At 44.2% G+C, this 144,179-nt stretch overlaps 1 protein-coding gene across 2 annotated transcripts; it reads left to right on the top strand.

Annotated features, from left to right (window-relative positions):
- Positions 1-30,498: 30,498 nt before the first annotated feature.
- TBC1D9 (TBC1 domain family member 9) lies at positions 30,499-128,403 on the top strand. Of its 2 annotated transcripts, none has more exons than XM_040331334.1 (21): positions 30,499-30,725; positions 74,798-74,908; positions 75,477-75,595; positions 75,794-76,022; positions 78,736-78,997; positions 80,277-80,484; positions 84,115-84,321; positions 84,518-84,691; positions 85,952-86,102; positions 86,181-86,395; positions 91,346-91,463; positions 91,713-91,998; positions 93,950-94,079; positions 94,885-94,983; positions 95,744-95,812; positions 99,097-99,337; positions 111,452-111,517; positions 113,426-113,512; positions 123,888-123,962; positions 124,058-124,158; positions 126,791-128,403. In XM_040331334.1, exons 1-21 carry the CDS (start codon positions 30,608-30,610, stop codon positions 127,475-127,477), a joined length of 3,753 nt encoding a protein of 1,250 aa, XP_040187268.1. In that variant the 5' UTR covers positions 30,499-30,607; the 3' UTR covers positions 127,478-128,403. The 2 variants fall into 2 exon arrangements, with proteins under 2 accessions (XP_040187268.1, XP_040187260.1); XM_040331326.1 differs by lacking the exon at positions 30,499-30,725 and adding an exon at positions 46,992-47,731.
- Positions 128,404-144,179: the final 15,776 nt, after the last annotated feature.

The raw sequence follows: 144,179 nt of genomic DNA, 5'->3' as shown, positions 1-144,179 counted from the left end.
TCACATGCCGAGCTCCTGGCGGCCATCAAGGAGGGTCGAGACTCGGTAATGATAAAGATCGATCACCTAGTGGCGGATGTTAGCCTCATCCGCCATGACATGGACAAATTTAGGGCCCGGTTCGCGGAGGCGGAGGGCCGCATATCGCAGCTGGAGGACTCCACCAGAGGGGATTCCAGGGACCTGCATGCCCTTCAACTGCAGGTCAGGGCCCTCCAGGAGAAATCTATCGATACCGAAAATCGCCTGAGGAGGAACAACGTCAGGGTCCTGGGCCTTCCCGAGAAGGCTGAGGGCCCCAGGCCTGCAGAATTCACCGAGGCCTTCCTGATTTCCCTCCTGGGTCTGCCTGCCATGCCGCCCACGTTCGTTGTCGAAAGGGCCCACAGGGTCCCACCTAAGCCTCCGATCCCTGGGGCCCCCCCTAGGCCTTTCCTGCTAAGGCTGCTCAATTACCGGTATAGGGATCGTATCCTGGCGGCTGCCAGGGAGAAGAGGGATCTGCAATACAACGGGGCCAAAATCATGCTTTTTCCTGATTACTCGCCGGAAGTACAACACAAACGCCGCTCCTTCACCGAGGTGAGGAGGTGCCTGCGAGATCAAGGTCTCAAATTCAGTCTACTTTATCCCAGCAAGCTGAGAGTGATTGATGGCGACCGCACCCGTTTCTTCACGGACCCCGATGCGGCTTTGGCGTGGTTGGAGAGCCGGTGAGGATCTCATCTTGCGGCAAGTACCCCCTCTTCCAGAGGTTTCTACACCTTGTTTTGCCACCTTTGTTCCACACGGGTCGTATGTCCCCCCCCTAAATGTCATGGTGATATGGCGCCCTGCCCTACGTTCCCCCTGGGGCTATTATGTTTGACATGCAGTTATCCTGCTGCTTTACTGGAACCGGAGCTCCTGTTTGCCCCCTTTTCTTTTGTTGCTGGGTACAGGTGGCGGTGGCGGCTGCCCTGCCTTTTTCTCCCCCTTCCCTCCGTTGATGGGCACTCAAATCTGACCTATTTCGCTGGATGAGACCTGACAAGTGCCCCATGATCCGACACCTTGTCTCGCCATGTGCGCCAGTGTGCCCTCTCCCTGACTTCCAGCATTTTCTTCCCCCCCTCATGGCTCGCACATAATACTGGTCGCTACATCCTACCCCGACCGGGAATCGGTCCTTTCTCCAGATGCTAGGTGATGGGATGCTCAGTCCACGAACTTGAAACACGTCAACCCGACTTTATCATGAGGCAGCACCCCAGAACTGCTGCCCCCCCTTCCCCTATGCTCTGCTCCCTCATCCCCTCCTTTTTTTCTTTTGTCCATGTTTTTTTTTTCCTTTTTTTCTCCCATGTGTCCCCCCTTGTTATCCAGAGCCGGGACACTGATCGCGGGTCTATGTTGCGCCCGCTCCCCGGGCCCAGTCGGAAGAGACCTGAGGCCTACTGTGTAGGGCCCCCAGTTTTAAGGGGCTCATTTGCACTAGATTGCACTTGTTTTTGGGAAAAAACTATTCCCGCCCCCCGGACCGTTGTTTGGGGGCCGGGATATAGTAGGATAGGCACCCCGTGCCTGGGTTATTGGTTTGGTTTACTGTTTTTTGTGTATGCTCAGCTCTATGCTTGTTACTCTTATTTGAATATGCCATGTAAATATGAGTCCGATGTACGTTACTATGCATGTGGGATCCTGCTGCTCCTGAGGTGCTCCCTGATTTATTTAATTGGTCATCTAACCTATTTCCCGCTCCCGGTGCCTGATGGCTGACCGCTCACAGGATTCCTTTACCATTCTCTCGTGGAATGTTAGAGGCCTCAACTCTAAATTCAAACGTGCCACTCTATGCCAATATCTAAAGTCTCACTCGCCCCAGCTTATTCTACTCCAGGAGACCCACCCCATGGGCAGCAGAATCCTGACTCTCAAAAAACCTTGGATACAGAAGGCACTGCATGCCACATATTCCTCATATGCCAGGGGAGTGTCGATCCTTATTCATAAAAACTTCCCTTGTGTGATTGAGGAGGTCAGGTTGGACCCGCAGGGGAAATATGTAATACTGGTATTTACGCTCTGGGCTCAGAGGTACATTATTGTGAATATATACATTCCCCCTCCTTTCTCGCCAGACTTACTATACACGGTTGTAGACAAAATTACGCCCTTCTGCCCCGGAAAGGTTATGGTAATGGGGGATTTCAACGCCATTCTGTCCCATGACCTGGACAGACCGACGCCTCCTAAACATAGAGGCACAGACCTACCTGCCTGGGCTCAGGCGGTGGGTCTTGAGGAGGTCTGGAGGTGGAAGCATCCGGGGGTGAGGGCATACTCATGCTTCTCATCTTCTTACAAGACCGCATCTCGGATTGATTTGGCCTTCTCCAACCCCGCACTGTTAGCGGATGTACTTGGGGCGGACTATCTTCCGAGCGGTCTCTCAGATCATAGCCCTTTAGTGGTGAGGCTTCGCTCTCCGGCACTGCGCAGCGCTGCGCTGTGGCGGTTGGGCGCACAATGGATCACCCACCCTGACATACTGGACACTGTCACCCCATTGCTGTCTGACTTTTGGGAACGGAATGTGGGCACTGCCTCCCCGGAGGTTGTATGGGACGCGTTTAAGGCATACTCTCGAGGGCAATACATTTCCTCCATAGCCAGTGTCAAGAAAAAACACTCGGCTCAGACCCGGGAATTAGAACAACTGATTGTTGACAACACTGACAGGTACAATCTAGACCCCACCTCGGATCATTTTGATCGTATGATGGCAGCCCAACGGGACCTACATCTCCACATGGCAGAGGCGACTCGCCTAGAGATACATAAGAGCAGACAGCGTGCCTTTGAGCAGGGAGACCGGAATGGCCGCCTGTTGGCCATGATGGCCCAGCATGATCACCCTCTCACTACAATCTCTCTCCTGAGGACGGCAGGGGGGGATACGGTGTCCTCTCCCCAGGAAATCCTCCGGACTTTTAGTGACTTCTATAAGGCGCTGTACTCCTCGGGACTTCCCGCGGACTTCCGACCTGAGACAATAACCACTCTGATGGACTCCTTGGCGCTGGGCTGGTTGTCCGACGGAGAAAGGGAGGCACTGACTCAACCGTTTACGGCACTAGAAGTACAGAGGGCCATCCAATCCTTCCCTCCGGGCAAAGCGCCTGGGCCGGACGGACTCCCGCTTGATTTTTACCGGGCCCACGCGGGCCTCTTGGCTCCTCTGCTGGCCCAGCTCTATACCTCATCCCTAACGGACGGCAGTCTCCCAGCTTCCATGTACCATGCCCACCTGACACTGATTTATAAGCCTCCCAAGGACCCCACTTCATGCGCCTCTTACAGACCTATTGCCCTACTCAACACCGACTTCAAGATCTTGACTAAACTGCTTGCCCTTAGGCTGTACCCTATGCTGCCCACAGTGATTGACTCCGACCAGACCGGTTTCATGCCCCGTAGGTCCACTGACGTTAACCTTAGAAGACTCTTCACCAACATACATGCCACACACAACAATTCAGGGACGAGGACGGTAGCCTCCTTAGATGTCGAAAAGGCCTTCGACACAGTCGAGTGGCCTTTTCTGTGGGAAACGTTGCGCCGAATGGGTTTTCCGCTGCTATTCATTAAATGGCTCCAGGTGATTTATAAGTCCCCTACTTCTTCGGTGCGCTTGGGGGGGGGCCTTTCCGCCCCCTTCAGGCTCTTCCGGGGAACCCGTCAGGGTTGCCCTCTCTCTCCGGCCCTATTTGCCCTTGCCATTGAACCGGTGGCGGAGGCTTTACGCTCCACACCGCTCATCAGAGGTCTTCGAGTGGGCTTGCTGGAGGAGAGGGTGGCCCTGTACGCGGATGATATGCTACTGTTCCTGAATGATGCGGGACCTTCTTTGCAGGGTGCACTGACCGTTTTGGACACATTTGCCTCGGTCACTGGACTCCGGGTAAATTGGTCCAAATCACTGCTTTTCCCGATAGACCAGGCGGCCAGATCTACCTCCCTACCAAATAACCCGCTATGCTGGGTCACTTCATTTAAATACTTGGGTGTACAGATCTCAGCATCGGCTTCTGATTACATCCTGTTAAATCTGACCCCGGTTCTGTTAGATACCCAGTCCAGGTTCAAGTCATGGAGCAATCTCCCGCTGTCTGTGTGGGGGAGGGTAAATCTCATTAAAATGAAGATAGTACCCAAGCTGATCTACCTCTTCCGCCATTCCCCACAGTGGATACCCAAGTCATTTTTCAACAAATTAAATCAGATCTTCTCTTCCTTTCTATGGGGCCCTTCCCCTCCCAGGTACAAGCTCGCGACTCTGATGAGGCCGCGAACACAAGGGGGAATGGCGTTCCCCGACTGTCACAAATACTTCCTAGCAACACAATTGGTGACTGCGGCCTGGTGGTTGCAGCCGGATGGGACCAATACTGCCACCGCCCTAGAGGCCTCGGTGGTCGGCTCGAGGGAGGCACTTCAGCTTTTGCTGTTCCGTGGCCCCCGCGCGCCGTACACCTTGACTCCCTCCATGCTTACAACTATGCGGGCATGGAGGACGGGACTGGCCATTGAGAAGTGCAAGCCCACAGAGATCTCCCCTAATGCCCCTCTTTGGGGTAACCCAACCCTAGAGCACCTCTACAGGCTCCCGGATCCGGTAGCATGGTCGAAACGAGGCGTTAGACTAATTTCACATATAGTCTCGCAAAATAAACTACTACCCTTTGAAGAGCTCGAGTCCATGTTTAACCTGCCCCGACACTACCTCTTCAGGTACCACCAGGTGGCACATGCTTTTTCGGCGCAGTTTCCGCTGTCGTCCTGTATCGTGGCCCAGTCGGAGTTGGAGAGAACACTTCGGTTTTGTTGTGACACGAAGCCTACCTCACATCTATACTCATACCTGATTTTTGTGTCTCTCCCTCCTCTGGAGGGGCTGCGGTCCAGGTGGCAGCGCGACATACCTACGCTAGACGCAGACGACTGGGATGATGTGTGGGATCTTCCCTTCCGCACCTTGGTCTCCATTCGAGACAGGTTGGTGCAGTTCAAAATGGTCCACAGAGCATACTTTACCCCACATAGACTTCACAAGATGAACCCGGCACACTCCCCAGAGTGTTGGAGGTGTAGTGCCTCCCCGGGCGACTTTTCACACATTTTTTGGAGGTGCCCTGCGATAAAACAATACTGGGAAGAGGTGCTGGAATTGGTTAACAAAATTGCGGCAGTCCAACTGCCACTTGCGATGGAGGTGTGTGTCCTGGGTATTGTCGAAAATATAGTCCAATCCTCTGCCAAACGCACGTTAGTGAGCCTACTACTTTTCTATGCACGCAAAAACATTGCCATGCATTGGAAGAAGCCTACTCCGCCCTCCCTACTACAGTGGAGGGGCCTGGTGAATGCCAGCCTTCCCTTATACAAAGATACATATGCAAATCGGGGTTGCCCGCAGAAATACGACAAAATATGGCGAGCCTGGCTGGCAGAGGATGAAACCGCTGGGTGAACACCTGTAATAGATGACATGTTGAACGTGATGGCATAGAGAATAACCTGTTTCCTTTCTAGTCTAATCCTCTTCTTATTAGATGGCCGGAGCGCCAAGGGAGCACACCGTGAGGGGGGGGGGGCATCTCAGCCCCCTCTGTCCCTGTTCTCATTGATCTATGTTTGTGTGCTTCCACCTGTCAGGAAGCACTGTGTAACAACATGTTGTAACGTATATATTGATCCATGTTCAATGCATATGAGCTGTGTATGTATGTACTGTCCTATGTCAAGTTGATGTATTGTCTAGAAACTCAATAAAAACAATTTAAAAAAAAAAAAACATCAACATGAGGTAGGACAGAAAAGGTTGATGAAGTAAGAGAACCTTGCAGTATCAGGCTTGGATAAGAGATGAGCAATCCTGCTCTCAGTCGTGATAGATATAGTTCGTCGCCACTCTACCCAGAGTGGGTGAAGTGCCCCCGGACAGACTCCTGCCTCGAGCCTGGCAGCCGAAGTGTCACTTTAAGGTTGCTGGGAGGAACAGGCCTCTGCCACAGGCCTGGCTCTAGTGGGGCCTCTGCCACAGGCCTAGAACTTGGATGAGCGGAATAGTTGAGCTTATCCTCACAGTAAATTGTGCTTTGGGGTCACCGACTGACAGCACTTAGGTTATCTGTCAGTATTCGGTCACCCAGATCCCTGATGGTTCGTTCAAGCTTCTCAGACAACCTGCCTCTTGGTTCTCCTTGAGCCGATCCCCCACCGTACAGCACGCAGCTTGGGATCTCTTCAGTAGAGTTGGGAACCCAGTAAGTCACTGGGGCCCCCTGGAGCATGAGTTGCTCCAGGCCAGGAGGGCCCAGAGTCATGAACTCCACAATGCGCGCGACCCCAGGCCAGGTAGGCCATAGTGGTGGGGCCCGCAATGTGTGCACACCCTAAAGGTGGGTGCCGCACCCGGAACCAGGAACCCGCAAAGAGCCCAGAACAGCGGCCTCCGCCACAGAAATACTCCTCCCCAGCATGCCTCGCGAGGGAAAACTCCTCTAATTGGCTGCTAGGGAAAAGCAGCTCCGCCTGGACCTCTCTGGCGCCACCTGCCGCCCAGGGATGGTGTCTCATCCCCAGAACGCAGTCTAGCACACAGAACAATCCAGATTTGGCGACAGCCAAATTTAACACAATTCAGAATGAGAGCAAACTATCTCTCTCATTCTCCCACTAACTTTAGCGTAGCACCTTTTCTGAAAGTAAGGGGGCGATACAGGAGTATCCCATAAAATTCCTTGAATCCTTTCCCAGTTACTCCAAAAATAAAAACAACAAAACAACACCTCTAGACTGGTTATGGAGACAAAGAGTGACTGTGAACATGTGCCTGGCTACGAGGCAATCTACTGAGAAAAAACCTGGACAATTTCCAATGGCTCCTTCGGGAGAAGTACAACCAGTGTTTCTATCTAAAAGCTGCCTGCAGCAGCACCAAATTTTTTTTTTTCAGAATTATATATTTTTATTTTTATTTCTATATTATACATAAGAATAAGAATAAGGGCAGGGCAAATACAGAAAAAATATATACATTAATCTTATTAAAATATACATTCGCCCTGGCCCATCACTTCCCACTTTAATACTTCTTTCCACTCTAACCCTCCCTTAATCCTCACTCTTTCTCTCTCTCTCTCTCTCTCTCTCTCTCTCTCTCTCTCTCTCTCTCTCAGAGAGACAGGTGAAGAACCCACCCTATCCCAACTTCCCACCAAGCGAACAACAAACAAAAAAAGAAAAAAAGAAGGATTTATTATTTTCCCTCCCTCTCTCCACTCTCCACCTTTTAAACCATACATCATAATAAAGAGGCCAAAGTTTATCCTTCACGCTATGCTTCCCTACACTTCCCTTACTCCTCATTGGTCCATTTTGACCATTAGTCTCTTCCCCTCGTCTGAATTCTTAAATAGATTCCAACTCTTCCACGTTTCTTCATATTGATTTTTCTTACCCTTAGCTGAGAGGACTACGTCTTCCATGGCTTCTATGTCTCCAACTCTATTCATCCACTCTAAAACTGTTGGCGGCCTAGTATCTCTCCAGTGTAAGGGAATCCCTGCTTTAGCTGCATTAACCATATGGCAAAGTGCTGACTTCCTATAGATCTGAACTGGGATCTGAGAGCAGTGGAGCAAGAAGAATGCGGGATCGTTAGGTATTTTAAATCTGACATTTTTTGTAGAATTCTCAGAATTGTCGTCCAGTAGGATCTTATTTTTTTACATAGCCAAAATATATGGATCAATGTCACGCTTTCTTCTCTGCATCTCCAACATCTGTCTGAGTTTTCAGTACATAATTTTTTAAGTCGTACTGGAGTGTAGTACCACTGCATCAACATTTTGTAGTTTAATTCCTGGGTTTGTGTACAGATTGAGGAGTTTAGAGTCAAGTAGATAATCTGTTTACATTGGGGTGGTGTAAAGGACCTGTCTAGGTCCTTCTCCCATTTATTAATACCTGGTATCTCGAGCTCATCTGAAGGTGTATTTAGTAATCCATACATTTTAGAAATCCCTCGAGGAAATGGTTCTGTATCATTACAGTAAGACTCAAAAGTTGTTAACTGACGGTGAAAATTAGTTCCAGGTCCTAAAGATCTCGTGAAGTGGCTTATTTGAAGGGCCTGCCAAATGTTGACATCAAAAGGGCCTCCTACTTGTATTAGTTTTTTAATCGTTGGCCAGGTTTCTGATTTGATAAAATATGAGGCCTGATATATTCCCTTCTCTTTAAGGGACTGAAAGGTCCCACTCTCAATACCTGGACTAAAACTTGGATTTCCCAGAATAGGGAATAGAGGTGATTGTATTGAAGAAAATTTCCCGTTTCTACAAATCCGTGCGGTAATTTTGAGAGTTGTGCCGATTATAGGGTGATTTTTAAGAGAAGCCAGTAGGGCTTTGTAACACCAAGGTGCCCTACACAGAGGGACTGTACTCAACTTCTGTTCCATGTCAACCCATCTCTTGAATTTACTATGTCTACACCAATCGACTAATCTGGATAGGTGTACTGCATGGTAATACTTAAATATATTTAGGAACCGCCATTCCACCAAAATTCTTCGGTATAGTCAACAGATCTCGTTGGATCCTGGAGCGTTTCCCTGACCAGATAAAGTTCATAAATAAACTACGTATCTGGCGCAGAAACATCACTGGGATCTTAATTGGTAAAGCTTGAAGTAGGTACAGAATTTTCGGTAGAGCAGACATTTTAAGTATGTTAATACGACCAAACCACGAATGGAGACCATGTTGCCATTTGTCGAGAAGAGATCGTAATAGGTTGTACATTGGAGGAAAATTCATTTTAAAAATGTCCTTCTCTTTTGAGGGAATGTTTGTGCCCAAATATTTAAGTGTTGTTTTCCATTTAAAACCAAAATTTGATTGAATAGTATTACAAGAAATGGGCGATATTGACACACTCATAGCCTCCGATTTGCTCTGATTTATTTTTAGATTAGATAAAGAACCATATTTCTCAATCTCTCCCATCAAATTAGGGAGGGAAGTATGTGGATGTGTCACGGAGAACAACAAATCGTCCGCGTAAGCTGAAACCTTATGAATTCCCTCCCCAACCCTGATTCCCCGTATATATCCGGGTTTTGACGGATTCTATTCAACACTGGTTCTAACGAGAGAACAAAGAGAAGGGGTTAAAGGGGACAACCCTGGCAGGTACCATTTGAGATGCTGAAGGGTTTTGAGAAGACCCCATTTTCTTTTACAGCGGCCTGAGGATTCACATAAGCACTTTTGATCCAGCTGATCATACGGTCTCCCAGACCCACTTGCTTCAGCACTTCAAATAGGAACCGCCAGTTGACCGTATCAAATGCCTTCTCGGCATCGGTATTCAAAAACGCACAAGGTGTATTTGTTTCATTTGCCTGGTGGATCAAATTGAGCACCCTTGTTGTGTTGTCTCTTCCTTCTCTTGTGGGGATAAACCCTACTTGATCTAAATCTATTATTTGGGAAATCCATGGTTGTAATCTGGTCGCTATTATTTTCGTGAATATTTTTAAGTCTGTGTTGAGTAATGAGATGGGTCTGTAGTTTCCACAGTCCGCCAGCTCCTTCCCCTCCTTTGGAATTAACGTAATATGTGCTCTCAAGGTATCTGGGGGGAATGCGGAGGTCAGACCCACTGCATTAAAAACTTTTGTCATGTGTTTACTTAATAACTCAGAGAATTCTTTATAGTATCTTATACTGAAGCCATCCGGCCGAGGAGATTTTCTGGATTTAGTTGTTTTTAGTGTTTCAATCACTTCATCTACCGTGATGGGGGTATCCAGACTACAACGGGCTGGCGAAGGTAACCTGGTAAGGCCTGCTGAGGTATTCTACTATAGTGGACTGGGGAATAGTAGCATGTGTCAAATTATATAAGGCAGAGTAGTATTTCCCAAACGTCTGTGCAATGTCTTTGGGTAGTTGTATTAATTGTCCCTCTTTCTCTTTTACTTGCGATATATAAGTTGACCTATTATTTTCTTTAATTTTCCCTGCTAGCAGTCTACTACATTTATCTCCTGTTTCATAGTTTGCCTAACACCAAACATGATAAAAAAAATTGTGTTGGTCACTGCCTGATTTTGCTGCTGCCCCACAATGTTTACAGCACCTCTACCTGGTTACCATTAATGGTACTGGTTGATAGCGAGCAAGATGGCAGCCCAGGGTGGATGTTCTTACTCAGTGCTGCTTTGAGAGATAAATTAGTGGAGATAAGTGTTGCAACAAATGTTTCAGCAGTGGGCTCCAGGACACAACCTGGATCAGTGGGACACAAGGATTTTATTGAATTTACTGCCAAATTCAGGGATGGTTGTGAGGTGTGTCTAAATTCTATATGAATGGCTGAATTAGGTTTTCCAAAGTATTGTGCATCATAAAAAATTGTCAATTTAGTTTTTTAACTTACTGCCAACATCAGCCTGTCTGCTGCCCTGCATGAGGATGCCAGTGCTGATGATAATTGCTTTTAAAGATGGAAAAAGCCAGGGAGAGAACTTAACACCTATGTAACAGGACACATTATTCACTAACGGAAGGGTGCCTGCTGAGCATTGACCATCAATGAAATGGGTCACTTTGAGCACTGACCACCAATGACGGGGGCACACTTGTAAGCACTCCAAAGCGATATGAGATAGTCATAGCCAAGACTTGAGTAGGGGGCCTTACATGGGGACAGACCCGCCACTATACATTGCATTATAGTCTTCAAGCCAGGCTACAAAGCATGGAACCAGCTCTCTATCACTTATGCTTTTCAGGAGAAGAGCATAGCCCAAGACCTCCTATCTGTTCTCTTCACACACACAGGGTCCATAGCACCTTTTGAGACCGTATAACAAGGCAGTAGTACACACATCACTACAGACCCTTGCAAGGCCTCATTATATTGTGGTTCAAGGCAGGTCCCTATGCTGGGCTCTACGATACAGCGGATTACCGAAGCTCAGCTTCCAGGAGAGATGCATCTTGACTCTATGGACCATCTCTCCTTTAGAGTCCTTTGTCACCTGACCACCATTGCTCCTGCCCTGAGCTGGCTGCTTGCTATACCTCAATCTAGATTTTTGTACTATAGGGTGTATTAATGAGGCAATATAATGCAGTATTATGCAAGAGGTATCTTTTCTTGACTTCCAAATTACAGTGCAAGCAGTTCCAAATAATAGGAATTTTAACAGTTCAGCAGAACATAGTTTATTTCCAGGCTGCTACAATGTATTTCCAATATTAAACAAGAGGTGGTGCTGCACTGCTCAGATGTGTAGTAGTGAATGGTGCTACACTAGGTCTTTCATGCTTTACAAGCCCATGGCCAAATAGTGCCTCAAGAAGTGGCCTACACTCAGGATCTTTCTCACTGCATGTTCTTTCTTTGACATGAACCTCAACCTCAGCTCCTTCTACTAAAAGTCCTCAGCATGTCCTCTGAAGGTATACGGTAGGGCAATGACTCGCTCCCCTGAAATGATGTAGCCCCTTCTCTTGCCCACTCAAGACTCCACTTACAAGGCATGGCACATGATATATAGCCTGGTCATAACATAATGCCCACTCAAATATCATGGGAATTGATTTTCAGTACACTGTCTTTCCCAAGATAGCCACTGAAGCCCAGTGCAGAGATCGAGTCAGTGCTCTATTGGACTTCCCTAGTGCACAGAGCACAGCAGCGGTTGGGTGACTGCTCTGTGCTCCACACTTACCCGATCACCATTGTAGCGCCTGTGTACTTTCAGTCCAGGTGCTATCTTAAATTTAGAGGGGGATGAGAGAGTTAGTTTACTCTCATCCAGCTAATTCATGTAAATTAGGCCTCTACTCTAGCTGGGTTGTACTGCCAGTTCATTCTGTGTTCCAGAGGTACCTTTCCACCTTTGGGCGACAGGTGGCAGCAGTGGAGTTCAGTCCGAAGCGCCTCTTGCCAGCAGCCAATCAGGAGGGGTTTTCCCTTGCGGGGCATGCTGGGGTTCGTCTTCTGGTGCTTGTTCCGGGTGCGGCACCCACCTTCAGGGTGTGCGCACATCACGGGCCCCGGTGATATGCCCTACCAGGCCGGGGCGCACGTGCTACGCTGTGAGGTGTGGTTCACCGCTCCAGGGAAATCCCAAGTGCAACTGTGGACAAGTCCAGGTGGATGTGGGTGCTGGCAATGCACTAGGCAATGGAAAGTAGCAAAGGACGGATGGACGGCCGCACACCAAAGAACTCTTGAGTTGTCTTTGTTGAAGGAATATGAGCAAACACCGCAAATACACAGCAGAAATCAAAAACAGCCGACGCGTTTCACACTTAGTTAGTGCTTATTCACGTGCTACGCTGTGTTCTCAGTTCTGGGTCATGTTGGCCCGGAGCAACTGAAGCTGTAAAGGGGCCCCAGTGATTGACTGGGTCCCCAATTTCTGTGAGGAAGATCCCAAGCGAGTTGTGCTGTTCGGTGGGGAGTCAGTCTGAGGTGATCCCGGAGGCAGGTGATCCAATAGAGCCTAGACAATCCATTGGGGATCGGGGTTACCGGACACTGAGAAGTTGGATGTTGCAGCGTATCAGTCGGTGACCCAAAAGTAAGAAGACTACCTGAGGGAGATACAGGCACTAAATTTACTGGAGAAGATTCACTTCAAAATCCTACGTACGGGGAAAGGGTCTGTGGCAGAGGTTCTTTCCCGATATTCATTTACACCAGGTCTGTGGCAGAGACTTGCTCTTCTTCCAGTGCTCCGAGTGATACCCTGGTTGCCAGGTCTGTGTGAGTGGCCTGTCCAGGTGCACTATACCCCCTCAACTGAGGGGCGACGAAAGTAAAGTGTTATTTGAAGCAGGACTGCTTCTGTATTATCCCAGCCTGAGTCAGCAACTTTCTCCTTTTGACCAACCTTTATTCTATCTACCTCAAGTTCACTGTTTGCCGTGTTGGGCAAGAATAAAAGCACAGAAAAAGACACCTTGCTGTTTAGACATTCCGTCATTGCTCATCATCATCATCATACCCCTAGACGCCTAACAGAAGGTAACGTGCCATCCCTGTTCTATCCAGCGGCTCCTGCGGGGGTAGCGCTATACCATAATACCTTGTTCTAAGGGAAAAAGAGAAACCCCCAGTGGCCAAGCCAGGAACTGCATCTTAGCCACAGTAATGTGGAGAAGTAGTGGGACAAAACCCCTTGTGGCATAGTGATAAAGCATATTGTGTGCTGTGTACACAGCAAGTAGGCTTATGCCACGTACACACGATCGGAAATTCCGACAAGAAAACCGTGGATTTTTTCTGAGGGAATGTTGGCTCAAACTTGTGTTGCATATGTAGCGCCTGTGTACTTTTCAGTACAGGTGCTATGTCAAATTTAGTTGGGGGATGAGAGAGTTACCTTGCTCTTATCCGTGTTGATCTGTTAAATTGGGTTTCTGTCAGCCCTGGGCTGTCCTGTGGTGTCAGAGTGTGTTCCAAAGATACCTTACCATCTTTGGATAGCAGGTGGTGCCAGAGGGGTCCAGGCGGAGCGCCTTTCTCCAGCAGCCAATGAGAGGAGTGTTTCCCTCGCAGGGCATGCTGGGGGAGGGTATTTCTGTGACAGACGCCATTGTGTGGGGTTCTTTGCCCGTTCCTGGTTCCAGGTGCGGCACCCACCTTTAGGGTGTGCGCACATCACGGGCCCCAGCGATATGGCCTACCAGGCCGGGGCGCACGTGCCACGCGGAGTTCCTGACTCTGGGCCCTCATGGCCCGGAGTGACTAATGCTGCTAAGGGGCCCCAGTGACTTACTGGGTCCCCCACCTCTTATTAAGAAGATCCCAAGCGAGTTGTGCTGTTCGGTGGGGAGTCGGTCTGAGGTGAACCCGGAGGCAGGTGATCCAATAGGGCTCAGACAATCCATCGGGGATCTGGGTGACCGGACACTGACAGGTTGTATGCTGCAGACTGTCAGTCGGTGACCCCAAGCTAACAAGTCTACCTGAGGAAGATTCAGGCGAAATTGTGTTTACTGGTAGGATTCGCTCCATGTTCATGAGTATTGGGCCTGTGGCAGATGTCTCACTGCAAACCTAAATCTTACTAGAGCCAAGTCGGTGGCAGAGACTTGTTGCTTCCCAGAAGTTCTAAGTGACACCCTGGCTGCCAGGCCTGTGAGGGGGACCTGTCCAGGGGCACTACACCCACTCCGGCTGGAGTGGCGACGAGGCAAAGCTATTATCCTGAAGCAGGACTGCTTCACTTATCTAAAGGCCTGAATCTGCGAGTTCTCTCCTTTCACCAACCTATTCTATCTACCTTGAGTTGACTGTTGGTCATTTGCTCTCATCACCATCCTCTCCTTCATCATCATCCCTAGACACATCACAGAGGTAACATAATCATGCCGTCCCAAATCTAACCAGCGGCTCCTGAGGGGGTAGCACTACACATACACACGGTCACACAAATCTCGTCGGAAATTCCGACTGTCAAGAACGATGTGACGTGCAAGACGTACGATGAGCCAAGATCAGTGAAGTTCAATAGGCAGTTCGGCTCTTCTGCTTGATTCTGAGCATGCATGTTTTTTTGCGCATCAGAATTGCATACAGAAGAGTGGATTTTCCGATAGAAACTTTTTCCTTTGGAAAAACAGAGAACCTGCTCTCAATCTTGTTGTTGGCGGAAATTCCGACTGAAAAAATCCGATGGAGCATACACACGGTCGGAATTTCCGACCAAGAGCTCACATCGGACTTTTCTTGTCGGAATTTCCGATCGTGTGTACGTAAGTTAAAGCTGGGCACATCCACTGTCCACTAGAGTTCCTTCATTCAGTGTGCTCCTGAGTGCCCCAGGTCTTTTACAATCCTAGCAACACCCCTGGTAAACAGGCATGGTCATGAGCTATCATAAAGCATATCAGTGCTAATCTATTGCATCAACTGTGGGTTTAGAACGTGCCTGTGATTTAATCTATGTTGTTTTTTCTAAATGTACTGATCAAAGCAGAAATTCTGGTGCCCACCTCTCTCATGGCAGAGCCGGCATCACAAGACAGTAAATGGCAGCTTTCCTTATGAGATTGGACATGTTCCAAATAAAATCATGGCGCTCAGTGTAAACAAAAGCTGCCACCTTGCTCTGTCTCCATGACGACAGGACAGCACAGTAGACGTGGGGGGGGAGCGACTTAGAAGATAAGAAAACACACTGCAGAATATATTTCATAGAAGACGTCAGTTGAATAGGGGAATGAACTCTATTTATAGCATAGTAGTAAGCAGCAGGGGGCTGTGAAGGTGTAAAAGTTAGCATACACCTGAATTTACAGAGAAAAGCTTTGTCTTCATGTGACAACTGACAGCAGCTTTCACTGAACAGTGGGAACCTTTGCAAAAAATGGCACTTTATTTAGCAGTCCAACATAGTGATTTCCTCCTGACATCAAATATTCTTGATTAATGTGAATAGCAATAGATGAATTTTGAGCATGATCTCATGAAACAGTGTACAGAGAAAGTGTTCTCAAAAGCCGGTGTACACTAACCGGTAAAGAAAACCTTTCTTAATAAAAATACAGCGGTTTGTGGATGGGCCAGTGGTAGGGTACCCAACGTAAGGAAGTAGCACACGTAAAGTCTACAAAGAGTTTACAGTTATTTTATTTAAGGCCCCTTCCACAAGGGGCAGACTCCACTATTAGTCTGCCTGCTCAGTAGACAATCTGTCCATTGATCTTCGCTGAGCAGGCAGATGGCCAGCCTGTGTCCGCTCAGCTTATGCACAGCAGGCACAGATAAAGGTGACCAGGTCCCTCTAGTGACGAAACGTTGGGAGGAACGACGTTCTGACATCACAGCGTTGAGCACCAGACCCAGAAAAAATGGGCTCAGGTCTCTCTATCTACACCCGACTGGCAACCAATACGATCCACCAGACTAGATGGATGGGGAACAGATTCCCAGCTGTCTGTTTTTAGCAGATCTGATTGGATGTTGGTAGGTGTAAACTGACACATGTCTGTTTACATCCGTTGCTCCATAGAGTATAATGGAGGGTCCAATCGGGTCCACCTGAAAAAGTGACAGGTGTACCCAATCAGTATTTAAAAAGGGGCCTTAAAGTATGCAGGTTCAAGATTGACAAGGATGCTTGTAGAACACAGTAGTTAGCACTAGTACAGTCTCTGATGGCAACAGGTGCAGTAAACTTGTAGTAAAGGTACAACATCACTTGCGATAACAGGTGCAATAACCCTTGTGGTAAGAGGCGCAGTAACTCTTGCAGTAACAGGTGCAATTACAGTTCCCAGTAGAGTACTGGTACAGAGTTAAGGGCACAAGTGAAGATAGGTGTGCAGATAAGCTGGCTAAAACTGGAATGTCATGGCACCACAATGCAGCTATACAGCACTATATCTTCAGGCACAGTAGGCCACAACACGTCCAAGTAAGGCATACTGTGGGCCTGATTTACTAAGCTATGTGCGCTGCGCTGGTTCATGCATTAATTAGTACTCCGGGTGGAGGCTTAATTGGGCGCATGAACCAGCGCAGCAGCCGGCGCATTGAAACTAATATGAAAAGCCGCGCTGAACTCCCTATAGAAGTCTATGGGAGAAATCAAAAGTGTTCATTTTAAAGGCTAATCTGCAAGTTTTGTCCTAAAAAGTGTTTGGGGACCTCAGTCCTGCCCCAGGGAACATGTATCAATGCTTTTTTTATTTTTTAAAACGGCCGTTTTTTCGGGAGCAGTGAAATTAATAATTCTTAAAGTGAAACAATAAAAGTGAAATATTCCTTTAAATTTCGTACCTAGGGGGGGTGTAATGTCAGCATGTGAAATAGCGCATTTTTCCCGCACTTAGAACTCCCCCTGCACAAAGTGACATTCAGAAGGAAAAAAGTCATTTAAAAATTCACTCGCGGCTATAATGAATTGTCGGCTCTGACAATTCTAAAGGGATTCATTCATAAAACAAACAAGAAAATGTGTAGGGGTTCCCCCAAATTAAATTACCAGGCCCTTCAGGTCTGGAATGGATATTAAGGGGAACCCCGCCGTAAAAACCAAAAAAAAAAAAGACGTGCGGTTCCCGGCAAATATCCATTCCAGACCCTTCAGGTCTGGTGTGGATTTTAAGGGGAACTCCACCCCAAATTGAAAAAAAAAATGGCGTGGAGTCCCCCTAAAAATCCACACCAGACCCTTATCCGAGCACGTTGACCTGGCCGGCCGCAGAAAAGAGGGGGGGACAGAGTGCGGCCCCCCCCCTCTCCTGAACCGCACCAGGCCACATGCCCTCAACATGGGGAGGATGTCCCCATGTTGATGGGGACAAGGGTCTCATCCCCACAACCCTTGCCCGGTGGTTGTGGGGGTATGCGGGCGGGAGGCTTATCAGAATCTGGAAGACCCCTTTAACAAAGGGGACCCCCAGATCCTGGCCCCCCCCCTATGTGAAATGGTAATGGGGTAAATTGTACCTCTACCATTTCACCCCAAAAAAAATGTCAAAGTGTTAAAAATGACAGTAGCCGGTTTTTGACAAATCTTTTAATAAAATCTTCTTTTCTTCTTTCCTTCGGGTTTCTTCCGCTGCTTCTATCTTCTCGTCCACATCTTGCCCGACGTCTTCTTCTATCTTCTCCGTCCGTCCTTCAGCCTTCTGGTCCCGCATCTTGTGTCTTCTCCGGTCTTCTTCTCGGTCCGCCAGCCTTCTCGTCCCCGGACTCAGCGTTTGAATTTGAATTGGGCCGTCGTGTTCCCGCTCCTGGGACCCGCCCCCCTCTGACGCCACAAGTAAACTCCTTAGAAGGTCATGTGCGTCAGAGGGGGGCGGGGTCACAGAGCGTCACACAGCGGGGGAATTCAATTTCAATCGCGCCGCCCGGAGAAGAAGTTCCCGCCGTGTCACACTCATGTGACCCCGCCCCCCTCTGACGCACATGACCTTCTAAGGAGTTTACTTGTGGCGTCAGAGGGGGGCGGGTCCCAGGAGCGGGAACACGACGGCCCAATTCAAATTCAAACGCTGAGTCCGGGGACGAGAAGGCTGGCGGACCGAGAAGAAGACCGGAGAAGACACAAGATGCGAGGAGGCTGGCGAAAGGACGGAGAAGAAGACAGGACAAGACAACGGGCAAGATGCGTGACCAGAAGGCTGAAGGACGGACGGAGAAGATAGAAGAACACGTCGGGCAAGATGTGGACGAGAAGATAGAAGCAGCGGAAGAAACCCGAAGGAAAGAAGAAAAGAAGATTTTATTAAAAGATTTGTCAAAAACCGGCTACTGTCATTTTTATCACTTTGACATTTTTTTTGGGGTGAAATGGTAGAGGTACAATGTACCCCATTACCATTTCACATAGGGGGGGGGCCAGGATCTGGGGGTCCCCTTTGTTAAAGGGGTCTTCCAGATTCTGATAAGCCTCCCGCCCGCATACCCCCACAACCACCGGGCAAGGGTTGTGGGGATGAGACCCTTGTCCCCATCAACATGGGGACATCCTCCCCATGTTGAGGGCATGTGGCCTGGTGCGGTTCAGGAGAGGGGGGGGGCCGCACTCTGTCCCCCCCTCTTTTCTGCGGCCGGCCAGGTCAACGTGCTCGGATAAGGGTCTGGTGTGGATTTTTAGGGGGACTCCACGCCATTTTTTTTTCCATTTGGGGTGGAGTTCCCCTTAAAATCCACACCAGACCTGAAGGGTCTGGTATGGATATTTGGGGGGACCCCACGCCATTTTTTGGGGGTTTTTTTACGGCGGGGTTCCCCTTAATATCCATTCCAGACCTGAAGGGCCTGGTAATTTAATTTGGAGGGACCCCCTTTTTTTTTTTTTTTTTTTTTTTTTTAATGAGCAATGACTCTATTCTTTATAGCCATGAGTACTTTAACCACTTGCCCACCGGGTTAATTCTGGCACTTCTCTCCTTCATGTGAAAATCTAAATTTTTTTGCTAGAAAATTAATCAGAACCCCCAAACATTATATATTTTTTTTTAGCAGACATCCTAGGGAATAAAATGGCAGTCATTGCAATACTTTTTGTCACACCGTATTTGCGCAGCGGTCTTACAAGCGCACTTTTTTTGGATAAAAATCACTTTTTTGAATTAAAAAATAAGACAACAATACATTTTGCCCAATTTTTTTATATATTGTGAAAGATAATGTTACGCCGAGTAAAATGATACCCAACATGTCACGCTTAAAAATTGCGCCCGCTCGTGGCATGGCGTCAAACTTTTACCCTTTAAAAATCTCGATAGGCGACGTTAAAAAAATTCTACAGGTTGCATTTTTTGAGTTGCAGAGTAGGTCTAGGGCTAGAATTATTGCTCTCACTCTAACGATCGCGGCGATACCTCACTTGTGTGGTTTGAATACCGTTTTCATATGCGGGCGCTACTCGCGTATGCGTTTGCTTCTGTGCGCGAGCTCGTCGGGACGGGGCGCTTTAAAATTTTTTTAATGGGTTTTCTTATTTATTTTTATTTAGTTTTATAATTTTTTACACTGAAATAAAAAAATAAAAAAAAATGATCAGTTTTCTTCCTATTACAAGGAATGTAAACATCCCTTGTAATAGGACTAGTGTGTGACAGGTCCTCTTTATGGAGAGAGGCGGGGTCAATAAGGCTGGAAAGCATGGTATTGAAAAAATAAATAAAAGATCTCATGCTTTCAGCTGCAATCATGTTCGTTCACCACAGTGGTGTAGTGTATAGCACTTTGACCTAGCAGCAAAAGAGTCGTTGGTTCGAATCCCGCCCGTGACAGCATCTGCATGGAGTTTGCATGTTCTCCCTGTGCCTGCGTGGGTTTCCTCCCACAATATAAAAACACGCTGTAAATTGGATCTGGTCTAAATAAGCCCTAATATGCAGTAGTATATTTAGGTTTGGTTCTGCCCTAGGCCTGACTACATATCTGCACCTCCTAATAGAAAAATGACCCACCCCTTCCTGTCAAGGTCACACCCTGTTTTTGTATAACCCCGCCCAGTAATTTTCAGGGGACCCACACACTAGTTCTGGGGGGGCACTGGATTCCCTTAACCACTTCCATACCAGGCACTTACGCACCTTCCCGCCCAAGCCAATTTTCAGCTTTCAACACTGTCGCACTTTGAATGGCAATTGCGCGGTCATACAACACTGTACCCAAACAAAATTGGCGTCCTTTTTTCCCCACAAATAGAGCTTTCTTTTGTTGTTATTTGATCACCTCTGGGTTTTTTTTTTGTGCGCAACAACTAAAAAAAGACTGCAAATTTTGAAACAAAAAAACGTTTTTATTTTTTAAGGTTAATTTTTTTGTAAATAAGTTTTTCTCTTTCAATTACGGGCACTGATATGGCGGCACTGATGGGCACCGATGAGATGGCACTGATGGACATCGATGAGGTAGTACTGACGGGCACAGATGAGGTGGCATTGATTGGCGGCGCTGCTATGCGGCACTGATGGGCACTCATAGGCGGCACTGATGGGCACTCATAGGCGGCACTGATGGGCACTCATGGGCGGCACAGATGGGCGGCACTTATGGGTGGCACTGATGGATACTTATGGGTGGCACAGGTGGGCACTGATAGGTGGGCACTGTGCATGGATGGGCACTGTGGGGTGGCACTGATGGACACTGTGGGGTGGCACTGATTTTCCCAGTCAGTGCCCATTTGTGGGCACTGATTGGCATCTTTTTTCTTATTTTTTAATGCTTTTTGTTTTTTTGTTCTATATTTTTTTTGTTTTTGCACACCCTGGTGGTCCAGTGTGGTGATCCGAGGGGGGGCTGCGCTGATAAACAATCAGCGCGAACGCCCCCTGTCAGGAGAGGCGCCGATCGGCTCTCCTATACTCGCGTCTGTCAGACGCGAGTGAGGAAGAGCCATCGATGGCTCTTCCTGTTTACATCGTGATCAGCCGTGATTGGACACGGCTGATCACGTGGTAAAGAGTCTCCGTCTCCGTGAGAGACTCTTTACCGAGATCGGAGATGCAGGGTGTTAGACTGACACCCCGCATCACCGATCGCCGCGCTGCGTGCCCCCACAGGCGCGTGCGGCATGAAATCCTGCAGGACGTCCTGTCAGGATTGTGTAACCACTTCCCGGACGTAAATCGGCCATAGGCTGGGCGGGAAGTGGTTAATTTGCATAGTTTTTCTCTCACTTCCTGTTTGGCTATGGGGCAGGAAGTGAAGGCAAATCTCCCCAATTGGACACAGATAATACAAAATAAACTGACAGGGCCTATAACCCTCCCTCACTCTATCCAAAATTAAAGAAAATAAAACTTGTTGATTATAGTTCTTGTCAGGGGCGGACTGACCATTGAGTCACTCGGGCACTGCCCGAGGGCCCCATGCCACTAGGGGGCCCCATCCGGGTTGCCAGGCTCAGTAAAACCAGGGACAGTATGTAAAAATCTGTGTTTTTTTTAGATCTGTCCCCGATATGTCCGAAAATGACATGCTTTTAATGTGAATATCCCAAGATTTTAGCTGCCCGCCTCTGCACTACCTCCTGGCGTGGTGGTCATCTGTAAGCCAGAGGGGCCCCATAATCTTCTATTGCCCAGGGGCCCCATGAGTTGTCAGTCCGCCCCTGGTTCTAGTTTAAGCACAAATTTCATAGAGTTTTATTGAGAGCCCTAAGAAAATATAACCATGCCAATAGGCCAGGATAGAGCGTTGCTAATATGTAGGAATGTGTGTGTTAGAGCACCCCACCCAATGTTAACTAAAAAATTATTAATTTGCAAATAAGTATTATCTGCTCATTTTTTTGGGGATGTCTGCACCCCTGATAGTGACAACATTTGTGAGGTGTCTTCACCCTTTCTAATTCATTCACTTCCTGTCACATAGCCAAACAGGAAGTGAGGGTAAAACCTTACTAATATCTTTTCTTGGGGACACAGATCAATCTAAATAGTTTCCCATTATGTAAATTGCACTCTAGCATTTTGCTGTGTACACCCCAAATTATTAGGGATCGTGGACTTTGGGGTCCATTTACTAAAGGCAAATCCACTTTGCACTACAAGTGCAAAGCAAGGAAGAAAGAAAACAAAACAACTTTGCTTCTACAGGATTGGATGTTAAAACCATCAGTGCTTCCTCTCTGATTTTCAGCAACTATGCTTGTACTGCAGAGTGGCTTTGCCTTTACTAAACCCCAAACTAAATAATCATTTGGGGCAGGGATCCTCAAACTACGGCCCTCCAGCTGTTGTAGAACTACACATCCCATGAGGCCTTGTAATGCACTGACATTCACAGACATGACTAGGCATGATGGGAATTGTAGTTCCTGAACAACTGGAGGGCCGTAGTTTGAAGACCCATGATTTGGGGTGTACACAGCAGTGCTGGAGTGCAATTTGCTTAATGGGGACACTAGTTAGATTGACCTGTGTCCCCAAGAAATGACACTGGTAGGGTTTTAACCTCACTTCCTGTTCAGCTGTGTGACAGGAAGTGAAGCCAATTTTAAGAAAAGGGACACAAAGCTCAACACAAAAATAAAAAACACAAAGCAGGGGTTCTAACACTCACTTGGCTTCCCTCAAACACCCACAATTTGAATAGGATTGCCTTGCGCTAGATTTAAGCACAGTGCTGTAAATCAGCACGTCAAGCCTGTCCACCAATAGCAAACCCCCCCACAGGCCATGTTTGCAGGTTTTCCTTCATCTTGCACATGTGCTTTAAAATACAGTCTGGACAGCAATTCTTGATAAGAGAAATCCACAAAACATGTCCTGTCGGGGGTACTTGAGGGCTGAGGACCACTGCAGAAAAAATAAAATACTTACCAGTTTTTGTCTTTAAAGTCAGGGAGAATAAACATGGCAAACATTTCAGGATTACACACCAGGAAAGAAGCTTAGACAAAAATCACACATAATTTGTTAGGCCCTAACCTAGTTCAGCTGCAGCTGTCAACATATGTAGCATGAAAAAGTAACAAAAGACAAACTTAACAATTTTAAAGTAATTTTTATTGGTCAACAAAACAAGGAAAGCAAAAAAGACAAACAAACAAAAATACATTTCAAAATTCTAAACAACCATAGCTTTACACATTTTTCATAAAATAAGGCCACATAGACAAATACATCAAAGTGAACATCATTTAAAAATAAACCAAAACCATTGGCAAAATAAAACCCATGCAACAAACCACATTTGTGTTTAGCAACAGCATTTCTGCCAGCCTGCCCCTTCTGAGGGCAGCTGAGGACTGATCGATCCAAGCTTTTTATAACAGTGCTAGTAATGAAGCAATTGAAATCACATGAACAAATTGCAGTCTCTAGTTTGGGTGAGCTTGTAATTGGGCACACCTGCAATTAACCCAAACCACGCTCTATGAGCATCCAATGAGTGTTTTTCACCTTTTAAAAAGAAAGGATATTTTTTTTCTAAGTGTTTGAGCATGCTCAGTTCATCACACATGTAGGAACCAAGCTGCAATGGAATGAGAGCTTTTTTTTTTTTGTTTCCCCTGATCTGATGCTTTCCAGCCTGAAGGGGAGGTGTTAAAGACAGAAGTAAACACGCACATTTAATAATCTATTTGTGGGAAAAAAAAGGTTGCCAATTTTGTTTGGGAGCCACGTCGCACGACTGCGCAATTGTCAGTTAAAGCGACGCCGTGCCGAATCACAAAAACTTGCCCGGTCATTGACCAGAAATATGGTCCGGGCTCAAGTGGTTAAAAATTAACAAAACACAAAAGTGAGCCCAATTTTTGGGGATAATGTGAAAGATGATGTTACACTGAGTAAATAGATACCTTACATGTCACGCTTTACTATTGGAAACACTCCTGCAATGGGGCCAAAATGAATTCCGTGAATATCCCCATAGGCGACCTTTTATTTTTTTTCCAGGTTACCAGTTTATAGTTACAAAGAAGGTCTAGTGGTAAAAGTATTGCTCTCGCTCTAAGGCACGCGTCAATACCTCACATGTGTGGTTTGAACGATGTTTATATATGTGGGCGGGACTTGCGTAAGTCCCGCCCACATATGTAAAAATTATTTTTACTTTTTGCTATAATAAATATCCCCAAAAATATATATTGTAAAAACTAAAAAAACCCTCAGTTTAGGCCGATACGTATTCTACATCTTTTTGGTTCCAAAAAATCGCAAATAGCGTTTAGTGTTTGGTTTTTGCAAAAGTTATAGCGTCTACAAAATATTTTTTTTTTTTGTTTTAACTAGTTATTGGGGCGATCAGCGATTTTTATCGGTACTGCGACATTATGGCGGACACATCGAACACTTTTTTGGAACCATTGGCATTTTTCTAGCGATCAGTGCTGTAAAAAATGCATTGCTTACTCTAAAAATGCCACTGGCAGGGAAGGGGTTAACACTAGGTGCGAGGGAGGGGTTAAATATGTTCCCTGGGTGTGTTCTAACTGTAGGGGGGGGGGTGGGACTGACATGAGTAAATGACAGATCGCTGTTCATGAAGGGGAACTCCAGACCCCCCCCAAAAAAATAAGGTGGGTTCCCTCCAGGTGCATACCAGGCTCTTAGGCTTGGTCTGGAACATAAGGGGTTAAACCCGCGCAAAAAAAAATAGCGTGGGGTCCCCCCCAAGATCCAAACCAAGCCATTATCCCAGGCACGCAGTCTGGTCAGACAGGAATGGGGGTGGGGACGAGCGAGCGCCCCCCTCCCTCCTGAGCCATACCAGACCACATGCCCTCAACATGGGGGAGTGTGTGCTGTGGGGGAGGGGGGCACTGCCCCCCCACCCCAAAGCACTCTTGTCCCCATGTCGATAGGGACAAGAGCCTCTTCCCGACAACCCTAGCCGTTGGTTGTCGGGGTATGCGGGCGGAGGGCTTATCAGAATCTGAGAGACCCTTTAATAAAGGGGTCCCCAGATTCCGGCCCCCCACCCTATGTGAATGAGTATGGGGGTACATTGTACCCCTACCCATTCACCTGGGGAAAAAAATGGAAAAAAATAATACACCACACATGAATAAATTAATTTATTAGTCAGCCGGGGGTCTTCTGCCGGGGCCCCCCACCACCACCCCATTAGGCCCCGGGCTTCGCCATCTTCTGCCGGAACCCCCTTCACCAGTGAGGCTCCTGCCTTTGGGGGAGGGTCCCGGGCTACTACGACGGTTTCTGCGGGGGGGGGGTGCACTGGCACCCCTCCCCCGTCTTCAGCGACGTAATTCACCGGGACCCCCTTCACCAGGGAGGCTCCTGCCTTTGGGGGAGGGTCCCGGGCTTCCACGACGGTTTCTGCGGGGGGGGTGCACTGGCACCCCACCCCCGTCTTCAGCGACGTAATTCACCGGGACCCCCTTCACCAGGGAGGCTCCTGCCTTTGGGGGAGGGTCCCGGGCTTCCACGACGGTTTCTGCGGGGGGGTGCACTGGCACCCCACCCCCGTCTTCAGCGACGTAATTCACCGGGACCCCCTTCACCAGGGAGGCTCCTGCCTTTGGGGGAGGGTCCCGGGCTTGTACGGTGTCTTCCGCCGGAGGGCGCCACTCTCCGGGCTTCTGCGATGCCTTCCGCTTCTGCCTGTCTCCTCCGCGGAGCACAGGGCTTGTCTCCGCTGTCTTCTCCCTTCTCTTCCATTCGATGTTGACACGACGAGGTCCGGCGCTGGAATGCCGTCTGAGCAGTGGGCATGGACTTATATAGGGCAATGCCACCATGTGACCTCAACCCATGTGACATCACATTCCCATCATGCCCAGGGAATGTGATGTCACATGGGTTGAGGTCACATGGTGGCATTGCCCTATATAAGTCCATGCCCGCCGCTGACACGGCATGTCAGCGCGGAACCTCGTCGTGTCAACATCCAATGGAAGAGAAGGGAGAGGACAGCGCAGACAAGCCCTGTGCTCCCGGAGGAGACAGGCAGAAGAAGGAAGAGAGAAGAAAGAAGACGGAAGAAAGCCCTGGCTCCGCGGGGGAGCCAGGCAGAAGAGGGAGCAGAGAAAAGACCGGGGAGTTGGCGCACCCCCGGCAGAAGACCAGGAAGACCGGAACCCTGGCGGAAGGCACCGGAAAGACCGGGGGATAGGCGCCATCCCCCGGCAGAAGACCCCGAAGTCCGGATGCCCCTCCCTAATGAAAAAGAGCTTAAATGGGGTGGGGGCATCCGGCGGAAGGCTCCGGAGAGGACCGAGGGATGGCGCCCTCCCCCGGCAGAAATCACCGAAGCCCAGGGTCCCGGCAGAAGATCGGGAGAGAAGAAACCCCCCCTTCTAAGAGAGCTAAAGAAGAAAGGGGGGGCTCCGGAGCAGATTAATAAAATATTTTATTGTGTGGTGTTTTATTTTACTTTACACTTTCCCCCATGTGAATGGGTAGAGGTACGATGTACCCCATACTCATTCACATAGGGTGGGGGGCCGGCATCTGGGGGCCCCCTTATTAAAGGGAGCTCGCAGATTCCGATTAGCCCCGCCCGCATACCCCGACAACCAATGGCAAGGGTTGTCGGGAAGAGGCTCTTGTCCCTATCGACATGGGGGCAAGAGTGCTGTGGGGTGGGGGGGCAGTGCCCCCCTCCCCCACAGCACACACTCCCCCATGTTGAGGGCATGCGGTCTGGTACGGCTCAGGAGGGGGGGGCGCTCGCTCGTCCCCGCCCCCATTCCTGTCCGGGCCAGACTGCATGCTTGGGATGAGGGCTTGGTTTGGATCTGGGGGGGACCCCCGCGCCGAATCGGCGTGGGTTTAACCCCTCACGTTCCGGACCAAGCCTAAGAGCCTAATGTAGCCCTGGAGGGGGACCCGCGCCGATTTCAAGTTTGAAATTTGGCGCGGAGTTCCCCTTCAGGGCTGAAAACAGCTCGGAGATTCCCGTGCGCCGCGTCACGCAGCGCATTCACGGGTACGCCGCTTGGTATTTACCAAGATTTTCACGGCGTACTGACAAGGCGCACGGGAATCCCTGACTTTTCTCTCTGCGCATGCCCAGTATGCAAATGAACCTCCCGAGGTTCAGGCGCACTGTGCAAGCGTACGGGGATCTGTTTTCAAAAAACACTTTCCTTTTCAATTCGGCCCGCCAAACACTTCAAAACACATGTCACTTCACTTCCCCTGCATCCCCCCACCTCCCCCCCTAATAAACTCCCGCCCAAACCCCGCAATTTACAGTTTAATGTGCCGTGCGCCAGGTCTGTACTGGTGCACAATGCACCCTCTCCTGGGCGCACGGAGCACATTAGTAACTAGGGAAATACACTGCACTAGCAGCGTATTTCTTTAGTAAATGGCAAAACGGCTGCTACTCCTGCTTTTACTCCATGAGTCATGGAGTAAAGGCTTGGTAAATCAGCCCCATTATCAGGACGACATCTACTGTAGGGGTGGCTGACGGGACATAGGAGAAGGTAGGAAGGTCTGCAGTGGCAACTCCAGAGACTGGTGTCTTGAGGGTTTATAGTGGTATTCTTACACCTGCCCTCCTCACACTGGAACCTTTCCCTAATCTTCAAACTCTCTCCCTGACAGATCAGGTTCCTGTCCCTACCCTATCCACTCATAGAATGTGCACCAAACCCTGAATGGATATTTAAAAAGGGCTGCCCCAACCAAGATGGCTGTGAAAGATCATCAGGGATCGCAGCGTCCAATTGGACAGTTGCTCACCATGTGACACCTACAGAGGTCAAGAGGGAAAATATCCCTCTGTGACTCCACTCCATCAGCGTAGCGGCAAGACACCACCTGCTGAATGGAACAAGAACTACACCTGCTAGCATGTTGGCAATGCTGATAAACTTGGAACCACTGATCTGAAACAAGGGTATCCTTTCCTTGTGCCTATCCATAGCAGCATATTTCCCTCCCTTGCTCTTTTCCTTGTGGCTGGTTTGAGTCTAGTTAAGAGAATGGGGCGGGGGCATCGCTTTCTTTTATAGAGTCCTGTGGGTTGACCAGGGGCAGAGAAACCAACCATGCGTATGCTACCATGGATAGGCACCAGGAAAGAAACATTAGGAAAAGGTAAGTATCCCATGTTCCATTATCCTGCCAAGACGCTGTCACTGCACACACCACCAATCATAAGCTGCCAAGGCATTCTCACCCCTGCAGCTGCACATACACAAGGGGCATATACTGTAGATGTGTGGCTGTGGGGAGGAGAATGCCTCCACCACTTATTAATCGGTGCTGCGTAGTGAAAGCTTTCTGACAGGATAGCTCAGGTGGGTGCAATCTAAGGCCTCTTTCACACGGGACGGATCCGTGATGATCTACCCCGTTAACCTCCATTCCCCGATGAGCCGCCGGATGACAGGATGTCAGATCTCCGCTCTCCCCTATGGGGGGAATGGATGAACACTGACCGTCTGCCTGTGTTCACCCGATCCAACCCGCAGACGGATGGTAAAATAAACCCTAAGGCCGCGTACACACAGTCGAACATGTCCGCTGAAACTGGTCCGCGGACCAGTTTCCGCGGACATGTCCGACCGTGTGTACGGCCTAGCGGACAGGTTTCCAGCAGACAAAAGTTTCTTAGCAAGCTAAGAAACTTGTCCGCTGGAAACATGTCCGTCGGACATGTCTGATGGTTAGTACACCTAATCGGACATGTCCGCTGGTTATGACGTGTAACCAGCGTCCCGAAATCCCAAGCATTGCACTTCCGTGTTTGAGAACGTCGGTGTCTTCTACGTCACCGCGTTCTCTGTCCGCGGGGATTTTGGTCTGATGGTGTGTACACACATCAGACCAAAAGCTCCCAGGAGACATGTCCGATGAAAACGGTCCGCGGACCGTTTTCATCGGACATGTCTCCTCGTGTGTACGGGGCCTAAGATTCGAACATGCTTGAGCTCAACTCTGGCCAGGGTCAGATTTTATACTGTCGCAATGCTACTTTAGAGCAGCAGATGGATGAATTTATGAATGTTACTGCAATCATAGGCTGACGTCAGATGGCGACTTCAACACTAGTAATCATGCCTCTGGAGATCTGTTAGGCCTGAATCACACTAGTGCGTTGCGTTTTGGAGCTCTGTTGTCTTTGCGAATTTCTCTATAAGGTGTTCTGCAGATCAACTGCATTTTAGTTGCAGATCAGGTGCGAATTTGGAGACCTGGGAGAGGGGAGGGGGAGGGGGGAAGTGTATTGAACTGAATGAGACAAATACTGAAGAGAAATGAACACATCTGCGAATTCAGCTGCGTACCCATAGAAGATAATGGGACTGAATTCGCACCTGAACCGCACCGCAAGACATAAAAACCGCACGCGGTTTGGAGGCAATACGCAGTGCGGATGCATCGCACATATGTGCCTCATTGAAAACAATGTATTTTGAAATGTCCTGCGAATTAGATGTGGTTTAAGCCGCACTCAATTCGCATAGGTGTGAAATTGGCCTAAAAATTGGCACTGGCTGGATCGCTAAGGCTGGATTCACACCTATGCAGTTTTAGTGCTTTTTGCATTTTGCAGATTTGCACTACAGCCCATGTAACATGGTTTCCTATTGAACACGTTCTGTAGTGCAAATCTGCAAAAGGCACTAAAACTGCATACGTGTGAATCCAGCCTAAGAGGCTGCCTGTCTTTTCCTATGGAATCTCTCCCTCTTTAGCTGAGGCAGCAAGATGTAATTTTGTTTAATATGCAGTACAGTGACAGAGCAACACCTTGCTGCATCTTGCTGGAAAGGGAATGATTCCATAGGGACACACAGGCTGCGACATCCCCTTGTTGATCCTGCCACTGCCAATTTGTCCCTAGTGGAAAAATCACCCATCGGAAATTCCGACCGTGTGCAGGCCCCATCTGACTTTTTCTGTCGGAATTTCCGACAGCAAAAATTTGAGAGCTGGTTCTCAAATTTTCAGACGGGAAAAGTTCTTGTCGGAAATTCCGATCGTCTGTATGCAATTCTGATGCACAAAAAAACACGCATGCTCCGAATCAATTTGATGCATGCTTGGAATCATTGAACTCATTGTAGTGTTGTACGTCACCGCGTTCTTGGTGGTCGGAATTTCAGACAACATTTGTGTGACCGTGTGTATGTGACACAAGTTTAAGCCAAAATTCAGTCGGAAAAAAAATCCACCCGCTTTTATTGTTGGAATTTCCGATCTTGTGTACGTGGCATTATAGTAAATCATTGTCTCACTGCTTATCTGAGCAAATACGCTCCACTAAACGATATAGGTAGTAGTCAGAATCTGCAGTCAGTGACTTTATATGTATTATATTATTATAATATTATATATTTATAATTTATATCTAAATTTTTGCTTGTAAAACAAGATAAAGTATTAAATACACAATTGTGGCAGAAAACACCATTTGACCACAGTTCCTAGTCTCAAGGTTACCCTTGTCCATTTTCACAGGTGAACTGACTCATTATTACTCCACAGGGGCTATCACACAACTATGGTCTGGTGTGAAGTGCACTTGCTTTCCTGTCTCAGTATGGCTATTGATCACACTTCCTGACTTTTCATCCAGGCTTCCAATATCATCTTATCAGGGAAGGACGTGCTAAGCCCTCTCTAGTATGATTGTACATCCAAAGAGAGCATTCTTTCCCAATTTGCTGTGGGACACGGAGAAAGAAAATCTGTACTTTCTGCTGCAGAGGAGAAAAGGGCATGAGCAGACCAATGGGATTAGAGGTAAGCACACATAATAACCCAGTTATACAGCTTTATGCATCCAAAGCCTCATACACACGGTCGGACTTCAAAAAAAAATTTCGTGGATTTTTGTTCGAAGAGCATTGAATGAATGAATGAATGAAAAACTTATAAAGCGCGGCGCATGCGAACTGAATCGCTTCATTGGCCGTGAAGTTGGTATGTATACACACGGCAGGACTTTTTCAGCAAACTTTCCCAAAATCTTGGGTTTTTTCAGCTTTTTACCGCCACCCTTTGGTCAACTTCTGTATTGTCTAATCTTTTGCATTGGTTTTGAGCATGCGTGTTTTTACTTTTGGACTTAAGTCCGATGAATTTCTGTACACACGGCAGGACTTTGCACCATAGGACTTTTGTTGCCGGAAAGTTTGTCTGTTTGCAGAGAGAACTTTTTTCCGATGAAAATCGAAAAAGTTTTGTCCGATGGATCGTACACATGGTCAGATTTTTTGAAAAACCTGCTAATTTTGAAGTTTCTTGTCAAAAAGTCCTATCGTGTGTATGGGGCTTTATACTAACAAGAGCCAGATCAGGAGATGTCATAGATGGCAATATTTCTTATAATTCCAGGGGTGCTTTTACTGAGCTGGTACATTGACATCTAAGTAGGTATGGTGCCCATGAAGGGCATGTTTTCACATTCTACTATTAAGCCTCTTTCACATGGGTGATAAGGGGCATACACCAGATTTCAGTGGAAGGAGTCACTGGATTCTAGTACCTGGGACGACAGGTGTATCTGAATAGCGGCAGCTGCTCAGTCTGTACAAAGTAATGACGACTGAGAGGAGCCATCACTGTACGCAAGTATACGCGCATGTTGTGGTTACCTGCGCTTAGGGCAGTGTTTCTCAATTCCAGTCCTCAGGCCCCCCCAACAGGTCAGGATTTCCATTATTTTGCACAGGTATTTTGATCAGTTTCACTGCCTTAGTAAATCACCACAGCCTTTTCATCTGAGGGAAATCCTGAAAACCTGACCTGTTGGGGGGGCCTGAGGACTGGAATTGAGAAACACTGGCTTAGGGACAGATGTCTGAACTTGGATGCATCTTTCTGTGTCCAGTGGCGATCATCCGCCCCCACTTGCAGATAACCACTCCTTGTGTGTTTACCCACGGACAATCATGGCTGCTGTCAACTTTGTTTACACAGACAGGGCCGCATCTAACCATTAACACCCGTGATTCTATCAGCAAGAATCCTTTTAATTCTTGCCGTTGGAATTCGCAGGCCAGCCCTAGTCACCTGCGTGAATGAGGTCTTTAATGAATATGAAACAAAAGTAAAGACGTTGATTTCGTGGCCTTGATTATCATTTATGGTTACAAACATATGGCACTATAAAAATCCTGTATAAAAACAATGGTTGGTGAAAACCAAACAAAAAAATCAAGTGTGTGTGTGTGTGTGTGTGTGTGTGTGTGTGTGTGTAATAAAAAAAAAAATATATATATATATATATATATATATATATATATATATATATATATATATATATATATATATATATATATATATATATATATATATATTGTAAAGCGACGTGTAAACTGTTGGTGCTACATACAGTAGATCTTGTATAAAATATATATAAATAATATATACTGTAAAGCACATATTTTCCAAACCTGGGACTGGTCATGAAAATCACAGACAGCTGGAAAGTCTGAGTAAATGAAGTAATGAAAATGCAGAACAGGAAAGGGTGCCCAGACAAACCGGATACTGTACATCAATTCTGATTGTTACAAAGTCTGCAGACCGGTGACGAGAACAAGGTAACTGTATTCTGGCCTATAGGCACAGAGGAAACCACAGGAATGCTTACTGCGCAGGGGCGGACTGACCATTGAGTCACTCGGGCACTGCCCGAGTGCCCCATGCCACTAGGGGGCCCCATCAGGCTCAGTAAAACCAGGGACAGTATGTAAAAATCAGTTTTTTTTTAGATCTGTCCCTGATATGTCCGAAACTGACATGCTTTTAATGTGAATATCCCAAGATTTTAGCTGCCCTGCCTCTGCACTGCCTCCTGGCGTGGTGGCCATCTGTAAGCCAGAGGGGCCCCATAATCTTCTATTGCCCGGGGGCCCCATGAGTTGTCAGTCCGCCCCTGTTACTGCGTATTATAGGGAGTATGTATCTTGTACACAGCTTCTTTAATTATTAGTCAGGACTATGGCTAGGTTCACACTTTTGCGGGTGTAAGAATGCCCTTTAGCAGACATGCTCATCTTATTCTGGCACCCTTGCGCATGGGGAAAAATGCAGTGCGTTTTCAGTTGTACAAAACCGCGTTGTGCTGCATCTATTTGAAAAAATTGTTCCTGCACTACTTTTTGGTGTTTGTGGGTGCGACTTGTATAGACATTTGTATATGAAGCCGCACAGATGTCTTCAAAGTTGCACGGACATGCAGTTTTGAAATTGAATGTGGCTTTAAAATCGCACAATGTGAACGAGGGCTGATTGTGCATAATTACTGACTTATTTTTTCCTTAAAGGAACCGTCATGGGCATCCGCTCCATAGGGCAAGGGGGGTCGTTTGCCCCCCCCCCCCCTGGAATCGCCAGGGAGAGCCAGGAGCAGAGCCGAACTGGCCCTGGGGCAGATTTAAGCGGTGACTGCATCGCTCCCCTCCCCTCTAGTTGTCCCTTATTTAGAGTGCCTGTCCCTCTTCTGGAATCAAATCCATTTGTCCCTCATTCCAAAAGGTTACTCTTTTTGACCTGAAATAAATATACTGTCAATATAGTATAGTGTTTCAATCAAGGGAAAGGGGTGCTGTGTAATGTAAAGGGGTCCCGAGCTGTGGGGTGCTGTGTAATGTAAAGGGGTCCAGAGGTGCTGTTGTGGAGAGGGGGTACACAGTAGTGACAAAGAGATATTGAAAGATGCAAGGGGCACAGTGGGGTGTTTTTACATTTTAAAGTTGGGGGGGGGGGGGCGCTTTTAACCCACGCTAGAGGTTCAATGAAAGGGTAAAATGCAACTGTGTATCGCCGCTGCCGAAGCGCCCCCCTCTGAAAAAATTTCAGCGGACACCCATGGGAACCGTCCTCTTGTGTATATTGCACAGTATAAAAATATGTAGTTGTTGTTTTTGTTCTATGGCATGATGATGCATATACATTTTTTGATTTTTACTGCTTCTTTCCTTGGATGGTAGGGGGTCATGCACACAGGACATTTTTACAGCTGCTGTTAGGGCCGTCTAACTTTTTTTTTAACTGCCTCTAAATCGCCCCTCCATGTTGGTCTATAAGTGCAGGTTCACACAGGGGCGGCTTTAAAGTCGTCCAACTCTGAAGCCACCCCGCACAGCATGACCTCAGCGCGACGTGCAAACAACTTCTTTAATATAAGTCAATGCAATGCTCGCAAGTCACCCCAAGGTAGTACAGGAGCCTTTTTCTAAGTCGGAGCGACTTAAGTCGCTCCTATCAGAATGGTTCCATTGTACTAAATGGAGCGTGACTTGTCAGGCTGACAGGTTGCCCCTGTATGAACCGGCACCTAGTGTTCATATGTCCCTTTTTTTTGGTATAGTTGGATTGACAGTACTGTCAGCAACTCTTCTTGAGATGGGTGATAGGGTGGGTGGGTTTGTAATGGGGATTGGTATATATGTATTTTTGTACAATAAACAATCTTATGATGAGGGCATCAGGGCCGATTCTAGGGTCACAGATGCCTGGGCGCAGAAATATTACTAGGGGCCCCCACATGGGCATGGTCATCATACTAACTCCTCCCCTTTACAAATGTTTCTTTGGCTACGACTCAAACACAGAGATGCTCCCCTAAGAAGTCTTCATTAGTGTCCCCCATCAGAGCCCCCCCCACAGCAGGTGTCCCCCATCAGAGCCCCCCCACAGCAGGTGTCCCCATAGATCAGTACTTGTCCAATAGATCCCTGTAGCTCGGGTGCGCTGGGAGCAGAAGCACATTACAGGGGGCGGGGAATACGTGGCATCTTTGGTTACTTGGAGGGTGGCACTCAGAGAGCATTTCTGGGAGTGCACAGGATGATTGGCATCAGCTCCGGCCAACCCAGAAGCCTCTCATCACACCACCTATGGGAGAAGAGCCGAAACATGCAGAGGGGGCGGGGCAGACAAGAGACTGCTAAATGCACACCGGACAGAATTAATTAAGTGGAGCCTAGTACCGGAACGTGTTACGGTACTAGACTCTGCTGTGGTACCCAGCCCGGATTCCGGGGACAGCGGAAGGTATGCGCTCTTGTCAGTTGCCAGCGAAGAGAGCAAGCGGAATGGGGAACTACAGCACCCGCTACATGCGCGCGCCGCCTCTGGACACAGACAAGGAGGAGGGAGGGGAGCACTTTGGAGCTTCGGCGCCCCCACCTCTGAGGCGCCTGGGTGTGGAGCACCCTGTGCACCCTGCCTAGGATCGGCCCTGGAGGGCATGGCTATGTAGAGTTTTATTTTTTGGTAGTTAGTAGTTGTCCACTGAAGTCTAGCAATGTTGTTTCTTTTCGTTTTTACGCTCCGTTCACACTGGTGCGATTTCAGATGCGACTTGAACTGCACAGAATCACATGACAATGGATATCAGATTGTTTTCAATGGTGCCCGCTCACATCAATGCAACTCAGCGTGGCACAATTTTGGAAATGGTTCTTGTACTACTGGCACAATTCGAGCACAAGTTTGTCCCCATAGAACATGCAAGGCACTTCAAAGTAGCATCCAAGTCGCGCAACATAATCGCACTGAAAGTCGGAACAAAATCAGATTGCAGCAGTGTGAACCTGGCCTTAGTCTGCTGGTTTTTCTGCATTATCTGTTTGTTACATGTTTTGAAATATTAGCAGATATTGTAGAATGAATGCTTACACTATAAGGCTCCATGCACACTGAAGCTGATAAACTGCAGTTTATTGGCATTTTGGCTTTTTTTTAACGCCCATAAACTGAACTCTGTTTGCTTATGTAGCCATGCACACGTGGGCGTTTTTTAGTGTTAATATGCTTTGGAGTTTATTGGCTTTTTTCTGAACGCCTGAAATTTGCGTTCAAAGTGCCGTTTTCGGCGGTAAAAAAACGATCAAACGCCAGCATTTTTTTAGCATTTTTTTTTTTTTATCCATTGAGAAAAAAAAAAAAGCTACACTGAAAAACGCTGATTAAAGCTATTGCAAAAATGCTAAAAAACTTTGAAAGGCTCCCTGCAAAGCTACTGGCGTTTTTTTTTTTTATAGCTTTTTTTTTTTGCTTCAGTGTGCATGAAGCCTAAAGTGTAATTTCAATCCAGAAATTCCAGTAGTGGAAATGTCACAATTTTATAACAGTGACTACAATAATTAGAATGTCAACAATGCACCCGATTATCCTCTGTTTACGCTGAATTTTGTCATGGAATTTTAAGTGCATGTCTCATAAAAAGTCGCTGCTCTGAGTGTTTATTCCAACAAACACAAGATTTAGATGGAGACATAAAAGCATTTGATTAATCTGCTTTGTCAGACATGTTTATGAAATAGCGAACTGCATACTAATCATCTATAATGAACACAACTAAGGTGATACAGAAAGGAATGGCTGGCCATGCTCATGTAAATCATGGTTCCATTTAGAAAGATTAAAGGGGTTGACAGAACACAATCGTTCAGGAGGGGGGGGGTCACTGTACTAACATCAGATTGTTAGTACAGCACGCTGGTCGGTGGGATAAGGGCTTCCTTACACTGATAGGCATTGGGAGAAAGACCCCATTGCAATGATAACAAGTGGGAAGAATGCTTCTTATGTTGGTGGTCATTCGGAAGACCGCTTCTTATGTCGGTGGTCCGTGGGAAGAATGCCACCTTACAGATAGTTGCAAAGATCATTGGAGTCAGTGGGAATTTTATTTGAGAGAAAGAATTTGCTCATTGCTCAAGAAGCCCCTAGCAACCTTTTGGAGAAACGGTGGTTGAAAAGGCTAATTTTAAGGCTGTCTGAGGGAAAACTTTTATGTTTTCTCTTCATTCTCCATTTTACTATGCGGGTTTGAATCGGATTGGTTGTTTTGTCTTTTTTTTTATTTTTTATTTCTCTCTCCTTTTGATTTTGTTACAATATATTGCTACTGCCAGTGATTGACTGACTGCAATGAGCTGTTATCATGAGGGATGCAGCGTCCCACTCAGGACATGTGGGATCTGCAAAAGTATTACTTCTTTGTCATTGCTATATTGCATGTCATTTTGCATTGTATACCTGTGGTATCCCTGTTCATAGGCTGGTCAGGTGTGCTTCTTACTTCCCACCACAAGATGGGGATAGCACCACTCTGGGAAATCTATCCCAGCTCAGGCTTATCCGTGGTCAGTTGTTCAGTACAGGAAGCAGTGTGCAGAGAGAAAGGAGAATGTGAAGGTGAGAGAAGGTCAGTCCAGAGAAGGGACACATTTAAACTGCTAAAATCAAAGGATAAAAGCCACTAATCGGCAGCAAAGACCTTTGAGTATAAAGGTGAAGGATTTATTAGCCTCCGGCAACCTCACCCATGTCACTGGATTCAAAAGGGACCAGACACAAGTAAGCATTATACTGAACCACAGCCTGAGTCCAGGCCTACTAAAGCCTATTAGCAGTGGATCAGCAGAACTCCTCTATTTACCCAGAGACTGTATTCTACTGGATGTTTGTACTGCAACCAAAACCAGACACAGTAAAAGTTGTGAGTTGTATTCTACCACTGTCTACCTCATTCTTCAACATTGCTACTACAACTGGTTGTACCACCATTAACGGTACTGGCGTCACGACAAATATCATAAAGGGACCCAGCCGCCACAAGCACTCTAAACACCCCTGTCATCACGGGCACCTCAACCACCATCTCGGCTGGCGTTTCCCTATCGCAGAGCGTGCCCCGGAGGATTTCGTGCTGTCTTCCCTTTCACTGTGCGACCGGCCCAGGGAGGCTTTCTGCTAACCGTGAGTAAACCGATGAACTGTATTATTGCTGTCTCTCATCGGCCCACCGTGCACCTCACGTGTTCCCCTGCGGTTCTGGCTCGTCGCATAAACACCTCTTATCACAACATTTTATATATATATATATATATATATATATATATATATATATATATATATATATATATATATATATATAATATATATAATATATATATATAATATATATAATTTTTTTTTTTTTTTTACTTACTACACAAAGGAATTAAGGTTGGTACACACTATAAGAAAATTGGGCGAGTCTTCGTCCGGTATTTCTTAATTTTACACAGCCGGTCAGAACCTAGGAAGGATATAACGTCCAAAAACTCTCGTACGACAAAGGCTTTTTTTTTTTTCATTGTTTATTGCTTCTGATCATGTGCGGTCTTTTGTATCTGAAATTTCTCATATAAAAATGGTACACGTTAAATTAAAATCTTTGGCCTTTTCCCATGCAAGAAATGTTTTGGAATTTTCATTTACAAAGTCAGAATCGTATGTGGAAATTTGTGTACACGCAATGCGAAAATCGTGCCTCGTACAAAAATGTTCTTCCTATTTATTTATTTTATTCCTTCTCAAAGTGTGTATCCCCTTCAGTCACTAGTGTATATAGAATTTTTTTTCTGTTTTTAAATATATGAAGTTTAGACCCTCCTTTAATGGTTTATTCCAGTGTTTCTCAACTCCAGTCCTCAAGGCACGCCAACAGGTCATGTTTTCAGGCTTTCTATTGTTTTGCACAGGTGATTTGATCCGTTTCACTGCCTTAGTAATTACCATAGCTGTTTCATCTGAGGGAAATCCTGAAAACATGACCTGTTGGTGCGCCTTGAGGACTGGAGTTGAGAAAACGGAAAATTGTTATCCTTACCTTCGGTAATTTTCCTTTCCTGGCCTGTCAGCACATCATGGGTTAATCCCTCCTTCGGTCCCCCAGTACCACCTTCCCTTAGCTAATAAGTAGGGGGCCCCTCCTCCCCAGTCCTTGTTCCACTAATTTGGCGGACGACAGACTATAGGGAGGGAAAGGCTGTGCTGACGTGAGGACAGGCCAGGAAAGGAAAATTACCGAAGGTAAGCATAACAATTTTCCGTTTTCCTGGCCAGTCCTCCCGTCAGCACATCATGGGATTTGATTTAGCACCTTAGGGCGGGAAAATATATATAAGACTCGGACGACAACTATAAATGCTGCTTAAGTAAATATATTTATTGTCTTCTTTTTTTTTTTTTCATTTTGCCTGAAAAGGTGCCGATACCACGGCATTTCCGAAACTAGACGCCTTAGATGACGTCACGTCTAAACTGTAATGCCTAGCGAAGGTCCTGCAGGAACTCCAACTAGCTGTCTTGCATATTTCTTCAACCGGAATTTTGGCAAATGCTGCCCAAGAGGCTGCCACCCCTCTGGTAGAATGAGCTCTCGTTGCCTGCGGAGGCGTCAGCCCCTGTTTCTCGTACGTGAGCTTTATTACTTTGATGATCCAGGTTGAGATTATTCTTGTTGAAGCTGCTTGTCCTCTTTTAGGTCCCGATGGCAGGACAAAAAGGGAATCCGTTTTGCGTATTTGTTGAGAACGGTGCAGATAAATTGAGAAAAGGCTGACCATGTCCAGAGGTCTGAGGTCCAATTCTTCTTCCTGCCTAGGAGATACTGTAAAGCTAGGTAGCACTGCCTCCCAGTTAAGGTGGAATTTTGAAACTACCTTGGGTGTTGCTATTGGAGAAGGCCTCAGAATTACTCTATCCGGAAGAACGATGCAATACGGTTCTCTGCTGGATAGGGCCGCTAGCTCAGAAACCCTCCTTGCCGATGTTACAGCGGTGAGAAAAACCAGCTTAAGTGTTAGAAACCAGAATGGACAAGATTCTGTCTGTACAAAAGGATGTAAAAGCAGCGCCTTTAGCACTGTGCCTAAGTCCCATGCCAGGAATAGACACTTCCTTGGAGGATTTATTTTCATGGTTGCCCTCAAGAATTGTTTTACCAGTGGTTCGTCTGCCCATCTATGTCCCGTAAAACATGACAAGGCTGATATTTGTACTTTCAATGTACTATACGCCAAGCCTTTATTTAAAGCTGATTGCAAAAAGTCCAGTACTTGTGCCACACTCGGATCCAGTGAGGAGAAATTTTCTTGTAAAGCAAAGGTTGTAAACCTTGCCCAGACCCTGTTGTAGGTGACGTTGGTCGATGCTTTTCTAGATTTTAACAGTGTTGAAATTACTTCTTTTGAAATGCCCTGTGCTTGGAGTCTGGTTGATTCAGCAGCCAGGCCGTCAGTTGCAACCTGTTCGGGTTGGGGTGTACCCATTGGTGCTGCCATAGGAGGTCCCTCTTTAGTGGTAACTGTATTGGGGGAGCCGACGCCATGTGTAGGAGTAGAGGAAACCACGACCTCTGCGGCCAAAAGGGAAGAATTATTATTGTATGGACCTTCTCCTTCGCAATTTTTAACAAAGTTCTCATTGCTAGCGGCACCGGCGGAAAAATGTACACTAGGGGAAAATTCCATGGGATGGAAAATGCATCCTGGGCCAAGGATCCGTTGCAACGGAACCTGGAGACAAATTGAGGAGTCTTTGCATTGACTCGAGTCGCCATAAGATCCACCGAGGGTGTCCCCCCCTCGGAGAAGATTGGTTCTAGGAACTTCCAGTTCAAGGCCCATTCGTTCTTGTCGGGGAAGTCCCGGCTCAGATGATCCGCGATGGAATTCTGGCTGCCCGGAATATAAGCTGCTGTTAGGGCTTCCAGATGTGTTTCGGCCCAAACAAATATCCTGGTCGCCACCTGCAGAAGTGGCAAGCTCTTGGTTCCACCCTGTCTGGCTACATATGCCACTGCTATCTTGTTGTCCAACATCAGTTTGACTCGAGCACCATGTATCGGCTTCTCGAAAGCCCGTAGGGCCATGTATGCTGCTTGGAGCTCCAAGAGGTTGGAGTGTCGGGATTCCGTCTTGCTCCAAAGTCCTTGCACCTGCCTGCCAAGGCAGTGAGCACCCCAGCCCCGTGACAGGTTCTCTGATGACTTCCACCAGGTTAAGCTCTGTCGCATCCGACTTGGTATGAGGATCCTCTGGTGAAGAGAAGTACCATCCCATTGGGTCAGGAAGGATGTCTGGAAGGCTCTTGTGTGGAACCTTGCCCAAGGGATGGCTGGGCTTGCTGCAGTAAACATCCCGAGTAGGGTCATACAATCTCTTGCCGTTAGCGATGTTGACTTCATCACGCTGCTGACGCAGGCTACCAGTTCTGCCTTCTTTCGTTCGGGTAGAAGGACCAGGCCTCTGTTTGTATTGAAGACCAGTCCCAGATATTCCATCTGTTGTGACGGGATTAATTGACTTTTTTGTTTGTTGATGATCCAGCCAAACCTTGATGGGATTTCCAAAACCGTCTCGCGTTGACACGCCAGTTCCTTGCTTGAACGTGCTACTACCAAAATGTCGTCTAGGTAGTGAAAAATCTTTATGCCCTTTAGGCGGATGACGGCAATAACTGCTAGCAAGATTTTGGAAAATATTCGTGGAGCTGTGCTGATGCCGAACGGCAAACACCGGAACTGAAAGTGGTCCTCTCCCACAAGAAATCTTAGATATTTTTGATGACTCTTGTTGATTGGGACATGCAGATATGCATCTGTTAGGTCGACTGATATCAGCCAGTCTCCTGGTTGCAATACAGAGATGATTGTAAATACGGATTCCATCTTGAACGTCTTGGGCTCTATGAAGTGGTTTAAAACCCTTAGGTCCAGAACTGGTCTGAGATCCCCCGATGCTTTGGGAACTAGAAAGATTGGAGAATATACCCCTCTTCCTTGTTGACGTCGGGGTACCGGCGAGATCGCCTTCTTTTGCTGCAAGCCGGTTAAATATTCTTGTAAGCAGTCTTTTCTGATCTGTCGGACATTCTGTGTGGACCACCGTATTGGGTGGCTTCTGCTGAAAATATATTTTGTAACCGTACTTGATCGTCTTGTGGACCCATTGGTCCTTGATTTCTTCCGCCCATACTCTCCAGAAGGACCTTAACCTAGCGCCCACCTGGACAGGATGGGCGGTTGACCCGTCAAAAAGACTTCTCGGTTTTCTTTGCGGTCTGCGCGGCTCTAGACTTTACCTTCTGCAAGAAGGAATTTTGTGGATTTTTCCAGTAAGGTCTTGTATATTCCCGTCCTGGCCTGTAAGCCCTGGCGTCATACGCCCTTTTGTACTCTGGTTGGGCTGGCCGAGTGGCCTGCTGTCTCTTCCTGGGTCTTTGTGGTATTAGACCTGATTTTCCCCCTGTAGCTCGACTGATAGCTTCTTCTAGGGTTTTTCCGAACAGCACTTTGCCGTTAAACGGAATATTGCAGAGACTCAGTTTTGAGGTGCTGTCTGCGCCCCAATGCCGCAACCAAAGAGCCCTTTTTGCCGTCACTGCAAAAGCCATGATCTTTGCAAGTAGCTTTGTCAAGTCCATAGAGGCTTCTGCTATGAAATCGGCCGCAAGGTCGAAACTCTCCATTGTTTGAATGAGTGCTTCTGAGCCTGTCTCTGCTTTAAGGACTGCTTGAGTACTCGTGGTCCAGACCTTGAGTGCCCTGGAAACTGAAGTTAGAGCAACGGCCGGGCGGCACGCTGCACCTGCGGCTGAGTATACCTTTTTCAGGTCTGTGTCCGCACGTCTGTCCATTGGGTCTCTAAAGGTCGTAGAATCCTGTAAAGGCAGCGCGACCTGTCTGGCCAAGCGTTGTAAGGCCGCATCGATGCCCAATGGGGAGTCCCAAAGGTCTGCCTCTGGCGTTTTAAAAGGGTATAACCTTGAGAAACGATTTTGGACATTTGCCCTTTTTTCTGGCCTTTCCCATTCTTCCTCGAACCATTCTCGGATTTCCGGCAAGAGGGGGAAGGTAACCCCTTGTCTCTTACGGCTAGGAAAAAATCTTTTAATTTTTTCAGGTGGCTGAGCCTCTTGATCCCAATCAATGGCCTCTTGATCCCAATCAATGGCCTCTCTTATAGCTGTGACAAAAACTTCAATATATTGAAAATCGAATAAATATTCTGAGGGCTCCTCAGAGTCCGATGAGCCAAATGATAGCGTCTCCTGAGTGGGTGAATCATCTCGTCCTAGCTAATTGACGCTACCAACTTTAGGCCTTGATCTAGAAGTTTTGGTAGCTGAGGCTGACTGAATACCCTCTGCTACTGCTTCTTGGATATAGTCTTTAATTCTTTTCGCTTCTGCTTCTCTGTCTGTAGCCATATCCTTAATGCAGTTGGCGCAAAGAAGCTTGCCAGGTTCGGATGGAGCCGAACATGCCCAACAAAGACCATCGTCCGGGCGGGGCCTAGACCCACTTGGCTCTGCTACAGTCGCAGAGTGACTGGATTTGCGTGCTGGGCTGGAATGGGACTTATGCGTTGCCCGAGAGCCAGACGATTTAGAGCGGTGGCGGGACTTCTTTCTCCGTTCATGTTTTATCTTAGGGCTTCTGCTCCTAAAAAGACAACCAAGAAAAACTCTGTTTAGCTCTTGGTGTGCACTCTTTTAAAATTGTGGCCCCCGTAGACCCCTCCTACCTGTCCGGTGATCTTGGTGCATTCTGGGGCTGTGGTGAGCTCATGCTGTATAAAAAGCAGGATACGCACATCAGATGAGAGGCGAACCGTTACAGTCCATATCTAATAATACGTATCTAAAAAATTTATATATATATATATATATATATATATATTTATTATTTTTTTTTATTTATTTTTTTTAACATATATATATATATATATATATATATATATATATATATATATATATATATATATATATATATACCTATCTACATATATCTCTAATCACAATATACATAATTATGCGTACACATGCACACCTAACCTCTAAATCTGTTTATTATTCACCTCACTTTTAAAACAATGCTGCCCCTTTAACAGATAGCTTTACCTTAGATCTCAAAGGGAAATGATTCAGGGTGGCAGCAGATAGGACGGCTGTAGAAGCCCTATAGAAAAATGTGAGACAAGAGAAATGTACTTAGAGAACACAGCCCAGCGCTGTAATGCTGACACAATCTCTCTCCCTCCTCCTAGCAGGAGGCTTACCTCACGCTTCCTTACAAGAGCAGTGGCAGACCGCACTGAGCTGTCTGCCATTGCGAGTTTAAATAGTACTCCGGGGTCCGCCCCCGGGCGCGCCTCCGGCGCCGCCCCCCTGACGTCATCGCCGCCAGACAGAAGGGGGAGGAAGGGAGGGCGGCGCGCTCCTACGGAGCGCAGATTCAGAGACACAGACACGCCACACACGCTCCAGCGTATGGGAGAGACACACCACAGCCCTGAAAGATAAAGTAAGCTCCCTTTTAAGCAATATTGCCCGCGGCTCATGCACCTGAGTGTCCAGGGTCATAAAGGATCATACCTTTTATTATTTCTGGACCTTCCAACCCGAGGAGAGGCTGAACCTGGGTGGGATTGGTTCGGCAGGGGGGTAAAAGTCCTCTTCATTTGTAGTTTCTGGAAGAGTCTTCTGGTGGTCTGGATGTCCGACCAAAAAAAAAGGAACACGGACTGGGGAGGAGGGGCCCCCTACTTATTAGCTAAGGGAAGGTGGTACTGGGGGACCGAAGGAGGGATTAACCCATGATGTTGGACTGGCCAGGAAACACTGGTTTATTCAACATATTTAAAATCTATTGTGCTATGGTATAAGGAAAGGAGCAAGTAATGGGCAACTGCCCGTACACACGTTCATGAAAATTGTATGGAAAATATCACTTTTGAAGTGATCGTACGATAATCTGATCATTGGCACAGACGTTTTTAAGAGTCGATGAAACAAGCATGAAAACGTTTCTTGTTCGATTATCGAGAATACAATACAATAAAAAACACAACATTACATCACTTGTATTCTGTTGTACGTGAACTTTCCTAACTTTAGTAAACTCTTAATTTTCGATTATGAGACTAGCATGCAGAAAAACGCTGATCGTCGTCCGCTAATCTCATCGTGTGTACCAGGCATTCACCATGGCCATCTGTGTTCTCTTGCTTTCTGCTAGAATTATGTTGAATTTTCACTTTATTTGTCCTTCTGTTTGTTACTCTGGTAAGCCTATATAAATTAAAAGGACAACCGCACAATAGATTTAAATCGGAAAACCAAAAGACAACCAACCAAAATAAATGAATTAAACACTACGCCTTCTTCACATTGGCATTTGGTAAACCTGTGATGAAATGCATTTCTAATGCCCCGTACACACGATCGGAAATTCCGACAGCAAAAGTCCGATGTGAGCTTTTGAACGAAATTCCGACCGTGTGTATGCTCTATCGGACTTTTGCTGTCGGAATTTCCGCCAACAAAAGATTGAGAGCTAGTTCTCCAATTTTCAGCCGAAAAAAATTCCTATCGGAAAATCCGATCGTCTGTAGCAATTCCGATGTGTAAAATTTCGACGCATGCTCGGAAGCATTGAACTTAATTTTCTCTGCTCGTCGTAGTGTTGTACGTCGCGGTTTGAGAACTTTTGTGTGACTGTGTGTATGCAAGCCAAGCTCGAGCGGAATTCCGTCGTGTGTGTACGCGGCATGAGACTTTTTTTTTCTAAATGCCTAAAATAAATTTGTATATTTCATGCTGTGCGTTTTTTACCTTCGTTTTAAGTGCTTTATGTTTAGCTGCATTTAGAGAAAATAAAATTCTGTGCGTCCAGGTGCAGATTTGTACTTAAAGGTTGTGCGAAACTTGTTGGCTACCTGCATACTATAACTTATTCCGCTTTTGTAACTATTGTGGTCCAATTCATGTTTATAATTGTTTTTATGAATTATACATATTAAAACTTTTGATACATTTTGTAAAGCTTCTGTGTTTGGTGTACTGACTTTTTTTTTTTTTACAACAATTGACACTTCTCACTCAAAAATCCCCACACTTGGAAGAGGGTTTCTCTCTCCCAAATTGTTTGTTCTTTTTTTTATTGTACTTAAAGTGGAGGTTCACCCGCAAAAAAAAATTTAAGATTAGATTTATGCTCATTTTGTCTAGGGGAATCGGCTATTTTTTTAAAAAAACAAAGCAGTACTTACCGTTTTAGAGAGCGATCTTCTCCGCCGCTTCCGGGTATGGTCTTCGGGTCTGGGCGTTCCTTCTTGATTGACAGACTTCCGACGGTCGCATCTATCGCGTCACGATTTTCCGAAAGTAGCCGAACGTCGGTGCGCAGGCGCCGTATAGAGCGGCACCGACGTTCGGCTTCTTTCGGCTACTCGTGACGCGATAGATGCGACCGTCGGAAGACTGTCAATCAAGAAAGAACGCCCATACCCGAAGACCATACCCGTAAGCGGCGGAGAAGATCGCTCTCTAAAACGGTAAGTACTGCTTCATTTTTAAAAAAACTAGCCGATTCCCCTTCACAAAATGAGCATCAATCTAATCTTAAAGCGGGGGTTCACCCTGTTAAAAAAAAAAAAAAAAATTTTTTTTTATTATACCATTACATTCGGCATCGTAGCGCGAGCTACGGTATGCCGGTCTTACATTTTTTATCCCCGTACTCACTGTGCTATGGCTCATTGAAGATTCCGGGGAATGGGCGTTCCTATGGTGAGAGAAGGTGATTGACGGCCGGCCCTGGCACGTCACGCTTCTCCGGAAATAGCCGAAATGGGCTTGGCTCTTCACGGCGCCTGCGCATAGCCTGTGCGCAGGCGCCGTGAAGAGCCGAGACCTACTCCGGCTGTCTTCGGGGAGCGTGACGTGCCAGAGCCGGCCGTCAATCATCCTCCCTCTCCATAGGCACGCCCATTCCCCGCGGGAGTCGGATTCTTCAATGATCGATAGCACAGTGAGTACGGGGATTAAAAATTTAAGACCGGCATACCGTAGCTCGCGCTACGATGCCGAATGTAATGGTATAATGATGTGAAGGAGGGTGAACCACCGCTTTAAATTTTTTTTTTTGCTGGTGAACTACCGCTTTAAAGGGCTCATGTGGGCACATTAGAGGTTTACAATGCAAAATCCTGGCTTTGTTTGTGAAAAGGACCCTGTGGGTTATGTTGTTGCCTCTAGCTGTATGTATGACCTTTTTGTATGTCCTGTAACATTGCTCTGATTCAGCCAGTTATGACAGACCTGTGAATGAGTGTGTACAGGTGTAGTGTAGCATTCCTCATGCACATAATCTTGCTGTGTTGGCTCTGCCTCCAGCCTGTCAGTCCCTTGTGGTTCACATGCTGATGTCATTAGTCTCAGCTTGGCTCTGCCTCTTGTCTCCTCTCTCCTCCCTTTTTCATTCGTGCAATCCTCTGATCACTGAGCTGCTTCTCCCTGCTCTGGCTGGATTATTGCATTGTTATGCTGGCGGTGGTACCATGGACAGAGCACCCCTGCACTGATCTCAGCCCTTGCTGCCACTGATTGTCTGCCCACCATCTTCTGATGCCTGTACTGAATCTGGAAGACGGGATGGATGTCCTCCCTGGATCAGTGCCAGCTGATCCCTGACATGGCTGTCACCATCTTGACATTTCAGATGTCACAGCTGTCATTGATTATCTGATGAAATAAAATAGCACAACTATTGGGAAAAGCAAATCTGCTGATGACAGAGCAGTCTGCTGTTTGGATCTTGTAGGTGCAAGTCCCAGGATGTGCCTGTGTATGTGCTGACAGAGGTGTCTGGACCTCCTCCTCTCCTCCCTGGTGTCCTGGAGCTCAGACCTTGTTGTGGTTTGGGGTCAAATAGGATGCAGCTTCTGATCTGTGAACTCCATCCTCTGCTGTGACACTGCTGCTTCTGTCCTCTCTGCTGTATGGAATTCTCCCAGGGAGCATAACATAGGAGATCTGTCTGTCCCTGACCATGTGGGTCCATCCAGAAGAAGTGCTGCTGGCAAACGCCCTATGGATCACAGAGAGGGCCAATCCTTATTTCATACTGCAGAGGAGGAAGGGTCATGGGACCAGAGGAGGTGGAGGGTTGGCCGGTAAGGACTTTACACACCATATACATTTTTGTTACTAAAATTATATATAATCAAATGCTTATTATTATTTTATCTTTGCATCGCAGTGGCTTGCAGTAATGGGATCCTAGGTTCATATCTCAGCCAGGGCTCTATCTGCATGGAGTTTGCATGTTCTCCCTGTTTTTCATTGTAGGTTTCCTCTGGGTACTCAAGTTTCCTCCTACACGCTAAAGCCCCATGCACACTATTAGATTTTCTGCAGATTTTTGTCTTCAGATTTACCAAAACCACGTAGTAGAAGGGCCTGCCTGATTGCATACAAATTGAAAGTCTTAAAGCGGAGCTAATCTGAACTCTCCCCCCCTCCAGTGTCACATTTGACACCTTTCAGGGGGAAGGGGGTGCAGATACCTGTCTAAAGATATCAGGTATTTGCACCCACTTCTGGCCACACAGTCTCGGGCAGACTGCGGGCATGATGTCACCTCCCCCCCCCGTTGTGTTCTGGGAACACTCGCCTCTCGGTACACAGCGGGAGCCAATCGGCAGGTGTAGCGCGAATCGCGCATGCGCCGTAGGGAACCGGGCAGTGAAGCCGAAGCGCTTCACTTCCTGGTTCCCTCACCGATGTGTGAATGACAAATCGTGGGACTCGCTTTTGAGATGCCATTCATTGCTAAAATCATGGTGTGGGTCTGCCGCACGATAAATGCGGCAGACCCACACCATGATTTTAGCAATGAATGGCATCTCAAAAGCGAGTCCCACGATTTGTCATTCACACATCGGTGAGGGAACCAGGAAGTGAAGCGCTTCGGCACATTGAGGGAATCATGTCGCCCCAAAAAAGTTCAGGAGTTACTTTTGGACGACATGCTTCCTGCGATGGCATTCAAATAAGTGCCATCTAAAATCGTGGCAAATCTGGCTGCGATTCAAAACAATGAAGTGTGAATGCAGCCTAATGCCATGTACACACAATGTGAGCTTTTGAAGGGAAATTCCAACCGCGTGTAGGCTCCATCGGACTTTTGCTGTCGGAATTTCCGCCAACAAAAGATTGAGAGCTGCTTCTCAAATTTTCAGACGGAAAAAATTCCTATCGGAAAATCCGATCGTCTGTAGCAATTCCGACACGCAAAATTCTGAGGCATGCTCGGAAGCATTATACTTAATTTTCTCGGCTCGTCGTAGTGTTGTACGTCACTGCATTCTTGACGGACGAAAGTTCCGAGAACTTTTGTGTGACCGTGTGTATGCAAGCTAAGCTTGAGCGGAATTCCGTCGGAAAAACCATCCAAGGTTTTTCCGACAGAAAATCCGATTGTGTGCATTAGGCCCTGTTCACACCTGAGCAATTTTCCGCTTGTAGCTCTAAAACGCTCTACAAGCCAAATCCCATTCATTTCAATCGCCCTTGTTCACATCTGAGTGATTTTGTCACCTGAAGCAAAACGTCTGTTGCTCAAAAGAGTACATGAGCTTTTTTTTGACAGATTACAAGGATTTTTGGACCTAATAGGACCCGTACACACGACCGAGTTTCTCGGCAGAATTCAGCCAGAAACTCGATCAGAGCTGGATTCTGCCGAGAAACTCGGTCGTGTGTACACTTTTCACTGAGGAAGTTCCTCGTCGGGCCAAATAGAGAACATGTTCTCTATTTCCTCATTGTTCAATGAGGAAAGTTGGCCCGTCGAGATCCTCGGCGGCTTCAACACAGAACTCGACGAGGAACTCGATGTGTTTGGCACTTCGAGTTCCTCGGTCGTGTGTATGGGGCCTTAGATGTCAATAGAAATACCTGACTTCAGCGTTTTTGTCGCTCGTTATCTGCTCAAACAGCAGCTCTCCCCCTCCCCCCTAATTTCCTCCCCCTAGTGCATAAACAAAAATGTCTGAAGCTGTAAAACGCTTGTAATATGCTTCTAAAACGTTTGTAGAAAGTTGCAAAAACACTTGAAAAACGCCAGTAAATTGCTACGCTCAGGTGTGAATGGAGCCTAAAGGCATGCTGGTATGTAAATTGGCCCTAATGTGTGTACAAATTGCCTGTACACTTTATAACATTCTGCATGTTGGTCCCAAGCCTCAGCAAATGAAGGGGGTTTGGGAAAAACCTTTTTAAAAATAAGAAACAAAGCCAAGAAAATTCTACGGGGGAAAAAGCTTTTAGGTGTATCGGACATGGTCCCCCGAGAGATGGCCAATGGAATTGCCGATAGTCGGATATGACTGAACAGAGATCTGTATATTTATATTGTTTTTGTGCACACAATATTTCAGGGACTTCTTGTGTGTGGCCTTGTCTAGAAAAGACAGGTGTTTATATAAAATGACACCGGTTTTGGTGCAGGATACAACATTGTTTTTATGTGACAAGCTGATCCTTTGTTTACCAGCTCTGACCAGGTTCTCTGTCTTGTCGGCTCTTGTTCACAATTCCAGGCTCCATGGCAGGTTAGGCCCGGCGTCACTTCCTGGCAGAATAGAGGGGAGGGCTGAGCTGCTCATTATTATTATTATTTAGGTGAATGGAGCAGTGTTTGTTGTTTTTCACTACGCACGCTTCTCACACCATTATGGGTCTTATTGTGTCAACCGTTGTCATTGTCTTTTAGCGGGTAATCTCCTCAGTCTTTCATTATTCAAAACTGAATGTTATAATTGGTTATTACTAGCTTTGCCATGCGTCCCTATTCATAGGGACATCTCTTTATTTTATTAAATTATTAAACGTGCTATTTCTCGTAGATGAACTTTAGTTTGCTAAAACGCCAATCATCATAAACCATTAGTGTGTGTGTGTGTTGTGTTTTTTTTTTTTTTTTTTTTTTTTTTATAAATTTACACTTTTTTTCCCCCACCCTTGGTTGCATTTCAGTGCTTCTTATCTCCTGCAAACTCTTTGCAGCCACTTACTGCTGCAGAGGATTCTGTGTTTACACTTTTGACCAGGAATAATTTTCTTGACTGCAAGAAGATTTATTTCATATAAAGTGTTTTCAGGAATAAAAAAAAAAAAAAATGCTTTGCAAAATGTAGCAGTTTTTCTCTTGTATGCTCCTTCACAGAAACATTAGGCTGCTTTCACATTGGGACGGGCATTTATGGTAAAAAGCTGCTAGTTTTAACGGGGCTATTCGGCCGCTAACGGGTCGGTTTTAACCCTGCTAGCAGCTGATGAAGGGGTTAATACCGCCCATGTAGCGCCGCTGCCGTAGCGATTTGGCACCGGTGCCTATTTATTTCAGAGGGCATGAGCGGTGTATATAGTACACCGCTCCTTCACCACTCCAAAGATGCTGCTTTCAGGAGTTTTTTAACGTCCTGCCAGTGCATCACATTTTAGCCCAAAAGCGCCAGGGGAAAAAAGCCCCAGTGTGAAAGGGGTCTTGAAGGGAGTGAGACAATGGCATTTTCATGATAAAAAGGCTTGGCTCTACATTGATTTGTCAACTGATCATTATCCAACCGGGGCAATGGCCAGTTGGGAATGGATTTTGAGCATGTTCACAGCAAGAAAACTGTGGCCATGGTTGTGCAGTCCTTCTATCTATATGTGAGCATTCACCTTGTAGCGCGCCCCAATGTTTTTCCTCCTCTGAAGAGTAAAAACAGACTAATGCTCTAGCAGCAAGAGAAGATACAATGTAACTTTCCTCCTTACTAGAGGGGGAAAAAAATATGTGGGGTGGGGGGAGAGTTTAGTGAGTGTTGGGGTCAGTGTAACTGTCATTTTGGCTGGGTTCACACCATTGTGAATTGGATGCGCGTTTACGGCATCATTATACACTGTACATCATTATCCACCTGCACCTGATCTGAGTAATTGGAGAGATCATGATGAGAATCATAGACCATATAGAGGACATTCGTCCAATGATCCTCCTAATAGGAGGAATAATGTTTATCCAAGGGATATTGAGCCATATTCTGATCAACCCTCTATCCCAGTACAAAACCGCTTTGCACCCCTGCCCCATGATGACAATGGTCAAAGTGATAATTTTTTAAGGGCAGCGCCCACCACATTGGCAGGGTCCATGGGGGCACACCCCAACGGGGAACACACAAGGTGGAAAAAGAAGATCAAGAGAGGAAGAAGAGCTGGAAGAAGAACTAAAAAGACAAAGACGGTGATGGGAGCTGGTGTTTATAACATCAGTGGCCTGGATCTATCAGTGGAAGAACTTCAGGTCCTTGATAAAGGGCTTAAAGCGGGGGTTCACCCTTAGAGGGCACTTTTCCCCCTTAGATTCCTGCTCGTTTTTACTAGGGGAATCGGCTATTTATTTTAAAATATGTGCAGTACTTACCCGTTTACGAGATGCATCCTCTCCGTCGCTTCCGGGTATGGGCTTCGGGAATGGGCGTTCCTTCTTGATTGACAGGCTTCCGAGAGGCTTCCGACGGTCGCATCCATCGCGTCACGATTTTCCGAAAGAAGCCGAACGTCGGTGCGCAGGCGCAGTATAGAGCCGCACCGACGTTCGGCTTCTTTCGGCTACGAGTGACGCGATGGATGCGACCGTCGGAAGCCTCTCGGAAGGCTGTCAATCAAGAAGGAACGCCCGCTCCCGAAGACCCATACCCGGAAGCGACGGAAGAAGATGCAGCTCGAAAACGGGTAAGTACTGCTCATATTTTAATACAAATAGCCGATTCCCCTAGACCGAACGAGCAGGAAGCTAAGGGGAGAAAAACATTTTTTTTACAAATGGGTGAACTCCCGCTTTAAGTTGGCCCCAGTTTGAAATTTTAATACATTTCAAACTTATATTAGTTTACAAAAATTTGTGAGGACGTTGAATATTAAACAACAACATTCTAAACCTGGTGATCCCTGTCCTAAGCCATGGGGGAGCAGAAAAGAACAGCCAAAAGACCTGTGTAACAAGGTAATGAAACTTTGCAAAGATGGGAATAGGATATAAAAAGATATCCAAAGCCTTAGGCTGGATTCACACTTGTACGGTGCGAATTCCAGCTCTGTTATCTCTGCAGAGAGATAAGAGAACTGTTCAGCAGATCATCTCAGTTTTAGCTGCGAATTTGGAGACCTGGGAGATGAGAGGGGGAGGGGGGGAATTGTATTGAGGTGAATGAGAGAAATCCTGAAGATAAAAGAACACATCTGCAAATCAGATGCGTGCCCATAGAAGATAATGGGCCTGAATTCGCACCTCAGCCGCACCGCAATGCCTAGAAAAGGCACGCGTTTTTTCGGCAATGCGCAGTGCGAATGCATCGCACAGCCTCATTGAAATTAATGTATTTTATAATGTTATGCGAATTGGATGCGGTTTAAGCCGCGACCAATTCGCATAGGTGTGAACCCGGCCTTAAAGTTGATGTAAACCCACTCTCGTCATCGCTAAACTACTGCCATAGTTCTTGTCTCCATGGCTGCTTTCACACTGAGGTGCTTTATAGCGCTAAAATTTGTCCTGCATAGCACCTGTTCTTTACAGGCTCTTTGCCTCTCATTCCAATGTGAAAGCCCTCTGAGTGGTGCGCTGGCAGGACAGAGGCGTCCCTAGGGGGGGGCAGAGGGGGCCCTGATCCCCCCCCCCAACATCATGCTGTGCCCCACCATGTGCCCCCCCAAAAAAAAAAGTTTTATTTTTTTTTTGCAATTTTTGTATTTTGCTCCCCGAGAGGGAGAGCGTCCCCAGTAAGCTCTGCGGGGAATTCCTCCCCCTCCCTGTGCTCGCCCACACTGCATAATGCGAGCGCTCACACAACCAGATATTCTAGCCTGGGCCGTGTATAAGTGTGTGCACTGCAGACTGCAGTACACTGTAATCACTGAACTACATTATCTCCATCCCTTCTCCCCCCCCCCATCTGTCTCCCTCCCCCTCTCCTGTTCTTTCAAAACATTCACAATTTACTTTCACTTTCAGTTAGGCAGATAATATATGATGCAAATTTCTTTCCTGCATCCACAGATTGCAGGAAAGAAACTTGCATGATTCCCCCCATCAACAGAAAGTGGTGACAGGGGAATATCCCTCCTGCCCAGCAATTATATTCTCCTGACAAACAGTGATTATCACCAGTGGCTATACAGCAACCACTAGTGATAATTATAAGAGAATCTGCTCATTAATGGTTCAAATCTCAGCCAGTTTCTGCTGAACCAGCTGAGATTTAAACTGTCTATGGCTGGTCTTAGCTCTTAGGCAGCCCATACATTGATTAGCACTGTGGAGTGTCGGCTTCCTGGCGGGATCGGGCATGTGGGATTTCAAACACACCCGAGCCCATCTCTATTGGTTGTAGACAGTTGAGCTCCCTGCAGGTTGCTTAGCAGCAGTGGAGCTTCTCTGACATGCTGATCGGGATGCAATCCAGGTGATGCTCTTAGTCAAATCCTAGTCATAAATATCAATGATTTTATTGATCAAAGCCCACACTTTATAGGCATAGAGCCCACTTGGCTGCTGATTATACGGTTGATTATATTTATGTGGTTGTACTCTTGATGCTAATAAATACTGTGTTTATTAGATCTGACTGGGAGCATCACCTGGATCACATGCCGATCAGCATGTCAACAGAGAAGGTTATACAGCATTACTGCTGCTAGGTGACCAGCTGGGGGCTCGGCTCTCTATAACCAATAGTGCCAGCCTTCCCCTGCATGCACCCATAATGTCACCAGCACTAGATCCTAATAGACTGCCGCCGCTGCCAAGGAGACAGACGCCAGACCAGCTCTGTAAATAGCAAGGACAGGACAGCTGGGGATCCCCACTGTGGCAGAACCCCAGGGCCCGGTGGCAAGACAACCTTTGCAACCCTGATAGTTCTCCCACTGCTTTGGACCCTTATATTTTCTTGGTGTGCTGGTGACATATATCTCTTGTTTTCTGCCACCCTGGGGGGCCCCAGTATAGTAGGAAGGGAGCTCACTGCAGAACATGTGAAAGGGCCCATAGTGGGATCGTAGTAAAGGGCCCCAGGATATAGATATAATTGCATTTTATAGTTGGCCCCCCTACTTTTGTCCCTGTCCCCCCATGTGCCCCCCCTAAATATGAAAGCTGGAGACGCCACTGTGGCAGGATGGTAAAAAAAGTCCTGCAACCCGCATCTTTTCAGCGCTGTAGGAGCGGTCTATACACTACTCTTTATCTTTTGTAAAGGTTTTTTTTTTTTAACAATCAGGAGTGCTTTATTGAAGTACAGTACAGTACAGTACAAAAAGAAAAAAAAAAGATCACATAATGCAGCCAATTTAGCAGATAGACACATTACAGTAGCATGGTACAAAACAGTAAACTATCAAAACACCCTCTTGGAATATAGTCTCAGATTCAATAGAGGATTCTAGTCGGACTGTGGTCATGAGCTACACGGAGGGAAGGGGGGGGGAATGGGGAAGTGAGATGAAGAGAAAGAGGGGGAAAGAGCAGAGGGGGAAGGAAAAGACAAGGGAGGAGAGGGGAGGGGAAGGAAGGGAGGCTGAAGAGGAGGAGAAGAGAGAGGGAGCAGGATCCCAGTCCGCCACAAACAAGTTTAGATAGTTGTCCACGGTGACCACACCTTGTCAAATTTCCAGGGACAACCACGGTTAATGTATGTCAGTTTGTAGAGTGGAAGGGCAGCATTATTTTTATTTTCCCAAGTAGACACCCTAGGGGGGTCAGAGGAGGTCCACCTGCATAAAATTTCTTTTTTGGCGTAGAAGAGAAGGTAAAAGATTAACAGCTTACTATGATGGGACCGCTGCTCATCATCAATGACACCCAACAGGGCCAATTTGGGAGACTTGGGGACAGAAAGCTCCTGGCGGACATTTAGCTGTTCAAACACTCCCGACCAGAAGGGTGCCAGAGCCGGGCAGGACCAAAACATGTGAATATAGGTTTCCCTGCTGTGTCCTACACCTTGGGCAGCATGGGTCCCTATCAGGGTAAATTCTAGACAGTCGTGTTGGAGTAAAGTATACCCTATGTAGAAACTTAGTCTGTACCAGCTTATCCCCCGCAGATATAACCAACCTTGGGCCCCGCTCCAGGCAGTCCTCCCAGTCCTCCCTATCCAGTCCCGGCACATCCGCCCTCCACGCCTCCCACAGTCTATCTAGTTTGACAGAATCAATAGGGAGCAGAGTGCCGTACAAGGCAGAGAGAGGCTTCTGCAAGTCCGCACCCGACAATAGTTCCTCAACCGGGTCCAACTGGATACACGGGGGGACAGGGAACTGCGCCCTAACCGCATGGCGAAGCTGGGCATAGCGGAAATACATCCAGCTGGGCAAGCTGTATTTCTCAGTCAGCTGGGGGAGTGACAACAGTATGCCAGCCGGCATAATGTCCCTCAGCGTCTTGATACCAAACCTCGCCCAGACCTGTGGGTCTGGTATAGATCTGAAATGGGGCAAATTAGAATTCCCCCAGAGAGGCTGGACCGGGGACCAGCGCTCCGTCCGGTGGAATCTTCGCCTGACCATATTCCACACCCTAAGCGTTGACTTTGTGGAGACCGGGAGATCCTCATAGGCCCTCTATACACCAGATTCTGAAGCCCCTGCAGGGTTTTGTAAAGTTTCATTACCTTGTTATGCAGGTCTTTTGACTGTTGTTTTATACCTCCACATGGCTCAGTGTCTAGCCTGCTTTGTGCATCCATGTGAGAGCTAACAAACATATTGACTATTTATACACAGACACTAATTGTGATTAAAAATTCCACAAATGTGGGAAATAACCTTTTTTTTTTTTTTTCAACTATAAATTTTTTATTATATGAATAAAATAGTACATACATACAGCAAAAGCATAAATGACAGAGTTGCAGTACAAACAAAACAGCAGAGATATAATCAGATCTGTAAAGGCTGTGCTTGTAAACATGGTACGGGCCTTGATGACCTAGACCAGTCTACCCCAACTGGGTTCTAACTGTAGGACTGGAAGGACATCACGATAAGTAATGGTACAGCCTGTACTATAGAAAGAGTAAAAATAAATAAATAAAGATAAAAATAAAAGTAAAATAAATACAAACAAAATATCCACTATAAACTAATAAAATATTCATTGCTCTACACCTGCATACTGCTTAATACTAAGCATAAATGTTTTCAAAAACTCAAGTAGAAATTAAATATTGCAATCTTTTAAATAGGCGGAGGCTCTATGATGTGTTAGCCATGTTTTCCATTTTTTCCTAAAAGAGGGGATTGTGTGGTTTTTATAAGCTAGCATCAGCTCGAATTGAGCTTGGGTATTCACTCTATTTATAACCGTGGAAATATTAGGTGCTTCTGTGGATTTCCATAGTTTAGTAACAGTTAGTCTCGAGGCTATCAAGATATGGGTCACGACAGTTCTATAAATGGTAGGGTATATCTCCAGGTCAATGCCCAGTAAAGCTGAGGCAGGTGTAAGCGTAAGCAGGTTGCCTGTGAAATCTGCTATGAAGGATGATATTGAGTTCCAAAAGCTTCTCAGTGATTTGCAACTCCAAAGAGTGTGTAGGAGGTTTCCAGTTTGTTCTTTGCACCTCCAACAAATGTCGGACATTGTAGGGTAGATTTTAGATAGCCTGTAGGGAGTTAGATACCATCTATTGGTAATTTTTTGGGCGTTATCCCAATGTTCGATGCATGAAGATGCATTTTTAATTGTCTGGAATGATTTTTTCCATTGATCCCAGGAAAAGGATACGTCTAAGTTTTTTTCCCATTTTATCATATGAGTGTTTTTTTCAACTGGCTGGGATGAAAGTATGTTATAGAAGTATGAAATACCTTTTTTAACGTAATCCCTTTGTTGGGATAAATAATCCCAGATTAACGATGGTATCTCTATCGTATTTTCCGGGTTAAAATCCCTCAGACGCTTACACCTTCCCAGCTTGCACAAAGTGACATTTTTATAATTCAGGGGGAGGTTAACGTAAAGATAATATCCCTGTTTGATCCAATCATCTACTGACATACGGATTTTGCAGTAGTTAATAATTTCTGTAGGGAGGTATAATTTAGATTTATTTCCTAAATGTCTAGATTTAGAAAGTATGTGTTTCCATGCAAATAGTGTGGCCTTTATACTTAATAGATTGGGATTGACTACTTTTGGGAGTACAATATTAGCTAATGCTAGGGTGTATAAATCGGAGGCCTTGGTAGAATCTTGTTCTATGTTCAACCATAGTTTATCTTTCTGGGGGGAGAACCAATATTTCATTTGATCTAGTATTGCTGCATAATAGTAATTCCTGATGTCAGGTAAGTTCATACCACCATGAGCCGTAATGGAGGTAAGAATGAAAAAGGCTACCCTTGTTTTTTTTTATTCCAAATATACTGTCTCAGTTTAATGTTTAGTTGCTTGAAGAATTTAGCCGGAATTGGGATAGGAAGGCATCTAAAGTAATATATGATCTTTGGTAATGTTTGCATTTTGAATGCAGCTATTTTCCCGACCCATGATAATTGAATTTTCTGCATTTTCGATAGGTCGCCACTAATTTGTTCTATGAGGGGGGGGAAGTTAACATCATAAATTTTGGCTGGCAGTGGTGCAAGTCGAATTCCTAAGTACTCTACCGAGTTGTTATTCCATATGAATCCAAACTTTGATTTAAGGCTGACTGTTAATGGAGTAGGGATATTTATGGGTAATATGTAACATTTATTTATGTTGATTTTGTAGTATGAGACTTCCTTAAATTTTTCTAGTGCATTAATTACTGAAGGTAAGGATAATTCAGGATCGGCCAGAGTCAGTATAATGTCATCAGCAAAAAGGCCCAACTTGTGTTCATCCTGACCAATCGCAATGCCTTTGATATCTGGGGAAGAGCGAATATATTCCGCTAGGGGTTCTATTGCAAGGGAAAAAATCAGTGGGGATAAAGGGCACCCTTGTCTGGTCCCGTTGGTTAGTGTGAAAGTTCTAGAAAGCATACCTGAGGAAAAAACTTTAGCAGTGGGATGAGTATATAATGCCATAATAGCAGAGTGTATAAATCCTTCAAGGCCAAATTTAGATAAAGTGTGTGAAATATATCCCCAGTGCATTCTGTCGAATGCCTTTTCTGCATCAAGTGTTAAAAGTAGGGCGGGCATTCGATCATTATGTATTCTGTTAATAATATTCAGCATTCTTCTAGTGCTATCGGGAGCCTGTCTACCTTTAACGAATCCTACTTGATCGGGTCTAATTAATGAGGCGGTGATGTCAACTAATCTATTTGCTAGGACTTTCGCATAAATTTTAAGATCGGAATTTAGTAAAGATATGGGTCTATAATTCAAGGGAGAGTCAGGATCTTTGTCAGGTTTTGGAAGTGTTATTATTACAGCTTCTAGAAGTTCATTTGGGAAAGTTTTTGAATTTGCTGCTTGATTGAAAAGTCTGGATAAATATGGGGCTAAAATATCCTTAAAAACCGAGTAATATTCACCTGACAGTCCATCAGCACCTGGAGCTTTATTTTTGGGAAGATCATTTATGACTTTCAAAATTTCTTCATTGGAGATTGGTTTATTGAGATTTTCTAAGGATATTGGGTCGATGGAGGGTAAATTAACAGTATCCAAAAAAGTTTCTATTTTATTAGTATTAGGTTGGGGGGTATTAATATCTTCTTTAAGATTGTATAATTCTTCATAGTACTGTGAAAATGCATCTACAATTTCTTGGGGATTGAACATTACTTTTCCTGATTTGTGGTGGGCTAATTTAATAATTTTATTTTTTTGTCTACGCTGGTGTAATTGGGAAGCTAATAGTTTACCCGCTCTGTTACCTTCTGAATAATATTTTAAATTAAGTTTCTTAAAGTACTTCTCATGGTCAGTTATCAGGATAGATTTGAGTTCCATTCTTAGAGTGGAAAGATGACGTTCCAAATTAATATCTAGAGGATTTTTTTTATGTAACTCTTCTTGACTTGCAATCTTTTAGTAGTGAGTTTATTTTGATATTTCTATTTTTTTTCTCCCTGGCAGTTAATTGTATCAGGAGGCCCCTAACGTAGGCCTTGTGGGAACACCATAAAGTAGCATCATTAACACTATTATTGTCATTCATAACAAAAAATTATTCAATAGATTCCTTCATCACAGACTGATGTTTCCCCTGTGCAAGAATAAATGTATTATTCCTCCATAAGTAATTGTTGGGGCAGATTTGATTAGAATCAATTTCTATCGTAATAGGAGCGTGGTCTGACCACGTTAGATTATGAATTTTTGCGTCCACTATTTTCGGTAGGAGATTTTTGTCTGTGATGAAGTAATCCAATCTAGAGTATGACTTGTGAACATTAGAAAAAAATGTAAAATCTTTCTCTGTAGTGTGTAAGCATCTCCATGGATCATACAAATCTTCTTTCAAGAAAATATCAGCTAAACCTTTCCTAGGAGTCTTTCTTTTTCTTGAAGTGTCCATATCCGGGTCTAGGGGTGCATTAAAGTCTCCACAAATAATAAGACAACCCTTCTGAATCTTCCTTGCCATCTTGATCACTTTCTGGATAAACTGGTGGGGATTCTTATTTGGAGCATAAATGTTGACAATAGTATACGTTGAGTTATCTATAGAGGCTACTAAAATAATATATCTTCCATGGGCATCCGTCTTAAGGTCTAATTTCTGAAAGGAAACCGTATCCTTTACAGCCGTAATCACCCCTCTTTTCTTTTTCTTGTGGTTGGAAACAAAAATATGTGGAAATTTGTGATGTTGAAATTTAGGAGACTTCTCCTTGGCGAAATGAGATTCTTGGATACAGAGGATGTCGCTGCCAAATTTGATGGCGTCGGCCCATAGAGCTCTCCTCTTGTATGGGCTATTGAGGCCCTTCACATTCATTGACAAGAGTTTAAGGGTCATTGCTGATAAGAGGATAATTGCTGATATGCAAGATCATTTTTGTAGACAAGTTGCATGTTAAAATGTGGAAAAAGCAGAGTGCAGATGCAGTAATAGTTTATTTCCAGTAGGTGGAGGTGTTGTATCAGGTAAAGCAGCATGGTGCAGATACTAGTATAGTGGAAGGCAAACAACAAAACAAAAATCAGAAAAAATAGGAGGAGTTGTGGAACAACTCCTGTGTACAATAACATGTACTTTTAAGTAGGAGGTTATAGGGAATAACTCAAACAAGTTCCCTTAAACGTCCTCCCCTGAGCCATCAGGTAATTCCCGAATGAAATATTGAAGGCAAACGTTAGAAAACCGGTAGAACCAAATTAATGGTGGACTAAGTTATCTTTTTTCTTCCAGTCTTGTGGTATTGGTCCAGGAGCGCTGACATCCATTTTATCAGTCTCTGGATTGGGGATCAAACCCCAGGAGCGAAGAAGTTTTAGACCCTGATCCAAACTTTTAATTGCGTAGGAGGATCCTTTGTAATCTATAAGCAATTTTGTGGGGAACCCCCATTTATAGATCATTCCATGGTTGCGGAATATTTTTGTGATTGAATTCATGTTCTTGCGAGCTAGAATTGTCGCTTGGGAGAGGTCTGAGAAAAGGATTATCCCAGCGTAAGGGTCAGGTAGTGGTGAATGGCGTCTAGCGTATTGCATGAGCTGATCCTTTTACCTCAAAAAAATGAATTCTAGCAATGACATCTCGCGGTAACTTTTCAGCTATATGCTGTGGTTTAGGGAGCCTGTGAGCTCTATCAATCTCTAATTCTTGTTTTGAGACTGAAGGAATTAGGTCTGAAATCATGCTTTTAATAAAGCCTTTCAGCTCTGATGGTTTCACTGTTTCTGGTATTCCTCTGAATTTTATATTATTTCTTCTGCTCTGGTCCTCGATATTTCCGACCTTAATTCTAAGCTGTCTGACTTCTTCCTCCAGGTCAAAGTGAGAATCTATTAACTCGTTGTGCGCTGAGGTAAAATCGCACATCTTATTCTCAACATAGTCCACTCTGTCCCCCAGCGTGTCAATTTCTAGTTTGGACTTGTGCATATAGTTCAGCATGTCATGCTGTAAGGCACCCCTGAGGGACATAATCATTTCTTTTATAGTCGTGTCCAGTATGGGTTGACCTGCTGTCTGTATAGCATTAAGTTTGTCATCATAAGGATTACATTCTGGAATATAGGCAGTGTCAGGGTTAATGATGGAAAAGCTACCTTCTTTATCAGAAATCCTTTTCCTCTGCCTCACAGGGCTCAGAATGTCCTCCTGGTGCTCTGTGCTGCATTCAGCCTGTGAAGCACTATGTTTCTCCACAGCTATGTCAGAGCTGGCAGTATTGCTTTCATGAGGAGAGGGGCCGGCGCCATCTTGGATTCTCTGAGGTGAAGCAGGGCTACAGAACTGACTCGGCTTACGTAGCCCCTCTCTCGTTTTTCTTTTGGCCGCCATCCCTCTTTTGTTCCCGCTGTCCTCCGGAACAAAACGGTGTCACTCGGGGCTTAAAAGTCGCTGTATAAGTAGCTCAGGGAAGTCTGTTATAGCAGAGCTCCCTCACACTGCGTCCATACACTCCTGTGGCTGGACACGCCCCCGGAAATAACCTTTTTAATAGCCATTTTAACCTGTGTGTGCTACCTTCTTTGTCTGTACTAGGGATAAGCTTCGTATTCGAGTCGAACTCATGTTCGACTCGAACATCGTATGTTCGATCGTTCGTCGAAATACGAACAAAACAGGTAGTTCGCGCCAAATTCGAGTTACGTTTCACAGACCATAATTCACTGCGGCATCGCTGGCTGATGATTGGCCAAGCATGCACTATGACCCGCATGCATGGCCAATCACAGCTTGCAAAAAACGGAGAGCCATAATTGGCCAAAGCCAGGGTGGCTTTGGCCAATTATGGCTTGGGGGGTTTAGTACACGCCCCACACTATAAAAGGCCCGCCTGCAGGTCGGCCTTCTGTAGTGTGTTGCGGTGGTTAAGAGAGGACAGAGAGAGTGTCATTTTTTGCAGGTATATAGAGCAGGCGGGCAGGCTAGTCAGTTAAAGCGGGAGTTCACCCAATTCTTTTTTTTTTTTTCTCTTCTCCCCTTAGATTCCTGCTCGTTTTGTCTAGGGGAATCGGCTATTTGTTTTAAAATATGATCCGTACTTACCCGTTTTCGAGATGCATCGTCTCCGTCGCTTCCGGGTATGGGTCTTCGGGAGCGGGCGTTCCTTCTTGATTGACAGTCTTCTGAGAGGCTTCCGACGGTCGCATCCATCGCGTCACTCGTAGCCGAAAGAAGCCGAACGTCGGTGCGGCTCTATACTGCGCCTGCGCACCGACGTTCGGCTTCTTTCGGAAAATCGTGACGCGATGGATGCGACTGTCGGAAGCCTCTCGGAAGACTGTCAATCAAGAAGGAACGCCCAGTCCCGCAGCCCATACCCGGAAGCGGCGGAGAAGATGCATCTCGAAAACTGGTAAGTACGGATCATATTTTAAAACAAATTGCCGATTCCCCTAGACAAAACGAGCATGAAGCTAAGGGGAAAAGGCCCCTTTCACACATGCGGACCGTATGTCCGCTTTTTCATCCATCCGCATTCCTCCGATTCTGCAGACGGAGGAAAAACTTTTTTTTCCTTCCGTCATCGGATCGGGTGAACACGGACATACGGGAGAGTGGAGAAAAGACAGGGCGGTCCCTGCACAGTGTGAGCGATCCCCGCTGAGCAAGCGGAGGTTCACGGGGCAGATCATTACTGATCCGCCCTGTGTGAAAGGGCCCTAAATGTAATATCGTAATTTTTATTGGCTAACTTTACTTACAGGAAACCCGAATCTCAGTTTTTCTAAAATGACTAAATAGTGGTGCTTTCTTACACTTCTGAGTATTTTGTATAAAGAAGTGTTGCAATATGGTCTGCATGTGATTTTTGTACTATAGAGCTATGACCAAAACACTTCCCTTTTTCACAGGCATCTGACAGCATGACAACAAATTTTGACATCAGTACCTGGAAAAGTTTGCTGGCTGCTTTCAGACAGCACAGGTCTATGGAGTGAATGACTCCTTCCCAGTTTGTAACTTCTCCCATTGGCTGCTTCTCTGATCTAGCTATGTTTCTCAGTGACAATTTGAACTTTACAAACATGCACACTTATCTCTAATTCTGAACTAAGTAAAGGCATTTCTGCTATCCAGGCATTGCTTTTCTACTGTTCCATCCAGACAGATGAACTTTTTTCATGGTAGTGCACAGTATAGTAAGCCATCTGTCCAGTAGCGGCTGGTGCTCCAAATATTTGGGGGGACGCAAATAAACTGAAAAATTCAGAAAAAAAAACATGAAACGCAGCCACTGTGCCCATCGAATGCTCCCATTGTGCCCATCGAATGCTGCCACTGTGCCCCCCCACCCGCTGTCTGCCGGGCACTTAACCTGTCTTGGTAGGGCAGCGGGTGACGGTGGCAAGAGGTGTTGTCCATGCTCCTCAATGTCTTCTCCCATCCTCTCCTATGATTGGATAGGCGTCCAATCGCAGCGCCTGTCGTTTCAGCCAATCAGGTGACGTGTAACAGACCCGAGCACCTGATTGGCAGAGATGTGGTTCAGTGTTGGGAAAGCAAAACATTCATTCGCTTTTCTAAAAGCTGGGTTAATTGCGAGTGGCAAGCTTGGCACTCACTGTTTACCTTTTTTGACGCCTATTAGAGCCCGCTGTAATTTAGGCGCCCGACACCCGAAAAGGGGCCACCGCCAATAATGGTGGCCAAGGCTAGATGTTTGACGCCTTGTGAAAAACATAACCCCCCCCCCCCCCCCGGCGCATAATGCGCATTACCAGTTTTCCGAAAGTAGCCGAACTGCTAGTCGGCTCTATACGACGCCTGCGCCTGCCGTGTAGAGCTGACTGTGCAGGCGCCGTATAGAGCCGGCTACTTTCAGAAAACTGGTGACGCGCCTTATGCGCTGTGGGGGAGTTTTTCACAAGGCGTCAATCATCTAGCCTCTGCATAGGAACGCCTACTCCCGCGGGAGTGAGAACCCGGAAGCCGGGTGAAAAATAACAATAAGACGGTATGCACAGCAAAAATAAATAAAAAAAACGGCATAGTGTAAATGTTGGAATTATGCTGAATGGAATGTTAAATACATGTTTTTAGGGTGAACCTCCGCTTTAAGTTTATGCTTTAGTATCTGGCACCAAGACCTCAGTAGCAGATCCTTTAAGTCCTGCAGGTTACAAAGTGGGGTCTCCATGGATCAGGCTTGGTTTTTCCAGCACATCCCACAGATGCATGAATGGATTGAGATTTGGAGGCAAAGTCAAGACTGCAAACTCGTGTTCCTCAAACCATTCTTGAACCATTTTTGTAGTGTGGCAGAACCTATTATGCTGATGAAAGAGGCAACGCCCATCAGGAAAAAGTTTTCATGAAGCAGTGTACTTGGTCACTTGGTGGTATGGGTCAAGTACATGAATCGCAGAAACCAAAGGTTTTCCAGCAGAACATTGCCCTAAGCATTATGCAGCCTGTCCGGTTGGCCTCCTTCCTATAGTGCATCCTTCCTCAGGTAAGTGATGCACCCAGCCATCCACCTGATATAAAAGAAATGTAATTCATCAGACCAGGCCACCGTCTAATATTTAATCCTCTGATGCTCCCATTCAGAAACTGGTCCCTTCATCTCCAGCCCCTCCCGCAAATTCAGCATCTTGTGTGGTGGACTGTTCTTGACATCGCATCCACTGATCGGTTCTGTACGTGAAGACATCAGCAACAGTCCACTCAGTAGCGCATTTAGGTATTGTGCTGCCCTAGGCCTGACTAAACTCGTGCACCCCCTGATTTAAATATGACCCATCCCTTCCTGTCAATATCACTCCCCTTTCTGTTTAAGACCCACCCTGAAATTTTCGAGTGGGGACACTAGTTCTTAGGGTTTGGGGGAAGGGGGTAATGGATTCCCTTAACTTGCATTGATTTCCTCTCACTTCCTGTTTGGCTATGGGGCAGGAAGTGAAGGGAAATCTCTGCAATGGGACAGGGATGGTAAAATATAAGTTGACAGGGGCTTTAACCCTCCCTTACATTATCCAAAATGAATAAAAAAGTGTTGCCTATAGTTCAACTTTAAGCAAAAATTCCTGATAATTTTATGGAGAGGACTAAGAAGATATAACCATGCCAATGGTGCAGCAGAAAACGTATAGCACAGTGAGGAAGGTTTGTGGTCCAGGATGATTGGACAGTCAAAATTAGAAGCAGCTTGCGTTACACTAACAGTGAAGCACAAGTCGGCAGGGACTCTTTCCGTGCTGCCCCCCTGCAAAGTGCTGCCCTAGGCCTGGGCCTTGTTGGCCTAGGCCAGGATACAGCGTTGAGTCCACCTCCGGGCATGCTGTGTTCTGGAGAGTCGAAGGACCGGGTAAGTATAGGCACCGTGTTCACCTCTAGTGAAAACAAGCATATTTCCCATGCAGTGTGGGCACAGTACTGCTGCACGGGGAAAAAAATTGCCTGCAGTCTGGCTTTAATACGTCAGTGTTCATAAAGTTATAGCTGATGGGTGTATATGATTGCTGTGCAGCATAATAATACAAATACTACATCGAGAACACTATCCCAAAAGGCAGTGGAATGGGCGATGAAGGCCTTTCCCAAATAACCCCTTTGTGTATTGGGAAAGGTAGGGCCACAGCTTTTGAGTTAACCAGTTGCCTACCTTGGGCGTCTTACAAACATCCATAAAACCCCCTCCTCTGTACACAGGACATGTCTTGTACACCCTGCACTATCTTATCTTTTCGTACCTACTTCTGCTCAGCTATTGTGCACAGCCTGTGAGATCCTATGACTGGACGCTAGGCAGAGACCTTCCTCTGACCCTTTTCACACTGGGGCTGCGGCCACATTCATGGTAAGGCACTTCTCATTTTAGCGACGCTTTACTGCCGTTTTCATCGCTTTTCGGCCGCTAGAGTGGCGCTTTTAACCCCAAAGAAGGTGTGTTGCGGTGCTTTGGAAGTGCTGCCCATTCATTACAATGGGCAGGAGACTTTTGGGAGTGCTAAATACAGCGCTCCCAACCAGGGCCAGGTTTTGCTCTCCCTGCCGCCCCAAGGCCAGGTTCCGCAATGCACTCCCTCCCCGCCAACCGAACCCCCCCCCCCCAAATCCACGGAGAATGGGCAGCGCGTTTCTTTTTCCTTTTTTTATCACTTTTTTTTTTTTTTTTTTTTTTTTTAGCTTGTCGCTTACTTTTTAAAATTTTTGTATAATTGTATTATTTTCCTTATTATTTTTCTTATTCTATACATTTTTATTAATTTAATTATTATTTCTTTATTATTTATTTTTTATTAATTTTTTTTCACTTAAAGCGGGGGTTCACCCTATCGACGAAAAAAAAAATTTTTTTTTTTCTTTTACCATAAAATCAGGCATTGTAGCGCAAGCTACAGTATGCCTGTCCCGAATTTCTTACCCCCGTACTCACCTTGTACGCGTAGATCGAAGATACCGGGGAATGGGCGTGCCTATGGAGACGGAGGATGATTGACGGCCGGCTCTGGCGCGTCACGCTTCTCCGGAAATGGCCGAAATAGGCTTGGCTCTTCACGACGCGTGCACATAGCCTGTGCGCAGGCGCCGTGAAGAGCCAAGACCTACTCCGGCTGTCTTCGGGGAGAGTGACGTGCCAGGGCCGGCCGTCAATCATCCTCCCTCTCCATAGGCACGCCCATTCCCCGCGGGAGCCGAAATCTACGATGTCCGATTACAAGGTGAGTCCGGGGTTAAAAAAATCGGGACAGGCATACTGTAGCTCGCGCTACAATGCCTGTCTCGATGGTAAAATCGTGTCGGGGGGGGGGGGGGTGAACTACCGCTTTAACTTTTTTTGCTATCACACAGGAGAAAACAATTTCCTGTGTGATAGCAATTGGAGGTGACATGTTCTCTTTATTGACCCTGTCACCTCCAAAACAGATTCCCCCATAACTTACCGCCCTTAACTGTATGTTCCGGGCGTCGGGGGACTCCATGCCACTGCCGCCCCTTGGCGCCCTGCCGCCCCAAGGCCTGGCCTCAGTGGCCTTGTGGGAAATCCGGGCCTGCTCCCAACCCGCCCCAAAGATGCTGGTTGCAGGATGTTTCCGAACATCCCTCGCAAGCGCACTGTCCGAGTGTGAAAGCACTTATTGCAGAGAATGGGAGGCAGTTTACAGCCACTATTTCTAGCACTAAGGCTCCATGCACACTGGAATAAAAAACTTTGCTTCTACAGGAGTTTTGTGTTCAGCTTGTAGAAGCAACTCAATGATACCCTTTGTGTCCATACACATTAGGACGCTTGCAGGCATATTTTTGAGAACAACGTTTAGAGGCAGGAAAAAAAAACCTTCTCATTCGCGTTTCTGATTGGAGCTCACTGGCAGAAAAAACTTCAAACTCTCCTAAACTCATCTAAACTTTGTACAAAAAATGCTCTATGTGGAAGTTTTTTGCTCCAAAAAGAACAGATGTTTTTTTAAGCCCAGTGTGCATGGAGCCTTAAATGCCTGAAAACTGCCTTAGTGTGAAAGGGGTCTTGCTGAATGATCACTCTGCCTGACAGACAATCTCAGTGAGAATTCAATGTAACATTTTGAGCCAAAACAACAACAAACAAGTAACATAGTGGCTATCTTCCCTCCTGCATTCCCTGTCAGATAGATTTGTGACTGAGAGAGCTGTAGCTTACAGAGGAAAGTTTTTAACCACTTAAGACCCGGACCAATATGCAGGTAAAGGACCAGGCCCCTTTTTTGCAATTCGGCACTGCGTCGCTTTAACTGACAATTGCGCGGTCATACGTCCTTTTTTCCCCACATTTGGTGGTATTTGATCACCTCCTGCGGTTTTTATTTTTTGTGCTATAAACAAAAATAGAGTGACAATTTTGAAAAAAAATCAATATTTTTTGCTATAATAAGTATCCCCCAAAAATATATAAAAAAAAGTTTTTTCCCTCAGTTTAGGCCGAGAATACGTATTTTTGGTAAAAAAAATCGCAATAAGCGTTTATCGATTTGGTTTGCGCAAAATTTATAACGTTTACAAAATAGGGGATAGTTTTATTGCATTTTTATTAATTTTTTTTTTTTACTACTAATGGCGGCGATCATCGATTTATTTATTTTCGTGACTGCGACATTATGGTGGACACATCGGACAATTTTGACACCTTTTTGGGACCATTGTCATTTTCACAGCAAAAAGTGCTAGAAAAATGCATTGTTTACTGTGAAAATGACAATTGCAGTTTGGGAGTTAACCACTAGGGGGCGCTGAAGGGGTTAAGTGTGACCTCTATGTGTGACCTATATGAACAGACGATCAATGACAGCGCCACTGTGAAGAACGGGGAAGGTGTGTTTACACACACCTCTCCCCGTTCTTCAGCTCCTGTGACCGATCGCGGGACACCGGCGGCGATTGGGTCACAGAGCTTCGGACCGGGTCGCAGGCGCGCGGCCCACGGCTGGGCATTTAACGATCACGTACAGGTATGTGATTGTGCCCAGCCGTGCCATTCTACCGACGTATATCGGCGTTGGGCAGTCCTTTAGTGGTTAATGTGTGCACAGGGAATTAACTCTTAATTAACCAGGACATTCTCTTTCTTCCTTCTTTCTTCCTTTTCTCCTGTATAATCACTATTTAACACGTTTCATCTCCTGTTCCATGTTTTTCTATTTTAAATTACTTTCTGAAAACATAAAAAAAACAAAAAAAAACGCATGTATACATTGTTATATTTTAAGGATTTATTTATTTTAACCACTTCAGCCCCGGAAGATTTGGCTGCTCAATGACCAGGCCATTTTTTGTGATACGGCACTGCATCGTTCTACCTGACAATTGTGCAGTCATGCAACGCTGTACCCAAACGTCCTTTTTTTTTTTCCTCCCACAAATAGAGCTTTCTTTTGGTGGTATTTGATCATCTCTGCAGTTTTTATTTTTTGAGCTATAAACTAAAAAAAGAGCAACAATTTTTAAAAAAACACAATATTTTGTACTTTTTGCTATAATATCCCAATTTTGAAAAAAAAAAAAATCTCAGTTTAGGCTAGCTTCTACATAGTTTTGGTAATAAAAATTGCAATAAGCGTATATTGATTGGTTTGCGCAAAAGTTATACCGTCTACAAAATAGGGGATAGATTTATGGCTTTTATTTTTTTTTATTTTTACTAGTAATGGTCGGCGATCTGCAATTTTTTTTTTATTTTTTTTTTATTTATTTTTTATCGACTCTGCAACATTATGGCGGACACATCAGACTCGTTTGACACATTGTTGGGACCATTATCACTTATACAGCAAAAAATGCACTGATTGCTGTAAAAATGTCACTGGCAGGGAAGGAGTTAACACTATGGGGCGATCAAGGGGTTAATCGTGTTACCTAGTGTGTGTTCTAACTGTGAGGGGAGGGGGACTCTCTATAGGAGATGACAGATTGTGGTTCCTAGCTTTTTAAAACTCACAATCTGCATCTCCTTACAGAACATCTCCATCACGACCGCCGGTCACTCGCACTCCTGATATCCTGCTTAAAGGAGCCGATGTACAGCTACGACGGCTCGTGGGATCGTGCCACCCTGCCGCCGTATAAAGATGGCGGCAGGTCGGCAAGTGGTTAATGTTGCAGTATATAGAATAAATGTGTTCAAAATATCACTGATCGAACTTGAGGGGGGCAGGGGTTTATTTGCAGATTTTTACTCCTTTTTTTTTTTTATGCAAAATAATGCTCAAACTTTTGGGTCACAAGAAAGCCCCATTTGTCCCCAAAAAACAATCCTATGTATCAGCTCTTTATTAGAAGTAATTACAAAATGATAGACTCATGAACAGAAACAAAGCAGAAATATGGTCTGGCCCATAGGGGGGTAAACAGGTGTGAGAGCCAAAGTGGTTAAAGTGACCCTTAAAAAAAAATACGAAATCCCTGCAAATGAAGAGGGGTTTATGCTCCTCCTTTTCACTCCACTGCTGTAACCTCCACCAGACTTCGGCATTCGACTCTGCCTAAGGCCCCTTTCACACTGGGGCGGGAGGTGCGGTGGTGGTAAAGCTCCACTAATTTAGCGGCGCTATTCGGCCGCTAGCGGGACGGTTTTACGCCCCTCTAGCGGCCGAGAAAGGGTCAAAACCGCCCGCAATGTGCCTCTGCAGAGGCGCATTGCCGGCGGTATAGCCGCTTTGTCCCATGCAATGGGCGGGAGCGGTATACACACCGCTCCAAAGATGCGGCTAGTAGGACTTTTTTTCACATCCTGCTAGTGCACCAAATGGCAGCCGCTGTTTCAGGTCGGTTTGCAGGTGCTATTTTTATCGCAATAGCGCCTGCAAACGAACCCAGTGTGAAAGGGGTCTAATGCTTTTGGATTTGTGTGCCCAGCACTCATTGTGGCTCCATCCTCTGACACCTGTGTCACTGCTGTGTCCTTAGTGATGTAGAGGTCGGAGGATAGAACGGAATAGTACAACGGGGAATACAAATCCAACAATTCTGCCACGTGCTAAAACTTCTGACTGTGGCAGTAGCCCTGGAATCCAGAGAAGATGGAGCATACAAGGGCTGCTGAAGAGGCGGGTATAATAGCTGTACTGTTCTAGGGACCTTCTGATAGGATGGCTTTAACAAAACAATAACTACAAACCATTTGGGTCTCTTCCATGTGAAATGAGCACCCAACTACATAACCTAGTCTGGCAGCTTGCCTTCACCATCAACCATTTATTCCATCCAACTACCCAAAGCCCACGGGGGGCACAGCTTTGAAACCAATTGACTCCGTTGATCCCCGCTGAGCCGGCGGATGACAGGGCGGTCCCTGCACACTGTGCAGGGACCACCCTGTCTTTTCTCCGCTCTTTCCTATGGGGGGATCGGATGAACACGGATCGTGTGTCCGTGTTCATCCGATCCGCAGACGGAAGGAAAAATAGGGTTTTCTTCCGTCTGCAGAATCGGATCATTGCGGAGGCGGACGAGATCAGGATAAACCGCTGACATCCGCGATCTCATAGGGACCAATGTATGTCCCTTTTTCATCCGCAAACGGATGGATGAAAAAGCGGACATACGGTCCGTACGTGTGAAAGGGGCCTAACTCTGTAATCATTCATACATCATTCAATGTTTTCATTAAATACCAAGCGTGATGCACTACAAGGAGGAAAAAGAAGAGTGCCAAAGAGTTGAGCATTTCGGTGTGAAAATCAGGTCCCCTGCCTAGCAGGTCTTTTCTGTTTTGAATCTCAGGGCTGAAGTGGAAAATCCTTTTGGTGGGTACAAAAGCTCTCTCAAATGCATTTTATATATGTGTATATACTGTAGAGCAGATATAAAGCAGGCCTTCAATGAAAATAAAAGGTTTGCTGTACTGTCAGTCGTACACCTACCATACACAAAGGGCATGGAAAAAAGATATTGTATAAAGAATGAATAATACTTGCCTCAGACCCGGGTTCTAGGAGGCATAGGTGATGACACCATGGGGGTTATTTACGAAAGGCAAATCCCCTTTGCACTACAAGTGCACTTTAACATTGCACTGAAAGTGCACTTGGAAATGCAGTCGCTGTAAATCTGAAGTGAGGGGAAGCTCTGCTGATTTTATTATCCAATCATGTGCAAGTTAAAATGCAGTTTTTTATTTTCGTTGCATGTCTCCCTCGAAACTACAGCGACTGTACTTCCAAGTACACTTTCAGTGCAATTTCAAGTGCACTTTGCACTTGTAGTGCAAAGTAGATTTGCCTTTCGTAAATAACCCCCCATGCCTTACTGCCGCCTCCCAGTAAGGCTGGGGGCTCAAAAATCTCATGATAATGCACTGCAGCCAGAAGGTGGTTGGGGAGTAGCTGGTTACACTTTGTTATTGCAATCATTCATCCCAGGCAAGCAAAGGGCCTATAATGGAAAAGGAAAATCTGTGCAGCTACAGCTACATCACAGTTGGCTCCAAGAATTCTTGTTTATAGAATACTTGCATATGCAGTTTCTAAATGAATTTTTAGATTGTAAGCCCTTATGAGCCTCTTAACCCTCTTGTATTTTATTGTATTGTAACTGTACTATCTCCCTTTTTATATTGTAAACTGTTGGCCCTATATAAATCCTGTATTATTGTTGTTATTATTATTATTATTATTATAATAATGTTCCCTTAGCACAAACCTTTACATTTTCTTCTAGGAATTTTTTCTTTTAACATTAAGTTTTTTTTGCATTATATAAAATCCTCTTAAACTCTTTTTGTGGTATAAAAGCTTCAGCGACAGGCATGCACATTGGTAATGATATGACATATAAACACATTTTATAGAACTGATGAAGTAGATACAGTCTACTGTACCTAAGTAGATACCGTCCTATTTAAAGCAGACACCATTTATTGATCGTTAAAAAGAGCAGCATGTTAACATTAGCAATCCTTTGACCATAGATCAGGGATATGCAATTAGCGGACCTCCAGCTGTTGCAAAACTACAAGTCCCATCATGCCTCTGACTGGGTGTCATGCTTGTGGCTGTCAGAGTCTTGCTATGCCTCATGGGAATCGTAGTTCTGCAACATCTGGAGGTCCGCTAATTGCATATCCCCGCCATAGATGATCTGCTTGCTCATGAAGCCTTGCTATCATTGCTTTTATGATCATTTACTTTCTAGGATAGCATTTATAGACATGCAAGTAATCTCTCTTGCAGCTATGTAGTGAATGAACACTTTTGAAACGGTTAATTACTCTGTAAGTTGTGTAGCAAGTGAGTTATTCCTTACAATGAAACTGATTTTGTAAAATAGAAATTAAAAGTGGACCCTGCAGTAAAGGTACATATCCATGGGTACATAAAAAGGTAAGGCTCCACTAGTGTAATATTGTGCTTTGACAATATTACACTAGTGGAGCCTTTCTTTATGTACCCATGGATAACACCTTTACTGCAAGAACTGTGGAGAAGTGGATTGACTTGTTATGGAACCTTGGTTCTTGTGGCTTACTAGCCTAACCATGAGAGTGGTAGGCAATTCTATTTGGTGAGTTTCCACCTAATAGGAGTGGGTCTGATGTGACACACACGGTAGTGGATATCTACAGTGTTTTTCCTAATTGGGATATCACTGGGAACTATTTATTATATTTTCTCCATTGGTCAAATATATATATCTATATATCCCAATTCATTGTTCAATAAAATCATTCGTGCAAATCCCACCATAATCTTTTCCAAAAATATCTGCAATCCACCTCCCTATTTATGTCCACCCCTCAATAGGATTAGCACCCACTCTGCCAAATAGTCTTCACAATTTGAAGTAAAACTAATGGCAGTAAAGGGTAAACCTTCCAACGGGGACATTTGTTCCGGATCTGAACACTTGCCTGTCTTCAGCCTCACTTCCGGGTCTTCTTCCCTGCGTTCCTTTTCCTCGACGAGGCGTAATTGGATGCTGTATGCAAGGTCTCCTGGGAGTGACGTTACAACACTCACAGGAGACCAGCTCGGGTGTCGCGTGACGCAGGAACCGGGTCACATGACGCACAAAGCGCATCATGTGACTAGGAATCCAGGAAGTGTTTGCTTGTGGGATTCAAATTGCCCACAAGCAAAATGGAAAAGGCCAGGACTCTTTTTTTTTAAAAGGTATCGTTTTTGGCAAAAACGGAGCGGACAGACCTAGGAGCGGCTAGCAGGTGAGTAGTACCTAGCTAGCTCTGTTACCAGGCTTTGGACATTTAAAAAAAAAAAAAAAGCAAAACCTGCGGAACCTCCGCTTTAAGAGACGATTAAGGATAAAAGAATCACACAGAGCTTTTGGACTACTAATATATTGTGTACATTTATTGGTTGTTAAGGAATTTGTGGCTTATTTTACCACTGTTTGGTTTTATACCATTTTAACTGGTTCTTTACTTATGCCAAGATATTTCTGTACCTATTTAATTACAGTCCGTAGTTCCCTTGTTCATAAAAAAAACGCATATATACAATTTCATTTTGGTTTTCATCAACTGTTGCCGTTTGATAAGCATGCTTTATAATTCCCAATTATGACTTGATATTTTATTACTATTCTCTAAGTTGAGATTGCTGCTTATGGATTCCTTGTTAATTTTCAGGTTTATTAGTTGGGACACTTGATGTTGTTTTGGACTCAAGTGCAAGAGTGGCACCTTATCGCATCCTTTATCAGACTCCAGACTCCCTTGTGTACTGGACTATTGCTTGTGGTAAGCTGCACATCATATTTTCTAGGTATTTTTTTCTAATAATTGGTAAGGCTTGTATAGTACTGGTTATAGTAGAAGCCGTCTTCTGCGGGCTACAGATATGGCTCTTGTATGATGACAATGACCATTACAGCTGTTTTTATAGCTTGGTGCATATTTGCTGTACTTAAGTCTGCAGGGCTCAATGCTTGGCTACCTAAATAAATCAGAGAGTGGACAAATGTGCAGGCACAACCTGACTGTCTTCTGAGCATTTAAGTTGGACCAACCTTGATGCCCAATGGTTCCTCTGGAATCGGTGTCCAATGAAAACAACTGAATCAATTGATTGTCTTGTCTGTGGGATGCAATAAGCCTGAATTCCGACCAGCCTTGGTTTGGAATAACTTAGTCTGTTAATCTGGACTTTTTGGTACAGTTGTTTTACACTGGCTCATTTTGTAATTAAAATATACTCCAATGTTTTATATTTTCAATAAGCCCCATTTAGCGTGTGCAATTGCACATTCCAATATTAACAAATGTGATAATGAAGATGATGCAATAATTTTGAATCTCTTGTGTCCAGGTGGTTCTCGGAAGGAGGTGACTGAGCACTGGGAATGGCTTGAAGTGAACTTGCTGCAAACGCTTTCCATTTTTGAAAATGAAAATGACATCACCACATTTGTTAGAGGAAAAATACAGGTAGTTTTATTTATGAGTATATCCCTATAATAGACAAAATAACATGCAACATTTGAGTCAAACTGTGGTGCTCCAGTGAAAACTATAGATGTCAGTTGGTTGATCTGCCCAGCAGTATTTTGACTGTGACTGCTATACAAAGGTTTCCAAACGAATTGTGTAACCAAGAAATAACTACAGCTATTGCTTGTTTTATAGGGTATCATTGCAGAGTATAATAAAATTAATGGAGTTAAAGAAGATGATGATACAGACAAGTTTAAAGAGGCGATTGTAAAGTTCCACAAGCTTTTTGGTATGCCAGATGAAGAGAAATTGGTGAATTACTACTCCTGCAGTTACTGGAAGGGCAGAGTTCCCCGGCAAGGATGGGTGTACCTGAGCATCAATCACCTTTGTTTCTATTCCTTCCTGCTGGGAAAAGAAGGTACGGTTATCTAAAAAAAAAAAAAAAAAAAGCCTATACATAAACTGTTTCAAATTAGTGCAGCCACTTTTTGTGTCCACTAGGCTATATGCACTCTGGTCAATCGCCACATTAAATGTATTATTTGTGAAAGAACATCTGAATCCTTCCCATGCATAGAAATATATTTACAGGCTTCTGACAAAGGCAGAGGAATAGAATACTAATAACATTAGAGGTAGAATAAAGGTAAATAACAGATCATTCATAAATCTAAATCCATCCGATTATTCTGTTCTATTGTTGACATCATAGTTCTTCCTTTATCTCTTGATACACGTGTAACTTTTATAAACCATTTGTATAGTTGAAATGCACTACTGCAAATGTAACAGTAAATGTAACAGTAAGCGTGCCAAATGAAGGGCAAAAACAGGTACACAAAGGTCATCGCAGCAGCCTGAAACCCCAACAAACACTTGGGTTTAATGTGTTTGCTGTTAGCTGTTGCATTATATTGATCAATTACTCTTACTTCTAGTAATTTTCTTGAATTTGCCTGTGCTTTTGTACATTAGTATGTATTTGTATGTGGTTGATCAGCTTGATAACCATGGAAAGCCCCACACACCGTGAAGGTTCATCCATTGTGTTAAAGGATAAAAAACTACTAAATGTACACATAATTGCAGGATTGCAATTGCACATTGTAACAGAATGACCCGTGACACCCAGAGACCATTGAAAGATGAGGGGTACTCCTGTGCCAGCGTCACTAATAACTCTTGGGTCTAGGGCAGAGGTGTCCAAACTTTTTTCAAAGAGGGCCACATTTGATGAAGTGAACATGCTCGAGGGCCGACCATTTTGCCTGACATTCTTTGAACATTTAAAATGTTATCTAAGTGTGTTCGTCCAATCACTAATACACTGCCCAACAATAATTCTCTTGCCTTTGTGGCTGTGTGTGGTGAAGCGATGAGCTCAGGTGATAAACAGAACAGTCATCCAATGGCATCCCAGGTAACGGGACTTCCTATTACAGACGCCGCCGAGTAAACAGGAGATTCTCTTTATGTAATATGATGACGCTCGTCCTGTGCCCTCCGAGGCAGCGCCGATAAATACGGTATATATCTTTTGTGGCCCCCAGGGCACAGGACACATGTGAGGCTGCAATGGCTATATATATCCAAATCCCCAGGGGGGCCATATTAAATCACCAGGGGGGCCGCAATTGGGCCCCGGGCTGGACTTTGGACATGCCTGGTCTAGGGTCACCCTGTGTCCCTTTTAGACATAGGGTGACTGAGAAATTTTAATTAGAAAATTACATGAGATGGGACATTACTGTTCATGTATTGAGCCAGGAAATAAGGGACACATGTTGGATTGTTTTAGCATGGACAGTAATCCACAATACATTCCTTAATGTCTGCAAAGAACTAATATGCTGACCCTACCGGGCAATAATGACTCATTCCTCTGTGTAGCACAGGCTGTTGAGATAGTAATTGAGTCTGTTCTGGGGTGAGGTGGATTTGAGCTTGGTAGACAGCCTGGCTCCTCAAAGACCTTTCATTAAGTATGCTAATACTGTTTCATGTGTGGAATGTGACTTCTCAGCTGTAGTAATTAGGTCATGTAAAATCGGTGCCCAAAACGTCTGTCATAGAAATGTGTATTCTGCAGGTGAATAACTTATTGTCAGAGACAGAATGTCTGGGGAATAATTGGCTCAATGGGATGTCATTGTCTAAGAGAGTGTGTATTGAAGTGATGTGTGGGTGGAGAGTTCTTTGATTACTGTAACATGTTGTACTGTATATAAGACTGAGAGTTACCATTAAAAGTGTTCATTCATTTTGAAACCAGAGACCAGAGCTTGTGTTGTCTCAGTTATTCTGGGAAATGGGATGGATGGTTGGAGTGTCAGATAAGCTGTCGTGGTTGATTAAAGGGAAATCGTAAACGGTGGTGACCGTTACACACATTTATTAGTTTTTGCATAGGATCCTGTAAAGAATTGTATGCACAGTCAGTGGATTGTGGGTGCTATGCCAGGCTCCTGAAGTCTCTTCCTCTAGCTTTATATGCGTGTGAAGGTACAAGTTTTCAGTTGGAGACCTGGAGGCAGTGTCAATGGACTATGCTTACCGAACTCATGAGGAGTTGGCCTTTAAGCCGGATTGAAAGTGTAATTTTGTGTAACGACTAATATATAGGCCTATTTGCAATCTATCTTGCAACCATGTTACATTTTTGTTTGCAAAAAATGTTTCTTTTGATATGCCTGTCCTTTTTAAGCTGTACATAGTGCTATGAATAGCTTTATAGTCTCGGGCAAAAAACTGAAAGCGCACATGAAGAATCAATGTATATGACGGAGTCCTAAAAAGCATGGAGACTCCACTACAGTTTGGATAGACAGTTATGTTCTTTATGTTGAATAACTTTACCTCTACTGGGAGAACCAGGTCAGAGGTCAGGTTTTTTTTTTTTTTTTTTTTGTTTGCTTTTTAAAGTTACTGCTCCACCTTGTCCATACTGGAATCGTGAATCCATTATACAGAGTGTTTCATGAACAAAGCTTAGGAAGATGCAGTAGCATGGTCTATTTTGATCATGCCATTAGGCCACTGCTAATAATTTAATTTTGTCACTGAGATCTAAACTTCAGGCAAAGACACAGTGATGTTCTTTCTTCTGACATGCTGTCATATTTCTCTTTCAGCCAAGCTGGTGATCCGTTGGGTGGATATAACGCAGCTGGAAAAGACGGCCACCCTGCTTCTTCCTGACATGATTAAAGCTAGCACGCGGTCTAGTGAACATTTCTTCTCCGTCTTTCTCAACATCACAGAGACGTTCAAATTAATGGAGCAGCTTGCCAACATGGCTATGAGGCAGCTTCTGGACAATGAAGGCTTTGAGCAGGACCGCTCTCTTCCCAAACTGAAAAAGAAATCGCCCAAAAAAGTATCTGCCCTAAAACGGTGAGGGGAAAGTTACAAAGTTAGGGTCATATTTTGCAGACCTTCCTTCTGTATAAAGCATATTTGCTGGGTCAACCAAAATGAGTACAGTTAGGCTAATAAATACATATGAACCAATCCTGTGATCCTGTTCTACTGTTAACATCTGCGTTCTTCTTTGACCTTTTTGATACACTTAGAACTTATTAAACCATTAGTAAAAAAAATAAAAAATGTAATGTATAAGTGGCCATGCAAATAGCGATTTGTGATCTATGGGTACAAGTGATCATAAACAAGCAATTCATCAAAATATTAAGTGCAACACACATAGGGGTTGATTTACTAACAATAAATCCACTCTGCGCTACAAGTGCAGTGCAAGTGCAGTTGCTGTAGATCTGTGGGGAAAAATCTGAAATTAAGGGAAGCTCTGCTGATTTTATCATCCAATCATGTGCAAGCTAAAATGCTGTTTTTTTGTTTTACTTGCATGTCCCCCTCAGATCTACAGCAACTGCACTTCCAAGTGCACTTGTAGTGCAAAGTGGATTTGCCTTTAGTAAATAACCACCATAGCATTGTTTTGTGCTTTGCAATTGCCTAAGCATATTGATCAAAAATGCTATTGGTCGTAAATGATCAATTAAATGTATCCATATTTGTTTCAACAGTCAGAATTGATAGACAAAATTCTGCCATGGCCAAGGTGAAATTGATCAAAAGCTTTCTATATAGTTGAACAGGCAGTCTCTGGTTTGATTTTTTTATATTCGATTTGTAGTTGCACCAAATGACCAATTTAATGATTTATATTTGTAGGTGTGTAGCCACCATTGGACTTTTAGGCCCCTTTCATATGGATGCCCTTTTTTCCGAATGGAAAACTGTATTACCGGACATCCGCAGATGGAGTTAAAACAAACCCATGTAATCACTATGGGTTGCCAGATGTATGTCTGTCTATATCCAAACACATTTGGTCAGGGCTACAAAAGCAGACCTGGATGCAAAATTATTGCATTCAGTCCAACGAATATGAACAGACTGGCTGCAAACAAACGCATATCCACTTGCATATCACCCATAAGGATGCCATCAGTACGTTCTTGTTCTGCTTAAAAATAGACTTCTGGAACAACGGCATGAAAGGGGCCTAAAGAAGATTAATTTTTGGTGGTGGTCCTGCTAGGAATTGGCATCTTCTCTATAGCCCCTTTGTCTAAATTGGACCCTTTCTAAAACATGTTTTTTTTACATCGCATTCACTCTAACAAACTGGTCTGTGTGTATATTGCAGAGATTTAGATGCTCGAGCCAAGAGCGAACGATATCGCTCCCTCTTCCGCCTCCCCAAGGATGAGAAGCTGGATGGACATACAGACTGTACCCTATGGACACCATTCAGTAAAAGACATATTGTGGGCCAGATGTTTGTATCCACCAATTACATCTGCTTCACTAGTAAAGAGGAGAACCTGTGCAGCCTAATCATTCCACTGAGAGAGGTGTGTCTTTGTGTATTTATATAGTCATGACTGTGTGCAGTCACTTAGCCCTGACCTTTTCTAAGCCATCTGTGTAATTAGGTTCTTCACTCCCTCTGACTAGAAATTAGTAATTTTACTGAATTTTCTAGCCCATTTAATGCCATTCTTAGTAATTTATGCACATTTTCCCTGCCTGTTGGACCCAATTATATTTCCTTCATTAACCGAACAGCAAGAAAGATATGTAAACATACTGTAGTTATGCTGAAACCCTTCATCACCTCCTTCGCCAACAACCTGTTCATTGTCAGACGATCTGGCAGGATGACTCCACTTGGTTGTTTTTTTTTATTTTTTATTTTTATTAAAAATATGAATGATTTAGAGCGTGAATGTTAAACTGGTGAAACCTGGAATTTAAGTAGCTCAAGGCGAGGATGGAGTTTTATAGACCAGAATTTGTAATCTTCTGCATGCTTTTTATGGCCCCCAGGAAATCCAATGCCTGTTTCAAGGGGCTCACTTTCTGTTGCTGTTTTTGAATATTTACTTTTTTTATGGTGTGACGAATGCATCTGAAGAGGTTAAATCTTACATGCGTACATACAAGGTGGTATCAAAAAGTTTCAAGACTAGTTTTGTAACACACCACCAGATGGCTGAACGCACAGTCACATGGAACACCGACCATCAAAAGTCAGTCTGCCAAATGGCATTGTCCTGTGTAAATCGGGAGCTGTGTAACTGGTGCTATCCTGAAGATGTGCGTTACGTCTGCTAATTCATCATGGACAGCAAGTTAGAAAAAAGAGCAAATGTGAAACTGGGAAAAACTGTTTAACGTGATTAGGGAAGTTTACAAGGATGCTGCAATGAGTCGTTCAATATGTTTTGAGTGGCACGTGTGATTGTACTCCTATGCTCATCATGCACAAGTTGCCAGATAGTTTCGACATTTTTGGGAGTTGAGTTTGTTTAAGGTCTTTCTGATCTTTCGTCGTCTTTCCAGTGATGTTCTTCCACTCTTGAAGCGTGCATGCCACCTCGAATGACTCATTGCAAAGAATTTCACGTTTGCTCTTTTGTTCTAACTTGCTGACTGTGATGAAATGGCAGAGATGGTAATGCATGTGTCCAGATTAGCACCAGTTGCACAGTTCCCGATGTACACAGGATGATGTCTTTTGGCACACTAACTTATGGTGGTCGGTGTTCCCTGTGACTGCATGCAGCCTTGTGCTGCCACCCTTTTGGCGTGTTACAAAACTAGTCTCAAAGCTTTTTGATACCATACTATACTATTTTTTTTTATTTAAAGGCTGTGGGTTCTTTCTTTAGGGTGTAGTTAGGGTGGTTTGGTTTATTTTAGCATTCTTGATATTTATTTTCCTCTTTTTGTATGCAACCTTACACTTTAAGGTGGTTTTAGAGAGTTTGTATCTATACTCAAAACCTTTTTCGTTTTTGGATGTCAGGTTGTACTGCTATTTAGGGTACTGTTAAAGAGATTTCCCCTCTTTCTGTTTTGGGGGCAAGGTTTTATCAGGCAAGAAGTGAGGGGAAATTTACAGTAGGAATACGGAAAGTAAAAGTTGACAGAAGTTGCTTTTAAAGATTTCCACTCACTTTCTGTCCTGGGGACAACCTTTTTAACCAAAAAGGATCTCTCCAACTGAGCCTCTGATGGTAAAACCTGGCAGGAGTTTTAATCCTACACTAAAAAAAAGTTTTGGCCATAGATGCACTTTAATTATGCCTTCCCTATTGACTTCTAAGCCAAAATGGTGACGTTTTATAAAAAAAATATATATTTTTTTCCAAAACAAAGGAGAAATACAAATAAATCTGTTTCGCTCATCCATAATTAGCTGTGGGTCATCTTTTTTTTTTTTTTTTTTTTTTAAAGTGTATTTTGTGTGTGGACTCGAGAGAGGAGCCGGACTGCAGGAGTTGGGAGTAGGCAGGCCTCCCCCAGAGGCAATCTGACACCTTTCTCCATGCCCCGGGTGGCAATGGCGGATGTGTGAGGGGGTCCTCCCACATAGCCCGCCCTACCTGCTCCGCTTTAAAGCCCAACGGGGCAGAGGGACTCCCTATAAGGGAGTGAGAGGATCTAGCCCGCTCAACCAGCCCCGTTAGTCCTTCGCCTCTCTTTTTTAGAGACCGCGTGGTCAAAGTGCATGCATGTTAACCCAATTTCGAGTGCGTGTAAGTGTGGTGGTTTTTGTGGGAGGGGGATGGGCGTACTAAGCGCAGGCTTACCTCGCATAACACACGCACCGGGAGCCGGGCTGAGACCACCAAACTCAATATACATGTAGCCGAGACCGGGATCCGAACCCCTAGCTGCAGAGGTGAATGGCTTATCAGCGCAGTGCCAATCGCGTTGAGCCACCGCAGCTCCCAGCTGTGGGTCATCTAACCCTGTAGTAAACCAGATAGTGTGAGATAGCTGACCAGATAGCTTTCTTTAAAGCATGAGTTCACCTTTTAGGAAAAAAATTATAAATGCATATCATTTTGCAGGAAAAATATTAGCATTCAGATTTTGTTTCCTACCATATCATTGTTTCCTGCAATATCAGGCTCCTGCATACTCTCCCTCCAGCCTGTGCCTTTGTATGAGCTGTCAGTTTGAAAGCTTGAATACATTTGTACAGACTACGAGCATGCTGATTAGCATGCTCACAGTCCATTGAGAACTACAAGCTGTCTGCCATACAGATGCAAGTAAATTACACTGCTGTGTGGGTGGAGTTCTGCACAGCCTCGCAGATTTGAAATGTGACAGCAGCTGTGGGGGAGAGGATCCCTTGCCTGCTGTCACAGTGGAAGGGGTCGGGAGCTGTAACATGTTACACCTTTGAATACGAGTGTATTGTACAATATATTCTGAAGGTAAACTTGGCCTTGGAGTTAAAAATGCATGTAAACCTTTTACGAACAGGAAAAACTGGCAGTATTAAAGGGTTCGTCGAAACCCTCTAATTGCCACTTTTGCTGGATAGTTTAGTCTGTTAGAAGTTGAAAAATAAACACTTAATTTTCACCTGGTGATCCAGCTACAAAGATAAAAATAAATGAAAACTACGCAGCCACCACATTTAAAGAATGTAACCTGCAATTTATTGCTTTTTTTCTGCTTTTGTACTTGGAAAAACTTTATACATCTCATGGAACGACCTCTACCTTGGGTCTGAAACACATTTTTTCATTGGGGTGTGTTGTGGTAATATTTTCCATTACTGCAGTGCACTTAACACACATTCGCTTATTGCAGGACAATTAATTTTGAATGGCACGCCAGCACACTAAAGCAACACGGCTCCAATGCACATGCTTTTCAGTGCAGCACAATGCACAGTAATGCATGCGTGGTGGTGTGCGGCATTGGCAAAAATGCATGGCCACTTTTGTGGACATTTCAGAGTTTGTCAGCCCATTCATTTATATGTGCTGCCTCGATACAACACCTGTTAATGCACAAAAAATGCAAGTTGGTGCACGTGTGTGAGAAGGCAGTACACATGCACCAACAAGGTGTGAATGGACCCTTTAAGATTTAAAAAATTGAGAAATAGAAAATGTGTTTATACAAAAATGTCACCTAGATACTTGTTGAAATAAAAGGGGTTTCATTTTCTGTAGGTGACCATTGTTGAGAAGGCAGACAGTTCCAGTGTCCTGCCTAGTCCACTGTCTATCAGCACAAAGAACAGAATGACCTTCCTATTTGCCAACTTGAAGGACAGAGACTTTCTTGTGCAGAGGATATCTGATTTCCTGCAGCAAACTACCCTGAAAATGTACTTTGATAAGGACATGTCTGGAAGTGACAGCAGCATGAGTGAAGAGGTATGACGGCACAGGGTAGAAAAAAATGCTCAAGCAATACATTTAAATGTATTTACATTATGATTAGAGAACATGGATTATGATTATGTTCTCTACTCTGCTTTCACACATCTGTATTCTTTATGGCAATAATAAATAAATGCCTGGTAACTGTGTCCTAGTCTAATACGTTTTAATATTATTATTTTTTTTTTAGGTATATTTGAAAGCAAGCAGCTTTGTTTCCTGCAGTCCTCAGATGAGACTCCGGACAGAAGTAGATGGCGATCGACCATTAAATCTTAATGGCAATACTGCTCCAACTGCCACCCAAACCTTAATGACAATGTATCGCAGGAGGTCACCAGAAGAAGAATTCAACCCTAAACTGGTAATCTTCAATGCTTTACTAGGAAGAAAAACATTGGGCCCTAACACCACAATGATTCTCGCTTGGTTACTTATTGGACATCAGTTTTCATGATTTGCATTCCAAGTCGGCACATTTTATACCTCCATGAAATTATTATTTATGTAAAAAAGGAAATATTTTTTGGTAAATTTATCTGAAAGATCGGTGATAATTTTCAAAGGAGAGAGTGGAAAGTGGTTGTGTTACGAGACAAGGTGGACGTGGTCTCATATAGACCCAAATTTCACTTTTCAAATTGCCATACTCTGTATGCTATTAGAAATGACATTGGGGGACCTCAGTCAATTCCTGTGAAGTGTCATGATCCTGACATCTTGATCAATGTATTGTTTTCTCAAGAATGTGTTAATGCAAGGTATCACAGGGCCTATCAAAAGAACCTGAAAGGATTGCATTTAGGCTTGTTAAAGAAGCTCCTATCATAGTCCCCTCTCCCCCACACATGCTATAGGGAGATGAGAGTCCCTTGTTTTAATGAGTTGTCATTTGAGAGAAATGTCATCTTTATAGTCAGAAATATTAAAATGTACAATACCTAACTAGGTTTAGTCCTACTCCCAAACACAAATCGGCGCTAACATTTTTGAGTTCTGACAGGACTGTGGGAATTCCTAAAAGTATCAATATTTTGTTAAAATTAAATAGTCAAGCGTGTTTTAAATGTGAAAATTACAGTAAATCTTGTATTAAAATTGGTGTAGACAAAAGATCTAGAATATAATGTAATTTGAACAAAATCCCTCATAACGGCTAAGCTGAAGAAACCTGTATATCTTTGGTGATAAGCTGACCAACCGTGAGATCTTGCTCCTATAGCTACATACCGCATAATTTTTGTTGTTGTTGTTGTTGTTTTTTTTCCTATTGTTCAAGCTATGTAGTCCTTAAAAATGAAGACCCCCAGTAAAGATTTTAGGTTTTTAACGGACAACTACTGGTGTGTTGTCCGCTTGGATTCTCACAATATCACCATTAGCCATGTACTCTTCTCAAAGTGTTAAAGGTAAATGTGCATGAGGGAATTTTGTTCAGCCTTTCCCGTATATGACCACTTTTCTCCCTCTCTCCCCAGATCTTTTTCATTAGTCTTTTTTTTTTTCTCCCCCAAATACCAGTATATATTACATTCCAAAGTGGAGGAAAATCTGAATCAACGAGTATTCATTATAAATTGAGAAATTGTGATTAAATTGTGCATCCTTTTTTCTTTTGTGAAAGGCCAAAGAATTTCTGAAGGAACAAGCGTGGAAGATCCATTTTGCAGAGTATGGCCAGGGAATCTGTATGTACCGGACACAAAAGACAAGAGACCTGGTGTTGAAAGGAATCCCAGAGAGTATGCGTGGAGAACTGTGGCTGCTCTTTTCTGGTCAGTTACAGTTTTAACTTTGACTGATGGGTAACTGTAGAGACATGCAGTTCTTTATTAGCTGTTCTATATTACCAGGTGCTATAAATGAAATGGCTACTCATCCTGGGTATTATGAAGAGTTGGTCGAGAAGTCCATGGGTCAGTATAACCTTGCCACAGAAGAAATTGAGAGGGATTTGCATCGTTCTCTTCCAGAACATCCAGCATTCCAAAATGAAATCGGGATTTCTGCCTTGAGAAGGGTCCTCACTGCTTATGCCTTCAGAAATCCAAACATTGGATACTGCCAGGTAACTAAAAAAGTACATTGCAGAGTGTTGGCCTGGAAGCAGAACAAGTGTATTGTGCTTGGTAAAATGTACATTACTTTAGTGAACACTAATAGGTGTTGGTACTTAAAGCAGAAGTGAACCCATTTATTTGATAGTTTCAAAAAACAGTTAACATTCCCGGCATGCCATAAATGCTAGCTGTTCACATGTGTTGTGCTCTCAACCAACCTGTCAAATCATCCAATGACTGGTGTCATAAAGGATCACATGTGCAGCATCATAGCAGTTGCAGAGTAAACAGAGGCTAAGATGGCAGTTTCCTTGGCTGAAAACAAAATTAGGGTTTACTTCTACTTTAAGTTCTGGGCTCGCTTACAGCATAGAAAGTATTATAATATGTGTTACCTCAATACATGGTACACACACTAGATGTGCGTTGCAGTGCAGAGTAATTTGCAAAGCACATCCGTAGTGCACTGCAACACACTTGAGTTATAGCCCGATACAATGCCCAGATGCATAGCCTCTAAAAATGAATAGAATAAATCATACAGGACCTAATTTTTTTTGTGCATTGATGGCTTATTCGTTTTGAATGGTCTGCCTAATTCAACATCCCTCTCCATAAAAAAAAAAAAAGTGTTTCAGCGGACTGCATTATGGTCTGAATTGGTCCCAATCAAGGGTATTATTAACTACTTGCCGACCAGCTGCCGCAGTTATACGGCGGCAGGTCGGCTCCCCTGCGCGAGAGCACGTAGCTCTACGTCACCTCGCGAAGCGGCCACTAGGGGCGCGCGCCCCCCCTGATCCCGACGCGCGCGAACGTTTGTTACAGAGCGAGGAACGGGGGCTGTGTGTGTGTGTGTGTGTGTGTGTGTAAACACACAGCTCCCGGTCCTGTCAGGGTGAGAAATGCCTGACCGTCTGTTCATACAATGTATGAACAGCGATTGTCAGTCCACCCCCCCCCCTACAGTTAGAACACACCCAGGGAACATACTTAACCCCTTCTCTGCCCCTTAGTGTTAACCCCTTCCCTGCCAGTGGCATTTTTATAGTAATCCAATGCATTTTTATAGCACTGATCGCTATAAAAATGCCAATGGTCCCAACAATTTCAAAAGTGTCCGCCTTAATGTCGCAGTACCGGAAAAAAATCGCTGATCGCAGCCATTACTAGTAAAAAAAAAATATTAATAAAAATGCCATAAAACTACCCCCTATTTTGTAAACGCTATAACTTTTGTGCAAACCAATCAATAAACGTTTATTGCGTTTTTTTTTTTTTTTGTTTTACGAAAAATATGTAGAAGAATACGTATCGGCCTAAACTGAGGAATTTTATATAATATATATATATATATAAAATATATATATATATATATATATATATATATATATATATATATATATATATATATATATATATATATATATAATTTTTTTTTTTGGGGGAATATTTATTATAGTAAAAAATATAAATTTTTTTCAAAATTGTCGCTCTATTTTTGTTTATAGCGCAAAAACTAAAAACCGCAGAGGTGATCAAATACCACCAAAAGAAAGCTCCATTTGTGGGGAAAAAAGGACGCAAAAAGTGCTCTGGTCTTTGACCAGCAATATGGTCCGGGGGTTAAGTGGTTAAGGAGTGCTTCTTCTCAGCTATACATCTTCTTGAACTGAAATAAAAATCGACATTGTTTTCAAATTAATGTCAAGAATAACACTTCGTGGCATCACGACCACACATAGAGGTCTATGGGCATGGTGATGAAAATGTAAAAGTGGCCATGGAGGTCAGCATCGGTTATCCGTAAAATACCAAAATATTTAACTTTTGTAACTTACAAAGCTTATTAGCAGGTTACTAGTGCTTCCTGTCTTATCGCGTATTGAAAGTATTTCAACGGGTTTAGATTATAGCTCTAGCAAAAACTGTTAGAAACTGTGGTGGTTTACAAAGGAGAGTCAGCAGTTTTTTATATGAGACTTGGTTTCCTTTATGGTTCATTTTCCTTTTTAATTTGATGACTGAAGCAGAACAATTTTGCAAATATTTTAGTCCATGACCCAGTTACAGGAAAAAAGTCACATTGCCTCAAACAAAAAGAAGATGCTACATTGTATGCTTTTAGATTTCACTCTTTATCTGTATCTCTTTATCTATCCACCCAAACCTTGATGTGAAATGTATTGTAATGATTAAAGGTATCAATTTACATTATAATCTGCTTGTATAATTTACTGCATTTAGGGACGATTGTATAAAATTATTACATGAGGCATGAACAGTACAATATGATCATAAACACTATAATGCTACTGTATGAAAAAAGAACAGATTAGCTCAAATAGTTTGACTGGATTGTATCATATGCAACAGTACACTTCTACATGATATGCAATACGAATTGATAAATTTGAACAATCTGAACGTATTTGTACAGGGCATGTGTGTGAGGTTTTTGATACAGACCCTATTGAAAGAAATAATGCATGTCAAATGCAGGAAACGCTGTTGACATCAGATTGTTGACCTATTGAAAAAATGCACTCCTAAGGTGCCTAATCTATTGCCTCAGTACTAAGCAAAGAAAGATCAGTTGCTAAGCAGCTCCCGATATTGGATGATCTGCAAATCTTTATATTTGGTACAATAAAAATCTGGAAAAAATATTGAGCTCTAAATATAATAATTTAAAATATTTGGTCATTAAAAATGCACTATGGGGTTGATTTGCTAAAACTTGAGAGTGAAAAATCTGGTGCAGCACTGCATAGAAACCAATCGGCTTCCAGGTTAGTTGCCAAAGCTTATTTGAACAAGCTGATGTTGGAAGCTGATTGACTACCATGCACAGCTGCACCAGATTTTGCACTCTCCAGTTTTAGTCGATCAACCACTATACAGTTGTGCTCATAAGTTTACATACCCTGGCATAATTTGATTTCTTGGCCATTTTTTAGAGAATATGAATAAGAACACAACTTTTCTTTCACTCATGGTTAGTGTTTGGCTGAAGCCAATTATTATCAATCAACTGTGTTTACTCTTTTTAAATCACAATCAGAAACTACCCAAATGACCTTGATCAAAAGTTTACATACCTCAGTTCTTATTACCTTGTATTGCCCCTTTTAATGTCGGTGAAAGCTTGAAGTCTTTTGTGGATGAGGCCCATTTCTCTTGGCAAAAAGCCTCCAGTTCTTGTAAACTCTTGGGCTGTTTTGCATGAACTGCAGGTTTGAGATCTCCCAAGAGTGGCTCAATTATATTGAGGTCAGGAGACTGAGATGGCCACTTCAGAACCTTCACTTTATTCTGCTCTAGCCAATGACAGGTCGATTTGGCCTTGTGTTTTGGATCATTGTCATGTTGGAATGTCGAAGTACTTCCCATGCGCAGCTTCTTGGCTACAAAGACACAGGAAATTTGGTCAAAATTTATGGCAAGATGTATGCAGTATGTTTATCAAAAAAAAATACTGGAGGAACATTTGCATTCCTCAGCCAGGAAGCTGCGCATGGAACGTACTTGGACATTCCAACAAGACTATGATCCCAAAATGCAAGGCCAAGTCGACCTGTAATTGGCTACAGCAGAATAAAGTGAAGGTTATGGTGTGGCCACCTCAGTCTCCTGACCTCTCAATATAATTGAGCCACTCTGAGGAGATCTAAAATGTGCAAGACAGCCCAAGAATTTACAGCTGGGGTCTCAAACTGGCGGGAATGGGGCTTGTAGTTCCGTAACAGCTGGAGGGCCACCAGTTTGAGACCCCTGATTTACAGTAACTTTGCTAAGAGGAATGGGCAGCTTTACCATCTGAGAAGATAAACTTTTGATTAGGGTCATTTGGCTAGTTTCTGTTGTGATTATTTTAAAAAGGGTAAACGGTTGATTGATAATAAATGGCTTCAGACAGACATGAACTATGAGAGTCGGTTCACACTAGGGCGACACGACTTCCAGCACGACTTTCAGAGGCGACTTGAGCATGAACCACAGGGCGATCTGGGGCGATTTACAACACGACTTGAAGTCGTCTCCAGGACAGGAGACTTTCCAGTGGCCAATCAAACAACAATCAGCTCTAGGGGAGGGAGGGGGAGGGAGAGGTTTGCCTGAGAAATGTATGTTATCTTCCTGGAAAGTCGCTTCAGTTAAGACGGTGATCAGACTTGGAGGCGACTTCCATTGAAATCAATGGGTACAAATCGCCTACAAGTCGGATTGAAGTAGTACAGGAACTTCTTTTGAAGTCGGAGCGACTAGAGTCGTGTGCATTAACACCGCTCCCATTCACTTGCATTGTTTTTCTCGACAGCGCGACTTGGGACGACTTGAGGCGACTTCAAGTCGGATCCCAAGTCGCCCCAGTGTGAACCGGCTCTGAGTGAAAGATGTTTTTGTGTTGTCATTCATATTCTCTGAAAAATGGCCAAGAAATCATAAATTCTGCTAGGATATGTAAACATTTGAGCACAACTGTATGCTCCCTTTTGATGTCAAACCTCTTAAACACTTGGCATATTATGTGTCAGGTACTGCATGATGGTAAGTGAAGGTACTGTAGTATGTGTCTTTGGCATACGAGATGAATGAAATTTGTCTCATCTCTGGAGCTTGTGTGTTTGACCGTTTTTGACAACTTTTGTCCCAAAAACATAGTTATTCAATCTTTGATATGCAATTTCTTGGACCATAGATACTAAGGTTGATTTTATGGTAGCACCATGAGAGACTGTAACCCATAACTTGGCAGCATATTCTGTAGTCAAATGAAAACTAGATATGAAATGTATATATTATTTGGGGAATTGCATTGTTTACTTAAACCCCCATTGCTGAACTTTTTTTCTAACCTGCACTATTTAAAAAAAAATGTTAACATAATGCAACAGCATTTGCCTGTATCCAGATTTTTACCTTCCTATTTCCTGATTATTTTTTTTTTTTTGTAGGCCATGAATATTGTTACCTCTGTGCTTCTGCTGTACGCAAAGGAAGAAGAAGCCTTTTGGTTGCTTGTTGCTCTATGTGAACGCATGCTTCCTGATTATTACAATACAAGAGTTGTTGGTATGTTTTGGAAGACATTTTTGGTTTTATGTTCTAAAACTAGACACTGTACTAAACTTTGGCACACCTAAATGTAAGTAGTGATAGGTACCCATAGTGACTACCTTCTTTAACTAGCTAGTTTTATCTATTAAACTATGATTGATATTATTATTTTTTTATGAAAATCAAGAAAACCTTACAATAAAATATGTTTTACAGAACATTTGAAGTAACCAAGTGCATTATTCAAATTTTGTTTTCTTCTAGGAGCTCTTGTGGATCAGGGTGTTTTTGAAGAATTGGCTCATGATTATGTGCCCCAGCTATATGACTGTATGCAAGATCTGGGCGTAATTTCCACGATTTCCTTGTCTTGGTTCCTCACGTTGTTTCTCAGTGTCATGCCTTTTGAAAGTGCTGTGGTGGTAGTGGACTGTTTCTTCTATGAAGGCATCAAGGTGATATTCCAGCTGGCACTTGCTGTGTTGGAGGCCAATGTGGACAAGCTACTTAACTGTAAAGATGATGGAGAAGCCATGACTGTCTTGGGGAGGTATGTTAAAGTTCTCATTTTTCTTTATAAGCTTTTCTACCGTGTTTCCCCGAAAAAAAGACCTACCCCGATAATAAGACCTAGCAGGATTTTCAGGGAGGGCTGCAATATAAGCCCTACCCCGAAAATAAGACCTAGTTTGACGTGGTTGTCTCCTCCTCTTCTCCTGCTTGTCAGCGGGAGATCTCGACCCCCCCTCCCTCTGCTATGCTCGACTTGCTGAAGATTGTACAGGCGGGCTATGGAAGCCCAGAACGGCACTCTCTCCTCCTGCCTGTCAGTGGGGGATGTCCGCCCCCCTCCCTCTGCAATGCTCGGCTTGCGGAAGATGGTACAGGCGGGCTATGGAAGCCCAGAACGGCACTCTCTCCTCCTTCTCCTCCTGCCTGTCAGTGGGGGATGTCCGCCCCCCTCCCTCTGCAATGCTCGGCTTGCGGAAGATTGTACAGGCGGGCTGTGGAAGCCCAGAACGGCACTCTCTCCTCCTTCTCCTCCTGCCTGTCAGTGGGGGATGTCCACCCCCCTCCCCCTGCAATGCTCGGCGGAGAGCTCAAACTGGCTATAGAAAGCCCAGAGCGGCACTCAGATCTCCTTCTCCTGTCAGTGGGGGATGTCGGCCCCCCTCCCTCTGCAAAGTTTGGCTCGTGGAAACGAGCTCAGGCAGGCTATGGAAGCCAGGAGCAGCGCTATAATAAGGTACCTGACACAATACATTTTACTTTACTTCACACAGGATTCCTGTCAGGCGGAGAGGGGTAGAGAAGTCCACACAATAGTAAGCCCTACCACGAAAATAAGCCCTACCAGGTTTTTGGCTGCCAAAATTAATATAAGACCCGGGCTTATTTTCGGGGAAACACGGTAGATGTTCAGTACAATATTGCACAGATTCTGTATAATATCCCTTTAGGGATTTAGTCCTGATTTTAAAGATTTTGGGTGAAATGGAAAGAAGGTTCAAATGTGACTATGCCAATTAGTTATTTTAACAGATTTGATTTTAAGCCTTCCAATGTCGAGCTGGTAAATAATAGCATGTAAACTAGTACAAATAATGCATTTTCTTTTTGTAAATAATGATGGTAGTTGCTAAAGATTGGTGGCTTCCAATAAAACATTGGTTATAGAAGTATTTGTTTCAGCATCAGGCCAGTCCAATTAGTGAGGCACAGACATGGCATGATTATAGAGGCATTTAGATTCCATAGAGAATTGACAAGCTTGTTGGCCTTCATCAGAACAAACCATGGCTTTGGTGGAATGGGGCTTGAGCAATGAAAAATACAAAACAACCATTAAAGCGGAGTTCCGGCCACAATTTCACTTTTTAAATATAAATACCCCTGTAATACACAAGCTTAATGTATTCTAGTAAAGTTAGTCTGTAAACTAAGGTCCGTTTTGTTAGGTTGTTACAGCATTTAGACACTTTATAAAATAGAAATTGACTGGGGCCATCTTAAGTGTGGGCATCATGAAGCCAGACTGTATGACTTCCTGGATTTCAGCCTTGCAGATCTCGCACATTCTCAGTGCTGCACAAGCAGTGTCAGATCAGGTTTCAGCACCTGTGCTGTCCAAGTCACATGATTCTTTGAGACTGGGGAGTGCACAGACTCCTGGAAAGTTACACCCACTACATTCCCAGGAGTCTGTGCGGTGTAGGTTAGGAAGCATTAAGCACCTAGGTGCAGGAAGTGGGAAGATTAACTATTCTGCCTAGCAACAACACTTTGAAGGCATCTAAAAAAAATTTTTTTTTTCGTAAAGGACTAATGACATTTTTTTAAAACTACTGATGTAATGTTATATTTATGGGTGGAACTCCACTTTAAGGTCATGGTCAGATTAATTCAGTTCCAAATATACCTATAACTATTCTGGTTCTGAAATCTAGGCTAGGGGTGTTTTTACATTTATGTTTCAATTAAATTTAAATTAATTTTTAAAGGTATCTAGACAGTGTGAGTAATAAAGACAGCACTTTACCACCAATTCCACATCTCCATTCCTTAATCATGGATGACACCGAGCCTTATCCAGAAGTGGACATCTTTACACTGATAGCTGCATCTTATCAGGTATTGTATATACAATCATGTTCCTTCCTTTTTTTTTTTTTTTTTTTTTTAAATAACATCTATATAGTTAAACTTAAGCTGAATTCCAGGCAAACCACCAAATACAGAGCTGAGATGCGTGTATGGGATTGTTCTGTAATTCTGTGGAAGATCCAGAAATCCTATCCCATGCCAGGCATCATAGCCAGAGCATTTCTCTCTACTGCAGTGGCAGTACAAAAACACACACGATCAGATTTTTCTGACAGCAAAACCGCCGATTTTTTTCCGATGGAATGTTGGCTCAAACTTGTGTTGCATACACACAGTAGCACAAATTTTGTCGGAAATTCCGAACATCAAGAACGCGGTCATGTACAACACTACGACGAGCCGAGAAAAATTAAGTTCAATGATTCCAAGCATGCGTAGGATCTTTGTGCGTCAGCATTGCATACAGACGATCGGAATTTCCGAAAAGAAGTTTTCCCGTCTGAAAATTTGAGAACCAGCTTTAAAATTTTTGCTGTCGCAAACTCCGACAGAAAATGTTCGATGGGGCCTACACACTGTCGGAATTTCTGACCAAATGCTCACATCGAACTTTTCTTGTCGGAAATTCTGATCGTGTGTACGCGGCATTACTGTGCTAATTGGTCAATGAAGAAGCAGCAGAACCTCAGCAAGAATTTCTCTCTGCCTTTTAAGCACATATGTGCTGCAGCAGAACCTGATTGGCCCTTAGTATTTCCCCATTCCTTCTTTCCCGAGTGAGCACCTCTATGTAGGGGATTGCAGATTTACAATGTGTTTTTTATCACTGCAGAAATTCGGAACTATACGAGCAGACCTGATAGAGCAGATGAGATTTAAGCAACGGCTAAAAGTAATACAGATTCTTGAAGATACTACAAAACGAAATGTGGTAAGTACACATTAATCAGGTGTTCGTCTCTAGGTGGAAATTTACTTTTATATATTGCTCACTCAATGTGCCCCAATCTATAAAAAGTAGGCCTTAGGATTTTCTTAGGTCTGTGTCTGTTATTACACATTCAAACATTTTTGTAAATTGTCATCTTAGAAACTAATTGGAGTCTGGACTTGGTGCACAATGATCAAAATATTTCCCCCAATTGTCAACCATATTATCGATCGTTGACAACATAAATTGTACATTTTTTCATCAACCAGCCAAATAATATAAAGATTTTTTGACCTTTTGTGAACATTTGCCAACTGTTTTTTTGTTTCATGTACTTCTGGGTTCGTTTTAACATGAACGTGTGCTGTAGGTTTTTCTTTTTTAACGGGGTTCAATTGATTCCACTACCAACGTTTAGAAAATTTATTGTTTATGCTACAAAAATCCACTATGTTCCTTATTTTTATTTTTGCATTTTGATAATTAAAATTAACCCACTAACATTTCAAAAGTCAAATGTATCGAAAGCTTTTCTAACTATGCATGGTCACCAAATGTTATCTAAAACTTTGTGATAAGGCTAACAATAATGCCTGGTATCATGCATTTTTTGTTTGTTTGGTAGACTTTGCAGTGTTGAGGAAACTCCTTTTAGCAAGCTTTCAATGATTATATTAATATTTTACCAACTCGTTTCTCAGTCAATGGTAATAGAATACTGGAATACTGGCAATTAAAAAAATATTCTTCTTTAATTTAGGTCCGCACTATTGTCACCGACACTGCATTCACTATTGATGAATTGGAAGAATTGTATGCACTTTTTAAGGTATGAGCGATTGTATTTGTTGTGTACACTACATCATAGTCCAGAAGCTGCTCATTAGAAGGTTAGATTTGGTGAATTGTCTAGAAATAATATCACTATGTGCTTTGCATTTCTCTGAAGAGCAATCTGAATTTTTCAGATAGCACTTGTCATTCAGTGAGGGGGAGTCGTATCACCTCTTTACCACCTGCTTTAGCCCCTGGAACTCCACACTAGCGCATTGCAACCATGTGCATGGTCCTCCACCCTTGTGACCCCTTCCCCCGTCCTTGTGACCACCTGTACGCTGCCCCCTGTTCTTTGCCATGCTGACTTCTGTACACTCACCTGCTGACCACCCATTCTCTGCCCTGCTGACCATTATATGCTGCCCTGCTTATCCACTCTACTCTACCCTAGAAACTGCTGACCCCTGTCCTTTGCCCTGTACACTGCACTACAGATTCTGGTTACTGCCCTTCTGACCTCCCATCCTCTGCTCCCCCCGACACTTTTTACTGCACCCCGATAATCACACTGTCTAGATCCTGCCCTGTTGTCAATAGTAAAGCGTACCCATTCAGCCAAAAAAGCATTTGCGAGAACAGTTGGACAGGAAGACATGTCATTCGATTTTACCCTTATGGTGTTCAGTAGGGTGCATAGTCATGCTGGAATGCAAAAGGGCCTTCCCTGAAATATTGAAACAAGTTTGGAAGTGCACAGTTGTCCAAAAATGTTTTAAGCTGTAATCTCTCAACTCTACCCCTGGCCCGAGCACCTGGCCCCTTTTTGCGATTCGGCACTGCGTCGCTTTAACTGACAATTGCGTGGTCGTGCGACGTGGCTCCCAAACAAAATTGGCGTCCTTTTTTTTTCCCACAAATCGCAATAAGCGTTTATTGATTGGTTTGCGCAAAAGCTATAGCGTCAACAAAATAGGGGATAGTTTTATGGCATTTTTATTATAAATGTTTTTTACTAGTAATGGTGGCGATCAGCGATTTTTTTTTTTTTTTTTTCTGGGACATTATGGCGGACACATCAGACACTTTTGACACATTTTTGGGACCATTGTCATATTCACAGCGAAAAGTGCTATAAAAATGCACTGATTACTGTGAAAATGACAATGGCTGTGAAGGGGTTAACCACTAGGGGGCGCTAAGGGGTTAAGTGTGCCCTAAGGGAGTGATTCTTACTGTAGGGGCGTGGCTGGATGTGTGACGTCACTGATCGTCATCCCCTATATCAGGGAACAGACGATCAGTAACACTGCCACAGAGAAGAACGGGGATTGTGTGTTTACACTCACCTCTACCCGTTCTTCGGCTCCTGTAACCGATTGCGGGACACCAGCGGCAATCGGGTCTACGAGTCCCGCGGGCGCGGTCACGGAGCTTTGGACCAGGTCGCGAGTGAACCACGGCTGGACTCTTAAAGGCGTCGTACCTGTACGTGCCTGTGCCCAGCCGTGCCATTCGGCGTTAGGCGGTCCTTAAGTGGTTAAAAAGAAAAACTTATGCCAATGCAGTGTAACCGAACAAAAAACAGTCAAGAAAATATATATATTTTTTTAAAAGTGCACCCAAGAATAACTAGGAGAAAAGATTTTAGAATTCCATTATAAAAACTGTTGTATGGTGGTTGGTAGATATATACATTCGTTTTTTTTTTTTATGTCACAATGTAGAGCAGGGATATGCAATTAGCGGATCTCCAGCTGTTGCAGAACTACAATTCCCATGAGGCATAGCAAGATTCTGACAGCCACAAGCATGACACCCAGAGGTAGAGGCATGATGGGATTTGTAGTTTTGCAACAGCTGGAGGTCCGCTAATTGCATATCCCTGATGTAGAGTATAAGATTTCCTATCATCTGTGCCCAGTCTTGCCACACAGAGTTAAACCAGCTCTGAGCAATCCTCTTTTATTGTTTAGTGAGATAAAACGGACTTGCAGAGAAAAACCTCTGTCCGTTCCGCCCCCTTGCTGTGAGTAACTGGTTATTTACATATCTCATGCACTAGTCTGGAGACAGGCATTATTTTTTAATTCCCACCCCCACTCCTTTTTCTGAATTCATGTGGTTACTTTTCTGGATTTTGACTGGATGTTGGTGATCATAGCAGGATTTAGTGTAAGGAATACACAGGAAAAAAATGCTCACAAGGGGAGTGTAGGGGAGGGCGTGGAGTCTACTGACATCACGACTCCACCCACAGAGCTCCAGACAACAGATCCACCCACAGAGCTCCAGACAACAGATCCACCCACAGAATCTGCAGTTTTTTAGTTCTTATAACAGACAGAGGGGAGACATTTGACAGGTAAGGATACATGCAGGAGGCATCGATATCCTTATAGATCAGCACTATGGCAGTAGTTTAGAAAGGATGAGAGTGGGTTTACATCCACTTTAAATATAGATGGCTATTGTCACCTTCATGTCAAATCTTCTATCTATCGAATCTGCGGTTCAATGTGCCTAATCTAATGCTGTTAGTCCAAGATAATTCGACATGGAGAGAAGAGATTTGACATTATAGAGACATGAAGATTCAACAAAGCAGCTAAAAACATACGATCGCCGTGAGCAGATATTTATGGTCAAATGCTCCGCCCATAGGCTATAGAAGAATTCTAATGTCGGTTGACTAGTAATAATAATAATTTAATAAATATAATTATTACTAGTCATACAACATTACAATTCTACTATAGCTTGTGGGTGGATCATTCGACCGGAAATGTACGATTGTGGCGTCGTACAGTTTAGCTGCTTCTTGGAACATTCGACAGACCCCATTGACCGATTCAACCCTAATTCGGATTTTTAGACGAATGCATTTTTTAACGAAACAAATAAATAAAAAGCGAGTCTCGGGAGTAACTAAATTAAATGTATATTTTTCGGACGAAACTGAAATTCCAAAATGAAATATTTCAGTGTGCACATGTCTAGTGGGCTGGATTAAATTTGGAAGCATTATTCTACATTCTGACATTTATAGAGAGGGAACAATACTGTAACTGGTTATGTCTTCTAGAACTAAACATCACTGACTTTTAATTCAAATAAAGATAAAGTACTATAATTGTACTATTTGACAAATGATGTGACTTTAAAATTGACTCCATAAATTAAACTTGATAGGACACAAACCTATTTCATAAGATGAATATGCTGTGTCTGGTACATTTTTTATTTTTTGTTGCTTAATACAATAAGCACAACATACATGAAAAATTGCAAAAAAATGTATTCTGTTAACAATCGTCAATTTAAATCTTACTGTTTTAGGCTGAGCACATGACAAGCTGCTACTGGGGAGGTAACAGCTCACTCATTGAACGTCATGACCCTTCCCTTCCCTATCTTGAGCAGTACCGCATAGACTTCCAGCAATTCAAGGGACTGTTTATACTGCTGTTCCCATGGGCAAGTGGAGCACACACAGATGTCATGGCCGTCCGTCTGTTTAGACTCCTAGATGAAAATGGGGACAACTTGATCAATTTTAAAGAATTTGTCTCGGGTTTAAGTGAGTATAAACATTTTGCCGTATTATGGTTAAACATTGCATTACAATACATAATGCATCTGAATACAGAGGAAAAACGTAACATTTTTCATAGGTGGACAAAAAAAAATAAACAATTCTATAATTAAAAAAATATATATAATCTATTTTACACATTTTGATCACTGGCCTCAAATCAATATTTGCCTTCCTGCTGGCAAGGATATACTGTTAGGTGAAGATGGCTTATACAAATACTTTACTGTCAGTTTATTTGTGGCCTGTTCATTATGAACTTATTTACATGTCAGTGCAATTTATCATTAGGCACAGTAGACATGTGCTCTATAGGCTAGCAGAGCGAAAGACAGCTTTTCTTTGTACAATTATTAGTATAATATCCTTTAAACCAACATCAGTAGATGTGCAGTCCTCTCATATACCCTGTTTCCCCGAAAATAAGACCGTTTCCGCGGATAAATCCTCTCGAGGATTTCCGCGGATTTGGATCCGATGGAGTGTACTCACCATAGGATCGAAAATCCGCGCCGAAATCCCATCGCGATGACGTGTCGCGTCGTCGCCGCGATGATGACGCGGCGACGTGCGCGACGCGGTCATATAAGGAATTCCACGCATGCGTCGAATCATTACGACGCATGCGGGGGATCCATTCGGACGGATTGATCCGGTGAGTCTGTACAGACCAGCGGATCAATCCGTTGGGATGGATTCAAGCGGATAAATTTGAAAGCATGTCTTCAAATTTTTATCCGCTTGAAATCCATCCCAGGGGATAAAAATCCGCGGAAACAGATCTGCTGGATTGTACACACCAGGGGATCTATCCGCTGGAGCCGGTCCGCGGATCAATTCCAGCGGATGGATCCTCTCGTGTGTACAGGGCCCTAGTGTTATTTTCCAGGAGGGCTGCAATATAAGCCCTACCCCGAAAATAAGCCCTAGTTTAAAATACTTTTACAATCCTATAATCTACTCAGAGCAGCGCTATAACAAAGGTATTTGGCACAGTTATATTACAGAAGTACACACACATTGTACATTATATAATACTGTAATAGAGTGGATTATAGGATTTTACAAGCATTTTAACTCACTTCACACTGGGGAGTCCTGACGGGCAGGGAGAGAGTGGCGGAGAGAAGACATCACATTACATGGTAAGACCTACCCCAAAAATAAGCCCTACTGTGTCTTTTGTTGCCAAAATTAATATAAGACCCGGGCTTATTTTTGGGGAAACACGGTAAGCTTATTTACATACTCTAAACTAGGGATCAGCTGAACAACTCACCCCCCCCCATGATTCGGTGCGCACCAGAACACCACAAATGGGCAAAAGTGTGCGTCAATCACGCCGGCCGACAGACCGTAAAAATAAAAAAAAATAAAAAAAATACTCCGCCGACTGCTGCCTTTTGCTGTCCTTGCCTTTTATATAGGCAAGGGTGGGGTCACCCGCTGACATAACCAGCACACGCCATCAGAAGTGTCAGGGTCATCAAATCGAAGCGGATGTTGTTGTGTTTTTTTAGTTTTTCATCCTATTCTTTGGGTCCATCGGGCAGTGTGATTAAAGATGGAGTGACCCCAAAGCAACCTCTTCATGAGGGCAAGCGGCCTGGCATGGTTCAGGAAGGGGAGGGGCTCGCTCACCCAATGCTGTCCTGCCACACTGCATGAATAAGGATCTGGTATGGATTTTGGGGGGACCAAAATTTTGCCGTGGAGTTCCCCTAAAAATCTATACCAGACACAAAGGCCCTGGTATAGACTGGGGGGGGGGGCATTTTTTTTTCTTCTGTCATTGGGTTCCCCTTAACCACTTTAATACACTGTGATCTACAGTATATGGTACAATGCTTGCACTGTATGTGTGTGCGATAGAGATGAGTGAGGCTGTACTTGATGGACACAGGTGTACAGACCCAGGAACTCAGCACAGGGATGGTGGGAACCCTTCTTAATGAGCACAGTGAGGCTGCAATTGATGATGTATTTTTTAGTTTGTTTGCACCTCCCCAAAAATTTGAGCACCAACTGCCACTGAATGTGAAATTATTAACGAATACACAAAACTTGAACAGGTTGAGACAAGAGAAGCATAGTGGGATCTTTGTGTAATTGGCAATAAAGGATATCGGAACTCAGATGGAGGCTGCCATTGCTGACCACTTAAAAGGCTTATGCCGCGTACACACCATCACTTTATGTGATGAAAAAAAATGAAGTTTTTAAAAACGTCACTTTAATTGACTGTGTGTGGGGGAAAACGTAGTTTTATGTCTTGTAAAAAACGACCAAAAAAAATTGAAGCATGCTTCAATTTTATGTGTCGTTTTTCAAAAGTGCACTTTTTACTTCACAGAAATTGACCGTGTGTAGCAAAAAACGTCGTTTTCTAAGACGTTTTTTCATCCACGCATGCCCAGAAGCTACTTATGAAGCAAGCTTCAATGATAAAACGTGGTGGAACATAACCTCACTTTGCAAGAACATTGTGAGAAAACGATGGTGTGTAGGCAACTTCGTCTTTGAAAATTGAAGTTTCAAAAACGTCATTTTTTACTTCACAGAAAGTGTGGTTTTTTTTTATCACATAAAGTGATGGTGTGTACGCGGCATTAGAAATGTATGTGTTTGTAAAAGCATTTTTATTTAAAAGTTGTTGTGAATTTGTATTGCTTTTTACACAGTTTTATTATGATGAGTAGGAGAATTCTGTGCTTAGCTCTCTGCAATAAAAAAGCATGTGTATATATGTGTGAGCCAGGGACGTACCTAGAGAATTTGGCACCCGAAGCGGATCCTATATCTGGCACAGTAAAATGTAAAAACACCCCGCTGTGCCCCCTGCATCCTTTAATATCTCTTTGTCACTACTGTGAAACCCCCTCTCCACAACTGCACCCTTTACATTACACAGCACCCTGCATCACTGTACCCCTTTACATTACACAGCACCTTGCACCTAAGGACCTCTTTAGATTACACAGCCCTTGTACTTCTGGACCCCTTTACAGTACACTGCAACCTGCACTTCTGGACCCCTTTACATTACCCTGCACCCCTTTACATTAGACTGCACCTCTGGACCCCTTTACATTACACAGCACTCAGGTGCGGCTCGCACCCCCCCCCCCCTGCAAAGCCAGGCTCCCTGCTGTGTGTTACCTACCGCTCGGTGCTAGGATTTTTGGCCCCCCTTGGCGGAACCTCATTTTACCGCCCTTCTGGCTCCGCCCCCGACTCCACCCCAGTTGCCAGTGTTAAATGGTTTGATTCAACCCTATAACTGCTACATCTGCAAGACAGCTCCTTGTTTTGAAAAAACAGACTTGCTAGCAGGATCACTAGATGAATATAAAAGAGAAAAACCTAAAAACAAAACGAATGCAGCCACCCATCTAAGAATTGGTAAACTGCAGAATAATAAATGTTTTGCTTTGCTTTAATACCACTTTAATAAAGTTGATCAAGTAATTCTGTTATACATCAATTTATAGGCAGAAGATGGGAAGGAAGGAGTTTAAACAGGAGATAAACAGACTGTTGTTGGCAAGGAGGGGGGGAGAGAGAGAGAGTCAGGAAGGGGAGAGAGAGGGGGAGAGAGAGAGAGAGAGAGAGAGAGAGAGTCAGGAAGGGGAGAGAGAGAGAGAGAGAGAGTCAGGAAGGGGAGAGAGAGAGAGTCAGGAAGGGGAGAGAGAGAGAGTCAGGAAGGGGAGAGAGAGAGAGTCAGGAAGGGGAGAGAGAGAGAGAGAGAGAGAGAGAGAGAGAGAGAGAGTCAGGAAGGGGAGAGAGAGAGAGAGAGTCAGGAAGGGAAGAGAGAGAGAGAGAGAGAGAGTCGGGAAGGGGAGAGAGAGAGAGAGAGAGAGAGAGAGAGTCAGGAAGGGAAGAGAGAGAGAGTCAGGAAGGGAAGAGAGAGAGAGAGAGTCAGGAAGGGAAGAGAGAGAGAGAGAGAGAGTCAGGAAGGGGAGAGAGAGAGTCAGGAAGGGGAGAGAGAGAGTCAGGAAGGGGAGAGAGAGAGAGTCAGGAAGGGGAGAGAGAGAGAGAGAGAGTCAGGAAGGGGAGAGAGAGAGAGAGAGTCAGGAAGGGGAGAGAGAGAGAGAGAGTCAGGAAGGGAAGAGAGAGAGAGAGAGAGAGAGTGAGTCAGGAAGGGGAGAGAGAGAGAGTCAGGAAGGGGAGAGAGAGAGTCAGGAAGGGGAGAGAGAGAGAGAGTCAGGAAGGGGAGAGAGAGAGAGAGTCAGGAAGGGGAGAGAGAGAGAGTCAGGAAGGGGAGAGAGAGAGAGTCAGGAAGGGGAGAGAGAGAGAGAGAGAGAGAGAGAGTCAGGAAGGGGAGAGAGAGAGAGAGAGAGTCAGGAAGGGGAGAGCGAGAGAGAGAGAGTCAGGAAGGAGAGAGAGAGAGAGAGAGTCAGGAAGGGGAGAGAGAGAGAGAGAGAGAGAGTCAGGAAGGGGAGAGAGTCAGGAAGGCAGCAGCAGCAGCAGCACTAAGAATGAGCTCCTGAAACTTCACCACTTTATACCTTGTAATGGACAAAATTGAAGGACAAAACCAGGAAAATTGAGACTACACACAAGAAAAAGATGAAAAAGAAGAAATAACTCAACGAAAAGAGGAGAATAAAGACAAAAAATGCAAAACAACAAGACCATCTAGCAGACAAGTATCCAGCATGAGAGAACATCCAGGGCTGAAGGACTCAAGCAAACAGACACAAGGTAGGACAATCCTGCTATAACAGCAAACACAGAAACATAGAAAATATCATTTAGCAAACTTCTACACTTAAAAATGGAACAGCAGACAGCATATATGCCAGAAACAGACTCCATTACAGCTAAAGCCAGCAGGGGGTCTGAGGTCTTAGAGATTGTTTACTCAGAGGGAGAAAAGAACAAACAAGTAAAGAAAGCCATGAAAAAAGAACAAATTAAGCAAAATCCAGAGACTCTGTTTGCTGATTTCTCCAATACTGAAAATGGCAGAAAGAAAACGGATTTGTTATTCCATACTGAGAATACTGAAGCCTGGCATACAGCTTTCTGTAAATATTACAAGAATATTACAAAGGGAGGTATCTGCATGGGCAGACAGATCAAGGTCAGGGATGAGGAAGACAGTTGTGTTGTACTCACCCTAAACATTTATCACAATGGCACCATCATGGCACAAGGCATTGAGGAACAACTAGAGGAGTTTGAGCATGCCTTCCCCCTAATGAAAGATCAAGCCAAGGATTTAACAACTACAGACAAAAATGATGAGAAGCAGATGACAGCAAAGACATTGTCCATGGACATGCCTGATGTCCCCTCACCCAACATGCTCAGAGATTGCTTATCTCACCTAGAAAGAGATTTTGTACAGTCCAAAGAGCAGCTCCAAAGACAGTTGGGTGACAATGGAAATGCAAATGACCGTCTGAGGGAAGAGCTGAATACACTCAAGTCTGAACACAAGTCTGCCCTACTAGAAATACGATCTACAATGCAACAACTACAGCAAGATAACACCCAGTTGAGAGAAGAGATAAATATACTAAAATCACAGATGATACCCAACAACCAGCAAACAGAACTAAAAGGGATGGTCTGTCCAGACAAAGTGCCCATCAACAAACAGACGGGTGAGACCCATCAACCTCCTAAAATTAATATTACAAAGCCCAGCAACAGCCAAGACAACTGCAAAAATCCAGAAACCCCAAATAAACCATCAAACCAAAAGAACAGGCAACAAACTCCTGAAATTGTCTTAATAATAGACTCAAACGGGAAATACCTCAACACTAAACGGCTCTTCCCAGGAACAAGAGTCTCCAAAATTCACTGTTTCACAATTGAACAGGCAACAGGAGTCATCAACAATCCATATTTCACTAACCCCAAACATATCATCATACACACGGGCACAAACAACATCCAGGAACAACCGCAAGTCATTGTGGACAAATTATTGCAACTAACAGAGACTGCCCAACAAAAATTTCCACAGTCCAAAGTAATTCTGTCCTCCCTTCTTCCAAGGAGGGATATGCCAAACAACATAATCGAACAAATCAATGCAGAGCTGGCAGACAAAACCAGGTCAAAGCCTTCCATTCACCTGGCAGAACACCATTCTATAACGCCCCAACACCTCTATGACAACAAACATCTGAACAAACAAGGGGTCAGTCACCTGGCAAGAGAATTCAAAGACATTGTTCTTGAGAGAACTCACAACCCTGAACATGGCACACACCATTCTCAGACAGACAGAATTACAACTGCAAGACCCCAAACCTCACCACTAATACAATACAACAAGAATACACCCAGCCAAAGAACTGGACCACGAAGATGGCAAGAATGGAAACCACCCACCTCAAGATGGATATCAAGACCACAACAGAGCAGAGAAAAGGAGGAGGAGATACTAACCCTCCTCAGCACATTATTCAATGATGTGACTGAGCTAAAAAAGCAAAAAAGACAAGACAATGACAACCACCTATAAACCGGTTGGCCCCAAGAAATTCACCCATTACAAGGTATATAAATATACAAACAAAAAATGACATCATTAGTAATCAGTAGCTGGAACATTCAGGGTCTGAACGCTTCAGCCTTCGGATCCAAAGTAAATGATCCAGATTTCAAGCAAAGACTATATGAGACGGACATACAAATCCTCCTGGAAACATGGAGCAGGGCACAGGATGAACCATCAGTACCTACTGGCTATAGGGAATTCTCTGTCCCAGCACAGAAAGATAAAAACATCAAACAGGGCCGATGTTCAGGAGGAATACTAGTCTGGTACAAGGAGGAGCTACATGGGAACATCAATGCAATCAAAAAAGGAGAGAGCCACATCTGGCTAAGAATAAGCAGCTCCATCCTCACCTCCCAGTCTGACATCTACCTGTGTGCAGCATACATTGCCCCAGCAGAGTCTCCATACTTCAGACCAGACACCTATGAGATCCTACAAAATGAGGTCATCCACTTCCAATCCCTGGGACAAGTGCTCATCTGTGGAGACCTCAATGCCAGGACAGGAAGGGAAAAGGACTATACAAGTACTGATGGCAACACATACATACTGGGCCATGCAAATTACGACCAGGAGTCCATACAGAATCAAAGAAACAGCTATGACAGTACAACCAACAAAAACGGAAGAAAGTTGCTGAATGTGTGTCGCAGTCTGGGCCTCTACATCCTCAATGGCCGTACCAAGGGAGACTCTCTAGGAAGGTACACATTTAGCTCCCATGTAGGCAGCAGTGTGGTAGACTATGCCATCACAGATATGAACCCCACACTCATCAATGGTTTTACAGTCACCCCACAAACACACCTATCAGACCACAACCAACTACTGCTATACATCAAATCTTCTAGCAAACCATCACCAAAACTCCACCGGGCGTCTCTCCGCAACCTGCCACCATCATTTAAATGGTCCAAACAGTCTACCACAAAATACAGAGAGGTAACAGACAGACCCGACATTAAAAAACAGCTTGAAAACTTCCAAAACACCACCTATGAGATAAGCCCACCAGGTGTGAACCAGGCAGCAAAGGACTTCCATAAAATACTACACACCATTGCAGAAACAGCCCAGCTGAGGAAAACCAACTACAAGAAACCATCCAACAAACAACCCAATAAATGGTTCGACAAAGAATGCAAAGCATTAAGGAACACCTTACAGACCGTCTCCAATAATAAACACAGAGACCCTGACAACACTGACCTAAGGATAGCCTATAGCACCCTACAGAAAAAGTACAAACAAACCCTTAAAAAGAAAAAGCAAGACCTCATCTCCAAAAACCTGCAACAGCTGGAAGAGGCACTTCAGGAAAATTCTTTTTGGGAAACATGGAAGAATATTGGCTCAGCACCCAGGAAAAACAACCTCCACATCCAAAATGGCGACATCTGGCTCAACTACTTTAAGGACCTCTACAAAAATATTCCAGAGGAGGCTCTAACTGTAGAACAAAAATACATCATCAAAAGACTATATGACATGGAGGAAAAAATTAAGGACTTCCAGAACCCCCTAGATGTACCGATTACACCACAAGAAATTGGGGAGAAAATCCAAAACCTTCAAACCAAAAAATCCAGTGGGATGGATGGAATCCTGCCAGAGATGATTAAACACGGCTCCCCAGAGGTACACGCTGCAATATGTAAACTGTTCAATCTGGTCCTGAGTGCTGGTTACTACCCTACAGTATGGAACCAAGGCCTCATAACACCCATCCATAAAAGTGGAGACCAGTATGATCCATCCAACTACAGGGGGATATGTGTCAGCAGCACACTAGGGAAACTATTCAACAGTATCCTCAACAAACGGATCCTCAACTTCCTGACACAACACAATGTCCTCAGCAGAAGTCAGGCAGGGTTCATGCCAAACCATCGCACTACAGACCACATCTACACCCTGCACAGCCTCATCAAGAACCATGTCCACCATACAAAACATGGGAAGATATTCGCCTGCTTTGTGGACTTTAAGAAGGCATTTGATTCAGTGTGGCACCCAGGCCTGTTCCTCAAACTATTGGAGAGCGGAATAGGAGGGAAAACATACGACGTCATCAAGAGTTCATACACTGAGAACAGCTGCAGCGTAAAGGTGAATGGGAAAAGAACTGAACACTTCCGGCAGGCCCGAGGAGTCAGACAGGGCTGCAGCCTAAGTCCAACCCTCTTTAACATCTACATCAATGAACTGGCGGCCGCTCTAGAATCCTCCCCAGCACCAGGACTGACTCTACATGACACCGAGGTGAAGTTCCTGCTGTATGCAGATGACCTCCTACTTCTGTCACCAACAGAGAAAGGCCTACAAGACAGCCTGGAAGTTCTGGAGAAATACAGCGCCACATGGGCACTACCAATCAACTCCAGCAAAACAAAAACCATGGTGTTCCAAAAGAAAAATACAAATCAAACAAAGAGCCCTTCCTTCACAATAAACAACTGCACTGTGGATGAAACTAACAGCTACACATACCTTGGCCTAGACATTACCCAATCAGGAAGCTTCAAGCCAGCCATAGAGGCACTAAAAGACAAGGCATGCAGAGCCTACTATGCCATCAGGAGACGGCTGTACCACCTAAAACCACCCGTGAGAGTCTGGCTCAGAATATTTGATAGCGTCATCGCCCCAATCCTTCTTTATGGCAGCGAAGTTTGGGGTCCTGTCACCTACCCAGACCAATCCAAATGGGACCCCAGCCCAACAGAAATATTCCATCTGGAATTTTGCAAGCACCTCCTCCAAGTTCATCGGAGCACCTCCAACAGTGCTTGCCGGTCCGAGCTGGGCAGATTTCCCTTACTCCTCACAGTACAGAAGAGGGCGCTATCATACTGGGACCACCTACAAAACAGCAGTCCCAACTCCTACCACCATCAAGCCTTACTGGACAGTAAGAACCAGTCCAAGCCGTGTGGCCTGCAACAACTTATCAACACCTTGTCTCCCCAAAACTCTCAACAATGCGGCCTGACAAAATCTCAAATAAAAATCATAACTTATAACTCCAAAGAAAAACATGTTGGAGAATGGAGACACGCAATAACAAACTCCAAAAAACTATTGATTTACCAGTCACTGCAGAGAGACTACAAACTGGCCCCGTACCTGGAGGTGCTACAAGACCCCAAAGAAAGACAGACAATGAGCCTGTACAGACTGAGCGCCCACAGCCTGGAAATGGAATTAGGACGGCACAGACAGACCTACAAGCCCAGGGAGAGGAGACTGTGCCAGCAATGTGACCAGGGGGTCCCTGAGGATGAGGAACACTTCCTGTTACATTGCCCTAAGTATTCATCAGTGAGGGACACTCACTTCCAGAGACTCTCCGCTCTCATCCCGGACTTCAACTCTACAGAAGAGAAGAGGAAACTCCAAATTCTACTGGGAGAAGAGGAGCCAATGGCAAAGATAGCTGCCCAATATGTGACCGCGTGTCACAGACTGAGAGGGACATGAGAGACATTCCCCTTTATATTACCCCCCCCCCTTCCCCTTTTTCCTTGCTTTGGCAATGCTAACATGTATTTGGTCCTGCCAATAAAGCTTATTTGAATTGAATTGAATTGAATTGAATTGAGTCAGGAAGGGGAGAGAGAGAGAGAGTCAGGAAGGGGAGAGAGAGAGAGTCAGGAAGGGGAGAGAGAGAGAGTCAGGAAGGGGAGAGAGAGAGTCAGGAAGGGGAGAGAGAGAGAGAGTCAGGAAGGGGAGAGAGAGAGTCAGGAAGGGGAGAGAGAGAGAGAGAGAGAGTCAGGAAGGGGAGAGAGAGAGAGAGTCAGGAAGGGGAGAGAGAGAGAGAGTCAGGAAGGGGAGAGAGAGAGAGAGTCAGGAAGGGGAGAGAGAGAGAGAGTCAGGAAGGGGGGAGAGAGAGAGAGTCAGGAAGGGGAGAGAGAGAGTGTCAGGAAGGGGAGAGAGAGAGAGAGAGAGAGAGAGAGAGTCAGGAAGGGGAGAGAGAGAGAGAGTCAGGAAGGGGAGGGAGAGAGAGAGTCGGGAGGGGGAGAGAGAGAGTCGGGAGGGGGAGAGAGAGAGTCAGGAGAAGGGAGAGAGAGTCAGGAGGGGGAGAGAGAGAGTCAGGAGAAGGGAGAGAGAGAGAGTCAGGAGGGGGAGAGAGAGAGTCAGGAGGAGGGGGAGAGAGAGAGTCAGGAGAAGGGGGAGAGAGAGAGTCAGGAGAAGGGGGAGAGAGAGAGTCAGGAGGGGGGAGAGAGAGTCAGGAGGGGGGAGAGAGAGATAGGGAGTCAGGAGAGGGGAGGGAGAGAGGTCAGGGAGGTGTCAGAGGGGGAGAGTTCAGAGAGAGAGACAGGTCAGGGAGGCTCACAGAGAGAGAGAGGGGTAAGACAGAGACGGGGAGAGAGAGGGTTCAGGGAGAGGGAGCGGGGTCTGGTCAGTCAACGTGCTCACTCACTTGGAATGGCCCCCAGCTGCTGGCTCACTGGTTCGTTCAGCAGTTTGTCAGTGTGGCTGCTTGTTTTGGGACTCGGGAGAAGTGTGTAGTTGATGTGATGACATGATCTCAGAGCGGAGAGGGTGAGGGTTTCTAGACACTGTACACACATCAGAGAGGAGAGCGTCCTGCTTGGGGGGGCTAGGTGGTTTCTGGAAACATGTCAGAGCGGAGACGGGGGGGGGGGGGGCGCTGCTTGACACATGACAGTGTTCTGTGGACAGTGCGGGAGTAGAATAGCTAGCAGCCGGGCGCTAGCGGTTGCCTAGTCGTATGTGGTAGCACCGGCCCTGGCTGCCTGTCACTGCGCCATGCCGCCCGCTGTCTCTGCTAGGTTCTTTTCAGTCGTGAAGGGGGGCGTCAGCTTGAGACCCCCCCAGTGTGTGGCACCCGGTGCGGCCCACCCCCCCCCGCCCCCTACTTGGTACGCCACTGGTGTGAGCATAGTTTTATATGTACTACCACTATATTCCTGCAAAGATGTTTAAAAAATGCACATTACAAAAGCAAAAAGTAGAAAATTAAACCATTTGAAAAATAATCATACAGAAATTAACTTAAACTGCACCTAAAGCCAAAGGCTTTGAGGGCCCATTCACATCTATCCAATTTATTGCACTGTATTAATACACATGCGTTAACATGCATTGCATCAAAGCACCCTATTTTTTCAAGTATACACCACGAACATAAAAAACAGACCTGCTCCTTTTTTTTTTTTTTGATGCAGCACTCCACAGCAGAGATGGGTTGCTTTAGTGCATTGGGGTGCTTTGGAAATTAATGAGAAGTCAACGTGCGAACACATACATGGTACGTTGTGGCATGGCAACTTGTAGCTATGACTGGACCCTAATATTTTCTAAATCATTAACCTGCAACAAGTAGGCAACCATTGGAACCAGGCCTTCAAATCTGTATTTTTTTTTAACCATCCTTTAGTAGTGTACAAAAAGGTAGCCTCTAAAACCAGTGCAGTGTAATGGAGCATCTTTACAGTGTTAGGGCTCCACATCAAGGAGGAAGTCATTGGTTTCAATGTAGTTAATTAACATCTGATAACTCGCTGACAAAATCTCAAATATCCTGTCTACATTTCTCCATTAATGTTCAGGTAACGCCTGCCATGGGGACCTCACTGAAAAATTGAAGCTGTTATATAGGATGCACATACTGCCTGGTAAGCACGTCCAACATAATTGTGACCATACTGCTACTGTTTCCTTTTTTCTGACTATAATGTATTCATTTAATTTATAATTGAAATGTAACTTTTATGCAAATCTGCAGAACTTCAGTCAAAATTGAAAATTTACCCTTGAGGCAGTCCGCATATCTGTAGTACTTTGTTTTTCAACCATGCATTGCTTTACCATAGCAGTCAACTACAGTCTGTTTTGTCAGTAATCTGCTGATCTGAAAATGCCCACTTTAGATGCAGGAGAGCGATTCCCAAATACACCCAATGCACCCAAAGGTTTCTTTTGTCACTCATATATACAGAAAGCCTAATGGTAAAAATCGGTCACAAAGTTTCCCACAGTCACTGATCAGATTCAGACTTGCATTGGAAGTTTAAGGCCAGGTTCACACATATGCAAAATTTGATGCGAGTTTCCCTGCATCCAAATCGCATTACATGTGAATGTGACAGACTCTTGATGGAGCCGGTTCACATCTGTCCGGGGCGGCCGTGGTCTAGATTGAAAAAAAGGGTCTGGTGCATCTTTCGGTCCGGTTCAGGTGCAAATTCAGGCTAAAATGCAGACCTGAATCGCACCTGAACTGGTGTACAGGAATGCTCTAGACCCCAGGCACGAGCCCGCAGCCTCACATGTGTGAACCCAGCCTTATTATGGTTGGTGTTGCACAGGGACACTTGGGCACAGGGGCATTTGTGATGGGAGTCACTTTGGGCTTGGGGCCTGTGGAAACCAGAATCCCTTGGAGATGTTGAGAAACCCTTGTAATAGTTGCCCATGCACCTCCTATGCCTAGATCAACCTGTGTCTATTGGGGGCACTTGATAACCGAAAACCACAGTCTGATCTGGACTCACTGTATAACCACACTGAATGTGTGTGTGTATAGATATAGATATATTCTCATAATATGGTGTGGTCATTTGGAGCGTGGCTGTATTCCATTTTCCAGTAGTAAACTATCTTTGGGAGGGGCTACTGGAAAAATCCCCCCCCCTCCCCTCTCACTGCTAAGCCACATAGACCTTTCTCCTAAGGCATACACAAACAATGAAATACAGCCACACCAAAACGACCCAACAGAGAGCACACCAACACACACACACACACACCATTCCAGTGGGGTTGTACAGTGAGTCCCAATAGTACAGATCAGACTGGGGCTCTCGACCTCCCTGTGCCCCTAATAGTCATAGGGCGTTTAGGGCTCTTTCACACGGGTTCAGGTCCGCCTGCCAGTTTTTTTTGCGGACCTGAACGGGCGCTTCGTGCTCCTCTATGGAGCCACGGATGTCAGCGGTGACATGCCCGCTGACATCCGACCCGCTCCGATCCGCCAAAGTGTGACGGAGGAAAAACCTACTTTTCCATCCGTCTGGCGGATCGGGGTGAACACGGACAGACGGTCCGTGTTCATCCGATTCCCCCCCATAGGGGAGAGCAGAGAAAAGACTGGGCGGTCCCTGCACAGTGTGCGAGGACCGCCCTGTCATCCGCCGGCTCAGCGGGGAACAACGGAGCGATCCCCGCTGAGCAAGCGGAGGTTCACTGGGCGGATCATTACTGATCCGCCCCGTGTGAAAGGGGTCTTAGACATTGGAAGTGCATGGGGAGCTGAAACAAGGGTTTCCCAACCTCTCCAAGGGATTTATGGTGTTCTAACTTAAACACCACCACAGTGTCTATCTCATTAGCAGCTTTCGCAACACGTATTCTTACCAAGAGCTGAAATTATTTGCTGACAGCCACCAATTAGATTCAAAAGCAGATTTGATGCTGATTGGTGACTGAAGAAATGTTACTCCAGTGTATCTGTGAAGATTATTACCTTGCTTCAGTGACTCCTAACGGGCACTTTATTAAGAGCGGTTGTATTTCATTTTCAGACCTGTCACCTGACCAGGAAGAGCCAGATTCGGCTTTTGAGGCCACTCAATATTTTTTTGAAGATATCACACCAGAATGTAGCCAAGGTAAGGTAATATCTGTGTAAACGTGTACACTGCCATCATGTACAAACCCCCCCCCCCCAAAATGCAAGCTGCTAGTTATGAACAAATGGTGTGTGTGTGATGATGAACTCGGATTTGCCAACTATTTTCTCACTCTACCAAAATGACTGTTCTTGAATTCTGTATCCCTGATTTGCCTTCATTTCTTGTTCAAGTGACCAGACAGGAAAGGGAAATAAAAACCTGGAGCTCCACTTTAAATCCTTGATAATAAAAGTGTCCATCAGTCAAAAGGAGTCTGTTGCTTATCCGGTTAATAAATGGACATGATCACAAATGTGCAATAATCCCTGTTGTGAATGAAATACATGGGCTGCCATTGCTAATCGAACCTTAAAAGGATAATTACTTGGCTGTCATACTGATTTACTGGCATATAGTATGGAGATTTAAAGTTCTGAGTTTCCTGGTTGCATGCGTGTTCCAGGTCAAGAACACAAGACATATTGACACAAATGATTAGCATGACAAGTAACTTTTGTTTCCAGAAGGAGATTAGCTGGCGAAACTCCTAGTACTGGCGCTCTTAAGCGTGCTTCTCCCTGCGAATCGGGGAGCCTCCACATTTACTGTATGTGTTTGCATTTTGGTATTCAGCTCTACTTTGTATGGTATCCTAGTGCTGTTTTTGTTGAACCCCTTTATGTGCCTTTTTATTGTTATACCTATGTATGGCACTACTTTTTGCAGGGCCATGTTTAAGGCAGGGCAAAAGGGGGCTGCTGCCCTGGACCCATTATTGTTGTGGGGCCCAAAGCAGCTGCTTCATATTTGCCAACTACTATAGTTGCCCTTGTCCCTTGAAGTTTTAGTCCTGTGCTGTGTCCCGATATCTGTGTGAAGTTCTGTTACTAATGCTGCCCAGCTCTGCCCTATTGCTGTGTACAGATGACTCTCCTGCAGACTTCGTGTTTAATGTGTAAATAACCTGCATTGATATGTAAATGGCAGTGGCATTAATATGTAAATAGCCGCAGACTGGCAGTAACCTCAAGCAATCAGTGAGCAGTAATATATTGTGCAGTAACCTCTAGCAACCAATCGGTGAGCAGTATTGATGTGCATTAATCTATAGCAACCAACCAACAAGCAGAAGTAATGTGCTGTAACCTCTAGTAAATAATCAGTGAGTCATAATGTGTGCTTCAGCCTGCAACCTATAGCAGCCAGCCAGTGAGCAGTAATCATATCTCTGGCAGCCACTCGCAATCGCTGCCTGATCTGTTTCAGTAAAACAGATTTTGAGTCTAGCTGCTATTTATTGTTTGTCTCAGAGCAGGTGGAGAGTGAAATTGCTAGAAAATATGTGCGCAGGGTCCAATCAATATTAAAGAAAGCCCTAAATTTTTGAATGGCAAACTGTTCTATTAGATTCTTTTTTCTATACTCGTTAAGGACCGCATCCTGCACATATACGTCGTCAGAATGGCACGGCTGGGCACAGGCACGTACAGGTACGTCCCCTTTAAGTGCCCAGCCGTGGGTCGACCTGCTCCGCGGGACCCGCAGACCAGATCGCCGCCACCAGATCGGTCACAAGAGCAGAAGAACGGGGAGAGTTGTGTGTAAACACACCTTCCCCGTTGTTCACAGTGGCAGTGTCACTGATCGTCTGTTTCCTGATATAGGGAAAGACGATCAATGGCGTCACAAGTCCAGCCCCACCCCCCTACAGTTAGAAACACATATTAGGTCACACATAACCCCTACAGAGTTTAACTCCTTAACTGCAATTGTCATTTTCACAGTAATCAACGCATTTTTATAGCACTTTTTGCTCTGAAAATGACAATGGTTCCAAAAATGTGTAAAAATTGTTCGATGTGTCCGCCATAATGTCGCAGTCCCAAAAAAAATTGCTGATCGCCACCATTACTAGTAAAAAAAAAAATTTATAAAAATCCCATAAAACTATCCCTTATTTTGTAAACGCTATAAATTTTGCGCAAACAAATCATTAAACGCTTTTTTTTTATACCAAAAGTAGGTAGAAGAATACGTATCGGCCTAAACTGAGGGGAAAAAAAAAAATTTTATATCTTTTTTGGGGATATTTATTATAGCAAAAAGTAAAAAATATTGATTTTTTTTTTCAAAAATGTCGCTCTATTTTTGTTTATAGCGCAAAAAATAAAAAAAACGCAGAGATGATCAAATACCACCAAAAGAAAGCTCTATTTGTGTGAAAAAAAGGACTCCTATTTTGTTTGGGAGCCACGTCGCACGACTGCGCAATCGTCGGTTAAAGCGACGCAGTGCCGAATCGCAAAAAAGGGGCAAGGTCCTTTTAGCTGCAAAATGGTCCGGGTCTTAAGTGGTTAAGAGTGTTGAACAAGATTAGCTGGCAATCTTTGCATTGCTCCTAGCAAAAGTTTCCTTTAGGAGACTGTTCGCATCTATGCATTTTATTGCATGTATACAGGTTAACCTTTGATAGAAATTGTGTTATATATGTGTGACATCTGTTATATTTCATTTATGTTTATTGCTGTGGTAACACCTATTTTTGACCATAAAAAAAAGGAAATGTTACAGATGTGAGTCAATGCCTGTTGACAACACACATGGAAAGTGGCAATTTCAGACTAAAGCCCTGTACACACGATCGGTTCGTCTGATGAAAACGGACCGATTGACCATTTTCATCGGACGAACCGATCGTGTGTGGGCCCCATCGTTTTTTTATCCATCGGTGAAAAAAAATAGAACCTGTTTAAAATGTTCCTTATGGTTAAAAAAACGATAGAAAAAAGCGATCGTCTGTGGGGAAATCCATCGGTCAAAAATCCACGCTCAGAATCAAGTCGACGCATGATCGGAATCATTTAACTTAATTTTTATCAGCACGTCGTAGTGTTTTATGTCACCGCGTTGGACACGATCGGATTTTTAACCGATAGTGTGTAGGCAAGACTGATGAAAGTCAGCTTCATCGGATATCTGATGAAAAAATTCATCAGATTAGATTCCATCAGATATTCGATCGTGTGTACAGGTCTTTAGACCTGGACAGCAAGACAAACAAAACAGCCATGTAATGATTAATATCACCAGTAGAGGGAGCACACATTATATCATACATAACTAGTACAATCTATAAGCAATCCTTTACACAATTCTTATATCTTTACAGAATGCCAAATAGTCCTAGCTAACAGGTAGTCAAATGCATAAATTAAAATTAAACAATTTTTGTGTGATTGGAAAATGAGTCCTGTTCAAAGTCAAGAAATATGCTAAATAAATAGGAATGAATGAATGAATGAATGAAAAACTTATATAGCGCGGCACATGCGAACTGAATCGCCTCTGGGCGCTTGATGTTTCGTGTCTCATGACATCAAAAGAGCAGAGTTTTAATCTGTCTTCTGAAAGTCAGGTGGTTTTCCTCCAACCGAACGCTGGTTGGTAAAGCGTTCCATAGTCTCGGACCTTGAAAAGCAAACCTTCTTTCTCCTTTGGACTTGTATTTGGTTTTTGGCACCTTGACCAGATTTTGGTCGCTGGATCGCAGAACGCGATTAGAATTGTGAGGTTCTATCTTGTCGCAAAGATATTGCGGAGCCTTCCCATGGATGCACTTATGTGTCAGGCAGAGTGCTTTAAATGCAATTCTGTCTTTTACTGGCAACCAGTGAAGGGTTCTCAGCGAAGGTGAGATTGATTCCCATGTCCTTTTCCCAGTCACCAGTCTGGCGGCCGTATTCTGTACGACTTGCAGACGAGCGATTTGGTACTTTGGGAGCCCGAGGTAAAGGGCATTTGCATAGTCCAGTCTGGAATTCACGATTGTTCCCACCACGACTGCTACGTCTTCTTTGGGGATAAATGGAATAAGTCTGCGTAGTAGGTGCAACAAATGGTGCGATCCGCTGACTACTGACCCTATTTGTGCGTCCATTGTCATGAAGGTGTCAAAAATGACTCCTAGACTTTTGACTTTGGAGCTAGGGGTGATGCTTTGGCCCAGAATGGGCGGCGGTGTCCAGGTTGTTGCCAGTTGACTCTTGCGGCTGGCGTGAAACATAAGAAGTTCTGTTTTGGAACTGTTGAGTTTAAGATAACTCTTAGTCATCCAATTTTCTATCGAAGAGAGACATTTCTCTAAACTGAGATGATGATCCTTTTTGTTGCAGATGCGAAAATACAATTGCGTATCGTCTGCATAAGAGTGATAAAGTAGTTCTTGGCTACTGATAATATCAAAGAGAGGGCGAAGATAGATGTTGAACAGTACCGGTGACAGGGGGGATCCTTGGGGGACTCCACATGGCACCGTGCGTTTTTCCGACGTGAAAGATCCCAGTTTCACTGTTTGTGATCGGTTTTCAAGAAAGGAGGAAAACCATGGTAAATCACCTTCTGCGATTCTGGCTACCTCGGCCAGTCGCATCAGTAACATTTTGTGGTCTACTGTGTCAAAGGCTGCGCTTAGGTCCAGCAGAACCAGGAGACAGGATTCTCCCTCGTCTGCGGCCTCGAGGGCATCGTCCCATATTTTAAGTAAGGCCGTTTCTGTCCCGTGTCCGGGACGGAAACCTGATTGAAATGGATCGAGTAGATTGTGGGTATCCAGATGCTGTTGCAGCTGTTGTACCACTATTTTCTCCATTATCTTGGAGAGAATATTTAGGCCTGTTATGGGGCGGCGGTGAGTTGGGTCCTTGGGATCCAAGTTAGGTTTTTTCAGGATGGGCTGGATTGTGCCCTCTTTCAGCAGGGATGGCACTATGCCTTCCTTAAATGACTGATTTATAAGCTGTGTGATGGGAGGCGCCAGAATGTCGGCGCATTCCTTCAGCAGCTTGGTGGGAATGATGTCATTGGGTGCTGTGCTGTTCCGCAACGCACCAATGATATTTTTGGTGGTATCGATGGAGATGGGTTCCAGAGTGAACTTAGTTGATTGTAGAAGGTTTCTGTTGGTGTTTTGTAGTTGATTGAAGAGGGGGCTGAGGGGGGTATTATTTTGCAGAATACTTACCCGGATTCTTTCGATTTTGTCGATGAAGAAATCCGATAGTTCATTACAGAACTCTTGGGTGTCTGAATTGGGGACTTCAAGACATCCCGGATTCATGGTCTGGGTGACCATCTTGAATAGTTCTCGGGGGCGGTTCATGGCGCTGTTAATCGTCATAGAAAAATGATGTTTCTTTGCTTTGAAGATTTCTTTATGATATTGTGTTGTTATTGCCTTGTAGATGATGAGGTGATCTTCTGAAGGGCTTCTTTTCCAGGCGGCTTCCGCCCTTCTGCGCTCTTGCTTCAGTAGGGATAGCTGGTTGTTGAACCAGCCGGACTTTTTTTTCCGGATGCGGACTTTGCGTTTCGGTGCTACTAAGTCGGCTGATTGTAGCAGAGCTGCATTTATGGCATCCAGTGTATCTGAGGCTGTTAACTGAGGATGAATAGTTTCGATTCGGTTTCCCAAGGTAGATTTGAAGAGTTCTGAATGGAGCTTCTTCTGAGATCTAGCCCAGTGTATTGTCACCGGCTTGGGTGCTTTTATAACTGGTGGAATTTTGGAAATTATGAAACTAATTGCATGGTGGTCTGTCCATGGCAAAGGTTCATTTCCCAAAATGTTTATTTTCAGATTTTGTCTGAAAATTAGGTCGAGTGTGTGACCTGAAGCATGCGTGGGACCGCATATAAGTTGCTGTAGTCCTAATCCTTCCAGGTGATCGATGCAGGCATCCGCAATGGGATCCTGTGAGGAGTTGGCCCACAGATTGAAGTCCCCGAGCAGCAAAAGATGTTTGCTGTTAAGGGTATAAGTGGATATGAACTCCGTTAATGATGGTAGAAGCTGCGATTTTGGCCCAGGTGGCCTATAGCAGAGGAGAATGTGAACAGTCTCCTGGGGGTTAGTTTGAAGTTGAAGAGTAAGGGTTTCCATAAATGGAAGAGGATTTTGAAGGACCGGCTTAGTGATTGCAATATGAAACTTATGGATCACCGCCAGGCCTCCTCCTCTTTGCCCTATTCTGTTTTCCGTTATAATTCGATAATTTTCTGGCACCAATTCTCCAAGAATGGTGTTGCAGTCGTCTGAAAGCCAGCTTTCTGTGATAAAGAGGCAGTCTAGATCGTTTTGTAGTAAGAAATCGTGGATTTCTGATCGGTGTTTTACTGCCGATCTTGTGTTGATCAAAGCACATGATATGTGCTTGAGCTGGGTTAAATGGTTGAAATTTTTGATGGTCGATCGTTGATCGAATCTCAAAAGTTGGTCTATTTTTAAGGCCTTTTTGGTGACGGCTGGTAATACTGTTGCGAATTGTCTCAGACCCCAAATCGTTTCTGCAGAGTATCGCAGTTTAACCATTGTTGCCAGTCACCGGGGGGGGGGGGGATTAATTGCAATAGAGGGAAGATTCGCTGAATCCTCTCGCTTGGCCTTGGTCCAGAGGAAGGCAAAAAACCCTGGCAGTGCTAAGCCAATTTGCTGCCGCAGGGAAAAAAATTCCTTCCTGATCCCTGAAAGGCGATCGGACGAAACCCTGGATCAAGTACTGTTTGGAATGGGGGGAAGGGTGTCACTGTAGCTGAGGAGTACCAAGATGGCCGCCGATCGGGCCACAGGCCTCAGGTTTGGGGGCTGTTTGGCTTGGTGGGTATGAGCTGGTTGTTAATCCAGGGGAGGATGGGATCCTCCAGGGATAGGGGGATGATCCCTGACAATTCCAGGAAAATTTCGAGGCTGTCAGTGCTCCTTTTTGCGGCGCACCGCTAGGCCGCGGCTGAAGCCGCGGTCTTTCCTAATTGCGGCGGCTGCGAATAAGGCCTGGTCTGGCGTGAAAGCGGGAAAGAGCCGCAGATCGCCAGAAAAGAGCGCTGCTATGCGCGGCGGGTGGCCTGGGTGATTATGGGTGACTGATTGGGGTGCATGCGGCTCTAAGAGAAGGTAAACAGCCGCAATTTGGATCGCTGGAGTGGCTGTCCTGAAAAGGACGGTCACTAGCGATTCCTGGGGGTGGAAAGATGGCCCTGAAAGACAGGGTCTTACCTGAAGAGAGGAAGGAAGGAGCCGGTCCTATGGGCTGCAAGTTGATTCATGCAGCAAAGATTGTAGGAGCCTGCCTGTCTGCGGTGTCTAGCTGGCTATCTGTCTGGTCCCTGGAGAGAGCAGACTCGTCGGGAAGCGTCCTACTCCCTCACTGAACTGACACTGACTGATTATCCAGCTAAGCCTTGTCAGCTGTGATGAGCTTGGGTGTGTGGAATGACACTATAAGGAGTGGCCACTTTATTAGGTACATCTAACTACCACATTAAAAGGGGTGCATGTGGTCATTCAAGTTTGCTTAGTGGTTTTTATAGGGTATGCCAAATGTTAAGAAAACTTTCCCAGTATTATTGCACCCAACACCTGTAGACAAGGTGGGACCATGAGTTCATGATACATACTAACCCCACTGTCTATTCATGGCAGATGTGATGGAGATTTGCCAGAGAAGGCAACATTTTTTTAAAACTTTCGGTTTGGGAATTCTCATGCCGCGTACACACGATCATTTTTCGGGTTCTAAAAAATTACGTTTTTCAGGCTCTAGAAAAAACAAAGTTTTTTTTCAACTTGATAATTAAAACGATGTTGCCTACACGCGATCGTGAAAAAAAAAATGCTCTAGCAAAGCGCGGTGACATACAACACTATAAAGGGGAATCTGCTTTAGCTGATTTTGTGTTAGTAAAAGACAGTTCGCGCTTTTCTGTCTGTTACAGCGTGATGAATGTGGTTAAATCAATTACGAACGGTAGTTTTACCAGAACGAGCGCTCCCGTCTCATAACTTGCTTCTGAGTATGCGTGGATTTTTCACGTCGTTAAAGCCCACACACGACCATCTTTTACAACCCGAAAAACGACAACGTTAAAAACGTAGTTAAAAAAATAGAGCATGTTCGAATTTTTTTTTGCCCATTTTTTAGAACCCGAAAAATGATGTGAAGCCCACACACAATAATTTTTAATGACCTTAAAAAAAAACGTAATTTTTTACAACCCGAAAAATGATCGTGTGTACACGGCATCATGCCTCTTTTTTTTCCAACCAAGCATGATTCGCTACTGCTGAAGCCTACCCATCCACTTTGAGGTTGAACATGTTGTGGCCCCCCGTCAGCTTAAATCTGGTTACAGTGTTTAGGTCATTGTCGTTTTTGTTTTTTTCCTGCACTATTCTCTGTTGATTTTTAGACTATACTACATGGAAAAATAAAGTTACTTTGCTTGCACGACTTTCCCATGCTGATGTTTGCTTAACAACATCTAAACCCCTTGACCATGTGTATAAGCTTTATGGAATGAGTTATCGCCACCTGATTCACTGTTTGGCTACTTTGTGATAGCAAGCAGGTATACAAGTAAAAATGGGCACTGAGTGCATTTTAATTTAGTTGTAATAACATTTTTCAACAGGGAACACTCCTTAGGTGAAATGTGTAAAAATAAATAAAAATAAAACACATGGGGGTTGATTTCTAAAGGAAAATCCACTATGCACTACAAGTGCACATGGAAGTGCAGTCGCTGTAAATCTGAGGGGAAGCTCTGAAATGAGGGGAAGCTCTGCTGATTTTATCATCCAATCATGTGCAAGCTAAAATGCTGTTTTTTTTTGTTTTTGTTTTTCTTGCATGTCCCCTTCAGATTTACAGCGACTTGTAGTGCAAAGTGGATTTTCCTTTCGTAAATAACCCCCATGGAAAGTCTCAGGTGGAAGTTGTCATTCTCTTGGCCTATTGCAGGTTGACTTAATTTCCACAAAACCAGCGTTTAGGCTTTAGGAACAATAATGGCAGCCAGTGCCGGCCCAAGACATTGTGCTGCCTAGGACCATAAATGAAATGCTGCCCCCCCCCCAAAAAAAAATCACGCCCACCAAAAGGCCCCCACATTCATTATTTTATATCATGATAACTAAAGGGGACCCGTCATGGCTCTATACATGTATAAAGGAGTATAAAGAGGACCTGTCATTGCTCTATACATGTATAAAGGAGTATAAAGAGGACCTGTCATGGCTCTATACATGTATAAAAGGACCTGTCAGGGCTCTATACATGTATAAAGGAGTATAAAAGGACGTGTCGTGGCTCTATACATGTATATAGAAATGTTCCGCCCACCCGCCCCTGTCACCACTAACAGCAGCAGCGCCGGGCTCCTCACAGGCAGTGGCGCCTGCCCGCTCACTTGCTGACTGCTCCCCCCCCCCTGCGAGTGTCCTCACAGGCAGCCCGGCACCGTGCTCCTCACATGCAGAGGAGCGGGCGGAATGGGCTGGCTGGCAGGCGTCAGTATGCTGCCCCCCTAAAAGTGCCGCCTGGTACCCATGGTACCACCCGGTCCCATTGTAGGGCCGGCCCTGATGGCAGCTTACATCTGAACCTTCTCGCACAAGTTTTTTTTTTTTTTTTTATTCTTTATTTAAGAAAGAGGAACATGCGGAAATACAGAGATATACGCTAATATATTTTACAGTAAATTAGATCCTCCCCATACTTTAATACATATAACACATGGTAAAGAGGAGAAATCTGTCCTCAGGAGAGGCACCTTAAATGTCGAGGGAGTCATCCATACCCCGCATGGCCATTTTTGCAGAAAACGCCATTTTATAGAGGTTGAAATTGGAGCCCGGCGCTGACCAACTCAATGGGCTCAGCACACGCGTGCTGGCTTTGTGGAGAGAACAAAAAACAAAGATGGGTAAAGTGGGGAGACAAGTACTTTTTTTAATACTTTTGTAAGTACGTTTTTCTTTTAAAATCATCTATACATTGCACTGTAATATTGCAACTCTTATTTATATTCTCTATTTGCTAATTTAGTTGCAGAATATGTATATAAAATGTAATGGAAAACAAGCTGCGCATCTAATATAAACATACAAATCTCTGTGATACTTAGTGATATAATACAGATAAATAAATTCGCATGGACCAAGTTGGGTGGTCCCAAATCCAAACCCGTTCACTCCGGGACACAGTATGCGGGAAAGACGTCAGCACGCCGCTACCCTACGCCGTTTCGTCTTAGAAGACTTCGTCCAGGGGCACTGGATGTATATAAAATGTATTGGGTTTATTTGGTGACCTCTTCCATAAATTTCCCCCAGTTGTCTGACTCTGCTGCTGGCTACAATACCATGTAAGTGTTCTGACTTTAATGCTTGTTCCTGGCCAGTTTGAAAACCATCGGGCAATCAGCATTTTCAGAGAGGGGTCAGAAATAGCAGGCCACACATTTATCACAGTACACATTTCCTTTCACATTTTCAAGACCATCTAACAGATTTATTTATTTTATATCTTTTGTTCTGAAGTCTCGACACTTGATTCCAAATACAAGAAAAGGCCAGAAGAAGGATTTGTGGCTGTCAGCCTTAAAATCACTAAAGGTAACAGCAAGACGCTACTATGTATAATCAATGTCTATGATTATACTACACTGATAATGAGTAAGGTTTTACATGTGTTTTTCTTATTTTAACAGTTAAGAGGACAAGCCAAGACAATCGGAATTCTCTTCGTTTATGGGCACAAGAGAACCGATCAAGGCAAAAGGTTCCAAAGGAGTTGCCTAAATTAAAACAGGTAATGTACTGATTTGTTCTACTCGTAGAGAATTAGATTAAGGCCTCATGTACACGTTTGCTCAGTTCCTCCTGAAGCCTTTTCTTCTGGCCGGAGAAAGGCTGGCTAAAAAATGCAGTAAAAACCTCGCTTTGCACATATGTTTATGCACGTTCACAATTATGCGCATTAAGGCATTCTGTTGGCCAGAAGCCAGAATATTAATTTATTCTGCCCAGTAGAATGCATTAAAGTGAATAAAAGATGCAAGCACTTTATGTGCGTTCCACGCTTTTTCTTTTTGGCAAGTGCTTCCCACCAAATTCGCTGGTGATGTGTTTTTTTTTTTTTTTTGCGCATGGACACGTAAGCTAACGTACAGGTGCGTTTACAGTCTAAAAAATAAAGCCAAATACCTGTAAAAGTGGCATTTTATTCTGCCCAGTGTGCCTGAGGGAAGAGGAAAATATTATGTCCTTGCTGGCCTAGGGTTATGTTAGTCTCTGTGTACCTGAGCCAACATCGAACACAAGGCAAACATGGTTGTCCTTTGTTTGTGTCTATGCAACTAGTACTAAACATACAATTTTGTTTGTTACCTGTATTTGAGAGCTGCATGGAAAAGAGGACCAGACACTGCAATTTACCCAGTATGTGTTTTACAACCACTTTAAACTCTGACCTGGAATAAATACATTGATAAAAGGACAAATGTTTTCTTTAGTTTTAGATGGAGATGGATTTAAACACCCATCAGGCTCTTTTTGCATTAGGGAGATTCACCCCCCCCCCCTCTCTATTTTTCCTGCTGACCTGTTGTTATTCAGAGTGAAAGTTAAAAAAAATCCCAAATTTTAGGTTGTCACCAGAATAGGAATATATAGGAACTCTTCCAATAGGATTATTAGTTCTGTTAACAACCAATGATTTCCTCTTAATTTATCTTTTCCTTTATAAGACAGGAAGTGAAAGAAAATCTCCCAATTTCCAAAAATGGAGATAAAAAGCAAAAACTGGTTATAACCTTCCCTTACTCTATCCAATGTGGGGAGTTTTTTTTTTTTAAATAGAATTCCGATAGGAATATAATTAATCCCAAACCCTCTATAATATCAGGTGGTATGCCCTTGCTGTGTTGCTTTGACTCACTCAGCAGTAAATGTAGATTAAAGGTTGCATGTAACAGAATATGTCCCCTCAGTTAGGGAAAAGATGCTAGTTATTAATGGGGGACAGTTCGTTGCTGGATGGGTGGCATTGAAGGTAATGACTAGTATGGAAACCAATCTTAGGTCCAAAATGTAATGGAGATTGTTAAAGTGGTTGTAAAGGTTTGTGTTTTTTCACCTTAATGCATCCTATGCATTAAAGGGTCACTAAAGGAAATTTTTATTTTTTTAGCTAAATAGCTTCCTTTACCTTACTGCAGTCCTGGTTTCATGTCCTCATTGTTCGTTTTTGCTTTGATGTTGCTGTAAATCCTCTCTGTTCTGGACACTTCCTGGTTGTCTGTTTCCTGATCACCACAGTACTGGGAGATTTCTCTCTGTGGTGACTAATCAAGGAGGTGTGATTACTGTGTGTATAACGAAACTGGATTGGTGCTGAGGAGTTTTTAGACAAAGTATTACTGCCCTCTATTGGCTCACTGCCCTCTATTGGCTCTCTGTACATCAGAGAACCAGGAAACAACAGCAAAAACGAAACTAAACTGCAGGCACATTATATGATTGGTTTTTATCTATTTTTAATCATTTTTAAAAGGAATCAGTTAACTATTATGTCTCTATACCCTGTAAACAGTCATTTCAGCTAAAAAAATGTTTTCCTTTTAGTGACCCTTTAAGGTGAAAAAACACCTGGCAAACACGGCCCCCCCAGCCCCCTGTTTTACTGTATAAAATGTAAAGTATTCAGCGCAGAGGATATAAATGCACAATAAATGAACGCAAGCCAACACTTGGGTAATTCAAATAAAAACCTCACATAAGCAATTAAAACAAAGTAGTGTAGTGCAAAATGAAACTAAAATAATGAATATAAATAGTCCTTGAACAGTTATATCAAAAAACTGTTAGATAGAAAAACATCCAGGAATGGCAGATGCACATAGATAAAAGCACAAAAAAAATCCCAGGTGAAACGGTAAAACCAGTTTTACTTACCTGAGCCAGTTAACCTGCTTGGCTTGTCCCTGGCGTCCTCTTCTCCACGGAGTCTTGGCGTTGATTGGATAGATTGATAGCGCAATTGGCTCCCGCTGCTGTCAATCAAATCCAATGGGGGCGGGACCGAGTCATGCACTCTGTGTCTATGGACGGCGAGTGTATGACACGGAAGCGCGCGTACAAGGTAACCCCATTAGGGAGAGAGCTTCCCAGAGGGGGTTAGCTATTGTGGGGAGGAGTCGAGACGGCCGCTGTGGGACCCCAGAAGAGGCGGATCGGGGCCACTCTGTGTACTGCATAGTGGAGGTAAGTATGACATGATTTTTTTTTATTAACTTTTTAGTACCACTTTAAACGTAGCTTTTTATTTATTTTTTATATATCCATAACTGTTTTTTATATAGCCTGGAGATCTCCTTTTTAAGCATGTTTTGCTATTTTTGTTCACGTTTGAATACTTTTTAAGAAGTCTTCTTGTCTTGTAGGGCCAGTTCATTGAACTGTGTAAAACTATGTACAATATGTTCAGTGAAGACCTTTGTGAGCAAGAACTGTATCATGCCACTGCTGCAGTCACCAGCTTGTTGCTTGAGATTGGAGAGGTGGGCAAGCTTTTCTCTGCCCAGGTTCCAGAAGAGACACCCAATCAAAACACCAAGGAGACTCCAGGCAAAATCAGCGAGAAGAAACCGGTGCATATATGCCAATATATCCAGGGGGGAGTTTTCTCCAACATCCAGGTATCCAGTGACCATGCAGAAGATCAAATGGAGGAAGTTAAGCTAGAAGACTCCTCTCCAAGAGACAATGGGGCCTGTTCATCTATGCTGATATCCGATGATGACACTAAAGACGATATGTCCTCTTACTCCGTACTGAGTGCTGGATCCCATGAAGATGACAAACTGCAGTGTGAAGACATTGGTGATGACACCATTCTTGTGCGAAGTCACCATCATGCTTCTTTGCCATCAAGCACAAGTCTAGACCAAGACTGGGCCATAACCTTTGAGCAGTTCCTTGCCTCTCTCTTGACAGAGCCAGCTCTGGTGAGATACTTTGACAAGCCTGTGTCCATGATGGCAAGGATCACCAATGCTAAAAATGTCCGAATGATGGGGAAAACTTTACCATCCACAAGTGACTATGACATTCCAACAATTTCTGGATAGAGCCGACCATAAAATGGACTTTTTTATTTGACTGAATGAAAACAAAAAAAAAATGCTCTTTTAAACTTTTCGGTAAAAAATGCACAACTCCCCCCTAACCTTAAATATATGACCTATTAGTATAATATAGATTTTAAACCAACGTTTTTAAAGACCTACTACTATAGTACAGGCATGGGTGGAGCTGTTTTAAAAGAGGGATTTTAAATAACGTATAAATATATATATTAATCTTAATCTATCACAGTACAATATAAAGTGTATTATTTGTCCTCTAGATATAAAGAACTTCTTGTTGAAGCAGAACATAAGGTTGGTAATTGAGTAAAGAAGTGCAAAGCGCAATAGCCTGTAATGACCAATTAGAATTTTGTTTGCTAAAGTCGCATAAAAATGATTCCTCATTGGTCGTAATGGGCTAGTGCATTACAATTGTTTTTTATACTTCCTTATTAAATAAGCCTAATTATATGTATCGGGATAATATAATGTAATTTCATGTAAATAAGTCCTAATGTGTATTGGACGTCTATGCTGCTGTATATGAAGTCGGTGGGAATGCAATGCCACTTTATTAGATGAATACCAATCCTACCCTGAGCTAGTGTTTACTGTACCTATGCACCTGCACTTTGAAATTTTGCTCCTTTGTTAGCAGAATTACTTCTTTACATTTTGGTTTTATAACTGTCTATTTATAAGTCAGAAACTGGCAACATCTTTCCTCCATAGCCGTGCACATCTAAAGTGAATCGCATACTGCTAGTTCATCAAACACTCCCCTCCCCCCAGACTGATAAAGCAGCTCCTGTGCTCCTTCATACAGAGTGTAGGCACTCTAATACAAGAGGCATGTTACTGGCCAGATCACAGGTGAAAACAAGGGGGGGGGGGCCTAAAAAAAAGAAAACGAATGCAGCCACCACATCTAATTGGTAAACTGCAATATATAGAATCTTTTGCCTTTGGGCTTAATACTGCTTTAAGTTCAACATCTTTCCTAAGGCTGGATTCACACTTATGCATATTTAGTGCTTTCTGCATTTTGCAGATTTGCACTACAGAACGTGTTCCATAGGAATCCATGTTAAATGCACTGTAGTGCAAATCTGCAAAAAGTGCTAAAAATGCATAGATGTGAATCCAGCCTAAGATCCCATTCCTGTCTCATCCAAAGTCTATTGGATTAACAAGCATTACTACAAAACATTGCAGTGGAATGTTGAAGCCAAACTCATGCAACACTTTAATGGCTCATTCACACGGGCGGCCCGTTCAGGTCCGCCTGCCATTTTTTTTGGCAGACCTGAACGGGCGCTTCGTGCTCCTCTATGAGGTGACATGCCCACTGACATCCGACCCGCTCCGATCCGCCAAAGTGTGACGGAGGAAAAACGTACTTTTCCATCCGTCTATCGGATCGGGTCAACACGGACATACGGTCCGTGTTCATCCGATCCCCCCCATAGGGGATCACAGTGTGCGGGGACCGCCTTGTCATACGCCGTCTCAGCGGGGATCAACGGAGCGATCCCTGCTGAGCAAGCGGAGGCTCACGGGGCAGATCATTACTGATCCGCCCCGTGTGAAAGGGGCCTTAAGAAGATATTTTGGATAGAGTAGGGAAGGGTTAGAACCAATATCAGGATTTTTTTGTTGCCTCCACTGTAATAGGCTGCTACAAAAATTACACGCATAAAATGGTAAAAAAAAAAAAAGAAGCTAAGTGTATCAAGGAGTTAATAATAATATAAGGGTTATATAAAATTATAGGGTTCCAAAAAAAAAATTGTGATAACTACAAATTTTATTCAGCATTTTTTTTCCCTTTTTTTAAAGGCATTAGAATCCTGTTTCTGGTGCAAAGCATTTTTTTTATTTTATGCTACAAACAAAAAGGAATGCTAATTTACATGCAGACTAAAATGAAAATCAGAAAACATTTGTAAAATAATAGGGGAATGAAGGAGTTCATAAAAACGAATGAGGGTTCACCAAGAGCCAATTCACACTACTGTGTTTTTGTGTGCCACGCACAGTACATGCATCGCCACCCTAGAGCACTTTGCTGATGGACATGCGTTTCAGTTCAATGTGCAGCAGTGCCCTAACATACCTTGTGGCAGGCTTGCAGAAATGGTATAAACACCTTTTTTATTTTGTGCATTTGGTACCCCACTCAAATGAAAGCACAATATACAGTAACGTGCGTACTCTAATGCACCAAAATAGTGTGAATGGGCCCTAGGGGGTTAATAATTGGCTAAAATGTTTACATTTTTTTAATAAATATTAAAAAAAAAATCTTAAAAGGTGCAATAGTAGCTTTCTTTTACAAATAATGGCAGAGCGGGACCCAATAGCTCCCAACTGTCCCTGATTTGGAACAAAGTCCCTCTGTCCCTCATTCCTCCTCATTTGTCCCTCATTTCGATCTGATCTATATAGCTGTATATGAAATGCATAAATCTATCAGTGTTTCCCAGTGCTAAACCTTTCATCCAATTGCTGCATTTTGTCATTTCAAGAGCCCAATATAAAGGAATAGTAGTGGTTAAAAAAAAAAAAGTACTTGTGCCATGCAGTATCTCACAAAAGTGAGTACACCCCCTCACATTTTTGTAACTATTTTATTATATCTTTTCATGCAACAACACTGAAGAAATGACACTTTGCTACAATGTAAAGTAGTGAGTGTACAGACTGTATACCAGGGTAAATTTGCTGTCCCCTCAAAATAACTTAACAGCCATTAATGTCTAAACCGCTGGCAACAAAAGTGAGTACACCACTAAGTGAAAATGTCCAAACTGGGCCCAATTAGCCATTTTTCCTCCCCTGGGTCGTGACTCATTAGTATTGCAAGGTCTCAGGTGTGGCTGGGGAGCAGGTGGGTTAAATTTGGCGTTATCGCTCTCTCTTATGCTGGTCACTAGAAGTTTAACGTGGCACCTCATGGCAAAGAACTCTGAGGATCTAAAAAAAAAGAATTGTTACTCTACATAAAGATGGCCTAGGCTATAAGAAGATTGCCAAGACCCTGAAACTGAGCTGCAGCACGGTGGCCAAGACCATAAAGCGGTTTAACAGGACAGGTTCCACTCAGAACAGGCCTCGCCATGGTCGACCAAAGAAGTTTAATGTGCTCAGTGTCCTATGCAGAGGTTGTCTTTGGGAAATAGATGTAGTGCTGCCAGAATTGCTGCAGAGTTTGAAGGGGTGGGGGGGTCAGCCTGTCAGTGCTCAGACCATACGCTGCACACTGCATCAAATTGGTCTGTAGTGGAGTACAAAGACAAGTGTGTCTTGCCTACAGTCAAGCATGGTGGTGAGAGTGTCATGGTCTGGGCTGCATGAGTGCTGCCGGCACTGGGGAGCTATATTTCATTGCGGGAACCAGGAATGCCAACATGTACTGTAACATACTGAAGCAGAGCATGAGCCCCTCCCTTTTGAAAACTGGACCGCAGGACAGTATTCCAACATAATGACCCCAAACACACCTCCAAAACGAAAACTACCTTGCTAAAGAAGCTGAGGGTAAAGGTGATGGACTGACCAAGCATATCTCCAGACCTAAACCCTATTGATAATCTGTGGGGCATCCTCAAATGGAAGGTGGAGGAGCGCAAGGTCTCGAACATCCACCAGCTTTGTGATGTCGTCATGGAGGAGTGGAAGAGGACTCCAGTGGCAACCTGTGAAGCTCTGGTGAACTCCATGCCCAAGAGCATGGGTGCTCAACCTGTGGCTCTCCAGCTGTTGCGGAACTACAATTCCCATGAGGCAATGCAAGCCGCTGACAGGTACAAGCATGTCTCCCAAAGGCTGAGGCATTATGGGAATTGTAGTTTTGCAACAGCTGGAGAGCCACAGGTTGAGCACCCATGCCCAAGAGGGTTAAGGCAGTGCTGGAAAATAATGGTGGCCACAAAAAATATTGACACTTTGGGCCAAATTTGGGCATTTTCACTTTGAGGTATACTCAGTTTTGTTGCCAGCGGTTTAGACATTAATGGTTGTGTGTTGAGTTATTTTGAGGGGACAGCAAATTTACACTGTTATACAAGATGTACACTCACTACTTTACATTGTAGCAAAGTGTCATTTCTTCAGTATTGTCACATGAAAACATAAAATATTTACAAAAAAATGTGAGGGGTGTATTCACTTTTGTGAGATACTGTAGATGTGCGCAGGGGGTGCCTGGGCACACCCTAATTACTATGTGCAGTGCTGCTTCCCCCTCTTGGCCAGGCTCCCCCCTCGTGTTGTGCCTCCCCTGCAGTGCTGCTGGCTTCTCTCCTCTCCTCTTCCTCCGGCTGCTGCGGGGGATGTTTCAGAATGGAGAACGGGGAAGAGGCTTGTAAATATTTAATTTACAGGCCCCTTTCTTTTCTAAATAAACACAGTGAACACTCAGTCACTGTGTTCATTCATAATTGAAGCATAGAATACTGTCTCTACTATGCTTCCTTTTGTGAATTAACAGGAAGCCGCTCAGCACAGAGTACTTCCCATTCATTCACTGTCCAGTGCAGCTGAGGCAGCAAAGGCATGTGTGTTTGAGCTTGGGGGTGCATTATTTTTTGTATAATTCTCCTTTTAACCACTTCTTCAGCTCAGGAAGTGGGAAAAACCTTTCAGATCAGGCCATTTTTTATGATGCAGCACTGTGTTGCTTTAACTGACAATTGCGTGGTCGTGCGATGCTGTACCCGAATAACATTGAAGTTATTTTTTCCCCACAAATAGAGCTTTCTCTTTGTGGTTCTTGATCACCTCCTGTTTTGTTTTTTGTTTTTGCGCTATAAACAAAAAAAAAACGGAAAATTTTGAATAACAAACAATATTTTTTTACTTTCTGCTATAAAACATTCCCAATAAAAAAATTAAAAAAAAAAAAATTCTTCATCAATTTAGACCAATATATATTTTGCTACATATTTTTGGTAAAAAAAAAATCACAAGTGTATTGATTTGGTTTACGCAAAAGTTATAGCGTCCAAAAACTATGGGATAGATTTAGGGATTTTTTATTGTTATTACTAGTAATGGCGGCGATCAACGTTTTTTAGCGGGACTGCGACATTGAGGCGGACAAATTGGACACCAATACAGTGATCAGTGCTAAAAAAATGCACTATCAGTATAAATGACACTGGCAGGGAAGGGGTTAACACCAGGGGCAATCAAACAGTTAAGTGTGCCTGGAAGGTGCTTTCTAACTGTGTGGGGGATGGACAGACTAGAGGAAAAAAGGGATTGTGTTTCAGCCTAGCTGAAATGCACAAATCTCTTCTTTTGCTCCCTGACAGATCAGCGGTTTGCCTTGTTTACATAGGCACATTGCGCCTGCGTCTCCCCACAGAACAATCGGCAGGTCATGGCAGCCACCGGACCCACTGATTTGGCTCCCGCTGTGTCCAATCAATATGCCCCCTACACTGCCTGCACAAAATCACATACAGGTACGTGATTTCGCGCAACCGGGCCGCCCTGCCGCAGTATATGTATGGTGGGCGTTCCAGAATCGGCTAAGAGGGCTATTAGGGCGTGTGTCCTGTGCCTACATAGTTTTGCTAATAGGTGCCCCTTGTTCCCTTCTCAAAGTTGGGAGTCCTGCACGGGATATGGGTGGGCAATGTAGAGGCTTCTGACCCAGATGTTCCTCTCCAGCATGGCACCCAAGGCGGGTGCCTCTACCTTGACCCAACCCCCGATTTGGACAAAACAGGAAAATGGTTTGGTTGGAGTTGGTCTTTAAACATCGGGCAAAGTTTATACCATCTCCAATAATTTTATCAACCTGACATTATTATATATATATATTTTTTTTAATGCTCCAAGTCCAATCTACATCAACAAACAATAACAACTTTGGTGCTGATATACAATGGTAAGCTTTGACATCAACACGACGGATTGTTAGTACGTTGCTGATCTACACTGAGAACTTCTGTAGGAAGGGGGCCACACAAGTGGGGTTTAGGGCAAAACCTAAAGTGCTGTTACCCAAAGTTACCAAATGCATTGTAATTCAGATCAGATTACAGTAAACTGATTTGATTTCTATAGGTTAAAGCAGTTTGTACGTTTTTGCTTTTGCGTTGCTTCCCTCTAATAAAATAAACTTGTGGTGGTCAGTCAAGGTCATTAGGTGTGCTAATGGAGATGGACACAAGTTGCCAGTTTGTGATCTACTGTTGTTCTACCCATCAGTGCATTTTATTTATGTATATAATTTTTTTTATTTAAAAAATCTTATTTTTTTAAGCTACTTTATTATTTCTCATACTGATGTTGTGTGTATATATATATATATATATATATATATATATATATATATATATATATTGAACTCCTTAAATGTTACAAAGTTGTAATGATGAAATGATGCTGCTGTCGCTTTTTTTTGCCATTTATGAGAAATAAACCGGGTTCATATCGGCAAATAAAATATTTATTGGACTTGTCCTTGAGACTCTTGGGACCCAGTCATGGTAAACATTGTGAGAGCCACCATTGATAACTTGTTCGCAACATGCTTCAGGGCTATGACCCTTATCTTACTTGTTTTAGATCTGTGCATACTAGTTGGTGCAGCAAGGATAAGGATCACAGCCTTGAACTTTGAGGTACAATTCCAGATTAAACATAACTAGTCTTAAAAATGCGTCCCCCGTCCCCGAACGACTATGCTGCCTAACCTGTGTAAAAAAGTTGTATATACTTGCCTATTTTCAGCTCGCTCCAGTCCTTTCATGTGAATTCCCTGTGTCAGCCAGCAGCAGCTTCAGGGGAGAGGAGAAAAAATGCTTGACAACAGCTGGGAATGCCTGAAGTGGTAAAGTCATCCATAGGCTCCTATAGCCCATCTGTTGGCACTATTCCTCTCCCCTGCAGCTGCCGCTGACTGATACAGGGGAGTCGGATCACAACACCGGATCAGAGCAGGCTGAAATAAGGGAACAATATAAATCTTCTTTTTTTTTTACATAGGTTAGTCAGCATAAATGTTGGAAGCATTTTTAAGACTGGTTAGGTTTATTCTGGTATTTTAAGTGTAAATCCACAAAAACGTTCAAGTAGAATCAAAACAAAGGTGTTAAGTCTTGCAGTTGGTTTTCCTTCGACAGCAGCCAGAGCTGAAGCTTTGCAATCAGTAAAGTTCATGTTCCCAGCTGATTGGAGAGCTCTGGCTCTGACCGCAAATGTGTTTAGATCTCTACAGAGAGACCACTGCACCCACACAGAGAGCGGGGGGGCCTCCTTTGCAGCATGTTGGGCTTGGGCTGTGGTTTCTTTCTAAAAAAGACAAACTATCATAAAAAAATAAGCATTTTTCTGGACAACGGGTATTCTTTGCTGTTGAATTTTAAAATGGTATTAGGCCTATATAGATAGCTCGGGGGCTCATCCATTAATCCTTTATGTTGTCGCATAATAATTATTACAGACAAAGCATTTTATTTTAAATGTACCTACAGACTTGCTCCTGTCCTCATACATTTTGAGTCTGGGACAGTGAACATTAACCACTTCAGCCCCGAAAGGTTTTACCCCCTAAGACCCCTTTCACACTGACACGTTTTTCAGGCGGTTCAGCGCTAAAAATAGCGCTGCTATACCACCTGAAAAAATCGTGCCCTGCAGGCTTCAATGTGAAAGCCCGGTCGTTGTTTCTGGTCGTTGTTGGGCATACAGTATATTGTAATGTTCTTCCTTTTTTTTTTTTTTTTTTTACACCATTAGAATACCGCCCTGCATCCATCTACTTCTAATGATGGGCATACATGCACCGTTTTTTTTTTTTTTTTTTCTTCGTTCAGCCCATGTCCACTATATCCACGCCTGCCCCTATGCTTTGGCATATGCCTTTTCCCTTCTTTTTTTTTAAATTGTGGTGGTAAAATACCCTCCTACAGTGCTGGAGTCACAGCTTTACGTATGGCGAGAGCAAACCCTGTTGCTGTCAAAAATATATCCGTGCTGCAGTTAAATGGTGTACCGGCAAAGCAAACACGATAAAACACAGAGACAATAAAACCTTACAGTTCAGCATAAAATTCAGTAGAATAGAAAGAGAAGAAGAATAAAACAACAACTATTTTTGGCTCTGGAAAATGCCTCTCATGCAGCCAGCTCAATGCATTTGGATAGGGAAGTTGGGACACAGCACCTTCTGGAAACAGGTTGTGACGATCTCTTCCTGGAATTTTACGAAGGATCCAGTTCGGCCAGACACTTTGTTTAGTACATAAGCGTTGAACCGAGCCAATTGGAATAGGTATACAGACACTTTTTTGTACCAGCATCTGGCCTTCCAGGAAAATAAGTACAGCACCATCATCTGGTCATTGAAGTCCACCCCTCCCATTTTAAGGTTGTTATTCGTGGACACAGAGGGGCATCTCAACACCAGCCGCCATAGTAATTTGGTCTGCATGAACCAAATCTATTTGTCCTTCCATCTCACGGCAAGCAATTTGTAGGACCTCAAGCAGGCTCTCTCTCCCCCTGTCTAAAGCCCCATACACACTATCGGTTTTCTTGCAGGTTTTTCTCTTCAGGTTTACCAAAACCATCTAATATGAGGTCAAACCTTAAGGCCCCGTACACACGACCAGTTTCCTCGGCAGAATTCAGCTTCCGACCGAGTTTCTGGCTGAATTCTGCCGAGGAAACTGGTCGTGTGTACACTTTCGGCCGAGGAAGCCGACGAGGAGCTCGGCGAGGAAATAGAGAACATGTTCTCTATTTCCTCGTTGTTCTATGGGAGCTCTCGTCCCGCCGAGCTCCTCGGCGGCTTCAGGGCTGAACTGGCCGAGGAACTCGATGTGTTTGGCACGTCGAGTTCCTCGGCCGTGTGTACGAGGCTTGAGAGTTTCAATTCGTATGCAATCAGGCAGGCCCTTGCACTACATGGTTTTGGTAAACCTGAAGAGAAAAACCTGCAAGAAAACTGATAGTGTGTATGGGGCTTAAGTCGGGTATCTACAAGCCATTGGAGAAAGCCCCGGCGATTAGATCACACAGTGCCACATGCCCCAAATCCTAATTGAAAGAGGTGTCTAAAATATGGAACGCTTGTATAAAAATTGTCCACGTATGAATGGTACCCCTTTCGGAATAAGGGTGACACCAAGTCCCAAACAATCTTGCCGCTGTTCCCTATGTAGTCTGGGCAGCCACAGGGCTCCACGCTTCTATCTTTCCCCTCGTAAACCAGGAAACTATATGTATAGCCTGTGGCCCTACAGCCATAAAACTTAATCGGTCAATGCAGTCATCTCATCATATTCAGGGTCACCTTAAAGACGACCGAGTTCAAGATTTGCTTGTATCTAGTCCTGGTCATGGAAGCAGGGACCACAGGCAGATGGTGAATTGGGTCAGTGGACCAATATGCAGGGGCGGACTGACCATTGAGGCACTCGGGCACTGCCCGAGGGCCCCATGCCACTAGGGGGCCCCATCAGGGTTGCCAGGCTCAGTAAAACCAGGGACAGTATGTAAAAATCTGTGTTTTTTTTTTACATCTGTTCCTGATATGTCCAAAATGCTTTTGATGTGAAAATCCTGAGATTTTAGCTGCCCCACCTCTGCACTGCCTCCTGACTTAATGGCCATCTGTAAGCCCAGGGGCCCCATAATCTTCTATTGCCCAGGGGCCCCATGAGTTGTCAGTCCGCCCCTGCCAATATGACCACAACGCACTCTTTTTAGTAAAGCCCATGAGGAGGGATAGGCCTAGAAAGGTTTTAAATTCAGGAACCGTTGTAGGTCTCAAGCCAAATTCTCAGGCAAGGGTCAAATTTGGATGATAAATTGACCAGCATATCAATTGCTATGGTCCACAATAGATCTGTACAGATCTTGCGTGAAAAACAGCTCGTACAAGTCAAGGGAAGTAAAATCCGCAGTTTCCACCTGAATTTCGGGTTAGCCAGTGAATGGGGGAAGTACGTGCTCTGCAGAAGTAGTGGGCTTCCAATCATTATCTGCCAACACATCAGGAAGGGCACTATGGGCTCTACTGCCTGTCTTTGCATTCTTGTGCTAGCCACCGGACCAGCTTGAACTGCACTTATGAGACTTGCCACGTCACATGTTACTGCAGTGCTGGTTTGTCAACGACCAGGGTGTACTAGGTCGCTGGTGTTTGCCAGTTCACCGGAAGGTTGAGCGGCACTAGTACTGGTTCTCTGCTGCATACGAAAATGCATGGCCCACCGCGTTTCGATCCAATGGGACGTCTACAGGGGCATTGTAGATGTCCTATTGGATTGAAACTCCACGGGACATGCATTTTGCTCCCCATATTGCTTTTAATACTTAAAATTGTGATCACCTTTTTTTTATATTTTATTATGTATATTTTTTTCATTAAAACCTCTTTATGACCTACACCATTGGAGCCTCCATTTTTTTCTTCTCTTTACATGAATTTGTGGAAAATAAGTTTTTTTTGAGCCCTCTCCAGTTGGTTTCCAGTATTCATGCCAGGGTTCTCACTTACCTGAACCAGATCGTGTTTGGATGCTTGGAGGATCTTTTATGATTGCCATACCCACGGTTTACTAGGATCTTCAGTATTGGAGTAGTCGGTGGCCGATGAACATCTGGTCTTCCTGCCCTTTCCTGGGTTGATGACATCTGACTGTCTAGGAGGTAGACTCCATTTCCTTCTTCACTAGTGTACATTTTGTCCACTAAATTTACAGGTACAGCTAGTGTAACTTACAGGTAAAGAAAAGCACCTGGTTGTCAGAGAATGCTTCAATCGCTACAAGAAAAGATAACTGTTCATGCTAGCAGGTATCAGGCCTGCAGTTTTGTGTGCAGTGTTTTGTAAATTGACAGTGATCTATTGATACTGCACTTTGGATGGACTGGGCGAAGGGGCTAAATGCAGGTGCTGGCAGGTGTCTGGGCTGATCCTGACCATGCCTTTTTTTGAACATCATACTACTGATGACGCTAGTATAGATCAGATCAAAGATATTGATGGGTTCAAACACTATTCTAGTAAGAGTGTATGGTGTATGTTGGTGATACTGGCAATCAAAGGGTTAAAATCTGATGCTGTTTGGGATTGACGCTACCACTGACTGATGATAACACCTAAACTGATGTCATCTGTGACACTAATACAGTGATCAGAAAATAGATCTGTACACTATACTAGTGACACCGTGAAAGAGTTAACTGGGGGTGGTCAGGGGGTTAAAACTTTATTGGGAAATATAGGGCGGGTACCCTGACGCTATACAAGACTGACGGTGACTCCAACTAGTGTCACCCGTGACACTTAATATAGTGATCAGAAAAAATTATTGGTACACTATACTAGCGACACTGTGACAGGGGGTGAAAGGGTTAACAAGGAGAGAGGACATCACTTCCTCTGCTGTGTTTACATTACACAGGCAGAGGAAAGTCTGTCATTGGCCAGAACAGATTAGCAGGTCCAGGCCAGAAATCATGGGCCTGGGCCTGTAGACTGATCGGCTCTTAAGCAAATCCGACTGCAGGGGCGCCGTACCCGTATGGCGATTTGCGCAATGGAGCCACCTTGCCACAGTATATCTGCGACGACTGATCGGGAAGTGGTTAATCAGTGTCACAAAGTTAGTATTTCGGAGCATTGACCATTAATCAGTGTTAAAAAATCACCAATTAAAAAAATTATGAGAATCCATGAATACTGATCAGTAAGCTTCAAGTACGAAACACATTTTTGACACTCAGCCAGTGGTTGTAGCTTAGAGAACTGTGGAAATGTAGGGCCAGATTCAGGTACATTTGCGTATCTTTGTGCCGGTGTAGCGCATCTCATATGCGCTACGCCAACGTAACATTGAGAGGCAAGCTGAGTATTTACAAAGCACTTGCTCCCATATTTACGCCAGCATAACGTAAATAGGCCGGCGTAAGCCCACCTAATTCAAAGTAGGCAGGTAGTGGGCGTGTTGTATTGAAATGAATCGTGACCCCATGTAAATGCATGGCCGTACGAACGGCGCATGCGCGCACATGCTCAGAATCATGTTGCATATACTCCCTAAGATACGACGGCTCAATGCGTACGACGTGAACGTAACTTACCCCCAGCCCCATTCTTGTACGACTTACGTAAAATACGACGGCTGTTCCGACGTCCATACCTTAACATGACTTACCCCTGCTTTATGAGGGGTAAACTTACGCCGGACGTACGCCTTACGTAAACGGCGTAGCTTACTGCGACTGGCGCAAGTACGTTCGTGAATCGGCGTATCTAGGTAATTTACATATTCAACACGTAAATCAACGGAAGCACCCCTAGCGGCCAGCGTAAATATGCACCCAAGATACGACGGCGTAGGAGACTTACGTCGGTCGGATGGAGCCAGAATTCAGGCGTATCTGGTTTTAAGAATATGGCGCATAGATATGACGGCGCATACTAGAACTTACGTGGCGTATCAACAAATACGTTGGAGTAAGTTGTCTTTGAATCCGGCCTGTAATCTCCATATCTATTTCCATTAGCCTGTATAACAACCATAGCTCTGAAAGAGTATTAACCACTTCCTTACTGGGCACTTAAACCCCTTCCTGACCAGAGGACTTTTTGCGATTCGGCACTGCGTCGCTTTAACTGACAATTGCGCGGTCGTGCGACGTGGCTCGAAAACATAATTAACGTCCTTTTTTCCCCACAAATAGAGCTTTCTTTTGGTGGTATTTGATCACCTCTGCGGTTTTTATTTTTTGCGCTATAAACAAAAATAGAGCGACAATTTTGAAAAAAAAAAAAATATTTTTACTTGTTGCTTTAATAAATAGCTCAATTTTTTTTTTTTACGTTTTTTTTTTATCCTCAGTCTAGGCCGATACGTATTCTACATATTTTTAGTAAAAAAAAAAAAAAAAATCGCAATAAGCGACTGGTTTGCGCAAAAGTTATAGCGCCTACAAAATAAGGGACAGAATTATTATTATTATTTTTTTTTTTTTACTAGAAATGGCGGCGATCTGCGATTTTTATTGGGACTGCGACGTTATGGCGGACACATCGGACACTTTTGACACGTTTTTGGCGCCATTCACATTTATACTGCAATCAGTGCTATAAATATGCACTAATTACTGTATAATTTTTTTTTTTACTAGAAATGGCGGCGATCTGCGATTTTTATTGGGACTGCAACGTTATGGCGGACACATCGGACACTTTTGACACATTTTTGGCGCCATTCACATTTATACTGCAATCAGTGCTATAAATATGCACTAATTACTGTATAAATGTGACTGGCAGGGAAGGGGTTAACACTAGGGGGTGAGGAAGGGGTTAAATGTGTATCCTAATTAGTGTTCTAACTGTGGGGGAGGGGGGGTGACTGGGGGGGTGACCGATCTGTGTCTCTATGTACAAGAGACACAGATCCGTCTCCTCTCTCCCCTGACAGCACCGCTGTCTGCGAGAGCCGGGAATGAGAGATGATCTCATATGTAAACATATGAGATCATCTCTCATTGGCCGCACAGATCGCCTAGGAAACGGCCGCTCCGATTGGCCGTTCACGGAGATCTGTGACTGGCTGTGTCCAAGGGACATGGCCAGCACAGCAGTTCCCCGCTGCGCGCTCGGGAGCGTGAAAAGGGGCGGCCGTAAAAACACGGCCTCCCAGAGAAGTAGAGCCACCCGGCGGCCGTATATAGTCGTACGGCCGTCGGGAAGTGGTTAAAAACCTCACAAACACATTTCTCACTTGCTACCAATAGATTGTTCACATATAATTGCTTCATGAATCCTTTTTGGTGCTTCTCCAACCCAAAGAAGTCATCCTATCACAAAACAAATGGAACAAAAGACATTACAAGTATTGCCCTTTTTGGGAAGTTATGTTCATATCAAATAAAGATAACTGTAGCGTGGGCATTTTTGCTTCTCAAATGTTATACTAGTGTTAATCCATGACTAATGTGATAAATTGGTATGTGGCACCATCTAGTGGCAAAAACGTGAAATGGACTTCATTTATTTTCATTTTCAAGAACATGGTGAGATTTTATGCAAATAACCTACCCATGAACCCGCAGGGCTGAAGAGCCGGCTGGATAGGAGATAAAAGGCCCTGTGGTGGCCATCTTGGGTCTCTTCTGGACGTGTGGCCTGCCTACAGGGAGGTGTGAGAAGGTGATCCAGAGAGGGGGGCCTACAAGACTCTGGGGAAGAACATCCAGCGATCCTGTGTCGCATCCCTGAGCTGAAGAGACAGAAGAACGGGATCAAGAAGGATCCAGAGACATCTGCAGGTTCCAGCCATCCTGTGAAGCTAAGATGCTTGCTTGTGCTGACTAAAAGCAGGATCAAGGGACAGCCGGAGCAGAGGTTTCCAGTTCTTCCAGGCCTAGTGTGGTGAGCAGGGCAGCCGTCCACAGTTGTTGCTTGATACACTCTTACACTTAGACTTACTACCACAGTGTTGTTGGAAGTTGTAGTTCCTCGCAGAAAACTTCATTAAGCTGAACTGAGTTACAAATATGGACAATGGTGTGGGGGTGGTGGCGCTGTCTAAGTTGAGGCTGATATTACCCAGAGATGGTAAGAACAAACTATATGGACTAAAGAACAAAATAGATGATATGTGTGTCCTAGATATAGTGCCTCTTATAATATGTGGTGTGCCAGTGATAAATAAATAACTGTAGTGTGGCTAATACCACATGTTCTAGTGTACAAATAACAATTTGAATACCAGAAAGAAGTGTCCAAAACAGTGAAAAAAATTAATTGAAAAAGCCAGGAAATGTGTATCAATTCTGAAAAAATATATATATATAAAAAAATTATATATAGAACAGCAGTCCGGGTGTAGACCAATAAGAATAAATCGACAACAGTCCAAAGTGCTGAGGTGACAATGTGACTTTCCAGAAGAGTAGGTGATCACAGTATACAGTAGTGCAGTGATGCGAAGTGGGTCCGGTGCTCCCCCTCCTGGATCCCTACTCACCAGAGGCCCTCACCCCTGCAGGGGTATAATGCATAGAGGATATCCAACCGACTCGGGTCCTTGCTCTCCTATTGGGTCCTACGGTCCAGCTGGTACCAAGCAGATCCTGGGTTACCGGATTCCTCCAAAGGGTGAAAAAAAGGGTCTCATAGAGTAGTAGGTTCAGGTTCCAGTGGGTAAATTTATTTGTACAGCCACAGGCTTATACTTAAAAACGTGTATACAACATCATATATACAAATAGGAAAAAATAATAATAGATAAAAATGGGTTTTAAAATTATAAATTAAAAACGAGGGCCAGATAGAATGCTTGTAGGTACAAGCAGACAAGAATCTGTGTATTGGCAAGCTTCCCAGCACAGCACAAGCTCCACAAGTGAGAACCAGCGTGGGAACGGCGTGCGTTCCACCAGGTGAACAGCTGGTTAGTCCAGGAAGTGCGTAAAGCGGATACACGCACGCCCGCACGCACTTCCTGGACTAACCAGCTGTTCACCTGGTGGAACGCACGCCGTTCCCACGCTGGTTCTCACTTGTGGAGCTTGTGCTGTGCTGGGAAGCTTGCCAATACACAGATTCTTGTCTGCTTGTACCTACAAGCATTCTATCTGGCCCTCGTTTTTAATTTATAATTTTAAAACCCATTTTCATCTATTATTATTTTTTCCTATTTGTATATATGATGTTGTATACACGTTTTTAAGTATAAGCCTGTGGCTGTACAAATAAATTTACCCACTGGAACCTGAACCTACTACTCTATGAGACCCTTTTTTTCACCCTTTGGAGGAATCCGGTAACCCAGGATCTGCTTGGTACCAGCTGGACCGTAGGACCCAATAGGAGAGCAAGGACCCGAGTCGGTTGGATATCCTCTATGCATTATACCCCTGCAGGGGTGAGGGCCTCTGGTGAGTAGGGATCCAGGAGGGGGAGCACCGGACCCACTTCGCATCACTGCACTACTGTATACTGTGATCACCTACTCTTCTGGAAAGTCACATTGTCACCTCAGCACTTTGGACTGTTGTCGATTTATTCTTATTGGTCTACACCCGGACTGCTGTTCTATATATAATTTTTTTATATATATATATTTTTTCAGAATTGATACACATTTCCTGGCTTTTTCAATTAATTTTTTTCACTGTTTTGGACACTTCTTTCTGGTATTCAAATTGTTATTTGTACACTAGAACATGTGGTATTAGCCACACTACAGTTATTTATTTATCACTGGCACACCACATATTATAAGAGGCACTATATCTAGGACACACATATCATCTATTTTGTTCTTTAGTCCATATAGTTTGTTCTTACCATCTCTGGGTAATATCAGCCTCAACTTAGACAGCGCCACCACCCCCACACCATTGTCCATATTCTCTGTATCCCTTAGGGGATCACATACTTTGGGGGGGCTGCAGTCTTATTATTAATTTATTGTTACTATCTATTTATGTTTGTATCATAGTACTGCCACATATTCCCAATTAGTGCTTCCTAAGCGCGGATTTCTGCCTTTTATTTCTGAGTTACAAATAGGCCTAAGTTCCACACTGCTTTGGGGACTGATATTGTGAGATTAATAGACTAATTATGATTATACATCAGACAGGAGGCTCATATCTTATGCATTATCTTTCTTTTAATAATGCCCATAGCAGAAATACAGTAAACATTTAT

This window comes from Rana temporaria, chromosome 1 (genome assembly GCF_905171775.1).
Source record: "Rana temporaria chromosome 1, aRanTem1.1, whole genome shotgun sequence".
Lineage (NCBI taxonomy): Eukaryota > Metazoa > Chordata > Amphibia > Anura > Ranidae > Rana > Rana temporaria.
Note: the sequence above shows the minus strand (reverse complement) of the source record. Positions and strands in the feature narration are given on the sequence as shown.

Bases quoted from the DNA above. Each gene is read 5' to 3' on its own strand.
- TBC1D9 (XM_040331326.1), top strand. From the start codon at position 47,608: ATGTGGGTCCATCCAGAAGAAGTGCTGCTGGCAAACGCCCTATGGATC. The intron at 94,984-95,743 runs GTAAGTACACAT...TCTTTAATTTAG, and splicing joins ATACTACAAAACGAAATGTG to GTCCGCACTATTGTCACCGA. The intron at 123,963-124,057 runs GTAACAGCAAGA...TTATTTTAACAG, and splicing joins CAGCCTTAAAATCACTAAAG to TTAAGAGGACAAGCCAAGAC.